Genomic DNA, 144179 nt, shown 5'->3' on the forward strand with positions numbered 1-144179 from the left:
AAGTTATATGGCTTAAAACAATAAAAATGTATTCCTTCACAGTTCTGGAGGCTAGATGTCTGAAACTGAGGTGTTGGAAAAGTATTATTCTCTCTGAAAGTTCTAGGGAGAGGATCCTCCCTTACTTCATAGTTGCAGCACCTAAATTGTTCATTGACTGATTTCTCATTAGTGCCTTGTTGGGGGGGGGCGGTATCCAGCTGAGCCAGTGACCTTTGAGCTCAAGCCAGCGACTATGGGGCGATGTTTACAATCCCATGCTGAAGCCATTGAGCCCACTCTTAAGCCAGAGACCTCAAGGTTTCAAACCTGGGTCCTCAGCATCCCAGGCTGTTACTCTATCCACTGCACTACCTCCTGGTCAAGCACCCTTGCTTTTTTCTATTTTCTGCTGTTTTTCAGCAACCCTTGGCATTCCTTGGCTTATTGATGCATTATTCCAATTTGTGTCTCCATCTTCACAGAGCTTATCCTCCTATGTGCCTGAGTCCATATCTCTCTCCTTATAAGGACACTAGACTTTGGATTAGGGCTCACTCTCATCCAGTTTGACCTCATTTTAACTTGGTTTCATCTCCAAATACTCTATTTCTGAATAAGGTCACAATTGCAGGTTCTAATAAACAAGAATTAGGGAGAGGAAAATTTAAAAACTAATCTGTCATGATGGGCTATATAAAACAAAAACATTTGAAGTAGTTAAAAAAGAAAAAAAATGAATATATTGCTAAACTGGGAATATCTATAATGACAAAGTTGCAGGTAGTTGCTTACAGCCTTGACGGCATCGTAAATTTGCATAAAACATTGCGCTGGATGTTAAAGAATTATAAAATCCAAAAATCCAAAAGTAACTTTAGTGTTTTAGAAGACTTTGCTTTGATATAGTATACTCATGAAATTATTAGAAACCTTGTCAAAAAAGTAAAAATAGAAAAGAGGCAAAATAATTTAAACATGATTTTTAAGATTAAAAGAAAAAATAGAGAGACTCAAGAAAGGGTATGGTGAAGGAAGTAATTTGAAAAATTAAAGGGCATGAAATTATAATCAAATATAAATGAGTTATTAATAAAAACAAAATTGTACAATAGCCAAAATAATGTATATATTATAACTTTGACTACAAGTAAATTCATTTTATTACTAATACCTGGTTGATTTTCTTTTTTTTTTTTTTTTTTTAATTTTATAATTTTATTTTTTTAATAGGGTGACATCAATACAAATTTAATGCAATCCCCATCAAAATCTCAATGGCATTATTTAAAGATATAGAATGAAAAATAAAGAGGTCTGTATGGAGCCATAAAAATCCCTGAATAGCCAAAGCAATGCTTAGAAAAAAGAATGAAGCCAGCAGTACCACACTAACTGACTTCAAACTATACTATAGAGCCACAATAATAAAAACAGCATGGTATTGGCAGAAAAACAGACATACAGACCAATGAAATAGGATTGAGATCCCAGAAATAAAACCACATATATATGGACAAATAATCTTTGACAAAGGAGCCAAAAACACAGTATGGAGAAAAGAAAGCCTTTTCAATAAGTGGTGCTTGGAAAATTGGAAAGCCTCATGCAAAAGAAAGAAATTTGACTACAGGTTGTCTCCCTGTAAAAAAATTAATTCAAAATGGATCAAAGACCTAAATATAAGACCCAAAATAATAAGTTACATAGAAGAAAAGATAGGTACTAAACTCATGGACCTTGGCCATAGAAAACAATTTATGCTTTTGACCCCAAAGGCAAGGGAAGTAAAGGCAAAAATAAATGAATGGGCCTATATCAAACTAAAAAGCTTCTGCACAGCAAAAGAAACTGACAATAAAACAAATAGGCAGCCAACTAAATGGGAGATAATACTTGTAAACAACAGCTTTGATAAGGGGTTAATATCCAAAATATATAAAATCTCAGCAATAAACAAGCAAACAATTCAATTAAAAAAATGGGGAGAGGACCTGCAGAGATACTTCTCCCAAGAACACATACTAATGGCCAACAGATGTATGAAAAGATGTTCATCTTCACTAGCTATTTGAGAAATGCAAATCAAAACTACAATGAGATACCACTTCAACCTGTTGGATTGGCTATTATCAACAAGACAGATAATAACAAGTGTTGGAGAGGCTGTGGAGAAAAAGGACCCCTCAATTCACTGCTGGTGGACTGCAAACTATTACAACCATTATGGAAGAAAGCATGGTGGTTCCTCAAAAAATTAAGACTAAAACTACCATATATGACCCAGCAATCCCTCTACTGGGTATCTCCCCTCAAATCTCAAAAACATTGGTACATAAGCACATATACACCCCCGTGTTCATCACACTATTCACAGTGGGCAAGAAATGAAAACAACAAAAGTGTCCCTCACTAGAGGATTAGATAAAGAAGATGTGGCACATATACACAATGGAATACTACTCAGCTATAAAAACGATGACATATTACCATTTATGACAACATGGATGGATCTTGAGAACATTATACTGTGTGAAATAAGTAAATCAGAAAAAAGCTAAGATCAATATGATTTCACACATAGGTGGGATATAAAACTGAGACTCATGGACATAGATTCAACTGAAGTGGTTACCAGATGGAGGGGCTGGGGGGTGGTGGAGAGGGAGGAAGGGAGTAAAGAGGGACAAATGTACAGTGACTAAAAGTCTTTGAGAGATGGGCATACAACATAATCAACAGTTCAAATGCTATAGAAATGTTTACCTGAAACCTATGTACTCTTATTGATCAATGTTATCCTATTAAATTTAATTTTCTAAATAAAACTTAAAAATAATAAAAATACTGATTTATTAAAAAAAAGAAAGAAATGTTCAGTTGTGTCATATATCCTAGGAGAATTTTATATACTTGTATATATACATATGTTTATGTATATATATAAATGGTAAATGTTGCTGCTCTTTAAAAACAGTGATCACATAGAAAATAATTCATCACTAGAGATTTAAAATGCTCATAATTTTATACTATGGAAAGAGGTATTCAAATATCACCCAGCTTTAAATTCTAGTTGTTAAAAAAATCAAGTAGAAAATAACTTTTATGGAAATGCCTATGAGAGCTTTTTAAAATTTTTTTTGAGTAGCTGTAGTTCAACAAAACAGTGCTGTTTTATCCTTAGACATTTATCTGTCACTTACAGATAATATATTTCCTTTAAAAAACACAAAACAAAGCTCAAACTGATATGGCTTAAGCCAGTGGTTTTCAACTGCCAGCCTACAGTTGTTATAATATCAGGGTGGTTAACTCTTTCAGCGACCTGCACAAAATTTCTGGCAGACTGTCAGTGGTCCGTGGACCAGTGGTTAGAAACCACTGGAAACCAAAGAAGTTGTTGGATATATTGTAAAATATAGGCAATAGAAGCTGTTAAAAATACTTATGAGAAAAGCCTGCTCATTTGTTTAAACATTTAACAATTGGTACACAAAAGTTTAAGCTTCAAGAAAAATCTTTACTATTTTTTATTTGGAAATTCTAAAATTAGTAACCGTACATTGTTTTCTTTCAATATGGTTCAACATTCTTCCAATAATTTAAACAAAATAAGATTCTTTGAAATAAATATAATTATCTCAAGGTCTCCATTTAATAAGTCATCATAAAAGCAAACTAACAAAAATAATAAACACATAGATTTAATATAATCCACTTGGATATTTTTCCAGTATTTATTATGAATGAATTGGCCTCCTGACAACATTCTACAGAATTCTGACTAAATAAATACCCTATTTCTGTAACTCCTGTCCATGTGAGGAGTAGTTTGATTTCAAATCAAAACCTACTGCTTAGAGCAATTGCCATTATTATTATTATTATGTAATTTATTTTTATTACATTTTATTTGCAAAACTTACTGATTCAGTTTCCTACACCAGATTAATAATGTATTTTTTTTATTTTTATTGAGTGTATTGGGATAACAATGGTTGATAAAATTTACAGGTTTCAAGTGTACAATTCAATAAAAGTGTACAATTCTATAATACATTATCTGTACATTATATTTTTGTTCACTATCAAAAGTCAAGTCTTTGTCCATCACCATTTACCCCTCCTATACCCTCTTCTACTTCCCCATATCCCTCTTTCTCTCTTGTAATCACCATATTGCTGTCTGTGTCTATTAGGTTTCTGTTGTTTAATTCCTTCACCTTTTTCATGAAGCCCCACAACCCCCTTTCCCTCTGACAGCAGTCAACCCCTTCTCTGTATATATAAATATGAGTCTATTTTTATTTTGTTTGTTAGTTTATTTTGTTCATTAAATTCCACATATAAGTGAAATCATGGTATTTGTGTTTTTCTGGCTGACTTATTTCATTCAGCACATTACTTTCTAGGTCCATCCATACTGTCACAAATGATAAAATTTCTTTCTTGTTTACTGCTGAGTGGCATTTCATTATATAAATGTACCACAGCTTTGCCTGACCTGGCGGTGTCATAGTGGATAGAGCGTAGGACTGGGATGCGGAGGACCCAGCTTCCAGACCCCGAGGTTGCCAGTTTGAGCGCGGGTTCATCTGGTTTGAGCAAAAAGCTCATAAGCTTGGACCCAAAGTTGCTGGCTCGAGCAAGAGGTTATTTGGTCTGCTGAAGGCCCGTGGTCAAGGCACATATGAGAAAGCAATCAATGAACAACTAAGGTGTCACAACAAAAAACTGATGATTGATGCTTCTCATCGTTCCGTTCCTGTCTGTCTGTCTCTATCTCTCTCTCTGACTCTCTCTCTGTCCCTGTAAAAAAAAAAATGTACCACAGCTTTGTTATCCACTAATTTACTGCTTCCAAATACCACTATTGTAAATAATGCTGGAATATAAATAATGCAGGGGTGCATACGTTCTTTTAAATTAGTATTTTGGGTTTCTTCAAATATGTTCCCTGAAGTGGAATTGCTGGGTCATAAGGCAGATCCATTTTTAATTTTCTGAGGAAACTCCATACTGTTCTCCACAGTGACTGCACCAGTCTATATCTCACCAGCAGTGCAGGAGGGTTCCCTTTTCTCCACATCCTCGCCAGGACTTGTTGTTTTTTGACTTGAGGATAGCTATTCTTTAAATCAAAATCAAATCAAAACCTGCTGCTTGAAGCACTTTCCCTTATTATTCTTGATGTGGCATTTATATAGAAGCCCACTTTCCCTCTGTCTACTTCATATTTATTGGTCAGTCCCACATCTCCTATTACTCTCTGGGCCTTTCTTGATTCCTTGGTTTCAGATATTCTAAAGACAACTTTCCACATAATGAAGGTGCCCCAAGTCACCAAATTCATCACATATGATATACATCTTATATTGTAATTATATCACTAAAAAATTAGATTTGAAATTTTGTAAAAATTCATTTAGATGTAACTGATATAACGTGGTGACAAACACACTATTATATACTTTTTAATTTTATAATGAAGCTAATTATATAAAATTTTGTATAATAAAGTCATTATTAAATGATTGCACTTTACAGAAAAGAGAAAATTAAAGAGCTTACAACATTTTTTTCACTCAGTCATTCATAATAACTATAAATTTTGAATTTCAAGAACTGCTTGATTTAAATATATCAATTTCTAGCATCTCCGATAAGCAAATGACACCTCATACCTCCAAACTCTTTTCTCTAAGATTTTATAAGATAGAATTATATGAACCCCACAGTTCCTGTCTGGAGAAGACATTCTGATGACTATTCCTTGATTTTCTACTACAGAGCATAAATTGAGTTAAGCTCTGGTGATGCAAAGTGAACCAAATAAAAGAATCCTGTTCTCATAAAGCTCACAGTTTAGTGGAGGAAAGATACTAAAACCAAGCAAAAAATAAATAAATAAATAAATGACGATTTATGGTCAGTAATATAAAGAACAAACTAGATGCCAGTTAGAGAAAATGTAGAGAAAAGGTGGGAATTTCTGTCAATAGGACAGTTGGAAGAAAAAATCACACAAGAGGTAATTTTCTGACTGAGACATTAAGGACAAAAATGGATGGTTAGTTCCACAAAAAGGGTGGCAAACAATATACTTGCTGCCGAATTTGAAATGCGAATGAACTAACAGAAAGAATCAAGGACAACTCAATAACCCAACTGAAGCAACTGGTTGACTATTTCTACAAAACACTGACAAGGAAAAGTAAAGAATAAGGGAAGGAGTTAGAGAAATAGGTAATAGAAGCTCAATTCAAAAGTTTGAAATGTTTCTAAGTCTCTAAGATATTACAGTTTGTTATATTCTTTTTACTACTTGACACAATTAATTCTGGGTTGACTAATGTTATAGAATTAAATAATAAAATATATATTGTTTCTTAATTTAATTCCCAGAGCTATCCACACACAAAAGCACTAAGAATCAAACATAAATCAACAGATCCAAAAGACAGACAATGGCATTCAATAGGCACCTGTAGGCTACCTCTCCTGATAGGACTTCCAGATTGAGAAATGAACAAGAGAAAGTCCTCCAATTGCAGTCACCTATTCAGTATTGTTTTATAAAAATGATCTTGAAAACATTTGTATATCTTTCAAGAATTCAATGTCAATGCCGCTTGTGAAATCCAAGAGAGAAATTGAATACCAGTATACTTTGTTTCATTGTGCTTCACTTAATTGCACTCCATGGGTGTTTTGTTTTTTACAAATGAAACGCAAGACCTTCCATCAGCAAAAAATAAAAATAATAAAAGTGATGTGTTTTTTTATTGTGGTGTTCTGGAACCTAAACCACAATATCTCCTAGGTCTGCTTGTATTAAGAAATAAAATTGTAGGCCCTGGCCGGTTAGCTCAGCGGTAGAGCGTCGGCCTGGCGTGTGGGGGACCCAGGTTTGATTCCCGGCCAGGGCACACAGGAGAAGCGCCCATCTGCTTCTCCACCCCCCCTCCTTCCTCTCTGTCTCTCTCTTCCCCTCCCGCAGCCAAGGCTCCACTGGAGCAAAGATGGCCCGGGCGCTGGGGATGGCTCCTTGGCCTCTGCCCCAGGCACTACTAGAGTGGCTCTGGTCGCGGCAGAGCGACGCCCCCCCCCCAGGGGCAGAGCATCGCCCCTGGTGGACGTGTTGGGTGGATCCCGGTCGGGCGCATGCGGGAGTCTGTCTGTCTCTCCCTGTTTCCAGCTTCTAAAAAAAAAAAAAGACTGGCGCTTTAAAAAAAAAAAAAAAAAAAAAAGAAAGAAAATTGTAGGGAAGGATAGAGCCTTGGAGGACCACAGACTGTTGTAATAAAAATACTTGTTTAACCCTCTCCCCCACCAAGAACAAATTATTATCCCTTTGGGAATGATATTGCTGTCACTGAGAATCCATATCTTACATTATCCCTGGTTCAAGATACAGTAACATTGCCCCATTACCAGCTAGATTCTGTAGACTCAATCTTATTATTTCCAGAAGATGGTGTCTCATAAATCTGGCTTCTAAAACTTCATCCTTTTACTATTAGGTAAAATACATAAGAAGTAAATGTACAAATATATAACTGAGTCATAAACTTAAATTTTACCTCAAATTAAGTCAAGAAACTCTAGTATATAATTGGAAAAAAATAATAAACCACAGGAACACTCTGTTTATATTCTATATTGAGTTTTACAGAAACAGAGGTGTTAATGGAAGATGGCCCAAAAACATAAATAGGTGTTTGGAAAAAAATATTTAATGACTGGTAAAGTTTTAAAATGTATCCTTGTATTCATTTCTATTTTGGGACATCTTGACCTCATTCTTCAACATATCAGAATTTTTTTATAGCAGTGCTGATCCCTGGATAGCCTGTATCAGAGTTTTCTGAAAGCCTGTGAATCAACTAAAAAAACTAGGTTAAATTTGAGACAATCCTAAAATCTTGCTAAGGAGTGAAGAGCTAAATAAAATGATTGTTTAGAGAAAGATCTTCTTCCATGAACACTGTTATATAACAACAACAAAAAAAGAAGATAGTTAATAACCATTACCTCTGCCTTTCCTACTCAATCTTGGAATTTAGTTATCCAACATGCATTTTTTTTTTTAATAATTTTATTTTTTTAATGGGGTGACATCAATAAATCAGGATACATATATTCAAAGATAACAAGTCCAGGTTATCTTGTCGTTCAATTATGTTGCATACCCACCACCCAAAGTCAGAATTGTCCTCTGTCACCCTCTATCTTGTTTCTTTGTGCCCTCCCACCCCCTAGTCCCTCTCCCCATTCCCCCTCCCCCCCCCGTAACCACCACACTCTTATCAATGTCTCTTAGTTCACTATTATGTCCCCACCTACGTATGGAATAATACAGTTCCTGTTTTTTCTGATTTACTTATTTCGCTTCGTATCATGTTATCAAGATCCCACCATTTTCTGTAAATGTTCCGATGTCATCATTTCTTCTATGCTGAGTAGTATTCCATAGTGTTATATGTGCCCACATCTTCTTATAGTCCAGTCATCTATTGATGGGCTTTTTGGTTGTTTCCATGTCCTGGCCACTGTGAACAATGCTGCAATAAACATGGGGCTGCATGTGTCTTTACGTATCAATGTTTCTGAGTTTTGGGGATATATACCCAGTAGAGGGATTGCTGGGTCTAAGGTAGTTCTATTTCAGTTTTTGAGGAACCACCATACTTTTCCTTCATAATGTTGTACTACTTTACATTCCACCAACGTGTATGAGGGTTTCCTTTTTCTCCACAGCCTCTCCAACATTTGCTATTACCTGAACTGCTAATAACAGCTAATCGAACAGGTGTGAGGTGGTATTCCATTGCCGTTTGATTTGCATTTCTCTAATAGCTAAATGAAGGATGAGCATCTTTTCATATATCTTGTGGCCATTTGTATTTCTTCTGGGAGAAGTGTCTATTCATATCCTCTTCCCATTTTTTTACTGGATTGTTTGTTTGTTTGTTGTTGAGTTTTATGAGTTCTTTGTATATTTTGGATATTAGGCCCTTATCTGAGCTGTTGTTTGAAAATATCATTTCCCATTTAGTTGGCTTTCTGTTTATTTTGTTATCAGTTTCCCTTGCTGAGCAAAAACTTCTTAGTCTGATGTAGTCCCCATTCATTAATTTTTGCCTTCACTTCTCTTGCCATTGGAGTCAAATTCATAAAATGCTCTTTAAAACCCAGGTCCATGAGTTGAGTACCTATGTCTTCTTCTATGTACTTAATTGTTTCAGGTCTTATGTTTAGATCTTTGATCCATTTTGAGTTAATTTTTGTACAGGGGGAGAGACTGTAGTCCAGTTTCATTCTTTTGCATGTGGCTTTCCAGTTTTCCCAGCACCATTTATTGAAGAGGCTTTCTTTTCTCCATTGTGTACAACATGCATTTTTAAATGAAACAAAAATACAGACAAATTGTTACTGAATTATTTTTTTAATTATGCAAGTATGAAAAGTTGTATAGTTTAAAATAGCAAGATTTTTTTTCAGGAAATAATATTTTTAAGTAATCTGCAAAAAATCCCAGTTGGAAGTGAAATAGTCAAATTATCAAATTTAGCAAAGTACAGAGCAAGGCACAAATGACAATTTGCTGATCCCATGGAGGGGAATGAATTTGGCAGAGCTGAAAGGAATAAACACAGCTCTGAGCTGTGAGGCTCCCCGGAGTCATGTCTCCACACTGAGCAACCATAATAGGCATAGTCTACCCACTAATCATCTCTCGTGAATTCTTTCTGGTCTTTGGAATAGCTAATGAATAGTTGTCTAGATCTGCCACTGATTGAAATAGTTTAGAATACAGTTACATAAGGAAAAAAAAAATACCATGCAGGTTTAGTTTAGCTAACATTCAGGTACACAAGCTTTCAAAATCCTCTTCCCCTCACTTTGAAGCATTTCAGAACATTTGTAGCCTAACATTTTGAAAACCTGTATTTTGTTAAAAACAGAGGATTTTTTTTTTTTTTGTATTTGAACACTTTGCCTCTCTCTTAAATTTCCAATTCTTACTTTCTGTCTAGGTTATTGTTCCATCTTCTCTTTTTAAATTCCTCAAATATAAGACCCATTAAGTTTTAACTTACTCTAAATAGCACCAAGTGTAACACCATTTGCAAATATGTGCTTCAAAGGTTCTGAATGATGATATTGACATAGGGTCCCAGCAAAGAACTGAAACTATTTTAAAAACAGTGCCAGAGAGTATAAGCTTGGTATAAACAAGATTTTTTATCTCTAAATGGTGATTGATTTGCCTAAAGACATGCACTTAGAAGAATTGAAAATATCTCAAAATGTTCATCATGGTACCACCTACCAATAACACTAAATGAAAAAATAAAGCCAGCTGGACTCAATTCTTAGAAAAGTTGAATGGTTATGTAGCTATTCCCCAGAAGTTATATTGGGTTGGGGATACAATTAATACAGCTATCAGAAAACAATCTTGACATTCATATTTTCATGTTGTTTTATTGTTTTTTTTCAAAAGTACACATTCTAATTGTGATATCTTTAAAAACTTAAACATTTTAATCAATTAATATTTGTAGTTGTTTCTGAGGTAACTGACAATTATCCTTTGTTCAAAAGTTTCCTAAATTAGAGATTCAGAAAGCTGGGTAATTATCACCACTTGGTAATTATGTATCCTGGAAAAGTCTTTTTTTTTTTTAATTTAAAAGTATCTCATTTATGTATTATAAAAATATTTTCTCTTAACAAATTTCAAATGAACTAATAAAAAAGTGTTGACATCATCAAAAACATAGCTCTATAAATATTTAGAGATTATCATTATCCTGCTTATGCTGGTGATGATGATATCAATGAGAATAAATTCAACTAGTTTTCATATATATTTTATAAAAGTAATCATTAGGGCTTTCATTGAAGAGATGTTTTCAAAGACACAATAGAAGGCAAAGGTGGTCCTGGCTGGGTAGCTCAACTGGTTAGGCTGCATTATCCTCATACACTAAGGTTGTGGATTTGATCCTCAGTCAGGGCGCATCTAAGAATGCACCAATGAATGCATAAATAAGTGCATCAACAAATTAGCATTTCTCCTTTCCCCTCTTTCTCTCTAAAATCAATAAATAAAACTTTTTAAAAGTCCTAAATTTATAGTGTCTCTCTAGATTGTTATAATTCTACTTTAATTGGATCATGTAATATGTATTGTTTTGAAATTATTTTTTTAATATTATCTTTGTTATATTCCATGTCAGAGCCTATTTAGGTTTATTCCTTAATCATTAATAAAACTGCATAAACTTTGCTGCTTTAATGCATCTCAGTGGGGTCATGTGACCAATTCTTGAAAAGGAAACATTGGCAAAAATAGTACATGTGCAAACCTCCAATGAAATCTTTCACTTGTTTTTTATTCTTTATTTACTAGCCAGATACAGAACGCTAGATAATTTTCTGTTGCCCCGTCATTTGTATTTTTTTCATGACTTATTCATATTACTTTTCTGTTGTTTTGTTCATCTTTTTCACTTTCATTTGTAAGATTTCTACATCTACTAGTGAAGATATCCTTGTGTTAGATATGAAGCAAACAGAATTTCTGTGCACCTAGTAAATTTTGTTTACAAAATTTTTGATCATTTGAAACATTTTTAAAGATTATATCATCAAATTAACCCCATTCTTCACTTTTTGCTTCTATTTATTACACAGTTTTAAAGAGTCCCTTTTTAACCCCCCCCAAAAAACCATTCATTCAAAATTGTTTTACTGTTTTATTCTAGGTCTTTTACAAATTTATTTTGAAAATAATTTTCATCTACTTGTAATATATTTTTTGATAACAGAAGAAAACTAGGAATTCAACAGTTTTAAGTATTTAACATTTAGCTAAACATTATTTTATTTTATAATTCATGTTTTACCTAACGATTTAAAGTGTGATTTATTATCTATTTAATTCTTTCATATATTTAATCTACCAACACATGATGTTTTTCTTCTATTGTGTATTATATGATTATCTGCCTGGTTGCTTTTAGAATTCTTTATTCTTAAAATTTAGCCCATTTTCTAAAATAGATTCATTATCTCAATCTTTTCCTAATTTTTTTATTGCTATATAAACACTTTCTATGTGCTAAGTTAATTTTTTTGTATAGACTTTCCCTAAATTGGCTTTATTGTGCAAGTTTCATCTGTTCTATAATCTTCTTCACAAATGTCAACTTTACATACATTTATTAGCCTTTTTCTCACTTTTATGTTTGTTCCTTTCCACCAATTTTTTTTTTTAATTTTCAAATACTGGCTATGCATTTGAAACTTTTTATACTTCTAATAAGACAAATTCTCATAATTATTTACTGCTTTCAAGTTCTTCAATTTTTTTCAGCCATTTTTTTCCATCTTCACTGTGCCTGGTATCTCTTCTTTAATTATTGCTATCTCTCAATTGATCTCTTACTTCTGCACATTCACAACTCTTCTATTTCCTAAATATTGTTTATAATATATTATTTAAAATGTTCTTTTATTTTTCTGGAGCAGTTAATTTCCAATTATCTGTTTCTGAGATCTATCCTTCACTTATATTTATCTCCTTCACTTTCTTAAATTTATTTATAGACATAGTTGATCTGGATTCTTTCTATTACTTATGTTTGTATGGTGATATTTCCCATGAAAAGTGGGGCTGGAAGGTCCTTGACTTTATGACTGGGAACTGTCTTAAGTGCATCTTTGGATTTTAAGTTATAGGATGGATATTATTTGTTTTTAATCACTTTTGAGTCTTTTAGTGGCTCAAGGGCAGGAGAATGTTTGCTGTGCTAAGTAAACTGAGCAGCTCCAATTTTGGTTTATTATTTTTTCATCCTTTGTCATAACGTTTTATTTGTTCCTTAGTCCTCAGAAGAATGTAGTCTCAAGAAGCTTTCACCCAGAAGTTAGCTCTTGTACCCTTTAGGCCAGTGTAAATCAAAGTGGCTTTGATTTTTTGGTTTTGTTTGTTTTTAATAATTGTCAAGAGTTTTCTGGTTAGGTAATTGTTTTCAGCAGCTACATGGCTATGTTTTACATTCTTATGTTTCTTACACTTCATGATATATCAAATCCAAGATATGTCCTTTTATTTGGTGGTCTGCCACCAGAGTCTTCTATTCTTTCTTTTTTTGCTTTTGAAAAAAAATTGTGAGTATGTGTATGATTACAAATAATATTTTTCGGGCCCCTCTTGTTTTCTTCAGAGAAATACTATACTATAGTGAGATATTAGAGCTGTTTGCCAAATCTCAGTGATTCAGTCTAAATTCCACTGTCTAATAGATATTTTTCAGAGTCTAGGCATAGTAAGGCTATTGCTTTTTATTTCTTGATTTTTTTTTTTTTACTTCAGATGATTTGGGACAGTAACATTAAGTAAAGTGCATGTACTACACCACCCTTACTAGAAATTCTGAATTCTGACTCTAAGTACTGATTTCCAAATGATTTTAAAATAAGTGATAAAAAAGGATAAGCCTGATTTTAATATTTTTAAAGATAAAGATTCTATTAATCTATCTAGCCATACTTGACTTCTAGGAAAGTTATGACTCTAACTTCTAAGGGCTATAATTCTTGAATACAAATAACTTATTTAATTTTTTTTCCATTAATTTGAGGGAAAGAGTAAGGAAGACAGAGATAGGAAGAGAGGGAGAGAGAGAAAGAGAAGCATCAATTTGCTGTTTCATTTAGTTGTTCCATTAAGTTGTGCACTCACTGATTGCTTCTGGTGTGTGCCCTGACCAGAGATTGAATCTGCAACTTCAGTGCACATGGTTGATGCTTTACCCACTCAACCACTCAGCCAGAACCACAAATAACTTCTTAATGACTAAAATCAAATATAATAGACCAGAGAAAAGGACAAGGAAGCAGATTACAGTGATCCCTCATCTATCATGGGGTTAAGTTCCAGAACCCCTGCAATAAGTGAAAATCCACGAAGTAATGACCTCATTTATTTTATTATTTATATATACTTTAAGGCTTTATAAACCCTCCCCACACTCTCATAAACCTTTCCCACACTGTTATTAACCTTTCCCACACTTATTTTGCTTATTTCACCACAAAGATAATTAAAATAATAAATATATAAAAATACCTATATACCACAAAATCCCTCAATAAGGCAAAAAATCCACAATACAAAATTAGATATATACAATTTAAAAATCTGCGATACATTGAGACCATAATAAGTGAACTGCGATATGGTGAGAGATGTCTGTAAATGTTATGCAAATGTTGGATCCACCGGAAAGAATTTAAAGAACAGACTTATGAATGTTAAGAATAAACTAGTTTATTGACATGTTTTTGAACCAGTCTTGTCACCTCACTCACATAAATTCAGGTTTGTTGTGAATATCAAGAGATTTGTTGTGAATATCAAGACATCTTTATCACTCAAGAAATTGCAATGATTTTAAGAACTCTGTGCCAAGAATGGGAGGAAAACCAAATATACATTTCTTATTCTAAACACAGTGTCATGCTTTCTTTAGATGATTTCCCTTAGGTGTAGAGAGCTAAGTGCCTAGAAGATTCAATTTTACCACTCACTTTCTCCCTCAGGCATCCAAAGCCAATGAAATGACCAAAGGGTGTAAAGATACAAATACCCAGTTCTTTTGCTCAGATGCAATTCATTCTCCGGTGGGGAGGAGCACTTTCTTAGTACCTTCCTTCTCCCATTACTTGCACTTGAGTCCTTAGCTCTGGGCTTATTTCTGGGAGAACCTGATCTAAGATTTAGAAAAAATAGTATTGTAGGCATAGTAAATGACAAGTAGAAAGCAACAAAGGAGTACTATTGTCAAGCTGCTTGAGGAAAACCAAGGAGGCTCATGTGGCTGAAGTAAGATAGCAATGAGGTAAGAGACACCATGGAAGAGATAACCCAGGCGTCTAATTCTCTGTGCCTCTCCCACACTCACTGGGGTTCTGAACTTTGGGACAGAGGCTACATCTAATTCATTTCTCTATCTCTGGTGTCTACATTTTTCAGATGTTCAAAAATACTTACAAATTCTATTTATTTGTTTGTTTGTTTTTAGGAGAAAACCAAGTGAATAATTATTTGAACCTATTATCTTATTTCCCATTTAGCTACTTGAATATTATTTTCCCTGACATATATATATATATATATATTTTGTATTTTTCTGAAGCTGGAAACGGGGAGAGACAGTCAGACAGACTCCCGCATGCGCCCGACCAGGATCCACCAGGCACGCCCACCAGGGGGCGATGCTCTGCCCACCAGGGGGCGATGCTCTGCCCCTCCTGGGGTCGCTCTGCCGCGACCAGAGCCACTCTAGCACCTGGGGCTGAGGCCAAGGAACCATCCCCAGCGCCCGGGCCATCTTTGCTCCAATGGAACTTGGCTGCGGGAGGGGAAGAGAGAGACAGAGAGGAAGGAGGGGGTGGGGGTGGAGAAGCAAATGGGCGCTTCTCCTATGTGCCCTGGCCGGGAATCGAACCCAGGTCCCCCGCACGCCAGGCCAACGCTCTACCGTTGAGCCAACCGGCCAGGGCCTCCCTGATATTTTCAGAATCTCTTCAATTCCCCCTTTTATAAATAAAAAAAAGAAAGACTGACAGAACTACAGCAATATACATAGAAACAAGTTTAGTTTTATAATGACTCGACTAACTCATTGAACAATTTGATGAGGTACAAAAGGAAAGTGTAAAAAATCACCGAGACGACTAGGGCATTTGTGTCATAAACTATCATAGTGTTGACAGAAAATCCTGCATTCCCAATTATAAGTTACTTCTTTATATGCCTTGTTTGTTTTTTTTAAAAAAAGATTATTGGATTTTATTATATGTCTTATTTTAAATTCATAATGCAATAAAGTGAAATATAAATATTTAATTAATTGTTTGTCTATTTTGAGGTTATTAGAATGGATACTGATATAAATATTTAAGATGAGCTATGTCTAGTGAAAGTCACACAGTTTCAAGGGTGTGGGTTAAAAATAAGTTTATCACCCATATACACAACTACTAAAATATTTCCAAGAGCAAAAAAATAAATATTCTGTAGGTGATCTTGATTGTACCTGGATAGGTTGCCTGCCAAGCATAAAATGAATTATTAAATATTAATATCTATACATTTTCTGTGTAGCTATCTTAAAAACATTTATCACATCTAATAAGCTCATTGCTATGCCAATGACTCATTCTTTGCTTCTGGTGTTGGACTAGATCCCTCAACTGAGTATGTGGTACGTTTTTACCTTTAGCAAAACCTTCTCCAGAGTTTAAGTTGGATGCTTTTAATAGTGTCCAGGCTTCCTTTGAGGTATTGACCTTTAAATGATACCTTTCATTCATCTGTTATGCCCATTCCACACCTATACAGCAGACATTTATCTTTTTCTCAATAAAATTTTAAATGTCATCATTATGCACTATTAGTAATAACATACTACACTACTTACAAAAATTAAGGGATCAGAGAACATGCAGATATCCAGTACTTTCAGTCTTTTGTATGGTGCATTTTCACTTATGAAATAAAGGTTGGTTTTGCTTCTTCTTTGCATAACTGAACAACTTTCTTTGACTTATCATTTGCTTTTCTGATGTTCTTGTTTAATAAAAATATCAAATGTGTCTTTTTTATCATTTGATATTCATTTTTGAAATATCCCTTGATTTTTCTGAGCAGCATAAATTAGTCTCTTGTGGCTGCTGTTATACATTATCACAGGTTTGGTGACTCAAGACAACAGAACATTCTCACGATTCTGAAGGCCAGAAGTCTGAAATAAGTTTCACTAAGTCAAAATCACAATGCCTGTTTCTTTTCTATTCTAGTTTCAAATGGCTGTTGTCATTCCTTGGCTTGTGGCCACTCTCTTCATAGTGTTGTTTTTGTCAAAATTTTCTGATTCTTATAAGGACACATGTGACTATTTAGGGCCCACCTGAATAATCCAGAATAAGCACCTCCCCTCAAGATCCTTAACTCAATCACAGCTTTTTCCAGGTAAGGTAATATTCTTAGGGGATGAGGTTATGAATACATATTTGAGACCACAATTTGGCTCACTATATGTATCCATCAAAAACTTATTTTTAAATGGAAAAAAGCTTCATACTGTGCTTTTTTAGGATCTTGCTATAGAAGGTTTTTTAAATGATGTTCTCAGCTTAATATTGTAAGTATACAAATTTTAAGAAAGAAAAGATATATAGGCATTTAATTTTAAAAACAAGATGTTTATTAAGGTAAAATTTAGTTAAAGAAAAAACTCAATTTTCATGTTATTCTCCCATCCTGCAGTGAAGATAGTCCTGAACTGCAAAAATCACACATTTTAAATGATTTTTTTTAATTTTAATTTTTTTACAGGGACAGAGAGAGTCAGAGAGAGAGGGATAGATAGGGACAGACAGACAGGAACAGAGAGAGATGAGAAGCATCAATCATCAGTTTTTCATTGCGACACCGCAGTTGTTCATTGATTGCTTTCTCATTTGTGCCATGACTGTGGGCCTTCAGCAGACTGAGCAACCCCCTGCTCGAGCCAGTGACCTTGGGTCCATGCTAGTGAGCTTTTTGCTCAAGCCAGATGAGCCTGTGCTCAAGCTGGCAACCCCAGGGTCTCGAACCTGGGTCCTTCCTCATCCCAGTCCGACGCTCTATCCACTGCGCCACCGCCTGGTCAGGCTTAAATGATTCTTTAATGACATACATGATTCTTTCCTCTTGGTTTTCTCTAGCTTTCAGAGAAAAAAATCTTAATCTCAGACAATCTCAGTCTCTGAGCCCTATATAGGCCCTGACTGATAACAGGAAGACTCCTATGACTGCAATTAGAAGTTAAATCAGCCAACCTTCATTCCTCCTCAAGCAGGATCTCAAGGATATATTTCCCACCATTTCTCAACTGATCACATCTTTGAAAACAGAATGCTGTTTTAATGTATTTTCAAGATACATCTGTGTTCTACCTTGAATCTCCCCCTTAGGCATTGCCCACTGTGGGATCACCTATATAATTTGCAGGGCATAGTAAAAAGAAAAATATGGAACCCTTTGTTCAAAAATTAATTTTAAGAGGATGACAGCAAAGCATTAAAGGAAGCACAGGAATCTTCTAAGGCTGGCTCCCTGTGTGATTGCACAGGCTGCATGCCCAGGAACCAGCCCTGCCTCATCTATAGAGGTATTGCATTCACCCTTCCCATGGGCTCCCAAGTCCAGCTTCCACCGTGTGGTATACAGCAGAGCTACCCTTATGTATTAGCACTGTTGTCTGTCCTTAAAAAATTAATTTACTAACCAATGAATAAACTAGTTCAGTTAAGTTGGGAAATAATTGAAAAGTTAAATGTTCTCTCATGTTTCATTGTGGATGTCAGTTTTAAGTAATAGAAAACCAACTCAGACTAACTTAAAAGAGAAAGGAAAATACTGACTCATGTGGTTGAAAAGTAATCCAGAGATAGGGCTGGAATCACACATGATTTAAAAAGTGTTCTGATTTCACCTCTGTGAAACCTCTTAGCTTTGCCCTCTTCTGTGTGCTACCTCTGTTCTCCAAATGGTAGCAAGGTGGATTTTGTAGATCTAGGCTTGATATCTACATGTAACACTGTCAGAAATAAAGAGAAACCAGTCTTTTCCAAATATTCCGAACAGTGAAGGATGTCGATGGCTGAAGCCTCTTGTAAATGATCCCTTAAAGCTCACTGAGAAGTAGAAGCATGTGCCCATTTTTAACTAACAGATTGAGGCCAGGAAAATTCCTTGTTCAGATAGTCATGAGCCCAGGTTCCTGAATTTTGGCAAAGAAATGGGGTTCCCTTGGATAGTGGAGACTTGGGCTTAGTTGAGAAAGGAAGATTGCCTGAAAGAAAATTTTCAATATAGGTAGAAAAGTGAGAATGAGTGGAGAGATAAAAGTTGGGTGATACGACAAAAAAATTTTAGTTAAAAAAAAAACTCACTGAATCACTAATATACGCATGTCTAAGCTTTTGTTTAGCATAAATATTGAGATAACTGCTAGTTAAAACTGGGATAGCTAAAAGAGAAATCTTAGTAACTTTATAGTTTTAAAATGTAAATTTTAAGTGATTCTTTATGCTATTAGTAAAGGAAGTGCTATACATTCATTACCAAAAAGATACCACAAAACTGAAGTCATAAATAATTGTGTTGAAGGATATTACATATATATGCCTGTACAACAACTTATGGGATCATGTGAGGACCTCAAAAAACTGGAAATACAGCTCAGTTGACCTTGTTTTTTCAATGATCATGCATGTAAATACAACTTTTAAGCAATTTCACTCTTATATAAAAGACTGAATTTTTAAATAATATCAATATAAAGGGAAAGACTATTAAACTAATAGTATTAAGAAAAATTTTATTTATTGTCATTGACAAACCATTTTCTAACATATTACTAGTGAGATAATATGTCTGATATCTTGATAAGCAGTAAGCAATACTTTAATGTTATGACCTTGGAGAAATAGAGATGGAAAAATATTCACTTATCTGTCATTTAATCTATAGTTACTTGAAGTTCATATTGTACTTGATGTATTTGTCAACTGAAACACCGTAAACTTCTGAAACATGTGCACAAATAAAAGGTATTATTTTATTGTTGACTATCCCTCTATGTGTATCTATCATGAAAATACAAGACAAATGTCAACTTGTCCTTAGTGACGATAATACATAATTGTGCCTCCATTAAAAACTTCAATTTTTTCCTAGAAAAGTTTTAGAGAAATCAAATTGTTGACAGAATGGACCATTATTCACTTCTAATGTGCTTTCTATGTTTTTGTATTATTTTCTTTTATTGCCCACTTTAAAAAGATTTTCTGTATAAAATGCCTGAAGAAAATATAAGCACATAAGCTATAGAATCAGACCAACAAAAACTTGGAAAAAAAAATACTCTCCTTAAAAGGATTTATGAGAAAAGGACATAATTAAGGAAATTGTATATTTACTACTTTAAATGAATTTATGAGGGGTAAGTAGATAATAAATAGTTTCTCATTATAAAACTAATTGGTATAATCTAAAGTATTGGACATTTAACCTAGTTCTTATATGAAAATTATGTATTAAAACTTATACCATGAAGCAACAAGAGATCATCTGCTTTCAAAGAAAACCATTTTTCTCAATATTTGAGGATATCTACGGTTACCTCAAAAAAATGTAGAAATACTGTATTTGTTCCAGGGGATATTTTAAAGCTCAAGAAAATGCTATTACAGTACTTTTGAGAAGGTTTCTTACAATAATGTTTTCTTTATATCTAATAAAAATGAGTTTCTTAACAAATCAATGTACATAGAAAAGTTAATAATTTGTGAAATAGGTCTTTTTACTATCCACTTTATGTGTTTGTTTTTTTCATGTACTCTTTTTTTTTCCTGTCACTAAGGCAGTTTGAAAACCAGTATAACTCCCGTTTGCAGTCTGAGAGTATATATCTACCCATGTGGATATTATTTGTTTTTCTTCTTCTATAAGTATAATGTATTCAGGTAATATAAACTTAAAGTGTATAACTATAAGCTTGCTGACCCTATAAGTAATATAACTAAAAAAAAAAACTAATTGAAAAGATTTTTCTTTAAATTTATTTCTCCTGTAATTTAAGAAAAGACAAATTTGACACAATAATCTGGCAAAGACGTGGCCATATCTATTTGGGAAAGGGAGGGGGCACTGCAAAGTAATGGGTTCTCTTCTTCTAGTGTCTATCCCAAGAGGTGATCCAGGGCTCTGTCTTTGAGATCTTGGTTTCCCTTGTTCCATGAGAAAAATAACTCATCTTATAGTTTCAAAAGCATTTATCTAAGAGGGTTAAGGCAGAAATCACTAAAATGAAAAGAGAATGAAACATGTTACTGAAGGATGTTTCCCTGAGGCTGAGAATGGAAGAGGAGTTCTGGCCTCTGGCCTAAGTTTCTGCTGAAACATTCTTGTGCAAGAGGCAGGACCTCTGATGGAAAACCCTATAAAGATACACAAGAGAACTGGTCACTAATGTGTCATGCATAAGCATTCAGTAAAATTTTCTGTGACTGATCTTTTGCTTTCTTGGGCTGTGAAGCTCAGATAGGAAGCCACACTGTAGTCTTCCCAGAGAATTGATGCCTAATCAACAGTAAAGTGCTATCATTTAAGAGCAGTAGCCAGTAGCTGAAGAACAATGAAAGGTGAGCATTATTCACTGAATTATTTAATGAAGACTTTCTATACGGCAGGTACTTTGTACTAAAAGCAAGTCTGTCTACACAGTTTTCCCAGAATTATATCCTGAAGTTCTTCTATAGTCTAATTATTGGAAATCACCAATAATGAGTGATAGAAATATTTCATTGCCAAGTGATAATCAGGACCTTTAGAAAAAGTAAAGTAATGTAAAAATTTTTTCTCTGTATGTCATGAATCACTTTGGACCCACTGTATTTCTAAACACATAGCTGACATGCAGTACCCCCAAGTCTCAATTCTGCTTCTTGTGTGACATTGACTATCACTTTTCCAAGTCTCTAGTTTTCACATCTATAAAATAGAAAAAATATCTTCATCTTCTTACAAAGATTACTAAGAATCAACTTATTAGGCAAAATCATGGGAGTTGAAAGTTATCTAGAAAATTTTGTTTAAGCTGCTTTCCTAAATTGCCTATTGTAAATAATGTTGCTATGAAACTAGGGCAGCCCAAGTGCCCATCAGTAGATGAGTAGATAAAAAAAAGCTGTGATACATTTACACAAAGAAATACTGTGTGGAGGAGGAGGAAGAAGAAGAATGGTGGGGTGGGGGATAGGGAGAAGGAGGAGGAAATCTTACTTTTTGTGACAGCGTGGATGGACTTGGAGATTATTATGCTAAGTGAAATAGACCACTCAGAGAAAGACAACTACCATATGATTTCACTTATATGTGAAATATAATGAACAAAATAAATTAACAAACAAAATAGAAACAGATGCATAGATACAATGAACAGACAGCTGTCAGAGGAAAAGGGGGTTGGGAGTGGTGTGTAAAAGATGAAGGGATTAAGAACAAAAAAAAGCTCATAGTCACAGACAACAGTGCAGTGATTACAGGAGGTAGATGAGGATAAAGAAGGAATAAATAGTGATGGAAGGAGACTTGACTTGAGGTGGTGAACCAGTGGTACAAGGTACTGATGGTGTATTATGGAATGGTACATCTAAAACCTATGTAATTTTCTTAACCAATGTCATCCTAATAAAGTCAATTTAAAAAAATTATTTAATTTTCAGTATTTCATTTATCTGACTTACAAAATTAAAGCAGAGTTTCTCAGGCTCAACATTGTCGACATATTAGGTAGATAATTCTTTCTTGTGAGGACTATGGGAGAACTAATACAATGTTTAGCTTCTACCCAGTAGATGTCAGTAACACCACCCCTCAGTTGTGACAACCAAAATGTCTTCAGATTTTGCCAAAAATCCTCTAGGATTCAAAGTCATCCCAGTTGGGAACCAATGGATTAAAGCTAACACTAATGTCCCTTAAACTTTAACATTGTATACTTCTAGTTTAGATAATGCGCAATAAGAGCATTTTGTAAATAGTAATGTAAGATAAAACTTACGTGTATATTCATTTACTGAAGAGACTTTATTAAACATCTATTAATAACAAGACAATATACTATAAGAACTGAAGGTGAATTAGACACAAATTACATTTCAAGGGGCTTAGGAAGGTCAGTTATGGATATGAATAATATTTTAAATATTATATAAAGCAATGCAGTTTCAGGATTGGAGAGTTAGACTAATACACTTTAAGTAAATTTGAGTAAGAAAAAAAGCTTATGGAATTGTTTCTAAGCAAAGTAGGCCATTTACAGAAAAATATTTTGCCACAGACTAGGCTAAGAAAAACTATTATTCTTACTAATGTGGTTTAAACTTACATTATTAAAATCATAAAATTTTAGATTTTGAAAGACCTTTGAGATCACCTAATACCATCACCATCGCTTTACAGATGAGGAAATTGAATATTTTCTTATCCCTTGTGTATTAGCAGTACATGTAACAGAACTAAGCATGAAAAAAATCTAAATCTATGCCAACAGCAGCAGGAGTTTGTTCATTTTATATATTAAATTTTAAAGGGAATAACAAATACCATGACCTTCTGCTAAATTAGAAAAGAACTGCCAATACTACATAACAGAATATTGCATACAAGATTAAAACTGTGATAATGGAAAAAAAAACCACATTGTGTTGCCTGGCAGGGTGTATGAGATTCCCAGATGGGAAGTTCAGTGTGTGGAGAAAATTTTCTTCATTCTGAGAATAGTAAGGAAAAGAATTCTCTGAACTAGATATACATGTGCCTAAAGGCAGTAACTTCCCAATCTCAACTTTTACCCTATGTTGTTTAAGTGCACCATTTATTTTAAATTAAAAATGAGCAATATTTTACAATTAAAATTACTGCAATATATTTGAAATGCCTGGTAACTTTCCAGAGCAAATATGCTAATGCAAATGTCTACAGGGACCAAGCAGGCAATGTGAATGCGGAAAGGATTCCAATAATTGCCATAATGCTTGCAGTTCATAAACCTGAAACATAGGTCTGAGAACTTTGTCATAGTATGCTTCTCAGAATGCTGAGGAAATAAATTAGAGAGTCCCTCAGAAATATATTTTCTGATTTTAAACATACCTAGTAGAGAGATTTAGACATTCAATTGTTAAGAATAAGAATTAGTAGAGGTTGAAAATTGTAATAAGAATTGTTATTCTTGCCCTGGCCAATTGGCTCCATGGTATTGTGTCAGCCTGGCGGGTGCAGGGCACACAGATGAGGTACCTATCTGCTTTTCCACTGCTCTCCCTCTCACTTCTCTCTTCCCCTCCTGCAGCCATGGCTCGATTGCAGCAAGTTGGCTCCAGGCACTGGGGATAGCTCCATGGCCTCCACCTCAGGTGCTAAGAAGAGCTCAGTTTCTGAGCCATGTAGCAATACCTCAGATGTATAGAGCATCAACCCCTAGTGGGCTTGCTAGGTAGATCCTGGTTGGATGCATGTGGGAGTCTGTCTCTGCCTCCCCTCCTCTCACTGAATTAAAAAAAAAAGTTATTCCTTCTTTGAATTTATTCTTATAAGAAAGATTTAAAATATTTTTACTTGACAGATAATATAGGGGAATGTCTTTGTAAGATTTAAATTGGCAAATATTTATCTTGGGATTATACCTTTACATTTATTAAGCAATAATTTTATTCTTGATATTTCAGTATACAGGGGTCCTCGAATTAAGACATAGTTCTGTTCCTACAACAGTGATGTAACCTAAATTTTGGTGCAAGCTGAAACATAACCTATCCTAACACAAATGGAACACTTACACTTTTAACAGTTCAAAATGACATAGATAAGTGTACGTGGGGACTACAACTCCCTCACTCATATGCCATGATACTGCATATTCTTTCGCTGCATACAACCAAACTAGTTACTCACATGGTCTGTAAGTATGATGCTAATGGCATAAGCTAAAACACTCATGTCTCAGTTTTTAAAAGTTTTTATGGGAGTCACTGTTGTAAACTTGAAACATCATCTGTCGAAACAGTCATAACCTGAGGACCGCTGTATTCTCTAGCTCTTCCTCTTTCAAGGTGCTGAAAATTCTTCCTAATTGCCTTATATAAAGGTTGACAAAAAACAAACAAACAAAGAAAAAAAGTTAAGTCTTGAGTTTAGAATTTTAAATTGCCTAGTGTAGTGAAGTGGTCTCCTTTAATTTGTATAAACACACCCAAATTTGGGTGGCTCCCAATAGAAATAGGTGAGAATTGGCAGCTCCCCAATAATAGAAGCAAATGTCAGCTCAAATTTTGTCACATATGCCACCATTTATTGACAACTAGGACACATACACACAAAAAGCCATACACTAAAATCATGAAGATGTTTCAGCTTCTCTTTTTATGCTCTAAAAATGCCTTGCATAGCCCTGGCCAGATAGCTTGGTTAGTGAGAGCATTGTCCCAAAGTAGAGAGTTTGCTGGCTCGATTTCTGATCTGGGCACATACAAGAATAGACTGATGTTCTTCTTCTTCTCTCTCTCTCTCATCAATAAAATAAACATTAAAAATAAAACTTTAAAAATGCCTTGTATAGACCTGAGACAAATGTGACAATATTCTAATATCAGCCCACAGTAAGTGGAGGATGAAGAAATCTTCCCATTAGAAGCAGGATTATAGGAACAATACAGGCTTCTGGACAATGACAGTTTTTATACTCTTCTATATAAGAGAAGTATACTCCCCGAAACACACACACACACACACAATATTTTAGCCAATCTACTAACTTCATCAATAAGATTTATTTCTAATATTCATTCTACTAATTAGCATGTCACTCCCTTCAGCAATGAAAACCTATTTCTAACATTCACTATAAACATGTACACATCTCTAATGGTGATGGGAGGTAGAGATAGTTGAAGCACTTGTTTAATAGCCTCTCATTCTGATTGAAGATTAGTTGATTACATCTAGAGTGATTATTCTGATGAGTTCAACTGAATGCCCCCAGAGTCTAACTTAAAGCACCTAACACATGACCCAGAACACAACATCCATTTTGAAATATTTTAATTAAAAAATTGTAGACATCATATTACTCAGAATTAAGGACCTGGAAATCAGTTGAACAAAGACAGTGGAGAAAAATGTCATCAGAGTTTTTTTCTTGGAGACTAGAAAAAGTTCCTTGGTCTGGTAGGTAAGGAAAAGGTCAGTGAATGCTTGGGGAAAAAACAACAACAAAACAAAACAGGTAGGTCAGAGACAAAAGACAAAAGACAAGAACTGAAGAATACAAATCAACATCTGACAACCACCTATTTAACAAAGAACTTTTTTTTTTGCCTCTCCCAGTGGTAGTAACATCATCAGAGCAACCCATTCTTTATCCATTAAAATAAGCACTACATATTATCTATGCAAAAATTATACAAGGCATTGAAGACACCAAAAATTTTTAAACAATCAGTCTGCTTGGGCACTGGACTGGTAGCTCAGTTAGTTATAGCATTGTCCTGATACACCATGGTTGCAGGTTTGATTCCCCAGTCAGTGCACATTCAAAAAACAAGCAATAAATGCATAAACAAGGGGAATAACAAATACATGTTTCTTTCTTTCTCTTACTCTAGCTCACTTGCTCACTCTCCCTTTCTCTCTCTCTTCAAAATAAAAAAAAAATAAATAAAAAATCAATCTCTTTGAAGATTTTATAGAGCAGTAAGTAGAATAAAAATTTATAAATGTTTTAAACATAGTACTATATATTACATCATAAAAATATGCCTACAGTGTTTTGGAGACAGAGAGAGGTATATTTAGCTGAGTTCTATGGTTCAGGGATAACTTTCTGGAGAAGACTATGCTTAATAAAAAGTTTATTTTGTATTGTTTGGTTTAGGAGACTATTGTTCCAGTGTTAGGAAGAGATGATGATAGACAGTAGTGGTAAGACTAGAGAGAGACATAATTAACAAATTTAAGAAAGAAAATTGATGTGAGTGAAAGGTTGTTAATGAGTAGGGTGGTGATCATGGTGAAATATAGCAAAGACTTTTAACCAGCTCTTCACAAACCTATTCCCTCTTTTTCCTGGGCATTTAGCTGGACCACATGACTTTGGTGCAACAATGTTACAAAATTCTAGTTGATGATATGAGCAGTGGTGATTTGTCCTATTTCTGTCCAACCATACCATGCCTGATCCTTTGAGCACCTTTTTATCCCCTTCTGGTAATAGATGATGACATTCTGAGATGGAAGGTGACTGGTTTCTAAACCATTTCTTGGAAGATATGGTTCTGCCTATTTGTAGTAGGTTCATGACTTTCTATTATGTTTGAGTAAATTATGGTCTTTGGATTTGTTGTTACAGTACTATATCCTTATGAAACAATAATAAAGAACAACAAACATATATTTGAATGTGGATTAATAGTGGTGACATTGAAAATAACAGATGGAAGAACAGGTTTATGGGAAAAGGTGACAGATCAGTTTGTCACATTCTGTATCAAGGTGTCTGTGGGATGAATCAAAATGGAATATTAAAGAAACACTTGAACATATGAATATAACAGAGAGTATCCTAAGAGATGTAAATTATTAAACAATACAGTGACATAGTTGCATGTACCTTTTAGAAAAGTCAATCTTACGTATAGTATGGAGCATAAAATTAGACACTATGATTGGGTCATGCTTAAGGAATGTAATCGTCATAGGGTAATGTATTATTTCCAACTGAGAGAAAAGACAGAAGCTTTTCCAGCTTCAGGTACCACCCTGACCAAAGGATGACCCAGGTAAACTGGAACCTACATTAAAAAGTAAGTAATATCTTCTCTTCTGGTTATTGTATTCCTCAAACATATGGGCTATTATTGTTGTAAAAAGATGTAAACCAATTTGGGCTATTCAACTCTTGTTATTCTCTGTTAAACACTGAGAAACCACAGGAGGTTAGAAAAGCTTGAATGGTGTAGAAACTCTATGTACACCATATAACTTACCATCCAAAGAAAGAGTTTTGAGAGAAAAAGAGGATGCTATTAATAATCATGATGGAACAAAAATATAAGCCAGAACTGTCCTAGACAATCATGTGACCACTCTAGCAATTCAACCCTTGCATATCCTGCCAGGCAGTATGTTTCAATGAATAAAAAACTCAAGACAAAATTCTGACAAACACATAGTCATATAACTTATTTTTGTAATACTAAAGAAGCCCTGCTTTTTTGTCCTCAGATACTACAACTAGGTCTTTCTATGAAAGGTTTGCTCTATATAGTTAAATAAGAAAAATGTTCTTAAACTCCTTTACTGAATAAAATATCTAGGAGAAAAAAGATGGTGATGGAGTCCAGGGGTCCCCAGACTTTTTACACAGGGGATCAGTTCACTCTCCCTCAGAATGTTGGAGGGCCACCACATAGAGTGCTCCTCTCACTGACCACCAATGAAAGAGGTGCCCCTTCTGGAAGTGTGGTGGGGGTGGATAAATGGCCTCAGGGGGCCGTAGGTGGCCCTCAAGCCGTAGATTGGGGATGCCTGGAGTACGCAATGCTCCAACTGCCCCCTCCCAGGACCAAATTGGATTACAACTTGATTTAAGAACAACCATCCTGAAACATCAGCTTTGGACTAAACCAGGCGTAGTCAACCTTTTTATACCTACCGCCCACTTTTGTATCTCTGTTAGTAGTAAAATTTTCTAACTACCCACCAGTTCCACAGCAATGGTGATTTATAAAGTAGAGAAGTAACTTTACTTTATAAAATTTATAAAGCAGAGTTATAGCAAGTTAAAGCATATAATAATTACTTACCAAGTACTTTAGGTCAGATTTTTCACTAAGTTTGGCAGAATAAATCTTTATAAAACAACTTACTATATTTAAATCTATCTTTTTATTTATACTTTGGTTGCTCCGCTACCACCAACCATGAAAGCTGGAATGCCCACTAATGGGCGGTAGGGACCAGGTTGACTACCACTGGACTAAAGTAAGAGGAGTTTCTAACCAAGGATCACTGAAGAGGCCACACCGAGACTGGTAGGAAGGGCAGAGATGTGGAAAGGGCTGCCCCACTCTCAGGAACAAGCAGCAGCCTGGAGGGACTCTCACAGCAGGGTGGTCTGCCCTGAGAGGTGTGGGTCCTCAGCCCCAGGCCTGGAGCCCCAGTCTAGAGCCCCAGAGCCTAGAAGAGGTGCCCAGACAGCATTAGCTGTGAAAAGAGCCAGGTTTCTGTTCATAAGAAAGAGAGACACCTCTCTGACAGAGACTCTGTTTTAAAGGGCCTGCAGAGAAAACCTCGTTCACAGCCATTTACCCAGGGCTCTGGCAGGAGAGAGCTGAGAGGACTAGAGTTGCAGGAGGACAGTGTAAAGTTGGAGGCCCAGGGAGAGACACTGTGGGGGACAGCCACCAGAACCCCTGTGCTGAGTCAGTCTCCAGTACTGGAGTCACCATCTTTCTTGGGCGGAACATCCCCTTTGTGTGGCATCAGCCTGGAGAAAAGCAGCTGCTCGATCCTCAGAACTCTCTCCTATCCCAGGGATGGCAACAGGTCATTCTGAGAGGCCAAGAAGCAGGGGCACGTCAATGACTCAGTTTTCTGATGTTGAGACCAGAACTCCCCCTGACACTCTCCTGAGTCTATGACTGGTGCTTCCACCTCAAAAAAACTCTCCTGAAACTCTCTGGAGAGGGGGCAGATCACACCTCTGGGTCTCAGAGGTCCTGGGGCCACACCCTACTGAGCTCTGTGAAAAAAGTCTAAGACAGACTGACACCTGGGGCCAAGGGACAAAGCCACACCCATCACCCTTCCTAATCCCTGAGTTGCCACAGGCTTTAGACTCTAGCAGAGGCTTTTTCAGCAGCTGAACCCAACAAGCAGACAATAGACAGGCTGCAAGAGGCTAGAATCAGGGATACTTGGCCATTTGAGTGGACTGTCACCAAGGACCAGAGTGGGTAAAAGCCAGCCTAGGAGTGCAGCTGGTATTTCTATGTACACCTGGGCACAGCAGAGGCAGCCACAAACTATGAATTGCTTGTAGCTCCAAGAAAGGTGCTGAGGGCCAGTCACGGGCAGTGTTGCCCACTGTTCTGCACTGGGTTACTACTTGGGAGGCCCAGGAAAGGCACATCCGGAAACCAGCTGTGAAAATCATGGATTCAGGACCTAACAACCCTTACTAGAGTGGTATCCTAAGGAAAAGCTCCTTACACGAGGTCCAGCTGAGGCAAGTTCTTCTCTCTCTGATCAGCAACAGCACAGCAGCTCATGTGCATTGGATAGGGTGGAGCTTCACAGTCAGCCAGCCTGGGCACTGGATACTATGTCCTGCTAGGCTAGACTCCACAGGGGGAAGAGAGAGAGGCTAGGAGCATGGACATATAAAATGTGTGTCCCTGTGAGTCTATTGTTAAATCTGGTCGAGGGGCTTAGCCACCTTTGGGAGGGGCACAGTCAGCCCCAGGAGAGGGCTCTCTCTATCTTTTTCCCTGAGACTGGGGTCTCAACAGCTGAAAGAACTTCTACAGAGGGGACTGTCGGCCACACTCAGTATGAATCTTCTGCTCATCTTGTTTGGGAGAAAACAAATTTAGTATCAAGCAGTGGCTGAAGGATCAAGCTCTGGAGTAGGGGCCACATTCCCTGTACTGAGCTCCTGAAGTAGGGGGTCCCACAAATATTGTATTCAAAACCTCAGCTTCCCTAACCCACCAAGCATGTAACATGTAGAAGGGTTGGTTGGGTGAAGCCAATCTGAGCCCACACTACAATTTTACTAGAGAGGACTCTATGGGAAGTCCAGGCAGCTGCAAGAGGAGGAGCAGCTGAAAAGTAAAAACAAATCTTACAGAGCATGGGGCTTGTAGGGAGCTCTTGTCATCTCTAAGGAGGAGGAAGCTGATTCTTATACAAAGGTTGGCCCCTTCCTCAGTACCCAGACACAGAAAATGCAGACACAAACAGTAAAAAGTGCAGTAACTGCAGACTGGTAGCCCACAGTGAGTTACAAACAACAGCTAACACCAACTCAAGAAGAACTAGAGTCTACACTACTGGTGCAGACAGCACCAAAACTGGACTCAACTATCGACACAAGCAGCACCCAAAAAGGTGAAGTCTAGCAGGTACCAGACACTGTGGGAAATAAATAGGCCCAACAGGATGGACATTGCATAGTGTGTAATACACATAATCAAAGTTGAGCCTTAGAGCCAGCCAGCCTGAAGGGATAAACATAGCCATGAAAAGATTAATTGCATCTGATACTCAAATACAACAAGAGAGAAAATAATACCCTCAAGAAACATTGCTAGAACAAGAAAAACAAGTGGCCTGGAGGACAGTACCACTGAGCCAATCTTCTTCATAAAGACCATACAAAAATTTCAAAGTCAGACAGCACTACCTAATACACAGACAAAATGAGCAGACAGAGAAATGAGACCAAAATGAATCAACAAGAGAAATCCCAAGAAAAAGAACTGAATGAGATGGAAGTAACCAAAATACCAAATGCAAAGTTTAAAACAATGATTTTTAGGATGTTCAAGGATCTTAGAGCAACAATGGATGGACCAAATGAGCAACTAAATAAAAACATAGCAAGCATCAAAAATGACATTGAAATCATAAAGAAGATTCAGTCAGAAATGACAAACCCAATATCAGAAATGAAGACTGCACTGGAATGAAATACTAGCAGGCTGGATGAAGCAGAGGATTGAATCAGTGATTTAGAGGACAAGATAAACAAAAGTATGGAAACAGAGCAGCAAAAAAAAAAAAAAGAAGCTCAAAAAGTCTGAGGCAACTCTAAGACAGCTTGATGACAACATGAAGAGAAGCAACATCCACATTACAGGGTTTCCTGAAGAAGAAGAGAGCAAACAAGGAATAGTGAATCTGTTTGAAGAAATCATAGCTGAAAATTTCCCTAAATTGATGAAGGAAATGTCACAACTTCAAGAATCACAGAGGTCCATTAAAGAGGAATCCAAGTAAGCCTAGAGCAAAACACATCATAATTAAAGTATCAATGTTAAGAGACAAAAAAAGAATACTAAAAGCTGCAAGAGAAAAGCAGTTAATTACCTACAAAAGAGTCCCCATAAGGATGACATTCAACTTCTCAACAGAAACAATTGAGGCCAAAAGGGATTGGCAAGAAATATTCAAAATAATGCAAAGAAAGAACCTACAACCAAGACTTCTTTATCCAGCAAGGCTATCATTTAAAATTGAAGGAGAAATAAAAAGCTTTCCAAACAACAACAACCAAAAAAAAAAAAAAACCACAAAAAAAACACTCAAGGAATTCATTACAACCAAACCAGTACCACAAGAAATGTTAAGGGGCCTGCTGTAAAAAGAACAAAGGAAAAAAACTCAAGAAAAAGAGATTGTAGATATAAAGAATAAAATGGCAATAGAGAACTACATATCAAAAATCACCTTAAATGTAAATGGATTAAATGCTCCAGTCAAAAGACACAGGGTAGCTGTGTGGATAAGAAAACAGGACCTATACATATGCTGTGTACAAGAGAAACATTTCAGAACAAAAGATACACATAGACAAAAAGTGAAGGGATAGAAAAAAGTATTTCACACGGAAATGAAAAAAAAGCAGGGGTAGCAATACTTATATCTGACAAAATAGACTTTAAAACAAGCCTATAGTAATGGACAAAAAAGTTCACTACATAATGACAAAGGGAGCAACCCAAGAGGAGGATATATCCATTGTAAATATTTATGCACCTAATATAGGAGCACCTAAATATATAAAGCAGATTTAGATGAACATAAAGGGCGAGATCAACAGCAATACTATAATAGTAGGGGATTTTAATACCCCACTAACATCAATGGATAGATCTTCCAGACAAAAAATTAACAAAGAAACAGCAGAATTAAGGGACTCACTAGATCAGGGGTCAGGAACCTTTTTGGCTGAGAGAGCCATGAATGCCACATATTTTAAAATGTAATTCCATGAGAGCCATACAACAACCTGTGTACGTTAAGCATTATCCAATAAAAATTTGGTGTTGTCCCGGAGGACAGCTGTGATTGGCTCCAGCCACCCGCAACCATGAACATGAGTGGTAGGAAATGGATGGATTGTAATACATGAGAATGTTTTATATTTTTAACATTATTATTTTTTTATTAAAGATTTTTCTGCGAGCCAGATGAAGCCATCAAAAGAGCCACATCTGGCTCGCGAGCCATAGGTTCCCGACCCCAGCACTAGATCAACTGGATTTAAGGATATCTTCAGAATCTTTTACTACAAAGCAGAAAAATACACATTCTTTTCAAGTGCTCATGGTACATTCTCTAGGATAGATCACTAGTTAGAACATAAAATGAGTCTCAATAAATTTAAGAAAATTGAAATCATACCAAGTGTCTTTTTGATCACAATGGCATGAAACTAGAAATCAACTACAATATAAAAACTAAAAAACATTCAGACAAATAAAGGCTAAATAGTATGTTATTAAATAGTGAATTGGTTAACAACAAGATCAAGGAAGAAATTAAGAATTTCATTGAAACAAATGAAAATTAACATACAACAACTCAAAATTTATGGGACACAGATTTAGCAGTTCTAAGAAGGAAGTTCATAGCATTACAGGCACACCTTAAGAAGCTAGAGAAAGCTCAAATAAATATTCACCTTGCATCTAAAAGAACAAGAAAAAGAACAACAAATAAAACCCAGAGGAAGTATGAAGAAGAAAATAACAAAGGTCTGAGAAGAAATAAATGACATAGAGGCTTAAAAAACAATATTGAAGATAAACAAAACCAAGAGCTTGTTTTTTGAAAAAGTAAACAGGATTGATAAACCTTTAACCAAACTCATCAAGAAAAAAAGAGAGAGGACCCAAATAAATAAAATTTGAAAGAAAAGTGGAGAAGTAACAACTGACACCACAGAAATACAAAGGATTGTAAGAAAATACTATGAAGATCTACCTGTATGCCAAAATATTGGACAACCTACACAAAATGGATAAATTCCTAGAAACATATAATCTTCCAAAACTCAATCTAGAAAAATCAGAAAACCTAAACAGACTGATTACAACAAATGAAATTAAAACAATTATCAAAAATTCCCAGCAAACAAAAGCACTGTACCAGATGGCTACACAGGTGAATTTTACCAAATATTCAAAGAAAAACTAACACCTATTATTTTCAAGCTATTTCAAAAAATTCGAAATGAGGGAAGACTTCTGAGCTCCTTTTATGATGCAAGCATAATCCTCATTCCAAAACCAGGTAAAGACACTACCAAGAAAGAAAACTATAGACCGATATCCCTGATGAACATAGATGCTAAAATTCTCAACAAAATATTAGCAAACCAGACCCAACAATACATGAAAAAAATTATACATCATGATCAAGTGGGATTTATTCTGGGGAGGCAAGGCTGGTATAATTTTTGCAAATTAATGTGATTTATCACATAAACAAAGGGAAGGAAAAAAATCACATGATAATATCAATAGATGCAGAAAAAGCATTTCATAAAATCCAGTACCCATTTATGCATAGTGGGGATACAGGGAACATATCTAAACATGATAAAGACCATCTATGACAAACCCACAGCAAACATCATACTCAATGGGCAAAAATTAAAAGCAATCCCCTTAAGATCAGGAACAAGGCAGGGGTGCCCATTTTTACCATCTTATTCAACATAGTTTTGGAAGTCCTAGCCATAGCAATCAGACAAGAAGAAGAAATATAAGGCATGTAAATTGGAAAAGAAAAAGAAAAACTATCATTATTTGTTGATGACATGATACTGTCATTGAAAACCCTAAGTCTCAGTCAAGAAACTATTAGACCTGATAAATGAATTCAACAAGGTGGCAGGATATAAAATTATTTTTAGAAATCAGTGGCATTTTATATACCAACATTGTTGGAAAGAGAAATTAAAGAAACAATCCCCTTTATTATTGCAACAAAAAAACTAAGTACCTAGGAGTAAATTTAACCAAGGAGTTAAAGTACTTGTACTCAGAAAATTATAAAACATTAATAAAAGAAATCAAGGAAGATACAAACAAGTGGAAGCATATACCGTGTTCATGGATAGGAAGAATAAACATCATTAAAATGTCTATATTACCCAAAGCAATCTATAAATTCAATTTCTAGATTCAAAATTCAAATTTGAATTAGAATTTCAAATTCAAAATGCAATTTCTATAAAATACCAATGGCATACTTCAAAGATACAGAATATTCCAAAAATTTATATGAAACCAAAAAGAACACAAATAACCACAGCAATTTTGAAAATGAAGAATAAAGTGGAAGGTATCACATTTCCTGATATCAACTTATGCTAGAAGGCTATTGTAATAAAAACAGGTTGGTACTGGCATAAGAACAGGCATACAGATCAATGGAACAGAAGAGAGAACACAGAATAAACCCATGCCTTTATGGACAATTGATATTTGACAAAGGATGTGAGAGCATACAATGAGTAAAAACAGTCTCTTTAATAAATGGTGTTAGGAAAATTGGATAGTACATGCAAAAAATGAAACAAGACCACTAACTTGCACCATTCACAAAAATAAATCAAAATGGATAAAAGACTTAAATATAAGTCGTGAAACCATAAACATCTTGAAAGAAAACATAGGCAATAAACTTTCCAATATCTCCATAGCAATATTTTTGCTGATTTTTCCCCATGGGCAAGTGAAATAAAGGACAGGATGAACAAATGGGACTATATCAAACTGGAAAGCTTTTGCAGAGCAAAAGACACCATTAACAAATTAAAAAGACAACCCACACAATGGGAGAACATATTTGCCAATACATCTGATAAGGGGTTAATAACCAAAATTTATAAAGAACTTCTAAATCTCAATACCAGGAAGGTAAATAATTCAATTAAAAATGGGCAAAAGAAATGAATAGATACTTCTCCAAGGAGGACATACAGATGGCCAATAGGCATATGAAAAAATGCTCAACATCACTAATCATGAGAGAAATGCAAATTAAAACCACTATGAGATATCACCTCACCACAGTCAGAATGGCGCTCATCAACAAAACAACACAGAGTAAGTGCTGGCAAGGATGTGGAGAAAAGGGAACCCTCCTGCACTGCTGGTGGGAATGCAGACTGGTACAGCCACTGTGGAAAACAGTATGGAGATCCCACAAGAAATTAAAAATCGAACTGCCTTTTGACCCAGCTATCCCACTTTTAGCAATATACCCCAAGAACACCATAGCACTGTTTCAAAAGGAGAAATGCACCCCCATGTTTATGGCAGCATTGTTCACAATAGTCAAGATCTGGAAACAGCCCAAGTGTCCGTCAGTGGATGAGTGGATTAAAAAGCTTTGGTACATATATACAATAGAATACTATGGGGCCATGAAAAAGAAGGAAATCTTTCTTTTTGTGACAACATGGATGAACATGGAAACTATTAGGTTAAGTGAAAAAGCCAGGTAGAAAAAGAAAAATATCATATGGCCTCACTCATTTGAGGAATCCAATGAACAATGTGAACTGAGGAACAGAATTTAGACAGAGGAGGGATCAAAGGGACCAGAGGAAAAGAGAACAGAGGGAAAGGGGATGACAGGATGGAATAAAGCTGAAGGGAAGGGGGGGCGCTATGGGGAGGTGGGCAAAGGAGATGTTGAAGGGAACATGGGGGAGGGGGGATGCTTTTGGAGCAACACTAGAATCTATGTAAACAAAATAAATTAAAATCAATTAAAAAAAATGGAAGTGCTGAGGGCTTCATATTTGGAATGAAATAGTCTACTTGGTATTTACTATTGCTCACAACGTAATGAAGCCCCTCAATAATAGAATCAGAGATTTATATAACTATAAACTCCCCTAAAAGTAATCACTGCACAGGCTCATATTAAAGATTCTTTTCACTAATGAGTATTTTTTTTTAAATCACATGGTAGTCTGGATGTGATGCATCTATGGAGAATTCTGAGAATCTGTGATGAGGCTCTTCCATTAATACTGCCTTCTTTCACATTCCTGTAGTGCTCAGGAAGAAAAGACACAGGCATGTCTTTCTGGCAATGTTGCTTGCCTTTTCCACCACAGAGAAAACAGACAACCAACACCATCAAGAAATAAAGGTCTCACGAAGATGTACAGTAAGAAGCTTTCCTTATTCTTCACTGACCCCTGCTTGACAGCTCAATTGAAACTATTTGTCCTTTGGAGATTATTAAAGATAAATAAATATTGTAAACACTGTTCCTTACGAGCAATCTAGCTTTAAAGAAACAACATTGATTTATTTGGTTTCCAGTCCAGTGGACTGTGTTTTAATCATTTTTCACAGCAGCTACTTCAAAGGAGAAGAAAGACACTACAAAGAAGAAAGCCTTTAAGACAATTGTGGATGTCTCAAAATCTCATTGTGACTATAAACTCCTGAGCTGTGTATGTATTAATTTGCATTTTCTTATTTATATAACATAATGAGTTGACAAGCTGGTAGGTCCTGAGGGCCACCAGAATCTAGGTCTGTTAATTGTCTAACATAAGTATGGCAAAAAACAGCTGCGGTTTTCCTCTGACCCATACCAACAGAAAGAGGCATTTACACAGTAGGTAGGAGCTATTAGTGTTATTTTAAAAATGTATAATTTTAGACAATTCCTATTTAAGTTAATTTAAAAATTAATATTCAAAAAGTTTAGGCTTTTTAAAAATTTTAAATGCTCAATTCCATGACTCAATAGTTACATGCTAATTATGCGCTCTGTACAGTTCTATTAAATTCAGACGATAAAATTCGAAAAAAAAAATGGGCAAAAGAACTGAACAGACACTTCTGCAAAGAGGACATACAAATGACCAATAGGCATATGAAAAAATGTTCAATGTCACTAATCATCAGAGAAATGCAAATTAAAACTACGAGATACCACCTCACACCTGTCAGAATGGTGCTCATTAACAAATCAACACACAATAAGTGATGGTGAGGGTGTGGAGAAAAGGGAACCCTCCTGCACTGCTGGTGGGAATGCAGACTTGTGCAGCCACTGTGGAGAACTGTATGGGTTTCCTCAAAAAATTAAAAGTGGAACTATCTTTTGACCCAGCTATCCCATTTTTAGGAATATATCCTAAGAATACCAAATCACTGATTCAAAAGAAGATATGCACCCCTATATTTATTGCAGCATGGTTTACAATAGCCAAGGTCTGGAAATAGCCCAAGTGTCCGTCAGTGGATATGTGGATTAAAAAACTGTGGTACATATATAAAATGGAATACTATGCAGCTGTGAAAAAGAAGAAAAGCTTACCTTTTGTGATAGCATGGTTGGACCTGGAGATTACCATGCTAAATGAAATAAGCCAGCTAAAGAAAAAAAACTATCATATGATCTCACATATATGTGGAATCTAATGAACAAAGTGAACTGAGGAATGGAATAGAGGCAGAGGCAGGGTCACAGGGACCAGAGGGATAGCAGTAAGAGGAAAGTGTGATGAGGGGATGGGATCAGAGAAGGTAAAGAGATTAGTGAAACTATATATATATATAACACAGGGATATAGATAATAGGACAGCAAATCCTAAAGGGAAGGGGGTAGGGAGTTTGGGGGAGGGGGGCAAAGCAGGTATAAAAAGGGACACAGGCCTGACCAGGCAGTGGTGCAGTGGATAGAGCATTGGACTGGGATGTGGAAAGACCCAGGTTCAAGACCCCGAGGTCACATGCTTGAGCGCGGGCTCATCTGGTTTGAGCAAAAGCTCACGAGCTTGGACCCAAGGTCACTGGCTCGAGCAAGGGGTTACTCGGTCTGCTGGAGGCCCGCGTTGAATGCACATATGAGAAAGCAATCAATGAACAACTAAGAAGTCTCAATGCGCAACGAAAAACTAATGATTGATGCTTCTCATCTCTCCGTTCCTGTCTGTCCCTGTCTATCCCTCTGATTCTCTCTCTCTGTCTCTGTAAAAAAAAACAAAAAACAAACAAACAAACAAAAAAACAAAACACATAAAAAGGGACACAGGTAGGGGGAGTGAAGAACTTATATTCAGTGGGACACTTGAGTCCATGTAAACACAATGAATTAAAAATTAATAAAACTTTTAAAATGAATCTAGGAGTGGAATTTATTATATCTTTACACAAACAAAATAAATTGTGAAATATTTCTTTTGGTTTTAAAAAAGAACCTCATAATTATCTGTACCTTCTAGAATACAAAGACATCAATTTAAATTTTCTTAAGAGAACAATTTATTAAACCACCAATCAGACTTTTTGAAGTTATCAATTATATGTCAAAGGTTAGAGCTACAACTCTAAAATCATTATAAATTTCTACAGAGATTTCCTTTAATGAATTAGATTTTCAAAGATGAGTTTATTAGCAACAATAACAACAAAAAAAGAAAAGGAGATTGATGATTCATCTTTGTGCAAGTCTCCACAATGAACTGGGTTTAAGATTAATACTGTTGTGATATTCTCATTTCACCATTTTATGAGAACTAATTTTGTGGTACCAAAACCTATCTACTGTTCTGCAACTAATGAGGAAAAAAGTATACTATCTACTTTAGATTGTGAGATATTTGTTTTCACCAGCAATTATGATGACAAAATATTAAGCAAAATAATTACAATTTTATTAGTTATCAGTGAGACAAAAATATAAAAAAGCAGGTCTCAGAAGCATAAAACTTTAACATAAAGTATGCTAGGAAATAATTTTAGCAAATAGGTTATTATATAAAACTGTAAATCGAATAGCTCCAGTTGGAAACAAAGATGTTTTTCTGTCAGGACCAGACAACACTCTAGTCAGAATAAATAACAGTTTCCCATGAATTGTGAAAAGGTGGAAACAAATAGAGTTCAGAACTTTAAGATGGTCCCAGTGGGCTATGGAGTTTGTGTGACACATCTTATACATGCAGCAGTACCAGCCAACCATGTACCCTAAGCCCTACTTATTTCACCAATAAAAATTATGTGCATCTCTTTGCATAGATGCTAGTTATATATTTGAAGTATTTATGTAACGTTACTTCTGCAGCGTGAATTCCTTATTACACTTCAAATGCTAAGTCACTACCTTCACCTTTCAAACATGACTCATGCAGACATGACAGTATTTATATCAAATTATTTTTAATTTATGGGGCTAATACAAAAGTCATGAACCATAAACAATATGATAGTGGAGGTTGTGTTCTAAGACCCCTTAAGTATTAAAGGAATAAAAGTTTCAAATCATTATCTTGTAATGTGCAGACACTTAATAAGACCACTTATTTCCTTTGGTGCTTTCTCCCAACATATAGAATGTCAATAAAAGCCAAAGATGGCTCTAAGATTACACAGAATGAAAAACGTTGCCTTGAGTTTCCAGAACAGCATACGGAGTCTTATTTTAGGTAAAGCTGAATTGTGGAGAGTGGAGCTTCTGGGAAGGTCCTGATGTTCAACTCCTGCCCTGTTTTTGACATCTAAATTTTTCTATTGCAGTTGCTTTATATATCACCTCAAAATGGGGAGACTTATATAAGGACCTCAAAGTGGGGATGCTTCCATTATAGCTATAAAATGAAGCGTTCACTATTCCATTTAATTAACATTTCTCTGTCATTTCAAACTGATTTATTTTAGACTTTATTAATGCCAAACTCACAGGTTTTTTATTTTTTATTTTATTTATTCATTTTATAGAGAGGAGACAGAGAGAGACAGACAGAGAGAGAAGGGGAGAGGAGCAGAAAGCATCAACTCCCATATGTGCCTTAACTAGGCAAGCCGGGGGTTTTGAACCAGCGACCTCAGCATTCCAGGTCATTGCTTTAGCCACTGTGCCACCACAGGCCAGACAAACTCACAGTTTTTTAATTAATTAATTTTTTTTGTTAATTCCCAATATTTATCCTTCTTTCTAAATTCTCAAAGCATATTATTGCTCCTGGAATTGTTTCACACACTCCAACCTTTCCCAAACTGCCTTCTAAGGCAGAATTTACCCTTTCTTTAATCTATCCATCTCCTACCCTTCTTGAGAAAACTTGAGAACTCACCCATTCCAGAGAGGAATCCTTGTGTTTCCTATGAGATTTAGCTGCTGCTCCTCTATGTGCCAATACTTATTCCATATTGGCAGTGTCTAAACCAGTCTTAGCACAAAATGAACTACAACTTTTTTCTATCCCCAACCCCAATACTGACATCATTGTATTACAGTGTAATGAAATAAATATTCTAAGTTTCCATTAAATGAAAGTTTGTTATTAAGGTGACGGTTTAGATGTTATTTAAGGACTGACTAATCTTTACACTTTCTGTTGGTTAAGTCTTTGGTATAATGGAAATAGCTGGTTAACAGACCACTGATTCAGCACTATCATTGAAGACATCTATAGATTTTTTTAAATGTCACTAGTGTATGACATATTTTCAAATATCTTAAATTAAAACTTTAAGCACTATATACCGTAGACTGTCTGATGTCTAGCCCTTCAGGTACATTGATCCTACAGCTTGAATGATATGCCATTTAAACTTAGTTTAGTTGAACTGGAACTATCAAGAAATTAAGTCATCTGGATATAATATTGAATCACACATTTTAGGAACACTAAGTTTCACTTTACAAAATAGCAAAAGGTTATTATGTTTAAGCATGGAAATATTTCATCATATTTTTCTGATGTGTATTTTATTAATAAATCTTCTTAAGTGAATAGTTATTATTAAATCTTCCTAGGCTTCTAGCACTTTTTTCAGCCTTTTAATATTAGTAGAAGATTGTGAATAAGCAGGAACATCTAAAAAGGATTAGGCTATTTAAACCTATCTCTATTTTGATGTGTTTAACATTTAAAGAACTTTATTAAATGAATGTCTGCATGCCTAACATGTATATTAGAAAAGGAAATTAACACAGCAAAGGATATAATTAGCCAAATAAAAAGGAATTCTATGAGATAAAAATATATGTATTTCCAAACTATATATCCCATAAGAAATTAATATCTTAAAGTCTAAGAAACTCATCCAACTCAATAGCAAAAACATAAATAACCTAATTTAAAAATGGAAAAAGGATCTGAAAACACATTTGTCCAAATAAGACATACAAAGGGTCAACACCTTCACAAAAACATGTTCAACATCAATAATCATCAGGGAAATGCAAATCAAAACCACAATGAGATATCACCTCCCATCCATTAGGATGACTATTATCAAACAGATAAGATAATGAACGTTGGCAAGGATGTAGAGTAAAGGGACTACTTGTACACTGTTAATGGGAATGTAAATTTGTAGTCACTATGGATAACTGTGAAAGTTCTTCAGAAAGTTAACAGGACTACCATATGATCTGGCAATCTGACTCCTGAGTAAATCACCAAAGGAAATAAAATCTTGAAGAAATATCTTCCCTCCCATGTTTACTGAAGCATTATTCACAACAGCTAAAATCTGAAAAGCACCTAAGCATCAGACAGTAGATGAATGGATAAAGACAATATGATATATGTACATGATGGAATATTATTTGGTCATAATAAAGAAAACCCTGATGTTTGTGACAAGATAGATGAATGTGGAAGATATTATGCTAAATTAAAAAAAACCTAGACATAGAAAGACAAATACTACATTATAGAATTATTTATAATGTGTTTTATTTCAAACTCATGGAAACAGAGAGTAAAAAAGTGGTTGCCAGGGCCTGTTGGAAAATAGAGATTATTAAGAGGGTACTTCAGTTATAAAATGAATAAGGTCTGAGCATCTAATGTATAATTAGGTGATTATAGTTGATAACACTGTATTAATTGTACAACAATTAAAATTTGCTAAGAGGGTAGAACTTACCTTATGACCCAGCAATCCCTCTACTGGGTATATACCCCCAAAACTCAGAAACATTGATACGTAAAGACACATGCAGCCCCATGTTCATTGCAGCATTGTTCACAGTGGCCAGGACATGGAAACAACCAAAAAGCCCGTCAATAGATGACTGGATAAAGAAGATGTGGCACATATACACTATGGAATACTACTCAGCCATAAGAAATGATGACATCGGATCATTTACAGCAAAATGGTGGGATCTTGATAACATTATACGAAGTGAAGTAAGTAAATCAGAAAAAACCAGGAACTGCATTATTCCATACGTAGGTGGGACATAAAAGTGAAACTAAGAGACATTGATAAGAGTGTGGTGGTTACGGGAGGAGGGGGGAGAGGGAGAGGGAAAGGGGGAGGGGGAGGGGCACAAAGAAAACTAGATAGAAGGTGACAGAGGACAATCTGACTTTGGGTGATGGGTATGCAACATAAGTGAACGACAAGATAACCTGGAGTTGTTATCTTTGAATATATGTATCCTGATTTATTGATGTCGCCCCATTAAAAATAAAATTATAAAAAATAAAAAAAAGAGAGTAGAACTTGCATGTCCTCACCAAAACAAACAAATAAAAAAGGTAAATATAAAGATGATGGATTTTTTAATTAACTTGATGGGGAAAATCTTTTTACAACAGATACCTATATCAAATCATTACCATGTATAATTTTATTCATCAGTTATATAATAAAAAAGCTGAAAATATAAAAATAATAATGTATTGTATACTTGATTTCTGCTAAGAAAATAGATCTGAAATGTTCTCAGAATACCCCAAAAAGGTAACCATGTAAGGTGATGTGTGAATTCACTTGATTGTGGTAATCATTTCATCACATATACATATATCAAAACATCATACTATACATGTTATACATGTAATTATTATGTTAATTATACTGGATGACCTCAACAAAAAAAGGGAGACAAGTTCAGTTGGAGAGGGAGGTGAGAAGTGATCAAAACCCTCACCTCCTGCTAGACAGTAGGTGAGGTAAGGTGAAACCAACCCTTCCACGGCCACCACCAGCCCACCTAAGAGGTCTTGGCAACTCTTTCTGGGACCTGATGGTGGCTGGTGGCAGGATAAGAAGAATGGCAACCCCTGAGAGCCAGGAGGGGTCTCCGGCTGAGAAGGCTGGTTGGTAAGGACAAAAGCTTGCCTGCCTCAGGGCAGGAGCTGCACAGATCTTGGGATGTGGGTGATGCTATATCCCATCTGGATGAGGTGACACCCCATCCTGATAATGATGGGCATTATGCTCAGCAGGTGTGCAGAGCCCTGGAAGATGATGGGTAAGTGGGAAAGCTGGTGGCTAAACTTTGGTATTGAGAGAAAGGGTAGAATAATGTGCCATGTTTGGCCAGCAGGAAGTGCACATCACCATTTAGGAAGATTTACTGCTCTTTGCAGAGGGGCAGTGTATATGTGTAAAAAGTGGCTCTCAGCCCTCCAACCTTTTAAAATTCAACCTCTTTGTCTACATTAGGCCTTATAGATGTAAAGAAGTCAACTATGTATAATAAAGCAGAGTAAACACTCTTTTGTAAAAAAAAAAAAAAAAAGAAGAAAAGAAAAAACAGAACCATAGAAAACAAGTTCCTGCTGGGAATGAGTTCTGGAAATGCAATTATTAGACCATCTCTAAAAATGACACTTCCACATTTGGTCAATGGGTTGGCTGAGAAGAAATGGAACAGAGGGCTATAAAGAGACTGATTTAAACATTAAGGGCATTTTTTATAATTGGAGAACTGAGGAGAAAGAAGAAAATAGTTAATGTACTCAATTCATATATAAGGATACTAAAAGCTAATGTAATAACTGGGTTATAAAAATGTATATAATTATAAACATAAGAGAAGAAAAATATGCATTCCAGCATCACACAAAAGCACAAATGAATAAAAGAGAATTCTCAGAAATGATTTTGTCACAAAGAGGAAAAATGGAATATGCCAGACTGCACATATGTAGAAGTCATAATTTATGCTATAACCACCCTCTGTCTCACATTTTATCCCTCACTACTATATGTGCAATTAACAGTGCTGAGCACTTGTTTGAAGTAGCTATTTTTCTAGATGTTCTGAAGTGCTTTATATTAAAAGAATATAGTAAAATAACAGATTGTAAATATTTTTTCATTAAATTTCTTTGAAATACTATTAAGTTGAATGGCCAAACCACTTCCTCAGCAGTGCCCACTGTGTTTGTGCACAGTTTCAGGGAGGAGAGCAGGAAATGAGGGACCAAGGGCTCTCTCCCAGAGTGTTTAGAGTGAAAGATTGCTGTCCCATATGTCTATGCTTTTTGTTCTACCTTGCTGTGCAGATAATGCATGTAATGGACAGATGAGTCCTAACTTTACAACATCTGGTTGCTCTAAGATAAACAGTTGGCCACAATGACAAAAGGAAAATTGGAAAACCAATACATTTTATGATAAAATTCATAGGAAAGTCTTCTAAGATTTTGAGCCTTCCAGTCTACTGGATTGGTAGAGAAGTGAAAGAAAGGAAGTGTCTTAAGGCAAAATATTCACATTTAAAAGACACTTTCATATTATAACTATTGTTACACATGTGTAGTTCACTGAAGGCTATAGTATACATAGGAAACAAAATGAGTTCTTATTTGAAATAGCTAGTCTATGTTAAAAGAAGATGTAGTTCAACATAACTGTAAATATATATATATAACAAAAATGGTAGGAAACACTGTCTCTTGGAAATGAAATTGTTAAACAACTTATATATGAGTAATATACTACTGCTGATATTGTTCAATGGTTTGGGAGAAGTGGTAAGAAAAACTTAGAAAAAGAATTTAGCCCTGGCCAGATAGCTCAGTTGGTTAGAGCGTTGTCCTGAGGAGTAAAGGTTGCGGGTTTAATCCCCAGTCAGGGCACATACAAGAATAGATTGTTGTTCCTGTCTTTCTGTCCCCTCTCTTCTACCTCCCTCTCTCTCTCAAAGCAATAAAATAAACATTAAAAAATTAATGTCTAATTATTTAAAAAATAATAATTTAGTAGTGTTTTCATAGACAGTTTCAGTTAACTATTTTTCCATATGGCATGTGAATTTTCTTTTGATGTGTATGTAGAGCATATAATGGACAAATGAGTTCTAATTTTGCAACATCTAGTACTAGATGAAAAATTTGTCAATGTATGACAAAGTAGATTTAGTAAAAATAAAATTAGCACATTTTGTATACTTTGTTTTAAAGTTCACAGGAAAGTTTGTCTCCTATAAATGATTTTAGGAAATCATTTTGTTCAATTACCTCTAAGCATTACAGATGTCTCAACTTGTCCAGTGTGCTGGCAATGGAGAGAGCAAGTGAGGGAATATTAAGAATAGTTAGAACCATAGTTATGTACTTTTATGTAACAATACTACCTATAGAGTACAGAAGTTCTAATTTGAAATATCTGACCTTTCCAGATGTTTAGAAGTGCAAGATGAATTTAAAAGTAGAGACAGGAAAGTACACTTTGTAAATAACTTTTCAACAATTAATGATTAATATTGTCTTTGAAATAGAATTGTTAACTTCTTTAAGCAGTATATTTTTAATGGGCTGAAGGAGGCAAGAGAGAAAAAGTTATGAAAGTTATTTATTTTTGAAAGTCATTTTTCTAATGTATTCTAAAAATTTTCTAATTACCCAACATCCTACATATTATATGATCTTTTTAACTTTACTATACTATATGCATTGTGTATATACTGTACAACTTAATCTTTATAGTATATAGTCTTTAGGTGTTAAAAAGATGAACAGTGTATGACCAAAGTAGAGTTAGTAAACTCACACATTTTGTAAAGTTTGTATTAATATTTATAGATAGGTTGTCTTCCAAAAACGCCTTCTAGAAAAAAAATTGTTTCCTGACCAGGTGGAGGCACAGTGGATAGTGCATCAGATTGGGATGTAGAGGACCCAGGTTTGAAACTCCAAGGTTGCCAGCTTGGGTGCAGGCTCATCTGGTTTGAGCAAGGCTCACCAGCTTGAGCCCAAGGTCGCTGGCTTGAGCAAGTGGTCACTTGGTCTGCTGTAGCCCCCTGGTCAAGACACAAATGAGAAAGCAATCAATGAACAATTAAAGTGCCACAATGAAGAATTGATGCTTCTCATCTCTCTCCCTTCCTGTCTGTCTGTTCTATGTATCCCTTTCTCTGACTCTGTCTCTGTCACACACATACACACACACAAAGAAATAAAATTGTAAAACATTATCTAAGTGACACATGTGCCTATTCTCAACCATTGGGTTGGCAGTATAATGAAGGAATGGGAGAAATAAAGAGTTCTAGACTATAATGTTTCTATTTAGAAGATACTTTCAGATATAACTATTATCACATGTAGGGGGTTCAGTCAACACTACTGGGCATTTAATAGACAAATGTAAGCAACTATTTGAAACAGTTTATCTGGATATTTAGAAATGCACAGATTATATTAAAAATAGATATAACACATTTTGTAAATATTCTTAAAATTCATGTGAAACACTATCTTCTGGAAATGGAATGGTCAAACCACTTCTTTGAGAGGAGCATTGTGCTTCTGTACCACCTTCGGGAAATGAGGGAGGAGAAGAAAATGCAAAAGCTCTTCACTAGTATTTCTATAGTGAGGCTAGATTAACCATAGACCTGAGTACTTTCATAGCAAATATAATGGGATAATGAGATATAAATTTACAATGTCTAGTCTTTCTAGATGTTAAAGAATTCACTACTATATGACAAAATTTAGAAGACAACTAATTTTGTGTTAAAATTTATCTGAAAATAACTTGTTTCCATGTGTGCAGTTTATTCAATGCTACTGCATATGTAGTTGGACATTTTTAAGTCCTATTAAATATCTAGTCTCTCTAGATGTTTGAAGTACACAACACATGTTAGAGGTAGAGGATATACAAGGACTTTTTTTTCCCCTTATGGATTCTAAAATTGACCTTTTGAAGAATACTGACTGTTACCTGGATGGCAGGAGTAAGGGAAGAGAAGAAAGTTCACAGGAAAGGCTTTTAAGTACAGAACTTGTTTGACAAGAACAGGTTGTCTAACCATTGTTCTTTATATGCACGTTAGTTATTATTACTATGTATTTATAGAACAAACAAGTCCTAAGTGACTAAAAGTAGAGATAGTAAAATAACCTCTCTCTAAATACAGTCCTGGTGATTGATAGAAAAGACAATCTTTTGGGTATATTCAATCAACCTCTTGAAACAAGACACATTTTTATACTTAGTCACTAGATAGTGTAGGATAAAGAAGAATAAAGGTGAAGAAAATAAAGCTTTGCTACCCTAATTCCATATCTACAAGACAGCATAAACCATAGTTCTATATGGGTACCTTGTAAAACATTTACATTTATTGTGGACAATGTCCATTATTTATTTCATAACATCTAATATTTTAGATGTCTTATAAGTAATAATAAAAGTAGAGAGTGAATTAACAAATTTATAAATATCTTTATGTTAAAATTAATAGAAAAGAAGTATCTTAGACAGGAGTCTGTTAAACCAGCTCTGAACATATTTCAAGTCTTGTTTATTGGGTTGGTAGCAGAGGGCTAGAAGGAAATGCAAGGAAAGGGATGTAGTTTAAGTACATTTATTGATGTATGAACATATCTCTTTCGGTTGTAATGTATAAATATATTTTAAAATAGTTTGAAAGAAACACTCTCTTGCTAACATCTTAATAGCTAGAATTCTCTCAGAAAGATTGTACTTATTGTACTCTATTACTTTATGTCTCATTTTATATTGAGTATTAAGAGAATGTACTATTTCAATGTAACTCTATCAACATCTTTACCCAGAGTCCTATTACCATTTTTGTGTTTTGTAAGGTCTTTGTCTCCACAAGAGGCAGGATTACGATTTTTTTTGTTGTTTGAATTGATTAAATGTCTTCTTGCTTATCAAAGTACTCATGGTTTTAGGACTTTGAATTAGTAAATATTCATAATGTGAAAAAAGCATGATACATACTCTACAATCTCAACCACATAAAAATGTATGCTTAGTTGTATGTATACATACACAAGGATTCACAAAGAAACATCAACTGTAAATTTTTTAGTTATAAATGATTTTGTGTTCTCTGCTCCTTATAACCTCAATTTTTCAATAATATATATTAACTTGTAAAAATGAGAAAAATATAATTTTTTTTTAAAAAAGCAGGAAAGTGCCTTTTCTATATTAGGAGATGATGTATAGCAAAAAAATATAAAATTATGCATATATTATTGTTTCCATATAGATCTTTTAATGAAGAATCTATAGTTTCAAAATATAAATTCCACATTTTTATAGCAGTCTCTAAAATTTTAAATGATACTCAAAGTCTTATAATATTTTTCAAAATTAATGATATTCTGTGGTTAAAGAAAACTTTATACTTAAGTAGGTCATTCCTGTCTCATGAAAAATTTGAAACCAGGAAAAGAAATAATAGAAACATAAAGCTATATATACTCATTAACATACCCTTTACAAAATATTTCATTGTAGTGAATTTATAAACTATATTTAATTATCAAAAATCAAAGAAGGTTATTGAAAACACTAAAACAGAACTCATGGATATTTTAACATTAAAATTTCATACATAATAGGATTCCTTCATTTATTCTTATCTATAATACATTGTATTCACTGCCACAGAAGAATCTAAGTAATTCCAAGCAGAGAACTTTATTTGTGTAAAGGAATACACTTTGGGGAATATAGAAAGTGATTTGAAGATAGAAGTAGAGACTCTGACCTGACATTTTTGATTAAAATTCTCAGAACATTCAATTTTCTCTAGAATATGTGGAGCATCTAATCAATCAATACAGCTTTCCAGTCTGGAAACCAAAGCAGCTATGATACAATTTCACTTTGTTAAAACTTCCCAAGGTCAGAACTCAGAACCCATCTTTCCAACAAAGCACTGATTCAGAAACTGTTACTGATATCTTCACTGTTCTATACTAATGATAACAAATATATGACAATTCTGTCAGCTATAAGTAATATCACCCTTCTTTTTTCCAACAGTAAAATGAACTTGTCAAATTTATGTTAGAGGTCTAGGGGTCGGCTTATAAAAATCAACTTGCCAACATTATTATGGGTGATAGAAACCACATATAATCAATTGCTTAAGATTATTGCATGAATGCAGTTCTAGGATGCTTATGGTTTCACAACTTACATTTAAGTCTTTTATCCATTTTGAGTTTATTTTTCTGAATGGTGTAAGTTGGGGGTCTAGATTCATTTTTATGGAGGTAGCTGTTCAATTTTCCCAACACCATTTGTTAAAGAAACTATCTTTACTCCATTATCTGCTATTACCACCTTTGTCAAATATCAATTGTTCATAAAGGTGCAGGTTTATTTCTGGGTTATCTGTTCTGTTCCATTGATCTCTATGCCTGTTCTTTTATGCCAGTACAAAGTGTTTTGAGTACAATGGCCTTATAGCATAATTTAATATTGGGAAGTGTGATACCACCCAATTTATTCTTCTTTTTCAAGATTGCTGAGGCTATTCATTTTCTTTTTTGGTTCCATATGAATTTTTGGAATATTTGTTCTATATCTTTGAAGTATGTCATTGGTATTTTAATAGAAATTGCATTGAATTTATAAATTGCTTTGGGTAATATGGGCATTTTAATAATGTTTATTCTTCCTAACCATGAACACAGTATATGCTTCCACTTGTTTGTATCCTCCTTGATTTATTTTATTAATGTTTTATATTTTCCAAGTATAAGTCTTTAACCTTCTTGGTTAAATTCACTCCTAGGTACTTTATTTATTTTTGTTGCTATAGTGAAGGGGATTATTTTCTTAATTTCTCTTTCAGACAGATCATTGTTGGTGTACAAAAATGCCTCTGATTTCAGAGTATTAATTTTACATCCCGCCACTTTGCTGAATTTATTTATCCAGTAATTTTTTTACTGTGACTTTATGGTTTTCTATGTACAGTATCATATCATCACCAAATAATGATAGTTTTACTTCTTTTCCAATTTGGATGCCTTTTATTTCTTTTTCTTGTCTGATTGCTGTGGCTAGGACTTTCAGAACTATGTTGGATAAAAGTGATGAAAGGGGGCACCCCTGCCTTGTTCCTGTTCTTATGGGGGTTGCTTTTAATTTTTGCCTATTGAGTATGATGTTGGCTGTGCATCTGTCATAGATGGCCTTTATCATGTTGAGTTATGTTCCCTGTATTCCCACTTTGCTGAGAGGTTTGATCATAAATGGGTGCTGGATTTTATCAAATATTTTTCTGCATTTATTGATATTATCATGTGGTTTTTGTCCTTCCTTTTTTATGTGATGAATCACATTGATTGATTTGCAAATGTTGTACCAGCCTTCCTCCCTAGAATAAATCTTACTTAATTATGATGTATAATTTTTGTCATATATTGCTGGATCCGGTTTGCTAATACTTTGTTGAGTATTTTAGCATCTAAGTTCATCAGGGATATTTACTTATAGTTTTCTTTCTTTGTAGTGCTTTACCTGGAATAAGAATTATGCTTGCGTCATAAAAGGAGCTTGGAAGTATTTCTTCCTCTGGAATTTTTTGAAATAGCTTGAAAAAGATAGGAGTTATTTCTTTGAATGATTGGTAGAATTCACCTGTGAACCCATCTGGCCCAGAACTTTTGTTTCTTGGGAGATTTTGATAACTTTTTCGATCTCATTTCCTATAATCTGTCTATTTAGGTTTTCTGATTCTTCTAGATTGATTTTTGGGAGATTATATTTTTAAAGGAATTTTTCCATTTCACCTAGACTGTCTAATTTTTTGGAATACAATTCATAGTATTTTCTTACAATCCTTTGTATATTTGCTGTTAGTTGTTACTTCTCCAATCTCATTTTTTTATTTTATTTATTTCAGTCTTCTCTCTTTTCTTCTTGGTGATTCTGGCTAAGAGTTCATGTATCTTGTTTACCTTTTCAACAACTAGCTCTTGGTTTCATTGATCCTCTTTGTTTTTTGTTTTTTTTTTAGCCTCTATATCATTTATTTCTGCTCTGATCATTATTATTTCCTTTCTTTTACTTCCTCTGGGCTTTATCTGCTGTTCTTTTCCTAGTTTTATTAGTTGCATGGTTAAGTTGTTTATTTGAGCTTTTTCTAGCTTCTTAATGTATGCCTGTAATGCTATCAACTTTCCTCTCAGGACTGCTTTTGCTGTGTCCCATAAATTTTGAGTTGTTGTATGCTCATTTTTATTTATTTCAAGGAAAAAAACCTACATAGACAAAGGATCCCCCGTAAGGATCACATCTGACTTCTCAACAGAAACACTTGAGACCAGAAGGGAATGGCAAGAAATATCAAAGTAATGCAGAACAAGAACCTAAAACCAAGACTACTTTATCCAGCAAGGCTATCATTTAAAATTAAGGAGAAATAAAAAGCTTTCCAGACAATAAAAAACTCAAGGAATTCACTACAACAAAACCAATGCTGCAGGAAATGTTAAGGGGCTTGTTGTAAACAGATCAAAGTGGGAAAAGAATATAGCAAAAAGAGGAATACAGTTTTAAATTTTATTTTATTTACTTAATTTATTTATTTTTTACAGAGACAGAGAGTGAATCAGAGAGAGGGATACACAGGGACAGACAGACAGGAATGGAGAGAGATGAGAAGCATCAAACATTAGTTTTTCATTGCAGGTTGCAACACCTTAGTTAGTCATTGATTGCTTTCTCATATGTGCCTTGATCACAGGCCTTCAGCAGACCGAGTAACCCCTTGCTGGAGCCAGTGACCTTGGGTTCAAGTTGGTGAGCTTTTGCTCAAACCAAATGAGCCCACGCTCAAGCTGGCGACCTCGGAGTCTTGAACCTGGATCTTCTGCATCCCAGTCCGATGCTCTATCCACTGCGCCACTGCCTGGTCAGGCAAGGAATACAATTTTAAAGAATAAAATGGCAATAAACAACTATATATCAATAATAACCTTAAATGTAAATGGTTTAAATAATCCAATCAAAGACATAGGTAGCTGCGTGAATAAGAAAACAGGACCCATACATATGCTGTCTACAAGAGACACACCTTAAAACAAAAAAAATGCACATAGACTGAAGGTAAAAGGATGGAAAAAAATATTTCATGGAAATGGAAATGAAAAAAAAAAAGCTGAGGTAGCAATACTTATATCAGAAAAATGGACTTTAAAACCAAGGCTGTAGTAAGAGATAAAGAAGGCCACTACATAAAGATAAAGTGAGCAATCCAACAGGAAGATATAAGCATCATAAATATCTACACATCTAATATAGGAGCACCTAAATATATAAGGTCTACCGGAAAGTTCTGTCCATTTCTATTACAACAAGTTTTAACACGTAAGCACATGTTTATTTGGCACATGTGTGCCTCTCTATTTTTATCACTTAATGTATACATACTGATGTAGCAAATTAACTAAAATAAAGTTGATTCACGTTACACTTACGTGTGAAGTGATAGTGTACCCATGGCTACTGATAAAGTTCATTTACGACACTGTAATTTTTACGAATTTCAACAAGGAAGAAATGCTACAGAAGCTTGTCTGTCGCATCCACCATATTCCCTGGACTTAGCACCCTCCGACTATCACTTGTTTTTGTCCTTACAAAATTTTTTGAAGGGCAAGAAATTCAAAAATGAAGAAGATATCAAGCACTGGTTCAATTTTTCACATCAAAAGATAAAACATTTTTCAAAAATGGGATATACAAATTGCCCTCTAGCTGGCAAGAAATCATTAATAATAATGGCAATTATATTCTTTAATAAAGTTTATTGACGGTAAGAAAAATTTGTATTTTGTTTTATTCCAAAAACGGACAGAACTTTCCGGTAGACCTTATATTATATAAAGCAGACTTTGATGGATATTAAGGGTGAGATCAACAGCAATACTATAATAGTAGGAGATTTCAATACTCCACTAACATCACTAAATAGATCCTCAAGAGAGAAAATTAACAAAGAAACAGCAGACTTAAAGGACACACTAGATCAGCTCAATTTAATACATATCTTTAGAACCTTTCACCATAAGGCAGCAGAATATACATTCCTTTCAAGTGCTCATGGTATATTCTATAGGATAGATCACATGTTAGGACACAAAAGCAGTCTCAACAAATTTAAGAAGATTGAAATAATATCAAGCATTTTCTCTGATCACAATGGCATGAAACTAGAAATCAACCACAATAGAAAAACTGAAAAATACTCAAACACATGGAAACTAAATAGCATGTTATTAAATAATTATTAGGTTAACAATGAAATCAAAGAAGAAATAAAAAATTCCTAGAAACCTTACACCAGGCACAAAAATAAACTCAAAATAAATAAAGGACTTAAATGTAAATCGTGAAACCATAAGCATCCGAGAAGAAAACATAGGCAGTAAGCTCACCGACATCTATCGCAGCAATATCTTCACTGATTTATCTCCACACAGGCAAATGAAATAAAAGACAGGATAAACAAATGACTATATCAAACTAAAAAGCTTTTGTACAGCTAAAGAGAATATGAACAGAATAAAAAGACAAACCACACAATGGGAGAACATATTCGACAATACATTTGAGAAGGCATTAATAACCAAAATTTATAAAGAACTCGTAAAATGCAACACCAGGAAGACAAACAATCTAATCAAAAAATGAGCACAAAAGAAATGAATAGACACTTCTCCAAAGAGGACATACAGATGTCCAATAGACAAAAATAATGTTCAACATCACTAATCATTAGAAAAATGCAAATTAAAACCACAATGAGATACCAACTCACACCAGTCAGAATGGCACTCATTAACAAAACAACACACGACAGGTGCTGGCGAGGATGTGGAGAAAGGGGAACCCTCCTGCACTGCTGGTAGGAATGCAGACTGGTGCAGCCACTATGGAAAACAGTATGGAGATTCCTCAAGAAATTAAAAATTGAACTGCCCTTTGACCCAGCCATCCATTTATAGGAATATATCCCAAGAATACCATATCTCCAACTCTAAAAAAGAAATGCACCCCCATGTTTATGGCAGCATTGTTCACAATAGTGAAGATCTGGAAACAGTCCAAGTGTCCATCAGTGGACGAGTGAATTAAAAAGCAGTAGTACATATATACAGTGGAATACTATGGGGCTATGAAAAAGAAGGAAATATTACTTTTTGCAACAATATGGAGGAACCTGGAAACTATTATGTTGAGTGAAATAAGCCAGGCAGAGAAAGAAAAATATCATATGACCTCATTCATTTGAAGAATCCAAGGAATAATGAGAACTAAGGAATGAAAGTGAGACAGAGGAGGGATCAAAGGGACCAGAGAAAAAGAGGACAGAGGGAAAGGGAATGATAGGATGGAATAAACCTGAAGGAAAGGGGGGAGGGTGCTGATGGGAGGGGGGCAAGGGGCATGTTGACGGGAATAGGGGGAAGGGGGGATGCATTCGGGGTGACCCTAGAATCTATGTAAACACAATTAATTGTGTAAAAAAATAGCAACAAGAAAAAAAACCCAAATGGTATTGGGAAAATTGGACAGCTATTAGCAAAAAATAAAATAAAACTAGACCACCAACTTACAACATTTACAAAAATAAACTCAAAATGGATAAAAGACCTAAATGTAAGTTCTAAAACCATAAGCACCCTAGGAGAAAACATATGCAGTAAGCTCTACAACATCTCTCTCAGCAATATATTTGCCGATTTATCTCCATGGGCAAGAGAAATAAAGGACAAGATAGACAAATGGGACTATATTAAACTAAAAAGCTTCTGCACAGCTTAAGACAATAAGAACAGAATAAAAAGACAAACTACACAATGGGAGAAAATATTTGACAATATGTCTGAGAAGGGGTTAATAACCAAAAGGTATGAAGAACTTGTAAAACTCAACACCAGGAAGATAAACTATCCTATCAAAAAATGGGGAAAAGAAATTAATAGACACTTCTCCAAAGAGGACATACAGATAGCCAATAAGCAGATAAAAAAATGCTCAACATCACTAATCATTAGAGAAATGCAAATTAAAACCACAATGAGATATCACCTCCCACAAGTCAGAATGACGCTCATTAACAAAACAACACAGAATAAGTGCTGGCAAAGATGTGGAGAAAAAGGAACCCTCCTGCATTGCTGGTAGGAATGCAGACTGGTGCAGCCTCTGTGGAAAACAGTATGGAGACTCCTCAAAAATTTAAAAATAGATCTGTCTTTTGACCCAGCCATCCCACTTTTAGGAATATATCCCAAGAACATCATATCAGTGATTCAAAAGGAGAAATGCACACCCATGTTTATGGCAGCATTTTTTACAATAGCCAAGATCTGGAAACAGCTTAAGTGTCCATCAGTGGATAAGTGGATTAAAAAGCAATGGTACATATACACAATGGAATACTATGGGGCCACAAAAAAGAAGGAAATCTTACCTTTTGCAACAACATGGATCAAACTGGAAACTATATATTATGTTAAGTGAAAAATGCCAGGTAGAGAAAGAAAAATATCATATGACCTCACTCATGTGAGAAATCTAAGAACAATGTGAACTGAGGAATGGAATAGAGACAGAGGCAGGATCAACGGGTCCAGAAGGAAAGTGGACAGAGGGAAAGGGGATGATAGGAAGGGATCAGAAATGGGAAAGAGAAAGAGATTTGTGAAATTATATACACATAACACAACTTTATAGAGAGCAGAAAAGTTAATCCTGGATGGAAAGGGGGGGAGGTTTAGGGAGGGGGAAAGTGGGATGTTGTGGAGTACACCAGGGAGGGCGGGATGCATTCAGGGGGACAGTAGATTCTATGTAAACACAATAAATTAAAATTTAAAAAAAAATAATAAAAAGAATGCTGATGACTATGGCATGGAAAATGATTCAGCACAGGATGTTGGTAGCTGTCCCTCTGTGTCTCTCCCGAGCCACAAACTGCAGGCTCTACTTACTTGACTCTGGGTAGTCCACTTCCTCCACCCTTGCCAAAGCCTAGGGTAAGTGGCTGTGAATGAAATTTTTGCATTGGTACTTTAAAAGAATTCCTGAGTCTCTGCAGTCTCCTGTCTCTTTTGGCAAAACAGAAATCTCACTGCTTTTTACAGCTAAATATTATGTGGAACCTTTCCCCAGCTCTGGTGCTCTGGGCTGGGAGCCCAGGTAGGGGCTTAGGTCCCTCCCTTCTCAGGGGGAATTCCCCCAGCAGCTGAGATGCCCCTCCAGAACCTTAGCTACAGCTTGGGGGAGCAGGACAAGCCTTTTTTTCATTTCTGCTCTTCCTACAAGTCTTGAAGTGGATCCCTCTGTGAATCCTTGATGATAAGACTCCTCTTCCTTTAGTCTTTAGTTGGTTTTTCAGGATGATTGTTCTTAAATTTAGTTGTAACTCCACTTCGGTCCTGGGAGGAGGTATGTGTATCATCCACCTATTCTGCTGCTATCTTGATCTCCCTCTCATTGTTTCTTTTTCTGCTTATTTGGATGTTAAAATTTTTTACAAAGTACCCACTGGCTCCTAAAACAGTTTCTTTTCTTTTCTTTTTTAAAACATTTTTTAAATTTAATTAATTATGTTTACATAGATTTTGGGGTCACCCCAAATGCCTCCCCCCTCCCCTCTATTCCTCTCAATATCTCCCTTGCCCCCCTCCCTAGAGCGCCTTCCTCCCTTTCCTTCAGGTTTATCCCATCCTATCATCCCCTTTCCCTCTGTCCTCTTTCCCTCTGGTCCCTTTGATCCCTCCTCTGTCTCAATTCTGTTCCTCAGTTCTCATTATTCCTTGGATTCCTCAAATGAGTGAGGTCATATGATATTTTTCTTTCTCTGCCTGGCTTGTTTCACTCAACATAATAGTTTCCAGGTCCCTCCATATTGTTGCAAAAGGTAATATTTCCTTCTTTTTCATAGCCCCATAGTATTCCATTGTATATATGTATCACTGCTTTTTAATCCACTCGTCCACTGACAGACACTTGGGCTGTTTCCAGATCTTCGCTATTGTGAACAATGCTGCCATAAACATGGGGGTGCATTTCTTTTTTACAGTCGGTGATATGGTGTCCTTGGAATATATTTTGTTTTAAAAATCTATCTTCCAAGACATTCAGTGCTTCATTGGTCAATTATATTAGTTGAAAAAAAAGTTAACCACATTAAAATTTACCTTTACCTAAAGTTAATTATCTTGAAATTTTAAGCCAGTAATCACATAGCACAAAGGTAAATATATGATATTTTGTAGCTTCTACATTTTTTATGAATTATATAATCTATTCTCTTAATACTCAATTTCTTTTATAAACACATGTCAATACTGATAAGAAACATCAGAGTGGATGCAAATCAAGAAAGAACTATTTTAGCAGCTAGGAAAAATAGTTGAATTCTAGGCCCCAAAATCTGCAAAGTTTTCTATGGCAAGCAAGTTCAGCCATCAAAATTCCCATCACACAATAATTTCCTGAGATCCCAAAAGAAACAGGAGTTGCTAGAGTCATTAAAATGCTTTTAGTTCTTAAACTTATTTTCCTTTACTCTCACAAAATTTATTCTTGAAATAAAACTCCATTTTTTATCTTATTTATTTATTTTTTATTTTTTTATTAATTGAGAGGTAGGAAGGCAGAGAGACTCCCACATATGCCCCCACCTGGCAAGCCCTTCTGGGGCCAATGCTCTGCCCATCTGAGGCTGCTGCTCTGTTGCTCAGCAACCAAACTATTTCGGAGCCTGGGGTGACACCATGGAGTCAACCTTGGTGCCTGGAGCCAACTTACTCAAACCATCCGAGGCATGGCTGCAGGAAGTAGGGAGAGAGGGGGGCAGGAAAGGTAGAAGGGGAGAGGAAGGGGTAAAGAAGCAGATAGCTGCTTCTCTTGTGTGCCTTGACCAGGAATCAAACCCAGTACTTCCACTTGCCAGGCCAATGCTCTACCACTGACCCAACTGGCCAGAGCCAAAAACTCCATTTTCTAAAGTGATGTTTCAGCCAGCAATGCATTTGATTCCACTTTTTTTTATTTTAAAAGTTATTAAAGCACTAAAAGCTATAGTTCTACCAGTTCTATAGTCTGGATAAAAAAGGTTTTCTATAAATAAGAGAAATGAGAAGTATAGATCAAATAAATAACTTGAAGTTTGATCACATGAGCAACATTGAAAAGAAATGTGAATGTAGGTCACAAACTTATTTAAAATTCTAGGGATTATACTATTTGTGTATTAGCAGCTACATGGTACTTCCAGTCAATATTTGCTACTTCAACTCAAACATCAACAATATTTCTCAGAATAATTAGCTATAAAGGAATGATTCCATACCAGTTAGAGAAATTTGGTTACTATCAGTCAAATTACTCCACAGAGGCTTTTTAAAATTTGAGGTATCAAATAAACATGTATTTTCTACAGATTTAATTTCCTTCTCTGCTGATGAGAAGCAAGGAAGCTAAAAGCCTTCAAATTGTATATTTGCTAATATTTCTATGAACAATACAAACCTGACTGGTTTTTGATAATCACTCATTTTATCTTGTCTATACCTTCCACCATGGTTCATTTTGGTAAGGTACAAAATGTTTTTTTAATTCCAAACACCGTTTTGATGATCATAAAATAATACCTATAAAACTTTTTAGAGGCTGAATGTCTTTTTTATTGAATTATTGGGGTGATATTGGTTAATAAAACAATACAGCTTTCAAGTGTATAACTCAATAAAACATCATCGGCACACTGCATTTGTGCTCATTCCTCAGAGTAAAGTCTCCTTTCATCCCCATTTATGCCTCCTTTGCCCACTCCTCACCTCCACCCCCTACCTACATTGGTTATCACCATACTCCTGTGTCTATGTGTTCATATATATATATATTCTTTTTGCTTAATTTCTTCCCCTTTTTTCACCTAACCACTCAACCCTGCTCTATATATCTATGTTTCTGTTTTTATTCTGTTTGTTAAATTATTTTGTTCATTTTATTCCACATTTAAGTGAGATCATATGGTACTTATTTTTCTCTGACTGGCTTATTTCACATAACATAATAATCTCCAGATCATGCAATACTTATATACAGCAGTGCATGCTGAATTTCAAGACTGAAAGCCTTTGTTGGTTTATATAGCTGAACTTTATCCTTGTCTTAGACATACCATAAAACTGCAGTAAATGGGTGTGAAAACTTGAATTCAGAGTACAGCAATAGAAAGAAGATAACATTCCAAGACAGAGTCATGTATCTTAAAATGAGCTGGCGTTTTAAAGATTTGTTCTCCTTATTCTACATGGAAAACAACCGTCATTAATTCTGACCCAATTTCCCTCTTATTTATATTAGTTATCTTTGACAAGCTTCAAGCTTTTTCTATCTTTATTGTCTGACAAAGACAACCCACTGTGACAAGTAATGGTGCTCATAAATGAGAGACAAAGAAGCAATAAGTTTCATTTACAGATCATTAAACAGAAATCCAGCTCACAGCAAAGATCTCTGTTTAAGGCTCTGGATCGGGCAGGCATATTTCAGATGCATAAATCCGTAGGACTACCTCGCCACTTTTACAAGGAAAGCTGAAGGAAAAGTTGTCATTACAATAATAATAACCTGTAATGTTCACCAGATATCTAGTTACGACACAGCAGAATTATGTTCTTGGAAGAATACTTAAATGTAAACATTTAAACAAAATATTTGTTAAATTTACTATATCATAAATGAAACACAATTTTTACTACAGTATCACACCAAAACACACACATCTCCTAAAGAATGACTATACAAGGAGAAAGTAAGAGTTTTCAAAATGAGTGCCTACTATTTTGGATCCCACAAAATTCAAAGGAAGGTGTTTCCCCAAAATAATTCAAAATATAGTAAAATCTGTTGATATTTTCCTCCATAATGTTTTCCATACTCTTCTTCTTTAAAAAATACTTTCTTACCCAGACATAACATTTTACCTATAGTGCTTGATTGTATCCCCAAATCCTGTTCTTTCATCTTTCCCATCTCAATAAATGCCTGATCTATTTTACCAATTGCTCACCATGGATAAGTTTTGCCTCTTCTATACTTTGTCATATAGCTTATATATTTTATTTCTGGCACTGGTTCAACATACTATTTTAAAGCTTTATTCATGTTGTTGAATTTCCAAATTAACCACCTTTATTTATTTATTTGTTTGTTTCTTTATTTATATTTAGCAAGAGGAGGGAAGGCAGAGAGACAGACTCCTGCATGTGCTTCAGCTGGGATCTACTCAGCAAGCCCACTAGGGGGTGATGCTCTGCTCATCTGGGGCTGCTCTATTGCTCAGAAACCTAGCTCTTCTTAGTGCGTGAGGCAGAGGCCATGAAGCCATCCCCAGAGCCCAGGGCCAACTCATTCCAATAGAAAGAAACCAGAGGGGGAGGGGTGGAGAAGCGCTTCTGTGTGCCTTGACTGGGAATCAAACCTGGGACATCCACATTCCAGACCAACATTTTACCACTGAGCCAACTGGCCAGGAAAACCCCTTTTATTTCTGAGTTGTCTATTAAATGTTACTGTATGGCATTTCCAATTTGGGAACATTAATAATAAAGTTAATATAAACATTCTTCTATAAATCTTTTTTGTAAAGACATTTCTTTATTCCTCTTAGATAACTATCTAGAGTAAAATGGCTGGTGTACCAGTTATCAATTTCCTGAGACTCAGATCAAAATCTGTCCTTCCTTTTCAGGTCTGCAATAATAGAGTGGGACCCTGTAAATATTTTGTCCTTTGCCACCTGGTGCCAAGTTAAATTTGTCATTAAAGAACACTAAAGAAGGAAAGTTTCTCTTTCTGGTCCCAGTGAGCATCCGTCCTCATGATCCAGCAGATAACCTGGCTTCTGCAGCACTCTGTGTCAGTGCAGCAATGATACACAGACCTTCCTGTGTGCCTTCAGCATGCTCTTGGGAGGCTTTGAAGCAAACTTCCAATGCAGAACCCCTCTAGCGAAAGCTTCCCTTGGCTCTCCAAAGGACAGACTTCCAGTGAGTTTCCCTGGTGCAGTAGCTCAACAAGCTTCTTTGCCATCCTGTGACCACAGCTGTGTTCTCCAATGAAGTTGGGATCTCAGCCCAGGAGGTAAGAGGGCACAGAGGTTCCACGCTGGAGGTTTCATCTCAGCCTTAGGGGGTAATGGCAGTTTCCTATAGCTACTATTTCTGTACACTTTAACATTTTCTATACCTCTCACTATCCAAACCCCGTTACTCTAAACCTGTTCATTCTTTCTATGTTTTATTTTTCTATTAAGCTTCATTTTTTAAATTACTGTGTAGTTTCTATCTTCTAATTGGACTCTGATACAGCTGGGTAACAGAGAAAATATATATTTAATTTTAAAAGTAACTGACGAACAGTTTCCTAGAAAGTTGTACAATTTACACCCTTATTAGCAATTTATAGGAGTTCTGGTCGCTCCACCTTCACACCAATACTTAGAGTGGCTGTGCTTTGAATTTTAATCATAACATTGCCTGTGTATTATAGTCTCACCTTGGTTTGAATTTTTATTTCCTGATGACTTGTATGCTTAGTGACTGTCTTTATTTGAGAATTACATCAAAGGTTTGTATCCATTTTTACTTAGGTGGTCTTTTGATCATTGAATTATAAACATTCCGGGTGCAAGTTTATGGCTTCCCTATTCAATTCTTCCAATTTGTAGTGGGGTTTACATATTTTCTTAAGTGTCTTTTGATGCGCAGAAGTTATTATCATGAAATCTAATTCATCAATTATTATTTGTTTTTAATATTTTGCATGTGTATCCCACGACACCTTGACCATCCTGAGGTCATAAAAATCTAATCCTAGAAAGTTTATAATTTTAGTTTTTATGTGTAAGGCTGTGACACATCTTTACTAAATAATGTTTATGGCTTGAGGTAGAGATCAAATCACTTTTTTTTTCCCCTCTTATCTGAATAATCGGTTTTTCCAGCATGACTTTTTGAAGACTTTTCCTTCCTCCACTGAATGGCTACAGTGCCTCCATCACAAATCATTTGACTATATCTCTACTATTTTTTATTCTCTGTTCTGTTTCCATGAACAAATTTGTCAATTTATTCTTATGAAAAAGCAACATTATTTATTATTGTAGCTTTACTGTAAGTTTACAAGCTTGTAGTATAAATCCTCCAACCTGAATGTTTTCAAAATTACTTAGCTAATTTAATCTTTTTACATTACCATTACCATATATATATATTTTAATATAAATTACCATATATATATTTTAAAATACTTTATTTTTTAAATTTATTTTTAAGACTTTATTCATTTTTAGAGAGGAGAGAGATAGAGAGAGGGAGGGAGGGAGAAGGAAGGAGGATCATGAAGCATCAACTCCCATATGTGCCTTGACTGGGCAAACCCAGGGTTTTGAACTGGTGATCTCCACGTTACAGCTGGATGCTTTATCCACTGCACCACCACAGGTCAGGCAACATTACCATATATTTTATTTACAGCTTGACAATTTTTGCAAAAAGCTTGTTGAGATCCTGAATAGATTGGTTTAAGTCTATACATTAATTTGGGGATTGTGACAGCAGAAAAATATTGAGTCTTCTACTCTATGACAAGAGTATCTCTATTTACTTAAAATTTAAACTTTAAAAAAAATTTCTCGGAGATGACGTCAGAGTAATGGCGGAGTAGGAAGCGATACCGATAAATCTCCCCCAAAACTCAACAAGATCTTCAACCAGAAACAGAAAAACCTATACTTGGAGCCTCCAGATGCTTCACAATACACCCGAAGGTATGGTCGAGTGAAAAATTGGCTAAATATATAACCAAATCCTGAAGGAAATAGGGAGTAATAAATGCTCCACCTTCCTCACTAACCTAAACAGGGCGGCTTTCTCTGGTAACTGTGAATATAGAAACTGAGGCGGGCAAAGGGGGTGAATACATCCAGGCAGCGCACAAAAGGCCGAACCAGGCTGTGGCACGGAGATCCTAGCGGAGGAAAAACTGTTCCTGTGGCAAGCCGGGCAATACAAGCTAACACTTGCGCCAAACCCAAACAAAGAAAGACAAGCGGGGCAGCCATTTTACCCGGTCTCCTGGTCGGTGCGCAGTTAGTGGGCGAGAGATCTCTTCCTAAGCCCCAGAAGTGGGTGTCCGTGTTGCCCCACAGAGAGGCAGGGTCAGAGGCCTTTCTGTGGGCCAAAAGCAGAATCTCTGGGCAGCCCCAGCGCCCTGGGAAAGCCGCGCACGGGAGGGAGCGAGAACTAATTCCAATGGTGGAAATTTTCCATGCTGGTGAGGGTTTCACTCAGGGAAACGCGGCCGGCCTCATATCCTGGTGTGCGCGCGCAGATAGGTAGTGAGCGATTCCTCCGAGTGCCTCGGCAGTGCGCGCCCGTGTTATCGCACAGAGGGGCAGAGTCAGGGGCCTTTGTGTGGGCAAAAGCGGAATCTCGGGCCGCCCCAGCACCTTGCAAAAGCCGCGCACGGGGACGGAGCGAGAGCGAATTCCAGCGCTGCAAATTTCCATGCGGTTGGGGGTTTCACTCAGAGCGTGAGACTGCTGGCTGGATATCCTGGTCTGCGTGCGCAGATAGTGAATGAGAGTTTCCTCCAAGCACCCCGGAAGTGGGTGCCCGCCTGTGTTACCGGACAGAGTGGCAGAGCCAGAGGTCTTTGAGTGGGCAGAAAGCCCGCCTGATTATGCTAGCAGCTCTGACTGACTGAGCCTTACCCAGAGCCCTGTGCTGAGTGGGAATAGAGTGGGGAGTTGCCAGCTCTTTGAACCTCTTACTATCCAGGCAGAGGCAGCAACAACCCCATAGCTGGATTATCAGGCTACTAATTGAGGAAGGAAAGACTAGGAGAAAGGCTCCAGGAACACGGACTCTCTCACTGTCGGAGCCTATGAATGCTAATGAGCCTTGACTCCCAACGAGACTAAAGCATAATACATGACATTGCCATAGAGACTTATCAACTGCAAACCTCTACCTGAGCGTGCCAAAGGGGCAGAACCTGGGGTACAGAGTCACCGACCAGGAAGAGGGAGAGAAAAGAAAAAACAAGAAGATAACCTCTCAAAATCAAGAATAATCTGCAGACTTTATAACCTATCCCATTTTATTATATTTGTTCGTTTGTTTCTCTTATCTTCATTCTTGATACTTTTTTTCCTCCTCCAATTTGGCCGATTAACTCTCTGCCGGTCTTACTCTCTCCTCTCCTTGAACTACACTACCCATAAGTGTTACATCTCCCATTATCATTTTTCTCCTCTTCCTTTCTCTCTATGAGGGTTGCACTCCAAAACCCTTAACTCTCTCTCTCTCCTTTCTTTTTTCTTCTTTTACTGGTTCCCTCTTTTTTTCTCTCTCTCTCTTTCTTTTCTCCCTCTATATTAGTTTCTTCCTTTCTCCTTTACATCTCCTCTCATTCAAACATCAATAACAAACAAATTATCTTATCTGGAACTCAAACTTATGTTTGTGGCATTTTGGGGGTTTTTACTTCACCTTTTTAACTCACTAGCAGTGCTCCCATCCCTGGCTCTCCATTTTATCTAGTTCTTGTTCCACTAAATACAATAGTATTTTTTTAATTTGTCCCCCCATTTTTCTGTTCTCCTCTTATTCCTCTCATCATAACTCTTAGACAACCAACACCTAAAAGCAAATCATTTTATTCTTGACCCAAATTTTTTCCTTATTTGCTTTTTGTGGGTCCATACTGCCCCCCTTTTTCTTTTTCTTTTTTTTTTTTTTTTTTTTGCCCCTTTATTACTTTTCCCCAATTCAGGACCTCCATCACAGGCATTATTTGTTATAATTCACAGTTCACCACAAGATTTTCTCAAGAAAAAGGGGAGAGGAGAGGAAAAAAGGGGGGGGGGAATAATTTCCTTTTTTTTAAAAATTATTTTATTTTTCTTTATTTCATTATTAATTTTTTTTAAAAAAACTCTTTGATTTTTTATTTTTTTTAACTTTTTATTCTTTATTAAATCTTATTAATACTATCAACAAAACCACCCTCAGATGCCATTAAGGAAGAGAAAATCGAATATCATGGATACAAAAGAAACAGAGGTAACACAGCTAGATGAGGAAAAATCTATGGAGAAAAAATTTAATATATTGGAAACCTTGGAGCTAAATGACAGAGAATTCAAGATAGAAATCCTAAAAATACTCCGAGATATACAAGAAAACACAGAAAGGCAATTTAGGGAGCTCAGAAAACAACGCAATGAACACAAAGAATATATGTCCAAAGAAATTGAAACTATAAAAACAAATCAAACAGAGATGAAAAACTCAATTCACGAGCTGAAAAACGAAGTAACAAGCTTAGCTAATAGAACAGGTCAGATAGAAGAGAGGATTAGTGAAATAGAAGACAAGCAACTTGAGGCACAACAGAGAGAAGAAGAAAGAGACTCAAAAATTTAAAAAAATGAGATAGCCCTACAAGAATTATCTGACTCCATCAAAAAGAATAACATAAGAATGATAGGTATATCAGAGGGAGAAGAGAGAAAATGGAATGGAGAACATACTCAAACAAATAATAGATGAGAACTTCCCAAGCCTGTGGAAAGAACTAAAGCCTCAAATTCAAGAAGTAAACAGAACACCGAGTTTTCTTAACCCCAACAAACCTACTCCAAGGCATATCATAATGAAATTGACACAAACCAACAGCAAAGAAAAAATTCTCAAGGCAGCCAGGGAAAAGAAGAATACAACATATAAAGGAAGGCCCATTAGATTATCATCAGATTTCTCAGCAGAAACTCTACAAGCTATAAGAGAGTGGACCCCAATATTTAAAGTCCTGAAAGAGAGAAACTTTCAGCCACGAATACTATACCCATCAAAGCTATCCTTCAAATATGAAGGAGAAATAAAAACATTCACAGATACAGAAAAGATGAGGGAATTTATCATCAGAAAACCCCCACTCCAGGAATTACTAAAGGGGGTTCTCCAATCAGATACAAAGAACAAAAAAAAAAACAGAGCCACAAGTAAAAGCTCCAAGAAGAACACAATAAAACCAAATTTAAACTGTGACAACAACAAAAAGAAAGAGGGGGAGAAGATGGAGATTAACAGTAGCAAAGGACGATGGAGTGCAAAAGTACTCACAAAATAGTTTGCTACAATGAACAGGGTAGGGACCCTTTTCATTACTCAAAGGTAACCACCATTGAAAAAACCACCACAGAAGCACATGAGATAAAAAAGATAGCAACAGAGGAAAGATGTATGGAATACAACCAAATAAAAACAAAAGATAGAAAAACGAAAGAGAAGGATCAAACAAGACACAAAACTAACAGAAAGCAAGATATAAAATGGCAATAGGGAACTCACAAGTATCAATAATTACACTAAATGGAAACGGATTAAACTCACCAATAAAAAGGCACAGAGTAGCAGAATGGATTAAAAAAGAAAATCCAACTATATGCTGCCTACAGGAAACTCATCTAAGTAACAAGGATAAAAACAAATTCAAAGTGAAAGGCTGGAAAACAATACTCCAAGCAAATAACATCCAAAAAAAAGCAGGTGTAGCAATACTCATATCGGATAATGCTGACTACAAGACAGGAAAAGTACTCAGAGATAAAAATGGCCATTTCATAATGTCTAAGGGGACACTGAATCAAGAAGACATAACAATTCTTAATATATATGCACCAAACCAAGGAGCACCAAAATATATAAGACAGCTACTTATTGACCTTAAAACAAAAACTGACAAAAATACAATCATACTTGGAGACCTCAATACACCGCTGACGGTTCTAGATCGGTCATCCAAACAGAGAATCAACAAAGACATAGTGGCCTTAAACAAAACACTAGAGCACCTGGATATGATAGACATCTACAGGACATTTCATCCCAAAGTGACTGAGTATACATTTTTCTCCAGTGTACATGGATCATTCTCAAGAATTGACCATATGTAGGGCCACAAAAACAACATCAGCAAATTCAGAAAAATTGAAGTTGTACCAAGCATATTTTCTGATCATAAAGCCTTGAAACTAGAATTCAACTGCAAAAAAGAGGAAAAAAATCCCACAAAAATGTGGAAACTAAGCAACATACTTTTAAAAAATGAATGGGTCAAAGAAGAAATAAGTGCAGAGATCAAAAGATTTATACAGACTAATGAAAATGACAATACGACATATCAGAATCTATGGGATGCAGCAAAAGCAGTGATAAGAGGGAAGTTCATATTACTTCAGGCATATATGAACAAACAAGAGAGAGCCCAAGTGAACCACTTAACTTCCCACCTTAAGGAACTAGAAAAAGAAGAACAAAGACAACCCAAAACCAGCCGAAGAAAGGAGATAATAAAAATCAGAGCAGAAATAAATGAATTAGAGAACAGAAAAACTATAGAAAAAATTAATAGAACAAGGAGCTGGTTCTTTGAAAAGATGAATAAAATTGACAAACCCTTGGCAAGACTTACCAAGGAAAAAAGAGAAAGAACTCATATAAACAAAATCCAAAATGAAAGAGGAGAAATCACCACGGACACCGTAGATATACAAAGAATTATTGTAGAATACTATGAAAAACTTTATGCCACTAAATTCAACAACCTAGAAGAAATGGATAAATTCCTAGAACAATACAACCTTCCTAGACTGAGTCAAGAAGAAGCAGAAAGCCTAAACAGACCTATCAGTAGAGAAGAAATAGAAAAAACCATTAAAAACCTCCCCAAAAATAAAAGTCCAGGCCCTGACGGCTATACCAGCAAATTTTATCAAACATTCAAAGAAGACTTGGTTCCTATTCTACTCAAAGTCTTCCAAAAAATTGAAGAAGAAGCAATACTTCCAAACACATTTTATGAGGCCAACATAACCCTCATACCAAAACCAGGCAAGGATGGCACAAAAAAAGAAAACTACACACCAATATCTCTAATGAATACAGATGCTAAAATACTAAACAAAATACTAGCATATCGAATACAACAACATATTAAAAAAATAATACATCATGATCAAGTGGGATTCATCCCAGAATCTCAAGGATGGTTCAACATACGTAAAACGGTTAACGTAATATACCATATCAACAAAACAAAGAACAAAAACCACATGATCTTATCAATAGATGCAGAAAAGGCTTTCGATAAAATACAACACAATTTTATGTTTAAGACTCTCAACAAAATGGGTATAGAAGGAAAATATCTCAACATGATAAAGGCCATATATGATAAACCATCAGCTAACATCATGTTAAATGGCACTAAACTGAAGGCTTTCCCCCTTAAATCAGGAACAAGACAGGGTTGTCCACTCTCTCCACTCTTATTTAATGTGGTACTAGAGGTTTTCGCCACAGCAATCAGACAAGACAAAGAAATAAAAGGCATCCATATCAGAAAAGAAGAAGTAAAGGTATCACTTTTTGCAGATGATATGATCCTATACATCGAAACCCCCAAAGAATCCACAAAAAGACTACTAGAAACAATAAGCCAATACAGTAAGGTCGCAGGATACAAAATTAACATTCAGAAGTCAATAGCCTTTCTATATGCCAACAATGAAACAACTGAGAAGGAACTCAAAAGAATAATCCCCTTCACGATTGCAACAAAAAAAATAAAATACTTAGGAATAAACATAACAAAGAATGTAAAGGACTTATATAATGAAAACTATAAACCATTGTTAAGGGAAATTGAAAAAGATATAATGAGATGGAAGAATATACCTTGTTCTTGGCTAGGAAGAATAAATATAATCAAGATGGCTATATTACCCAAAGCAATATACAAATTCAATGCAATTCCCATCAAAGTTCCAATGACGTTTTTTAAAGAAATAGAGCAAAAAATCATCAGATTTATATGGAACTATAAAAAACCCCAAATAGCCAAAGCAATCCTAAAGAAAAAGAATGAAGCTGGGGGCATTACAATACCTGACTTCAAACTCTATTATAGGGCCACGACAATCAAAACAACATGGTATTGGCAGAAAAATAGACACTCAGACCAATGGAACAGAATAGAAAGTCCAGAAATAAAACCACATATATATAGTCAAATAATTTTTGATAAAGGGGCCAAGAACACACAATGGAGAAAAGAAAGCCTCTTCAATAAATGGTGCTGGGAAAACTGGAAAGCCACATGCAAAAGAATGAAACTGGACTACAGTCTCTCCCCCTGTACAAAAATTAACTCAAAATGGATCAAAGATCTAAACATAAGACCTGAAACAATTAAGTACATAGAAGAAGACATAGGTACTAAAATCATGGACCTGGGTTTTAAAGAGCATTTTATGAATTTGACTCCAATGGCAAGAGAAGTGAAGGCAAAAATTAATGAATGGGACTACATCAGACTAACAAGTTTTTGCTCAGCAAGAGAAACTGATAACAAAATAAACAGAAAGCCAACTAAATGGGAAATGATATTTTCAAACAACAGCTCAGATAAGGGCCTAATATCCAAAATATACAAAGAACTCATAAAACTCAACAACAAACAAACAAACAATCCCATAAAAAAATGGGAAGAGGTTATGAACAGACACTTCTCCCACAAAGAAATACAAATGGCCAACAGATATATGAAAAGATGCTCATCTTCTTTAGCTATTAGAGAAATGCAAATCAAAACAGCAATGAGATACCACCTCACACCTGTTCGATTAGCTATTATTAGCAAGACAGGTAATAGCAAATGTTGGAGAGGCTGTGGAGAAAAAGGAACCCTCATACACTGTTGGTGGGAATGTAAAGTAGTACAACCATTATGGAAGAAAGTATGGTGGTTCCTCAAAAAACTGAAAATAGAACTACCTTATGACCCAGCAATCCCTCTACTGGGTATATACCCCAAAAACTCAGAAACATTGATACGTAAAGACACATGCAGCCCCATGTTTATTGCAGCATTGTTCACAGTGGCCAGGACATGGAAACAACCAAAAAGCCCGTCAATAGATGACTGGATAAAGAAGATGTGGCACATATACACTATGGAATACTACTCAGCCATAAGAAATGATGACATCGGAACATTTACAGCAAAATGCTGGGATCTTGATAACATGATACGAAGTGAAATAAGTAAATCAGAAAAAACCAGGAACTGCATTATTCCATACGTAGGTGGGACATAAAAGTGAAACTAAGAGACATTGATAAGAGTGTGGTGGTTACGGGGGGGGGAGGGGGGAATGGGGGAGGGAAAGGGGAGGGGGAGGGGCACAAAGAAAACAAGATAGAAGGTGACAGAGGACAATCTGACTTTGGGTGACGGGTATGCATCATAATTGAACGACAAAGAACCCTGGACTTGTTATCTTTGAATATATGTATCCTGATTTATTGATGTCACCCCATTAAAAAAATAAAATTATTTAAAAAAAAAAAATTTCTCCATCAGTGTTTTTTTTAAATTTTTAGTGTACAGTTCACACCAATATTTTATGATGTTCAAGTATAAATATTTTTGATGCTTATGTAAATAGTATTTTTTCCTGATTTTCAGTTATTATTGCTAAGTACAGAGAAATTGACTTGATGTTTACAGTGATCTTATAACCTGTAACATTGCTAAATTAATTTGTTCTAATAATTTTAATATATCTCTTAGAATTTTTATATGTTTTTATATGTTATATATGGCATATATATAATTATGCCATCTGTAAATAAATGCAGTTTTTATTCCTTTTTAATTTGTATGTTTCATATTATACTTTTTACCTTTTTTGCACTAATAGGACTTTAATACAACATTAGATAAAAGTAGTGAATTATATAGTATAAATCATCATACAGAATAAAGAAAATAGTTTTTTATAAATGTTGATAATCAGGTTGAGGAAGTTACTATTTCTATTTTGCTGAGATGTTTTTAACATGAATGGGTGTAGAACTCTAACAATATTTTTCTGCATTTGTTGAAATGATCATATAAAGGTTCTCCTTTTTTTTGTTAAAATGGTGAATTACATTGCTTGATTTGTAAATTAAACCAGTCTTGCCCCCTTGGGGGGAAACAAAACCTTATTTAGTAATGATTTATTATTCTTTTTCTGTGGTGCTGGTTTCAATTTGCTACTACGTTAAGAATTTTTGTGCCTATGTTCATGACAGGCATTAGATTATAAGGTATTTTCACCCTGTAATTAATGTCTATGTCTGGTTTGGTATCAGGATAATGACTCACAAAATGAATTGAAAAGTACCTATGTTTTCTCTATCTTCTGAAAGACTTTATAACTGCTCTTATTTCATTTTAAAATATCTGATATCAATCACCAGTAAAGCCATCTGGACCAGCAGTTTTCTTTGCAGGAAGGAAAATTTGTTTTGTTATAAAGGGTTGGGGGAAAAGTAGGTTTAGAGCCCTGGCCAGAAGGTTCAGTTGCTGAGAACACTGTCCTGAAGCACAGAGGTTGCCGGTTCAGTCTCTGGTCAGGGCACATACAAGAGCAGACGTTTCCATCTCTCTCCTGCTCTCTCCCTTTCTCTCTCTAAAAGCAATAAAATAAACATATTTTTTAAAAGTAGGTTTACAGTTGTAAGTATGTGAAACAATTCCCTCTTGTATTGTTATTTAATAATTATGATGTTATTTTCCATACAAATAACTTTGTAAACCTGTATTTTTCAATGTTTTTGCTGATTATGCTAGATTGTTCTCAACATGGCACTACTGCTTCAAAATAAAGCTAGAAAATATATTTATTACATTATTCTAAAGAAAATTTTCTTTATATTATACTAAGTAAAATGTTCTAATGACAAGGTTCTGCATGAGATTTGAAAGCAGAAATGCAGCATTATCCATTATTCACAAGTAGATCTTGGCTGACAGATGCAGGGATGACTGCTCCCTGAAGGGCATTTGTCTTTGCTCTCGTTTTTATCCTTACTCATCTATTCAACTACTGGTCTGGCCGGCCACTTATTGCCCCATGTTTACTATCAGGCACAAGCCCACAAAGTGGCCAGATCCTACAGAGAAGCAGCAGTTCATCCAGAGACTTATGTTTTCAACAAGGCAACAACTTCTATGCAGACAGCAGTTTCCAGACCTCTCCAGAAGCTCCCCATTGACAAACCCACACTGGTAGCCAGTCACACACAATTTCTCAGATTTTCCCTAAATTCTTATTCATCCTTGCTAGGCTAGTGCTAAAGGGGCAGTGATTAGTTGCTGTGTCTCTGATTAGTATTCTTTTCTATTACTTTACTTCAACTTCTCCCAGATTACGTAAACTAAATTAAATATTGTATTTCAACCACTGTAGTGGTTCTGTTTCTCTGACAGAATTTTCACTGGCACACTGCTATGTGGAAAATATATTTTTAATTTTCTGCTTGACCTTCTTTAACAGTATTAAAATAATGTTTATGCCTTTAGTGATTATGGTAGAAATGTCTCTAGTGTTTTACTACAAAGTAGCATTATCTTCCCTGAGGTATATTCTTTATCATATTGAAGTCATATGCTTCTCTTCCTAGTATCTATTAATGTTAAAATATATTTTGATTTTTGGAAACATTTGATCTTATCTCATTTGAGTCCTGCAATACTAAATCAAGTTGTAATTATTTATTAATAATATGCTGAATCATATCTGCCTTAGAATTTTTCTTCTATATTCATAAGCAGACTTTATCAATTAGTGCCCTAAGTTGCAAATAACAAAGTGCCTTCACAGTCAAGTCTCACAATAGCCTAAGTGTATTTGTAGAACTGACTCAATAACTGAAAGTATAACTTTATATTTTTACCCTTGTGAGAAACAACCACAAAAATAAAAGGATATGCAAAGATGTTGACCAGCCAAGAATGATGTGTCCACTATGGCCAAACCTTTTTAATGTTTTTTGACTAGCTTTTCTTATCACAAATACAACTTCTTAATACAAAAATTTCCTTAGCCCTCCATGTTCTTTTTATTAAAGGTCCAGACAGTAAATATTCTGGTATAACAGGTCATATGTTTTCTTTCAAACTACTCAAATGTGCACCAGAGAGCTAAAGCAGCCATAGACAGTACATAAATGAATAGATGGGACTGTGTTCAAACAAAATTTTATTTACAAAAACAAGTAGCCAACCCACAGGCCACAGTTTGCCAAATCCTCTTCTAGAACTACCATATACTGCATGAAAATATCCATTTCTGAAAAGTATACAAGAGGTATCTTAACACTTATTATAAAATGATACTCTCCACTCTTTTTAACTTTTGAACTTTTTGTGCTTGAATTTTCTGTCTACATTCTTTGGTTTCTTTATGTTTGTTTGACAGATCATTATTCCTTGTATTATTAAACTACTTTGGTTTTTATTCTGCTGCTATAATCTCTTAGAGACAACATATATTTGGATTTGATTTTTAATTAATTTTAAACTTTTGAGGTTTTATTTATGCCAAGGCATTGGAAGTTTAATTGTATAATAAGAATATATATTATAAATGTGGACTGTGAATAAGTTATGGGTAGACATCTAGAATGAATCTCTTTAGACCTATGTATTTATGAGCATTATGACAGTTATCATCACCATTGTTTTGAGAATTAATCTAAAAATAGATTTAAAAGAAGCAACATAAACAGCATGTAAACACAGACTAATTAGTTTTCTCCATAAAAAGAAAAACAATAATTTTATTTCTCTTAGTAGAAATGTTTAATGTAAAGCTACCTACAATTATGTTGTAATTAGCAAACTTATAATAGTAACCATCAGTTTGTATTTTTAACAACAAAAGGAAAATATTTCTCCTACCATTTTTTATATTTAATATTTTATATTTACTTTCTTCATATTTGAAGCCTTACAAATATATTGCTATTATTGGCTTTACAGGTAGTAGCATGCTTTAGGGAACAGAGTTAAATATATGGAAGCCAAGTCTTTTGATTCATCTTCAGTTTAAAAAAAAAGCAGTATTCTAAAACTAAGAATTAAATTATAGTTCCAAATTTACAATGTACTGTACTAGCCATGTCATTTTTAACAAAATTTTGATTTTCTGGGCCTAAGTTACCATTTCTCATAAAATGGAAGAAAAAGGTTTTGCTTTCCCATATCACAGGGTTCTATGAAAATCATAAGACATTTTATAAATTACGTTCACAACTATAAACTGTAATACAAATGTAAGGTTTTGTTTCACTGTATTTTTATTTCTTTAATTTTTTTGAATGAGACAGACAGACAGACAGACAGGGATAGGCAGGAAGGGAGAGAGAGGGGAAGCATCAACTCATAATTGCAGTACCTTAGTTGTTCATTGATTGCTTTTCATACGTGCCTTGGCAGGGGGGGGGGAGGCTGCAGCTGAGCCAGTGACCCCTTGCTCAAGCCAGCAACCTTGAACTCAAGCCAGTGACCATGGGGATATGTCTATGATCCCATGCTCAAGCCAGAGAAGCCTTGCTCAAGCTGGTGAGCCTATCCTCAAGCTGGCAACCTGGGGGTTTCAAACTTGGGTCCTCAGGTCCCACGCTGACACTCTGTCCACTGCACCACTGCCTGGTCAGGCTAACTGCATTTTTAATAACTTGTTGTTTTCATTATTATACATTAGGACACTAACCATTGTTTTAATTATTTTCCTTAATAGCTTTGAAGTTCAACAAGATATTAAGATATCTGCCTCTAACTAGTAATATAGATGCATTTTAAGAAAACTAAAAGTCACTGTCCGGTTGGCTCAGTGGTAGAGTGTCAGCCTGGCGTGTGGAAATCCTGGATTCATTCCCAGCCAGAGCACACAGGAGAAGCGCTGATCTGCTTCTCCACCCCTCCCCCTCTCCTTTCTCTCTATCCCTTTCTTCCCCTCTCACAGTCAAGGCTCCATTGAAGCAAAAGTTGGCCTGGGCACTGAGGATGGCTCATAGCCTCTGCCTTAGGTGCTAGAATGGCTCCGGTTGCAACAAAACAATGCCAGTGATGGCAGAGCATCACACCCTAGTGGGCTTGCCAGGTGGATCCTGGTCAGGCACTTGTGGGAGTCTGTCTCTCTGCCTCCAAGCTTCTCACTTCAGAAAAATACAAAAAACAATAACAACAAAAAGAAACAAAATAACTAAAAAATAATCAGAAAAGCTTCTGACAATATTTATTTGAAAGTTAGACCACCTTGACTACTTTTATAAAGTATATATAATATTTGTAAAATAGGGACTATATAAAATACCATACATTAAAAATATCTTATATTGATATTCAAAAAAACCCTCTATAACTAGAAAATTAAATTATTGATTTCTAAAAAATTTAACTTTGTAGTTTCTTTAAATAAATAACTCTTTTAATGCATTTAATGTGATCTATTTTATTCAATTGCTGTGGACAAGTCCTGCCAGGGGTAAGGATGACAGAGATGCAAAGACCCGACTCCAGGGACCAGGTTCAGTGATGCAGATCCGCTTTATTCAGGAACTAAACTAGCTTATATACATGGGTTCAGCCAATAGGATGTTATACTAGGACAAATGGCCAAAAAAGGTCAGGAGGCTGCCTGGCTAGTGCTGAGTCATTTCCATATAGAGGGCGAGCTCCCTTCGGGGTGTGCTGGGGAGGGTTTCAGGTGCTGGAGTGTTCTTACAGCATAGCATCAGCCACAGCTATTAGAAATGCTCTCTGCGCTCCACCCAGATTTCCCCCTTCTCTTTTAATTAGGGCCAATTGGACTTGATGAATGACAGCTTGCTGTTGTTGCCTCTATGGGCAGGATAATGCCAGGGTGGGGAAAAGCAGCCCAGAGTGGGGATCCACCTGCGTCTGGGAGTCAGCGGTTACTATAGCACTCATAAGAAAGAACAGAGCACCAGGGCCTGGGGGCCTGTCAGGGGCAATTCTCTGGCCCTGCCCCGCCAAAGCCTCCACATCCCCCCAGGGATGGGGTGCACGTGCCGGCTGCAAGGTCTTCTTCTGGAGTGCTGAAAACTCTTCCCCTTAGGTGTAGTTGGTGTGGAGGAAACCAGGGCTGTGGCTTTGGACAGGTGAAGACTGAACCATTTAGTGGGTGCCCAATAAACCCTGTCAAGCAGGTTGGTGATCTTGCCCAGTGTATATATGGTTAAATTTGGCATTCAAACCCAATTATCTTATTATTCATGGTAATGGTCATTTATGCCTCCCCCAATAAATTTGGAAAATTAGCAGAACTTCATGCAGCAGGTAAAATTTAGGGAGGGGTTTTTACTTCAAAGAACAAAGGCAGAAATGCCAGCATCATGTTCAGTTCTAGCTCCCTATCACAGATATCTCCCTGTAGTTCAATAAAACATATCTCCTTTCTTTTCCAAGTGAAAGGAGGAGAGATAAAGAGACAGACTCCTGCATGCGTCCTGACTGGGATCCACCCAGCAACCTACTTCTGGGGCTGATGCTCTGCCCATCTGGGGCCATGCTCGCAACCGAGCTATTAGCACCTGAGGTGGAAGCTCTAAAACATATTTTCTATTTAGTATACATTGTACTGAGGAGTGACTATGGTCTGGAACATTTAGGTAATCTTTCCACTTTTCATTGCTAATATACAGATTTACAACTAATTTTGTGTATTGACCTTGTATCCTGCAACCTCCTTATCTTATTTATTTATTCTAACAGTAGTATATATAGCACATAATAATCTTTTTTGCTATAAATAAGAGGAAACTCTCCCTTACACACTCTTCATTATCTTCTGAGAAAAGTAAACAGAGAGGAAAACAGTGGTATAATTTAAAATATTCTATTTTAGTTCTAAATATTTCTACTCATACACACACAAAAATCCTTAGTCTTTTATACTTTGTTTATTTTACCATTGACAATTCTCATCCTAAAAAATTACTTTATTTCCCATTTTAAGGTATAATTACAAATAAATACTCTACAACTGTTCTTTATATTTGTGGTTTCACTGATCTAAGATAATTTTATGGCACAATGCTACTGTTTCTGTTCATATTCATTAAACCATGGTAAAGTTTAATGGTGGAGCTAAAAATTTGAAGTTTGTATGAGGAAGAATTAAATATAAACATATATAATAGAACTTTCTGAACTTTCCCACCTTGGGTACAGGATTCATAAGCCCATTATTTACAATAACTAGAAACCAATATATAATTTTTAAAAAGGAAATGAGCCTATTTTGGGTTGGTCACTGCAAATAGAAATAATTCTCCTGACATTACAATAGCAGCTACTTCAAAAGATACATGCACAGTGTATTAAAAATCTAATGATAAGGAAGAAAAAAATAAAACATAATTTTACTATTAAATGTGAATTATGTTTATGTCATCTTATCAAGTTCACTATGGGTTACAATCCAAAATTACTGAATTGTAAGGAAGAATGATGACTATTTAAGTTACCATTTTAACAATGATTGCCATGTTCTGATGTCAGATATATTTCATCTTTTCAGAAGTGAAAGACTTTGTAGCTGCTGGTCCCAAAGCAGCCACTGCAGTGCACAGCAGTGTAAGAGAGAATGGCAACGAAAATGAAACCTCTTTAATCTCTCCTGCAGAATCCTACGAGAGTCTTCCCTTCATGGCCAATGAATTCTGAATGAAGACTGAAAATATCTTCTGTCTTAGTATTAGGTTTACTAGAGGTTACTTTTCTCATTGTCTAACAATTAGGAAAACAAAAGTATATAAATTTTCAGGTTGAACACCACAAGAGCATTTTCTGCCCACTTCTGTCATCCATATATTCTGTCTTGGTATTGGGTTTACTTGAGGTTACTTTTCTCATTGTCTAACAATTAGGAAAACAAAAGTATATAAATTTTCAGGTTAAACACCACAAGAGCATTTTCTGCCCTTCTGTCATCCTTCAGACAATTGAGAAAAAATGAACATATCTACCCAGAGGGATACTCACAATCTTACAATCTTGTCCCTCTAAGAGTTCATATAAACTAAAAAAAAAAAAAAAAAAAAAAAGCAGTAGGTGCTCAACTCAACATAATAAAATTCTATTAGAATTGGGTCTTCCACTTTACTTCAGGTGAGAAACTGTTCTTTCAGCAGATCTTAAATATGCACCAAACCAATGGATCCAGAAGACATACTTCCACTGCATCAAGATGGCCCAGAGAGGAAGCATCAACATTTATAAAGTCATTAGTGTAATTCTGATTCTTAGCAGTCACTGCCAAATGTACTCAGTTGTTTAGTCAGCTGATCTATGCTCCATGACCTCCCAAAGAAATATACTTACTCAGAGTTAAAACTAAACAAATACCATAGAAATAAACTTGTTGCTCATTTAAACTTTTAGACTTTTATTAACTAGTATTGTAATTTGGTAACAAACTAAGGTAATTTTTCTTAATTCTGAGGGCCTATAAAATAACTTAGGATAATCTTTTAAAAATACTCTATCCCTGGTATGCTCAGACATCACTGAGGTGAGACTTAGTCATTCACTGCTTCGAACAGCACTCCAGGCAAATAAATGCTCATCTATAACTGAGAAATTCTAACCTAAAATGGACCTCCATACAGTATTTATTGGGCCAGAGAAAGTTCAGTGTAAGGGGTATATTCCTAGGGCTTCTCTAGGTATGAAAGAATAGACTTTAAATAGACTTTTGTCAAAAAATTTGCATTTTCATAGGAGAGAATAGACTCTGAGATAGACACTTGCTTCATATTCCTACTCTGCCACTTAGCTGTGTGAACTTGAATAACTGCACAACTTCTCTGAATCTCAGATTTTTCATATGAAAAAATTAAAACAGAATGATTTAGAAATGATAAATAAATGCCTTAGTAAGTTACAAAAATTCAATGTTAACTCTTTTTTCCAACATTATATTAGTCATTTGAAAAAGTTGTGTAAAAAAAATAGTTGCTCATTAAACAAATAGTCATTTAGCACCTATAATATGTGCCTACCCCCTATACCTGAATAGGAACATCCTTGACTTTCTAAAATATTCCTATTTACTTTTCTATTTTTTATTTTCTATTTACTCTTCCAATTTATTCAATATCTTCCCTGCCACTACATTATCAAAATAAATCTCTGAATGTGGGTTGCTAAATTCAATGAAAAAAAATTTTCTCTTTTTTATCCACTCTTCTTAAACTTATCCACTGAAAGTTTAAATTTTTCAAAGCTTAATCTTGGTCTTCTCTTCCTATTTTAGTGTTTTGTTTTGTTTTATTGTTTTGTTTTGGTTTTTGGTTGTTCTAATACACATATTTTATCCCTAGCCTGGAACTACATCATGAGTACCAAACTCATCTATCAAACTTTCACCAACATTTGAATGTCTCAAATAAATCTCATATTACACATATTCAAAACTATAAGTATGCATGTTTCTTCTAAATTAGCTCACTATTTCTTCAGGCCCAAAACTAAGAAGTCTTCCTTTGACATACCCTCCAATTTATCTTCCATTCCAATAAACCACTAAATAATATTAATTTTATTTCCTAAATATCCTTCCAATCCATCAACTTTTCTTTATCTTCAGTATCACTACCTTAGTCCAATTCATAATCATCTCTGGCATAAACTAGGGCATCAGCCTCTTATCACTCTCACTCCTCTTTAGTCCATTCTTCAAAGATTAAGTTATTTCAAATGCAAAATGGATTTTGTTATTTCCAAGACTCAAGTGCTTTAGAAGTCTTACATAGCTTTTAGGATAAAGGAAAAAACTAAACAACATATAAGTACATTATGGATGAATTATTACCTGCTTCTTTAGCCTCATCTTCAATCTATTCTTCACTCACTTCACTCCAGCCCAAGGGCCCTTCTTTCACATCCTCTCATTAGCTCTGCTTCCCTGTACCTCGGACTCTTAAATAATAGATTTATGCTTCTTGACATACTCTTTACCAGCTCACTTCTTTTGCCTACTTAAGTTGTAATTATTTTTCAATTACAATATTACTTTTCAAGTAAGCCCAAGTTAGTGCCACCTGCTGTGTGCTCTAAAGTCCCCTATGTGTTTTCCTCATTTAATTTTACTATAGTTTGTCAATAAATATGTCTTTGTCTGGTCGCTTTATTAATGTCTTTCTCTGTATGAGCTTCATAAAGAAGAGTCTATTAAACTTATCATTCTAAACCCAAAGAATAGCAAAAGGTTACTTATAACAAGTTATGAGTACATATCTTTCGGTGATAAATAAATGTACATATAAGTGAATGTTTTTCATGAATATATACATTTAAAATAAATAACAATTCAACATTCATCATACTATAAACTATTAAAGTGAACTAGATAAAAAGAGGCCAATAGAAGATTATGTAACAAATACTAGAGGTTTTCTTTTTAAAATTTTTTTCAAGTGACTCACAATTAAAAACATCTTACATCCTAATCATATATGCATAACACACCTATCTTATGCACATAGACACATACCCACCCACATATACAAAAGCTCACAAATACAACCTGAAATTAGATTTCATGAAGCAATTCTAATCTTCACTATATAACATTTTCTTCCCTATTCTATCATTTTCTATTCTATTTATTTCTATTTTTTAAATAAAAGAAATACATGCAAAATAAATTTTATAGCCCACTTAGAGATCTCAAATTATAGTTAAATATCATTGCACTAGATAAATTTTAAAAAGCATTATGAAAAAATAATTTTGCCTAAATATTGAAAATTTTGAATAGGGGAAAAGAAGAAATCAGCACTAGAGACAAAAAAGAACAAAACAAAGAAAAACTCAGGCAGGCCCTGGCCGGTGGTTCAGTGGTAGAGTGTCGGCCTGGCATGCAGGAGTCCTGGGTTCGATTCCTGGCCAGGGCACAGAGAAGAAGCGCCCATCTGCTTCTCCACCCCTCCCCCTCTCCTTCCTCTCTGTCTCTTTCTTCCCCTCCCACAGCCAAGGCTCCATAGGAGCAAAGTTGGCCCAGGCACTGAGGATGGCTCCATGGCCTCTGCCTCAGGTGCTAGAATGGCTCTGGTTGCAACAAAGCAACGCCCCAGATGGGCAGAGCATCGCCCCCTGGTGGGCATGCCAGCAACAGAGCAACACCCCAGATGGGCAGAGCATCGCCCCCTAGTGGGCATGCCTGGTGGATCCCGGTCGGGCACATGCCCGGGAATCTGTCAGAAAAAGAAAAAAAAAAAAGAAAAAAAAAAAAGAAAAGAAAATCCCAGGCTGGATTTGGTTAGGAAAAAAATATAGGAGAATACAAGCATAGCTCACAGAAATCATGGGTTTGGTTTCAGACCACCTCAATAAAGAGGAAAGTAGTAATCTCTGTGCTGCTATTGGGTCTTGCCTTCAATTTGTAGAAAATACATCTGTGAAGTGCAATAAAATGAGGTGTGTCAATACATCCATGACTAAAGATGTGTTCTCTTGGGATAGTGGATAAAGTGGGTTGATAAAATAAACATATATTTTGGTGTTATTTAATAAGAAACTTTATCTTACATAAAAATGAGAGATTTATAGCACCGGTGTGAAATGATGAAAGAGATTTAGGGAAAAAACAGCCTTAAAATAGTGAGAGTGAGTAAAGAATGGAAGATGGTTAAAGCTGCTCTTCATATGAGATACTGACATTCTCTCAGTGGTATAGAGATTGTAGGGATGGGGTAAAGAAACCTATGTGAAAGGACACGACTTGGGGTCAATACAATGCAACACAATACAATATACAGATGATATATTACAGAATTGTATACCTAAAACCTGTATAATTTTGTTAAAGTATCACCCCAATAAACTCAATAAAAATACTTTTTTTCTTTTTTTAATGAATTTTTGGGGTGACATTAGTTAATAAAATTTATAGGTTTCAGGCACATAGCCACGTAACACATCATCTGTATATTGCACTATGTGCTCACCACCCCAAGTTGTTTCCTTCTATCGTCATTTTATCCCCACAAACCCTCCTACACTTCTCCCAACCCCCTCTCCCCAACTCCCACAACCACTACACTGTTTTCCATGTTCATGAATTTTACCTTTCTTTATTGTTTCCTTTCTTTTCTTTTCTTCTCATTTCTCTCTTCTTTTCTTTTCTCTTCTTTTCTTTTCTTATTGCTCATTCTCTCTACCAGCCCCCACTCAGGCTCACAAACACCACAATACCCAAGTTTAATTCCCTGGATGATCAATCCAATGAGCACTGTTACTGTCTCCTTTAACCTTTCAGAAATTTCTAACATAGTTTATCATTTCTTCTTTCTTAAAACACTTTCTTCTTTTGGTTTTGTGAATGGTGCATTCTCTTGATTGCCTTCCAATCTCATTAGATGAGACTCCTTAGTTTTTTTAATGTTTCTGGTTCTCTGGCTCTAAATGCTGTTCAGTTCTCTTTCCTGAGCCACTTTACTCTCTCTAAACCAGGGTCCCTAAACTTTTTACACAGGAGGCCAGTTCACTGTCCCTCAGACCGTTGGAGGGCCAGACTATAAAAAAAAAAACAACTATGAACAAACCCCTATGCACACTGCACATATCTTATTTTAAAGTAAAAAAACAAAACGGGAAAAAATACAATATTTAAAATAAAGAACAAGTAAATTTAAATCAACAAACTGACCAGTACTTCAATGGGAATTATGGGCCTGCTTTTGGCTAATGAGATGGTCAATGTGCTCCTCTCACTGACCACCAATGAAAGAGGTGCCCCTTCTGAAAGTGCGGTGGGGGCCAGATAAATGGCCTCAGGGGGCTGCATGCGTCCCGTGAGCCATAGTTTGGGGACCCCTGCTCTAAACACTATCCCTTTAGGATATCATCTGCCCTCATGGCTTTAAATATCATCTAAATGTCAAAGCTTCCAAAGTTAGATCTTCAGCTCTAACTACTCACAGTATAATAATCCACATACTTGACATCTCCACAGAGGTATGTAACAGTGATTTCAGCCTCAAAGTGATCAAAATATAACCATTATTTCCTGCCTTCAAACCTGGTCTCACAGTTTTTCCCTCTCATTTGCCATCAGCAGTGTTCACCCAGTTACTTTAGTGAAAACATAGATACTTTCTTGAATTTTACTTTCCTTTACTACTACACTCTCATTTTGATTACCTATTAATGTGTGGCAAATAAAAACAACCCGATAACAGTTTATTAGTTCTCAGTGTTCCATAAGTTACTAGGCAAAGCTGGGCAAAGTATAGTTGGAAACTTTTACATGATTATAGCCAGATAGCAACTAGAACTAGTCAGTTGAAGACTTGACAGCACTGAGGATCCAAAATGGTTTCTTTCCATGCATGCTTGACACTTTGGTGCTGTTTGGTCTCTCCCTCTCTCTGCATCATCACTACCCATCACACACCTCATTCTGTGATTTTTCATCCCCCGGGACTACTTCATACAGCAGCTTGGTCTTTTCACAAAATTGTGATCTTATATTGTAGCTGGCTTCCAAGAAGCAGGAAGCCAAAGTTGTCAGGCCTGTTAAAGGCTATTCCTAGACATGTCATAGCACAGTTTAAGCCATATTCTCTAAATAGTAGCAATTACAGAGAAAATCTAGATGCAAAGCAGTGGAGAATAGACTCCAATACTTGCTGGAGAAGAGGCAAGATCACATTGCAAAAGAGCAGATGCAGTAAGTGATGATGTGGCCAATTTTGAGAAGTATAACATGGCACTTCCTACACTATACTCAGTCCTTTAAAAAAGTGTTTTCTCATTCTTGAATACACATCCTTAATTAACCAAGAGTCTATTTCCAGTACTAATATCCAAACTCATACTCATCTATCACAGTCAGACTCAGTGTAAGAGCCTTATCCCTGCATTAACTTTTGTCCTCTATAATTTATTCTCTACAAATAGAGTAGTTAACATGATACAAAGGTGTCTATACTCATTTCAGTTGACTCTATTGTGTCCCCCACAAAGTTCATATAATGAATCCTGAAACCCCAAGATGATAGTATTTGGAAATAAGGCCTTTAGAAAGCAATGAAGGTTAAGTAAGTTTACAAGTACGGGGTGCTGATCCAATACAACTGGTGTTCTTATATGAAGAGACACCAAGGAACTCACTCTCTTTCTCTCTCCTACCCTGTCTCCATGCATGTACACCAAGGAGAGGCTATGTGAGGACAGATACAGCAAGAGTGAGCATCCACAAGCCAAGAAAAGAGTCCTCACCTGAAACCAAATTTGTCAGAAGTTCAATCTTGGACTTCTAACCTTTAAAACTGAGAGAAAACAAATTTCTATTGATGAAGACACTCAGTATATCACATTTTATTATGGCAGCTTGAGTAAACTAAAACACTCGTTTCTAATTTTTCACTTTTCACTCTCTTTTGAACCTACTTCAATTTGTCTTTCAACTTTATTACTCCATCAAAATGGCTTTCTTTAATATTACTAGTTCTCATCAATTTACGAATGTCTATATTCAGTTCTAAGTACTTGACAGAATATACATTATTGAAAAACACTTCTTTCATTTGGCTTCTGGACTGCACACTCTCTGTAATATTTTTTCCTACTTCACTGGCTTACCTTCCTCAATTTCTTTTGCTTGTTCATTTGTATCTCCCTGACCTCTATGACCAGAGCTCAGTCCTCGGTTACCTCCTTAATGTTCATGCCTGGGCTCATCATTGTAAAATGAGAATTATAATACCTATCTCATAAGCCTCTTGTCAGTGTTAAGTGAAATAATATATATAAAGCACTCAGAAAAGTATCTAACTATTAAAATCCCTCTATATGTGTTAACTATCATTATATCATTATTATATTTTTTATTTCCAATACTATCTAAATGCTAACACCTCTTAAATGTCTATTTCTCCACAAGTCCTCTTCTTTAAACTCCCAACTTTAAAGAGTAGTTTAATTGGAGAGATTACTTTAGATAGGATCATAGATGGTACAGCCACAAAAGCACCGAGGCAGGCAGAATATATGGTCATGGAATCAGATAGCATAGTCACTGCACTTGCTGAAGTAGAGTTTTTTTTTTTAATTGCTCTGTGTTCACAGATAAATAAGAAGCAATGCCATCAGAAGATGGGAGAAAGGAGGACGTGGTAGAATTATGAGGAAGTGAGGAAAAGATATACAATAGTCCTTTGTGAGAATAGGACAGAGAATAGGCTAGAGCAATTTAGGTCACTCACTGCCAGCACTAAGGGCTTCCATGAAGTCTGTGGTCATTAATTTAGCATGAGATTAGACAGTATTATCATGTAACTTTTCTCTAGCCATATTCAGCAACAAGTTTTCAGGCCTGGAATGGACAGATAATTGGCTTTGACCAAGGTTTAAAGTTAAATCAAGTAACAAAAAAAGAAAAAGGGGACAAAAGAATTAAGCCTTTGAGTAACTGAGTGGTCATCATTACAATCTTTTGCTCATTTAATGCTTTTACCCTTGAAGCCCACTTTATCTGAAAGTCATATTGCCACTGATATTTCCCATTCATTCCACGAACTGGCAGTTTTTGCTCATCTTTTTTACCTTTAACAATTCTAAGCTACTTGTTTTTATTGAGTGTCTCACATACAAATTACCGAATTCAGAACAGTGGTGAGAGCGGTGTGGTTTCAGTTCCAAAAACTGGTTTCTCCATCTAAAAGCAGCATTTCCTGGTATCAGACTGGTTTCATTTCATACATTGAATAAATATCCTCTCAAATCACATTTATAATATATATTAGAGATGATTAAACTTCTCTTCATTGCTTATATAACTGTGCTATGACAACTTACAACCCTAAATTTGGTTTCAGCTTTCTAATCTGTTTTGTATGGAAATTTGCCTCAGTTTGCTACAAGTAGAGGGTGATCTATGTACGCCCAATTTGGGACATCAGAATGGTTTTATCACATAATGTTTAAGGTCAATCAGACTCAGATTTAAAAATAAATTGTTTTTGTTTTGTTTTGTAGAACTTTAGTCTGCAAGGTAACAGGTCTAGTTGTCATGGCAAGGAGCAAGAATAATAGCTTAGCTGCTTTGCAACATAATTTTTCTGAAAGCTGTCTGGGATAGACTTTCTGCACCAACTACCTCAGAAGCCTGTTGAACAGTGTCTTTACTTTATTCAGCACGACCCCCATGGCTAATTAAACTGGGAGTGCTGCCCTCACAGAACTCTCACTCCTTGTGCACTGTGGCAGCAGTGTACTTTTCAGAAGTATATATTTGCAAAACTCTTGCTCAAGTCAATTGTCTGTGGCCTTTCTTTGTCTTCAGTTATTTTGAGTTTTCTTCCTCATTTCTAATGCCAGTGGCCAGTTCTGGAACTGCTTTTTTTATTTTGTCATGATTTTTCCTATTAAAATAAAGGTTGCCTATTTCAGTGACAGTGAGAGAGGCTAAAGTTAAATGCATGAGCTCAACATTCATTGTGAAATAAAAGTAGAAGATTAAAGACAAAAAATGGTCAGTGAACTCTGCAATGATTGGCCCAGGTGATTTGGAAGGCAGACAGACCAGCATCAGATTGTTGACAGGTAGGGATGTTCGATGGAGTATATTTTGCAAGTCCTTTCTGAAATCAATACTATGTAGTCTATATGGAGGGGATGCTCATGCAGCTGTACTAATACAATGGTTGTGCCTAAGAAAACAAACAATGAAATAACATTATGAAAGCTAAACTTAAATAGCCAGTAATACATTTGCAAAGAAATGCCCTAGGAGTCTAAAGAGACAAAAGATGCCAACCTGAATCTATAAGAAGTAACATTTTATTCATGTACTTTAGAGATTTAAGTATGTAATGTATGCTTTTTAGCTATTAAAATGTGCATTAGTACCATGGCATTAATAAACAAATTATGCACTTTAATGTTCACATGTTTTTTAAAGTTTTTACACGTCAAAGAAAATGCCACTCTTTCATAAAGGAGACTGTCACAAAATTCATACATTCCACTTTTGAAGTCTTCACTGATTTATTTTGTTCTTAATTTCAAACTTTTGAGAGATTTTCAAGGTCTATTTAGAATTACACAATTTTCAAGGATTGAGAAATTCAACTCTAATTTCTGGAGATTTGGACAGGTATTCAAAACATAGGTGTTAACACAAATATTGACTTTATATTTTGTTGAACATCTAGATTTATTGTCCCTCTACGCAAATATTGACCTTATCTTCCAAGTCAATAAATCTCTATGTTCACTGCAACAAAAGTCAATATCTGCATCACATCCATTTTCTCAGAAAATAACTACTTCTCTTCATGCTGCAATGATCAGTGTTCAAAATATAATTCTTATTAAAAGAAAAGGGCACATGAATAAAAAAATGTTAATTGGCAAATAAAGGCTTAGAATTTGTTGACTAAACAAATGTGTAATATCCTAAAATGAATCTAGGATGCCTCAGCTTTTATATCAAAAATTTGGATTTACAAATATCTTTGCCAAGAGAAACATAAACTGTTATGATCAGTAAATACAATGAGAGAGGGAAGAGCCAAGCATATGTTGAGAATTCTGCTAAGCTACTCCAAGGTATTGCTGCCTCGGCATCCATTTTGTTTGCCCACTAGGCCCACAGGGGCCTTAAATTAACATTAGCTTGTCATGCAAGACCATGCCCTAGAAAACAGCCTGCAGAGTCACAAGTAAATGTATATTCTTGATATGGCTTCCCCACTAATCCTTAATGATAAACAGTGTCTCTGCCTCCCCAAGGCTTTTTTCTTGTGCTCCCCTTAGATAAGACCCCCACAGAGCTTACCAAACCCCTGGGTTTTTAGGTTTACATAGAACAATCCAGCCTTGGCTAACAAACCCCAAAACTCTCTATCCACAGATCCTAATACAGACATTGCCCAAGGCCCTGCATGCCCCCCACCACCACCACACACATACCTCTGTCTGCCTGTCCCTTTGCCATGATCTCCTCATGGGGCTTCTTGAAGCATGCAGTGTATTCCCTCCAGGACTTATGAGTAATGATGTGGTCTTTTGTTGAACCATCTGACATTCTGTAGCTCCATTTTTATTATTTTCGAGAGAATGAATGAAGAATATTGGGTTGTTTTCTTTTCCAAATAAGGTAAGTTAAATGTCCAGTGTGGAAAATAGTCATTATCTCTATAAGGAGATTGCTAATACTATCCAGTAAATGCTATTGTGAGAACAAAACTGTTCCCTAATACTCAATCCCCATTTCTACCTACAGGTAACAGAAATGTTGTCCTTCTCTCCTCTCTGACATTAGGTATGAACTCATCAGGAAATAGAGTATATGTGACACAGGTCATTTTTAAATGCAAATGGCTACTTGGCCTTGTATGGAAAAGTGAAACCTGAGGAACAGAGTGAAGAAACAGAATGGAGTCATTGTAGTCAAGCAGCTAAATTATTACAATAAAGTAGGTTGACGCATAAGGAAACAATTTAGCCTGAAAACAAACTTTAAAATTTTTCAGTCTTGTGTCAATGCCTGTTACATCAGACCTCCAGATAAACCTTGCACTACTCAATGAAGGACTCACTACCCAGACCACCAGATGAAACCAGCCCTCCTTACACCCATCCTCCAGATCCCCTGGCATCCAACATCTCTAGACCACATGACATCTGATTGATTAATATCTCTGACCAATCAGAAGCTAAGGAAGGCATATTGATTCTTCTCAAGTATGGACTTTTTACTGAAAGAACTCTTAGCTTTCTTTTTCTTTTTTGGAATACTCTGAGTATTGCCTAGTTGTGTTTCTGGTTTACAGACCCTAAAGACCTTTAAATAAATATTTATCATTAACTTTTAGCCAAAGCCTCCAGACCTTTTTTGAGTACATTTGACAAAACAAATATGTAAACTAGCTTGGATCACTGAGTATGGAGGGAAGTTTCTTGGAGGGTCACACAGACCCGTGGTAGACTTGCCCTATCAAGAAAAAAAAATTATATTAGGCTAATGATACAGGGAGGGAGAATACTTGTTTACTACTTTAGCATAACCTAAGCTATTTACAACTCTTTACTATCTAGTGAAAAATCAAATAATTATGTCACTCCAGACATAATTCTTAGCTTATTTTGCACTTACATGGTCCTTGCAATTGTTGTGGTGCCTTTGATGTCACTGACCCATAATAAAAAAAAAAGGAAAAATAATGAAAAAATGAATGAATACTATAGACGTTCTCATTTAGAAATGAGTATCATTTTTTTCTGCTTTCAATTTCTTCTTTCTAATTACTAAATTCTTCTACATTCACTTCTAAAACCACTCCCCTAAGGTTTTGCTTTTAACTGGGTTAGCCAAATTCCAAAATGTTTAATCATGGTTCTCATTAAAATTCCAAACATGATTTCTTTTACTGTCACCTAATTAAACAAGTTCTCTTTTTTTGTGTGTATTCAGCAATAATGCTGTCACTTTTCTATATACTCTGACTAGAACTAATTATTACTTTATCTAGAATTTAGTGGACTATAATTCTTCAAGTCCATTTTATAAAAATGATGATCTTGACAGAAACCTAATCTTGGAAAGATTACCCTGCGTCATCATCGAGAGCTTCTCTATGGCAGCATATAATCCTATCACTGAAAGACAATGCCCATGGATCTTGCTACTCAGCTATGTGAGTTAGTGGCAACAATATTGAAAATGGCAGCCCAGTCACTTTTGAAGGTGACAACACTAACAGAGCTGCTTCTCTTCATTTGTGCTCTAGAGGCTGACTCAGGAGATGGTATGACAGAAAATCTTGAAAAAGGAGTTTATCAAAGATTAAGGAAAGAGCCTGACCTGTGGTGGCGCAGTGGATAAAGCATCAACCTGGAAATGCTGAGGTCGCCGGTTTGAAACCCTGGGCTTGCCTGGTCAAGGCACATATGGGAGTTGATGCTTCCAGCTCCTCCCCACCTTCTCTCTCTGTCTCTCTCTCTCTCCATTTCTCTCTCCTCTCTAAAATGAATAAATAAAAATAAAATTAAAAAAAAGATTAAGGAAAGGCTACCAAAATGATATATTTACTCTCTTTGCCAAAAACTGTCTTTATTTTGTCTCCTTAGAATAAAGCTTCCAAAGTAAATTTAAGGCGCTAAATGTGGAAAGGTATGGGGTTTATAATCTTTACTGTCTGCTCATCCTTATCAAATTTCTATTGAAAGTCATACTCTTAAAGTTTTTTTGACCTTTAAAATCCTTCTGTTACATTTTTACATTTGATATCATTTTTTATGCTTGTTTCCTAGACTAATTTTATAGTATTTATTTCCCACAAAAAATTAATTACATAGTACCAAATTAATAAAATTACTTCTTAGAACACTTAATCTCCCCCCTCAAGCAGAATGAATTATGCTGCAACTCTTAAGAAACTATTGTTTAATTTCACAAGCAGCTATTGACTCCACATACATGTATGGGAATATGACTGTGTATACTGGCTACCTTATCAATTTGATTATTTAAATGCCAAAACCAAATAACAAACTAATGCCTCATAAACAGGTAGGTGATGAAAAAATTACTATATCATGTTATTTTATTCTATCATGTTAGTATTCACAGCTATACTGCAAGCAGAAATTCTATCTAATGTACTAAAAAGTATCTAGCAGAGAGCTGATCATTTTTTTTTTTTTGCAAGAAAAAGAGAAAGAGACTGACAGACAAGAAGGGAGAGAGATGAAAAGAACCAATTCTTTGTTGTACCACCTTAGTTGTTCATTGACTGCTTTCTCATATGTGCCTTGACCAGGGGCCTACAGCAGAGTGAGTGACCCCTTGCTCAAGCCAGAGACCTTAGGCTCAAGCCAGTGACCTTGGGCTTCAAGTCATGACCTTTGGGCTCAAGCCAGTGACCATGAGGTCATATCTATAATCCCATGGGAAGCTGATTATTTTTAAAGTAAATGCATTTTTCCTATTAAGTAAATTGTTTAACTTAATCAGGGGTGAATGGAAATTAGTAATTCTCATAGATCTCTTTCCACGTATGCAGACAGGGAGGTGAGGTTCATTCTGTTATGTTGATTTGGTTTGGTTTTCTCTTCCAGTGTTTTCATGAGAGGTTTAAACACAGAAGGTGCGTATAAACGATGTGGGAGAACCCTTTCAGATAACCTGACTCTCCAGCTTTTTGTCAGCGGAGATACTTGTTCCCACCCAGTTATGTCCAAAAATTTAGATTTAAGATGTCTTTAAAAGAGAAAATTAAGTTTAGTAGATGATCCACCATTAAATCAACTGATATTTCTAGTTCTATTTTGACCTGATATTATAGGAATATATCTGAGCTCCCAATAATTCAGTTCCTATATTATTTCCCAGAAGACTCTTTCTTAAAGACCTGCCCAGTATGCTACTTTTTCCATTCCAGGACCTTGCCTTGCTATTGCAAAAACTTTTAAAACTAAGTACAACTGCTAAATTCATGCTTAGCAGCAGAAAGAACAGTCTATAGATAAGCAACAACCCATCTGTTTATATCACTTAATGCTGAACACTCCTTTAATGTGTTTTTCTCTCTTGCCTACCTGCCCAAGCTATCTGTTAGTATTTCTGTATCATCCTAGATACTGAACCTGGATAATACCTGATGGGGTCACATACTCCAGGAACCATTCTTTATTGTTGTTGTGTTTAGAGAGAGAAGAAGGGAGAGAGAAAGAGAGAGAGAAACATTTTGATCTCTTGTTCAATTCTGTCACTGGTTGTTTCTGATATGTGCCCTGACCCAAGATAATATCCGCAACTCTGACATGTTGGGAAGGTGCTCTCACCAACAAAAATATCTAGCAAGGGCCTCTAGGACCCATTTTTTAGTCAGAATATTAGACTTCTTCCCTGTACCTACACCTGACATTACCTACCTCTTTCTACTCCCAAGTCCAGCCAGACACTAATGAGAGTATGTCTCTCTATTTTTATATTTAACCTCAACTCTTGTCTATAAAATGCATCTTTTCTACTGGTTATTATCACTAATTTAATTTTCTTCTTTTTTAGAAAGTTTTATTTCTTCTCTAAAGATTAGAGGTATATTTGATCTATTTATAGCATTAAAAAATATGGTAATATAAGTATAATATGAGACCACTTATTCAAATATCATGTTAACATAAAAAATATTTCATAACCTAGATTTCACTGTCATTTTATATAAATGTTTTTTTCCAGAAGTAAATTGTTCATTTATATTTTTGGCCTCAAAAGATTTAAACTTTTATCTTATCATAATTGTGTGTAGCATTTTGTACAAAAGCCTAAGTAATAATAATCACCATAGTATAATGATCAAACAGAAAATAAACTTTATCCTGACTGATAGTGGCACAGTGGATGAGCATTAAACTTGGATGCTGAGGTCCCAGGTTTGAAATCCCAAGGTTGTGGCCTGAGAGCTGGCTCACCAGACTGAGCGTGGGATCATAGACATAAAACCCATGGGCACCGGCCTGAGCCCAAAGATTGCTGGCTTTAAGCCCAAGGGGGTTGCTGGCTTGAGCAAAGGCTCACTGCCTTGGCTAGAGACCCCTCATCAAGGTACATATGAGAAGCAATCAATGAATAACTAATGTGCTGTAACCTACAAATTGATGCTCTTCAGTTTTCTTCCTTCTTTTCTTTCTCCCTTTCTGTCTCTGTCTCTCTATCTCTGACTCTCTCACAAAAAAAAGAAACTTTAATATTTTTTCTTATGATTTAAGAAGAAATAATTGTTTTCTCTATTCATATCATTTTGATAAGCAATGATAGAGATTTTAAAAATAAAAAATATTGTTCTCTATATTGTCCACTAAAAACAAGAATAAAGGTGTTCTCTTGTCTCTGTGTTTCCTTCATAAAATAACTTTTCAGTTTGTTTCTAATGCATATGGAACTGTAATAAGCAAGTATCATGTAATGCTATAGACCCACATTTTTCATAAAATCATTACCCGTCCTCTCAGATTTTCAACAAATGCTGACTTCTCACCTTGAAATGTATGGTGAATATGAAAGACAATTGTAATAGCCATATATCAGCTTATGATTTTCTGAAAAGTCAAGACAGTACTCAGAGAATAGAAAAACATAAAATCTGTAAACTGATTTATTAAAAGTTATAAATAAAGAAATACTATACTTAAATACCTATAGAACTCAAAATGTAAAACAAATATGATGTGCTGTCATCAAAAACAAAGAAACCAAATCCAAAGCGTCCAACCTTTTCATTGTCTTCAACTATAGCAGTTTGATTCTGATATATACTTATCATCACTTACCATCACTAACATATAGTCCTCTGACATTGATTTTTTTTAAAATGCAACAAGTTTTCTGATGGCAAGACTTCCATTAAAAAACTAACATTTTCTGAGTGTTCACTAAAAAATAACAACCTTTGCAAAATAAAGACATAAGCCTCATGTGATACCAGCAGCTGATAGATTGATAGGGTTTTTATTCAAAGGTACAAGGAGAAAGAACAAGAGAATAAGATGTATTTTTATTACAGATAGATATTGTTAGCTGGCAGTTTTGAATTTTGATCTGAGAAATGATGACGAGAACAAAACAAGAAAGATGATAGTAGGAGTCATCCAGGCAACAATGACAGCTAAAAATGCAAGAAAAGATAAGATTTTTCATGAGTTAGCTACTGAAAACAGAATATACATTGGGTTACATATATACCCAGAAGAGAAAGTCCAGGATGCAAAGAAATACAGCATTTGAAGATGGTGGTAGTCAGAAAGCTTATGGAAAATACGTATTCAAAATAAACTACTGCATTAGATTGAGAGATTACTCGAGATATTTAAGATGGCAGTTTCAATAGAGTAACCTGAGAGCCTTAAACATCTTTAGTGTAACATAGATGATGTTTATATGAATATTAATACATCCCTTATATGCCTCTATATAGAGTATATACTATGTACTCTAACTTCCACATATCCATGTTTCTGTATGCACATCATAATACAAAAAAAAAATGCACAGAACATGGGCTTACCACTCAAAGAATTTTCATAAAGTGAACACCATAATGTGACTAGCACTCAGGTAAAGAAAAGAAACAATACTGGCCACTAAAACACCCCAACTTCCTCCTCTTCTCCCAGTAACTATCTCCCATACAAAGGCAATCAATCGTGTTTCATTTTAATGTTCCTTGGAACTAAATAAGTACTTTTTGACTGCATGAATTTTGATTATGAAAATTAGAAATGGAAATAAAAGAGGGGGTATAAAGAAAATAATTGTACACTACATAATCATTACCTAATTGCTCAAGATTTATAGTTTCTATGTCATGTTGAATATAAAATAAGCTCCAAGAGGAAAGCCCAGAGAAAAAGAAGATGCAATCTCTTTCTCAGTGACAGTTTTGTAAACTTGAACCACTTAATCCCCTTTAAAAATATGATTAAAGTTATATAACAAGTAGCTAGAAAAAGACCAAAATATTAGAATTATTTGAAATATTTCTTCCAAATAGACAAGTTCAAATAAAGACTAATATAGTATGTCCTAATAAACACATACAAAATTTGAAAATTAAATTTGAAGCTCATGCTTGTCAACATGCACTTTGCCAATGACATTGTGATTTTAAATGCCAAATGCCTTCAAACCTCCAGCCCACTATACCAACACTGTCATCCTGAGCAGACAAACTAGTCTCTTACAGAATGTAGTAGAAGCCATGAGCTGAGAACTCCCTGTGAATGCATCCCCTATATCTGCTCTCCTCTCTGCAGAGAACCCCACAAAGGGCTCTAGCGAAGGGCCATTCCTCCACTCTAGCTCAGAATCTGACACAACCCTCTCAAATCAGGAACTTTACATTATTAAATAACCTTTCTTTGAATGTATAGTCAACTCCTGTCTCCCTTTTGTATTACTCCAAATGATATATACACGTTTAAATTTCTTTTATCTTAAAATTCAAAAGGATTCCCTTTAACTTCCACACCTTTCTCCAGTTATTTTATCTTCTCCACATTTTCTTAAGCTTAAGAAGGCTAGCCTGAGAACAAACACACACACACATATAGACAAACACAAACACACACATAACAATGTAGTAATGCTAAAAATAAAAGCCTACAAACAATATTGTAGAGAAGGCACTCTTAAACAAGAAAAGGTACAAATATTCATGTGCTTTTTGTTCATCATGACATACTTAATTTGCCTCTGTTACATGACTCAACACCCTATACAAGAGAATAAATTTAGTCTACTTATTAAATCACCCTAGTAAATTAATATACTTCTAGATTAACAGCATCTGCTCTTCTTTTATGTTGTCCATAGCAACTATATTCTTCTTGGAGCAACAATGATGCAAAAGATGTGTTCTTAAAACCACAATGCATTAATGATTTACACAAATGATCACTTGAAAATCATCTCCACTCAGAATCAAAGGATGTATAAACTAAAAAACACTAATTCTTTGAGACGCTTCATCAAAAGGGGGGTCTGAGGTCAGATAAGTATAGGAAACCTACATGTAAAGTTTTGAAGGCTCTAAGAGAAACAGTGAGAAGAAACTTATTTACAAAATGTATTATTAGATAACAGAATATGTATTCAAAGCATATTTGTGATTAATTCTCCAGTTACACAGTGGTGAATAAAACAGATATACATGGTTCCTGCTCTTAAGACAGTGAAAGTAAAGGAGACAGTCATGAAACATATATAAACTAATCTTAATTATAACTTTTGATAGACATTATAATGGAAAATTCTAGGGCACCATGATGGACTACCTAGAGCAACCTTTATTGATTGAGTGGTCAAGCACTCAACCACACCCAAGGCACCTCTGAGAATAATGCAAACATGGACTTGGGGATGAGAAGTACCCCAGAATTTGAACAGTAAGGAAAATCACTGGGAGAGCACACTTGTGTACAGATCCCATTATAGGACGGAGCCAGCAGGTTAGAGGCCCTGAAAGAAGGCTGGTGTGGCTGGAGCCTCATGAAAGAGTAAGTGAATTTCATGAGCCTCACACCAGTCAGAATGGTGTTCATCAACAAAACAACACAGAATAAGTGCTGGCGAGGATGTGGAGAAAAGGGAACCCTCCTGCACTGCTGGTGGGAATGCAGACTGGTGCAGCCACTGTGGAAAACAGTATGGAGATTCCTCAAAAAATTAAAAATCAAACTGCTTTTTGACCCAGCTATCTCACTTTTAGGAATATACCCTAAGAACACCATAGAACTGTTCCAAAAGGAGAAATGCACCCCCATGTTCATGGCAGCATTGTCCACAATAGTGAAGATCTAGAAACAGCCCAAGTGTCCGTCAGGAGATGAGTAGATTAAAAAGCTTTGGTACATATATACTTTGGAATACTACTCAGCCATAAGAAATGATGACATCAGATCATTTACAATAACATGGATGGAATTTGATAACATTATACTAAGTGAAATAACTAAATCAAAAAAACTAAGCACTATATTAATCCATACATAGATGGGACATAAAAATGAGACTCAGGGACATAGACAAGAATGTGATGGTAATGGGGGCGGAGGAAGGAGAGAGATGGGGTGGGGGTAGGGGAGGGGCACAAAGAAAACCAGATAGAAGGTGACTGAACACAATTTGACTTTGGGAGAGGGGTATGCAATATAATCAAGTGTAAAAATAACTTGGAGATGTTTTCTTTGAACCTATGTACCCTGATTGATCAATGTCACCCCATTAAAATTAATAATAAAAAATGAACTAAAAAATAAAAAAAAGAGTTAACTTGCTGTTGACTACACCATGCAAAATCAAGGTAAGTGGTTTGAATTTTATTCCAGATGTAATGGGAAGCCCTTGAAGGACTTTGAAGTTGTCACATGATGTACCATGTTTTCTGTTTTTTGAAAGAGGACTGTTATTTCCTTTGTGAATGAATTAGACAGAAACAGGTGTGGAAGATGAGAGACAGGCCAGGTGAGAGACAATAGCAATAGAATAGACAGCACAAGATCTAATAATGGTTTTAACTAGTATTTGGGAAATAGATATTTGAAAATGCTGTGTCAGCACTTTGCCAGCTCTAAAGTGTACCTATACATTCAAGTTAATGACTTCTATTAAAACTAATGCCTTATAAAGCAAGTGTCTTTATTAAACCACCCCGGTAAAGGATCTGTGAGTTTGAAGTGATAAATCGACTGGCCAACTGGCTGAGTATCAAAGATAGCAAATATGAGAGTATTCAAAAGTGATACATGGAGGTTAATTGAACAAGTCTAATTAGCAAAACATCAGCCTCTAGGGGACCCCTTCATCCTGCCTCTGGATTCACAAAGGAAGCTAATAAGCTTTTCCCAAACTCCTTTGCCGACGCAGCAACACCAAGATTCCTTTAATCCTCTGTTTTATGGAGGTGTAAATAGCTAACTATTCTCTTCTACCAAAGAATTATATGCAGTGTTCTTTTTGATTGACAATATATCTCCAGGCCAGCTCAAAGGAGATATCAATTCTTCCTAGGTGACATCATTGTGACCCAAGTCAATACCCATAGTGTTCTTTTTTTGTTAGATACTTACCAAATAAAATCCTAAATTTTTTATTATATTCTAAATACTGATAACATCTTACTCTTAAATTCCAAGTAAAAGGGACTTGAGACTTCTTTGTATAATGTTGTAACTGACACCTGAACATAACTATTTTTCTTACTGGGAATTGGTTTTTAGGCCAAGATGCTTTTAATTTTTCTTTTATCTTTCCTTCTTATTTGAGATGAAAGTCAGCCAGACATTGCTAAGCTTGCAGAATAGTAATTATGTTCTAATGAACCAGAAAAACTTAATAACAAGTAGGTCTAAGTGGAGTTATAAAAATCTACAATGTTCAACATTTGGTATCCAAATGTTAAAACCAAAAGAATTAATTGCCATTGAATTCTACTTTAAAAACATTTTGTAAAACATATCTGATTATTTTTTTATGGACTATGTTAGTGGGAAGAAAGAAATCTAACTACCTAACATTATTTATAGAGAACACCCATAAGGTTTAACAACAAAAAACAAAATTTGATTGTGATTTCATAGAAGGGCCAACACTGGTAGTATGTGCATTAACAAAAAAAAAAAAAAAGAAAAGAAAAGAAAAATAGGAAGACAACCTTCCCTAAATATAATCTTCTATACATATTGGAAGGAATAAGATTAGTTTGAGAGCTTACATTTTCATTAAATTAATTGACACAATTATTCCCACATTAATGAAAAATTTTAACAAGAAACACCATAAACTAAAAGAGAAAAATTTACTAAGTATGTAAACAAACATAACAATGCAATTAATAATTCATTGGCTATAAAATTACATGTAGAAATCAGATCTTAATTTCCTCTTGACAAAGATTTTCTGATTAGGATTAATGAGTTATGGAAAAGCTGTAAAAACTAGCACTATTAAAATGTAAAATACTAAAACACAAATAAATTGGATGCAGTTTATGTATCCGACTCAGAAAGTACTGATGGCCTAATACTTCAACTGAGAAAGTAATTTGTACAAATTGTACATTCTAGTTAGTAGCATAAAAAATGAAGGAAGAGTTAGAAACTGGTAAATTATGATATGATAGAGCTAAAAAGTTATCAATTACCATTCAAAGTGTAGAAATTTTATTAGTAAGGTTAATGATTTACTGAAATCATTAAACCTTTAAATTTTTTGAGTAGAAGCTACCACCTCCCACAAAGCCACTTTTCTAAGAATAATATTTTAAATCACTGCCTGAAATAAAATTTTTAAGAAGCACAAAATATGCAGGAAATTCATATTATTTCTACCTCTTATTCACTTGGTTTAATTTATTTTTCTTTACTGAATATTAATTTAGTGCTTATAATCTAAATAATAATAGCAGACAGCTATAGACAGGTTAAGTAAAATTCTGAAGTAAAGGTCTCTAAAATTCAGATACAATTTTTAAAGCGCTAGGTTATTAGTCAAACTTTCTTAATAGAATTATGAAGGCTAGCTTAATGCCTTCCAGATTAAGGAAACAAATTTATTTTGGTTCATACAATTAGTGTCTTTTAAAAAGAAATCTTTTTTTTCAATTTATTGAAAAATTTTTTTTAATTCAGTGAGAGGAGGGGAGGCAAAGACAGACTCCCACATGCACCCTGACCAAGATCCACCCAGCAAGCCTACTAGGGGGCAGGGCTCTGACCATCTGGGGTGTTGCTCCATTGCTCAGCAACCTAGCTCTTCTTAGCTCCTGAGGCAGAGGCCATGGAGCCATCCTCAGCAGTCAGGGCCAATGTGCTCCAATAGAGCCATGGCTGCAGGACGGGAAGAGAAAGAGAGAGAGAAATGAGAAGGGAAGGGATGTTGAAGCAGATGGGCACTTCTGTGTGCCCTGGTCAGCAATCAAACCTAAGAGATCCACATGCTTGGCCAATGCTCTACCAATGGGCTAACTGGCCAGGGATTAAAAAACTTTTCTTAATAGGACTGACAGGTATTACCCCATCTTTCCATTGGAAAAACTACATTATGAAAAGACAAATATTTTCACGTTTCATTATATAGTTTTTGCTCTTAGAACCAAGTTAAATTCATTCAGAATAGTTTAAAATAAAATCTATCAAAAATGAAGCAATAATACAGCATTATCAAATGCAGACAACATTAACAAATATTATGCCGTTTTATGATCATAACTTGTACCCCTGTAGCTCACAACCATCTCAAACACACACACACACACACACACACACACTCAGTATTCAAATTTTCTTTTTCTAGGGTAACTATTTTCAACCTTTTTTTATCACATGGCACATATAAAAATAATTACTGAAATTCTGTACCCACCAAAAAGTTTATTTTTTGCCAATTTGACAGAATAATAGGTATCAATTTGATTCATTCACACAGGGCAGTTATTGTTGTGCTAGCTGTTATCATTTTTTATTTGACAATATAAGGGTAAAGAGGTCAGTGCCCCTGACTAAATACTAAGTCTTGCATGTTTCAAAACTTCTTGTGGCACACCAGCTGAAAACCGCTGCTCTAGGGAAACAATGCCATGTGATGAGTTTTACACGGGCTTAGCTTGCACTTCTCACCAGACTACAAGAGTGAGAAAGAGCAAGGTTTGTTCATCACATTGACTTTAGTCAACATAGCCAGAGATCTCTCAGATTTTTCTCCCACAACCACATGGAAAGGCACATTCCTTCTCTGGCAATTTTTAGCTCGTTGGATGTACATATGAATTGTTGATGGTCATCATATCACCAAGTAAAATGAACATGCTTGATTTCTTGGTGACACGATAAGAAACTACACTAAAAGCGCATTTCTTATAGCTAGTATGGTTTATGAAAGTCAGTTTTACCAGCATAGGATACCTATCTTGAAATTTTAGGATGTTCTTTGAGAGGGAAAGAGGTCTGCTCAGCCACCACTTGGAGTTGATCACCACCTAGCAAATCCTCAGCCTGTCCTGTCTGGGAAGAATACCACTGCAATTATCTTGAGCGTACTTCCTATGAAAAAACACAGACCCTGGTCAATTGGCGCAGCAGTAGAGCATCAGCCCAGAGTGGATGTCACAGGTTTGATTCCCAGTCAGGGCACACCAGAAAAGCACCCATGAGCCTCTCCACCTCTGCCCTTCTTGCTTCTCTCTCTCTTCCCCTCCTGCAGCCATGGCTTGATTGGAGCAAGTTGGCCTTGGGTGCTGAGGATGGCTGAACAACAGAGCAACATCCCAGATGAGCAGAGCATTACCCCCTAGTATGCTTGCTGGGTGGGTCTTGGTCAGGGTTTATGCAGGAGTCTGTCTTTGCCTCCTTTCCTCTCACTGAATTAAAAAAATAAAAATAAATAAGAAAAAAAACACATAGAGAGATTTGAAAAGTTACTCCCACTTACCATAGCCCATCCAGATGTATCCTGAAAGCATTTTTGATAAAAATATCCTGTGAGCTTATCACAGCAAAGTGTAATTTCTCTAAGATTTATACTATATTTGAAAGCTTTGTCAAGCCTCAAACACAACCTTATGACTATAAAGAAAGAAAAATTTGTTTTCAGGAAAAAGGAATTGCATTTAAAGAGACTAGAAAGAGATTAACGCTAACTAGTAACTCTTATTAGTAGTAGAGACTAATAATGGTAGTAGTTTTTGTAGATTTTTTTTGGGGGGGGGGCTGTTTTAGTTTGTTTTTGCAGACAAGAAAGTAAGGATTTATTAGTTGAGAAAATGGCATCAAGCCCGGAGTCACAGCTAAGCTAATGCCCAAAGACCTGGCTCCTTAATTGCTTCCAGGGGGCTCATTTTATAAAGGAATAATCATTAATCATGGTGGCTAAAGGAATTTGGGTTGTGGACTCTAATTATTGACTGAGAGGGAGTAGTTGATCATTGATTGTGTCAGGTCTTGATATCAGCAGTGGCATTGTTCTGTCTGGTTTCATAAGGATATGGTCCATAGGGGGCTTGTGGCTGAAATACAACTGAAATCAAGATGTTATCTTCAGCTTGACAAAAATTCTGTTTTTGTAGTCAACAGAACGTAGACTTTGTTCTTAAATCGGTGTGATGCTGACCAGCATCTGGTTTCTTAAGGGCCTAATGATTAAAGTAGGTAAAGAAGGATGTAGACTGACAGAAAGGAGAAAGAGTAATGTGAAGGAGATTGTTTTGCAGCCTCTGGAAATGGAATCAACTCTGTACAGGGGTTTCTTGGGTTATGACACAGTTCTGTTCCTACAACAGTGATGTAACCCAAATTTTGGTGTAAGTTGAAACACACCCTAGCTAAAGTCACTTACCTATCCTAACACAGTTGTAAAATCATAATATAGAACATAAAAACACAACTAAGCCACAGAAAAAGGAAAAGGACATAGATATACCATACTGTATGGTATATGTTGGTTGCACTCAACCAGACTAGCTCACCCACGTAGTCCATAAGTACAATGCTAACAGTGTAAGTCAAAATGCTCACATCTCAATTTTTTTAAGTTTTATGGGAGTGTCATAAACTCGAAATGTTCCATGTTGAGACTGTGTAGCCTGATGACCCCCTGTACCTGCCATTGCCAGAAGCTGATGCTATCTTCTGACATCAGGGTAAAACACTCTTTCCTGACCAGTCAGAGATGTTCATCCAACTATATTTTGCCCATGCTATTCTCTTTCTAGAATTTTCTTTACTTTTATGCTGCCTTTTTTTTTTTTTTTCTTAAGAGAGAGACAGGGAGAGAGAGATAAGATTATTGAGCTATTCCTGTATATGCACTGACCGGGGAATCAAATCAGCAACCTCCACACTCCGGGATGGCACTCCAACCAACCAAACTATCAGGCCAGAAGTTGTTGTTTTTTTCTGGACACAGAGAAAGGTCGAAAGAGAAAGGGTAGGGTGGGGGGAAGAGAAGCATTCATTTGTTGTTCCACTCAGTCATACATTCATTGGTTGCTTCCCATGTGTGCCTTTATGAGACATCAAACCCAAAACCTTGTAGTTTCGAGACAACGTTTATAACCAACCGAGCTGGCTGGCCAAGGCCTATGCTGCCTTTTTTTTTTTTTTTTTTTTTTTTTTTTTGGTATCTGAAAGCTTTTTATTTGCACAATCACCTATTGCCATATTCCCAGTCTTTCCATTTAGAGTTCATTAATTTATTCTGTGTTTCTGTAGTATTTTCACCATATTTTTTACCTATTACTTAACTGTATGCATTGTAATTTATCTAATTTCATGACTCTCTCCCTTGTTGGACTGTGAGTACTATTTGAAAGTACTGGGCTTTCTTTATTTGTGTTTTCCTAAATTCTTACATAATATTGTTATATAAGCTGTGCTCAATTTATATTAGATGAATGAATGAGTTTTCCTTTGCAAGTATGTACAAAGTATAAGAATGTGAAGTTCTAAATAGAATATAAAAATTATTAGGCCATGATATGAATAAAGGAATGTATATTTGTCACAGAGAATCTGAAAAAAAATATTCTTAAATCTCCTAATTATACAATTAGACTTGATATAATTTTTAGTCTCATAGTATGTTAGTAGAGCATTTTCTCTTCACAATATTTAATATGTCCAGGAGGAGACTCTTTAAATGATAACTGCTAAATATTATACCACTAATTATTAAGCATGAATAATAGAAATATCAGAAACAGCAATTAAAATAACAGAAGACTGTAATAATTATAATATACAGTGAATAAACCAGTAAGAAATAAATTTTAAAAAGAACAGTAAGTAAAAGCAAACTCTCTGACTTTAATTTAAATTAACAGTTTCATTATATGGCCTTTCCGAACTTCTACCACCTGATTTTTTTTTTAATAAATTTTTATTAATGGTAATGGGATGACATTAATAAATCAGGGTACATATATTCAAAGAAAACATGTCTAGGTTATTTTGTCATCAAATTATGTTGCAAACCCCTCGCCCAAAGTCAGATTGTCCTCCGTCACCCTCTATCTAGTTCTCTGTGCCCCTTCCACTCCCCCTAACTCTCTCCCTCCCTCCCATGTCCTCCCTCCCCCCCCCACGCTTGGTAACCACCACACTCTTGTCCATGTCTCTTAGTCTCATTTTTATGTTCCACCAATGTATGGAATCATGTAGTTCTTGTTTTTTTCTGATTTGCTTATTTCACTCCTTATAATGTTATCAAGATCTCACCATTTTGCTGTAAATGATCTGATGTCATCATTTCTTATGGCTGAGTAGTATTCCATAGTGTATATGTGCCACATCTTCTTTATCCAGTCTTCTATTGAAGGGCTTTTTGGTTGTTTCCATGTCTTGGCCACTGTGAACAGTGCTGCAATGAACATGGGGCTGCATGTGTCTTCACGTATCAATGTTTCTGAGGTTTTGGGGTATATACCCAGTAGAGGGATTGCTGGGTCATAAGGTAGTTCTATTTGCAGTTTTTTGAGGAACCACCATACTTTCCTCCATAATGGTTGTACTACTTTACAGTCCCACCAACAGTGAATGAGGGTTCCTTTTTCTCCACAGCCTCTCCAACATTTGCTATTACCCGTCTTGTTGATAATAGCTAATCTAACAGGAGTGAGGTGGTATCTCATTGTAGTTTTGATTTGCATTTCTCTAATAACTAATGAAGCTGAGCATCTTTTCATATATCTGTTGGCCATTTGTATCTCTTCCTGGGAGAAGTGTCTGTTCATGTCCTCTTCCCATTTTTTTATTGGATTGTTTGTTTGTTTGTTGTTGAGTTTTATGAGTTCTTTGTAAATTTTGGATATTAGGCCCTTATCTGAGCTGTCGTTTGAAAATATCAGTTCCCATATAGTTGGCTGTCTGTTTATTTTGATATCAGTTTCTCTTGCTGAGCAAAAACTTTTAATTCTGATGTAGTCCCATTCATTTATCTTTGCCTTCACTTCTCTTGCCATTGGAGTCAAGTTCATAAAATGTTCTTTAAAACCCAGGTCCATGATTTTAGTACCTATGTCTTCTTCTATGTACTTTATTGTTTCAGGTCTTATATTTAGGTCTTTGATCCATTTTGAATTAATTTTAGTACACGGGGACAGGCTGTAGTCGAGTTTCATTCTTTTGCATGTGGCTTTCCAGTTTTCCCAACACCATTTGTTGAAGAGGCTTTCTTTTCTCCATTGTGTGTTGTTGGCCCCTTTATCAAAGATTATTTGGCCATATATATGTGGTTTTATTTCTGGGCTTTCTATTCTGTTCCATTGGTCTGAGTGTCTATTTTTTTGCCAATACCATGCTGTTTTGATTATCGTGGCCCTATAATATAGTTTAAAGTCAGGTATTGTAATGCCCCCAGCTTCATTCTTTTTCCTTAGGATTGTTTTGGCTATTCGGGGTTTTTTATAGTTCCATATAAATCTGATGATTTTTTGTTCCATTTCTTTAAAAAATCTCATAGGGATTTTGATGGGAATTGCATTAAATTTGTATATTGCTTTGGGTAATATGGCCATTTTGATTATATTTATTCTTCCTATCCAAGAACAAGGAATATTTTTCCATCTCATTGTATCTTTTTCGATTTCCCTTAACAATGCTTTGTAATTTTCATTATATAGGTCCTTTACGTTCTTTGTTATGTTTATTCCTAGGTATTTTATTTTTTTGTTGCAATCGTGAAGGGGATTATTTTTTTGAGTTCGTTTTCTAATATTTCATTGTTGGCATATAGAAAGGCTATGGACTTTTGTATGTTAATTTTGTATCCTGCGACCTTACTGTATTGGTTTATTGTTTCTAATAATCTTTTTGTGGAGTCCTTCAAGTTTTCGATGTATAGGATCATATCATCAGCAAAAAGTGATAGCTTTACTTCTTCTTTTCCGATATGGATGCCTTTTATTTCTTTGTCTTGTCTGATTGCTCTGGCCAGAACTTCTAGCACCACGTTGAATAAGAGTGGAGAGAGTGGACAACCCTGTCTTGTTCCTGATTTAAGGTAGAAAGTCCTCAGTTTTATGCCGTTTAATAGGATGTTGGCTGATGGTTTATCATATATGGCCTTTATCATGTTGAGATATTTTCCTTCTATACCCATTTTGTTGAGAGTCTTAAACATAAAATTGTGTTGTATTTTATCGAAAGCCTTTTCTGCATCTATTGATAAGATCATGTGGTTTTTGTTCTTTGTTTTGTTGATATGGTGTATTACGTTAACCGTTTTGCATATGTTGAACCATCCTTGAGATTCTGGGATGAATCCCACTTGATCATGATGTATTATTTTTTTAATATGTTGTTGTATTCGGTTTGCCAGTATTTTGTTTAGTATTTTAGCATCTGTATTCATTAGAGATATTGGTCTGTAGTTTTCTTTCTTTGTGCCATCCTTGCCAGGTTTTGGTATGAGGGTTATGTTGGCCTCATAAAATGTGTTTGGAAGTATTGCTTCTTCTTCAATTTTTTGGAAGACTTTGAGTAGAATAGGAACCAAGTCTTCTTTGAATGTTTGATAGAATTCACTAGTATAACCGTCTGGGCCTGGACTTTTATTTTTGGGGAGATTTTTAATAGTTTTTTCTATTTCCTCCCTGCTGATTGGTCTGTTTAGGCTTTCTGCTTCTTCATGACTCAATCTAGGAAGGTTGTATTGTTCTAGGAATTTATCCATTTCTTCTAGATTGTTGTATTTGGTGGCATATAATTTTTCATAGTATTCTACAATAATTCTTTGTATTTCTATGATGTCTGTGGTGATCTCTCCTCTTTCATTTTGGATTTTATTTATTTGAGTCCTGTGTCTTTTTTCCTTGGTGAGTCTTGCCAAGGGTTTGTCAATTTTGTTGATCTTTTCAAAGAACCAGCTCCTTGTTTTATTGATTTTTTCTATAGTTTTTCTGTTCTCTATTTCATTTATTTCTGCTCTGATTTTTATTATCTCCTTTCTTCGGCTGGTTTTGGGTTGTCTTTGTTCTTCTTTTTCTAGTTCCTTAAGGTGTGAAGTTAAGTGGTTTACTTCGGCTCTCTCTTGTTTGTTCATATAGGCCTGAAGTGATATGAACTTTCCTCTTATTACTGCTTTTGCTGCATCCCAGAGATTCTGCTATGTCGTATTTTCATTTTCATTTGTCTGTATATATCTTTTGATTTCTGCGCTTATTTCTTCTTTGACCCATTCATTTTTTAGAAGTATGTTGTTTAGTTTCCACATTTTTGTGGGTTTTTCCCCCTCTTTTTTACAGTTGAATTCTAGTTTCAAGGCTTTATGATCAGAAAATATGCTTGGTACAATTTCAATTTTTCTAAATTTGCTGATATTGTCTTTGTGGCCCAACATATGGTCAATTCTTGAGAATGTTCCATGTACACTAGAGAAAAATGTATACTCTGTCGCTTTGGGATGAAGTGTCCTGTAGATGTCTATCATATCCAGGTGTTCTAGTATTTCGTTTAAGGCCACTATATCTTTATTGATTCTCTGTTTGGATGACCGATCTAGAGCCGTCAGCGGTGTATTGAGGTCTCCAAGTATGATTGTATTTTTGTTAGTTTTTGTTTTAAGGTCAATAAGTAGCTGTCTTATATATTTTGGTGCTCCTTGGTTTGGTGCATATATATTGAGGATTGTTATGTCTTCTTGATTCAACTTCCCCTTGATCATTATGAAATGACCATTTATGTCTCTGAGTACTTTTTCTGTCTTGTAGTCAGCATTATTAGATATGAGTATTGCTACACCTGCTTTTTTTTGGGTGTTGTTTGCTTGGAGTATTGTTTTCCAGCCTTTCACTTTGAATTTGTTTTTATCCTTGTTGCTTAGATGTGTTTCTTGTAGGCAGCATACAGTTGGATTTTCTTTTTTAATCCATTCTGCTACTCTGTGTCTTTTTATTGGTAAGTTTAATCCATTTACATTTAGTGTAATTATTGACACTTGTGGGTTCCCTACTGCCATTTTATAAATTGCTTTCTGTTAGTTTTGTATCTAGTTTGATTCTTCTCTTTTGTTTTTCTATCATTTGTTTTTGTTTGTTTGTGTTCCATACTTCTTTCCTCTGTTGCTACCTTTTTTAAGTCAAGTGTTTTTGTGGTGGTTTTTTTAAGGGTGGTTACCATTAAGTAATGAAAAGGGTACCTACCATATTCATTGTAGTACCCTATCTTATAAGTATTTCTGCACTTCATCATCCTTTGCTACTGTTAATCTCCATCCTCTCCCCCCTTTTTTTCCTTTGTTGTCACAGTTTAAGTTTGGTTTTATTGTGTTCTTGGTGAGCTGTTACTTGTGGTGTTGTTTTCTTTTGTTCTTTGAATCTGGTTGGAAAACCCCCCTTAGTATTTCCTGGAGTGGGGGCTTTCTGTTGATAAATTCTCTCATCTTTTCTGTATTTGTGAATGTTTTTATATCTCCTTCATACTTGAAGGATAGCTTTGATGGGTATAGTATTCTTGGCTGAAAGTTCCTCTCTTTCAGGGCTTTAAATATTGGGGTCACTCTCTTCTAGCTTGTAGAGTTTCTGCTGAGAAATCTGATGATAATCTAATAGGGCTTCCTTTATATGTTGTACTCTTCTTTTCCCTGGCTGCCTTGAGAATTTTTTCTTTGTCATTGGTTTGTGTCATCTTTATTATGATGTGCCTTGGAGTGGGTTTGTTGGGGTTAAGAAAACTTGGTGTTCTGTTTGCTTCTTGAAGTTGAGGCTTTAGTTCCTTCCACAGGCTTGGGAAGTTCTCGTCTATTATTTGTTTGAGTATATTCTCCATTCCATTTTCTTTCTCTTCTCCCTCTGATATACCTATTATTCTTATGTTATTCTTTCTGATGGAGTCAGACAATTCCTGTAGGGCTTTCTCATTTTTTATTATTTTTGAGTCTCTTTCTTCTTCTCTCTGTTGTGCCTCAAGTTGTTTGTCTTCTATTTCACTAATCCTATCTTCAATCTGGGCTGTTCTGTTAGCTAAGCTTGTTACCTCGTTTTTCAGCTCGTGAATTGAGTTTTTCATCTCTGTTTGATTTGTTTTTATAGTTTCAATTTCCTTGGTAATATATTCTTTGTGTTCATTGAGTTGTTTTCTGATCTCCCTATATTGCATTCTGTGTTTTCTTGTATATCTCTGAGTATTTTTAAGATTTCTATTTTAAATTCTCTGTCATTTAGCTCCAAGGCTTCCAATATGTTAAGTCTTTTCTCCATAGATTTTTCCACATCTATTTGTGTTACCTCTCTTTCTTTTGTATCCATAATATTCGATTTCCTCTTTCTTATCGGCATCTGAGGGTGGTCTTATTGATAGCACTAATTAGAATTAATAAAGAGTAAAAAGAAAAAAAAAAGGGTAAAACACCCCACAAAAAAAAACAGTAATAATTTATTATTTCCCCCTTTTTTTCTCTCTTCTCTTTCCCTCCTCTCCCCTCCTCAGGGAAATATCGTGCCTATAATGGAGGGCCTGATTTGGGGTGAAGAGTTCAAGGGGAAAAAAAAAGGGAGTAGGGACCTACTAAATGCAAAAAAAAAAAAAAAAAAAGGAAGAAAATCTTAGACAAGCATAAGATGATTTGCTTGTAAGTGATGGTCAACTAAGAGATATAATGAGAGGGATAAGAGGGAATCAGAAAAAAGAACCAAAAAAGAATAATAAAGAAGAAAAAATAAAAATAATAAGTAAAAATCTGTTGTATTAAGTGGAGCGAAGACTAAATACAATGGAGACCTTGGGTTGGGAGGACCCAAAATGCCACAAAAATAAACAAACAAGAGAAAAAAAAATAAAAACAAAATCAAAAAAGAGAAATAAAGCCAAAAAAAAGCCTTGAGTCCCAAATTAACTAATTTGTTCGTGATTGAGGATTATATGGGAGGAAAGTAAAATGAGAAAAGAAAAAACGAATAGAAAGGAAAAAATAAGAAAAAGAGAAAAACGAAGGAAGAAATAAAATAGGAGGAGAAAAAAAACAAAATAAAGCAAGAAAAAAAAAACCAAAAAAAAAACAAAAGAGGAGAGAGTGAGAGTTAAGTGTTTTGGAGTATAACCTTAAAGGAGGGTGAGGATGAAGAAGAAAAATAAAATGCAACACTCATGGGTAGTGTAGTTCAAGAAAGGGGAAGCATAAGATGGGCAGATAATAGAAGGACCGAGGTGGAGGAAATAAAGGCAAAAAGATAGAAGAAACAAACAACAACAACAACAACAAAAAAAAATAGTGGATCAAGTTGTAAAGTCTGTGGGTTTTTCTTGATTTTGAGAGGTTAACTTCTTCCTTTTTCTTTTCTCTCCCTCTTCCTAGTCGGTGACTCTGTACCCCAGGTTCTGCCCCTGTGTCACTCTTAGGTAGGGATTTGCAGTTGATGGGATTCTATGGCAATGTCATATAATTGGCTTTAGTCTTGCTGGAAGTAAAGGCTTGTTGGCGTTTGCAGGGTCCAACGATGAGAGAGTTTGCTTTCCTGGATTCTCTCTCCTAGTCCCCCCTTTCTGAATTAGCAGCCTGGTGATCCAGCTATAAGGCTGCAACTGCTTCTGCCTGGGGAGTAAGAGGCTCAAAGAGCTGGGAAATCCCCACTCTATCCCCACTCAGTGCAAGGCTTTGGGAAAGGCTCTGAGAGTCAGGGCCTCCAGTGTAATCAGGCGGGGGTGGGAGTCAATTGTTGTCAAGGTGACTGTTCAGCGCCTATCATTTAGTTGGACCTCTCAACCCAGGCTTTCCACACTTTGTAGCCTGTTTTTGCAGGGAAGAAGAGGCACTAGTCTTTGCTTACGACTAGTGTAGTATAGACCTTATTATCTGCCAAGTCCCTCTTGTTAGCGTTTATCCCTGAATATGGAGGCTCTATCAATCAGAAGTTGCCCCCGCCCCTTTAGCGAGAGGCACTAAAAAATATCACGCCTCTTGTCTTGGATCGCTGAACTGAGAGAGATCTTATCAATTAGAACCAAGGGTGCGCAGATTTTATGGGTTAAGCTAATTTCAGTGATTGGGTCACAGCTGTGCTTCCGAAGGTATTTTAGGCTGCCTGCACACGCCCCTCCCCCAACGCTTGATTGTTAGCTTGAATGGCTGGGTGAGGTGTCCCGCCCACGGAGAGAATCTCCCAAGCCTCTCCCGCTCGCCCCGCCGCTGGCGGCTGGACCGCACCAGGTGCAGGATAATGGAGCCCCCTGGGTGTGCAGGCCAGCAGGGCGCCCTGGGCACGTGGAATGCCCAAGGCACGCGCGTGAATGGGGCGCTCTGGGCACCGGTGGCCGGCAACCCCCACTCGCAGCTACCACCTGATTTAAATGAGCTTTTTAACTGCTGAGTTTGATTACCCTCGTCACGTTTCCATGTCATAACCTGCCACATGCCAAAGAATAAATAGTGCCAATCTCTTGATCAGGCTAGTGAATAACTCATTCTTTTCTTAAATAAGGACCATCATTTGGCTTTGTATCAGTCAAATTAATGTATAGTTGGTGAATAAATGATGGAAATTTGAATTGTCTAAATTCAATTATAGCTAAAAAGTTAAAGTAGAGAAAAAACTGAGGTTAAATATGAATAGAAATAGTATTTTTAAAAATACCTGTTAAGTTGAAAATATTCAGAATGAACCAATAAAATCCACTTGCTAAATACACTATAGAACCTGATAATTTGAGGATTGATTTATAATAATTTGTGGAAATCTTCACAATTTATTATATGTATTATATGTATAAGGTAAACATCATCAGAGATGATGCATAAAAATCTTATGCACCAAAACATTCAGTGTTCCGGAGTTCTATAATGATTGCACTGTTGTCTGTAATGAAGATCTATAACCTTTTGTTGTAATTCCACAGTGTGAAGAATGTTTGTGTCTGGTATCCTTAGTGACAGTATGACAATGAAATAAACATTAAGAATTGTACTTTAGTCTCTGAAAGCAGGAAACTACTGTTAAAGTGATTAGGGCATTTGAATGCATTGGCTAACCTAACTTGCTATTCATTTGAAAGGTGATAGATTGCAGTTCTAAGAAATTTATTGCTATGTTAATCTCTCTCTAGGAAAGTGTTACTATGTGTGTAACATTTTTACAGCTTTGAATTTCTTATTAAAAACAAAAAGTTACAGAAAGAAATGCTTTGATGTCACAAGTGGCCATTGTTTGAATTAATTTGAACAACTAAGCAAAAATTCCCTAAATTACCAAAATAAGAGAGACGAGACCTCTATCATAAGGAATACAATTCTCTGAATTGGCACCTTAGTGGTCCTGATACAACAAAATAAAAATCAAAAAATTGCTCATAAGAGTCACTGAAATATCAATGTTAATCAATCTACTACAGAGAAAAGCAAAATACTGTAGTTAGAAAATAGTAAGAACAGCCTGACCAGGTGGTCGTACAGTGGATAGAGCATCAAACTGGGATGTGGAGGACCCAGGTTTGAGACCCTGAGTTTGCCAGCTTGAGCGTGGGCTCATCTGGTTTGAGCAAGGCTCACCAGCTTGAACCTAAGGTCACTGGCTCGAGCAAGGGGTCACTTGATCTGCTGTAGCCCCCCCTGGGTCAAGGCACATAGGAGAAAGTAATCAATGAACAATGACGGAACTGCAACGAAGAATTGATGTTTCTCATCTCTCTCCTTTCCTGTCTGTCTGTCCTTATCTGTCCCCCTCTCTCTCTGACTCTCTCTGTCTCTGCCACACACAAAAAAAAGAAAATAGTAAGAACAGCTGTTTTCATGAACAACATTTCAACCAGAATTTATTGATCATACATGAAGAACTAAACTGGGAGTTATAAGAAATAATGAGAACAGAGAAATAATCCTGGCCATTTTATGATTTCTTCTTGAAATTTATTTTCAGAGGAAAACTGATCACACATTTGATAATGTAAAAGCTATAAATATCTTGGACTTATTGTGCAAATGTCATAGATGTAAAAAAAAATGATTGATCTGATTAAAATCTGCACATTTTAGAGAACAGAAAGTAGATTCTCCAAAGCAAAGAGCATTAGACAGAACTTCATGGAGTACAAGTGACCTGAATCCTTACCCTCTTTGCTCCACACATTATATTCATTAGACTGCGCTTTGGAAATCCTACTAAGTGACAAAGAAATATTATGTATTCGGCACTTAAACATTTTAGCTTTGTTTCTACTCTGTATTTTATATGTGATATACTCCTTCAAAAACAAAAAGACTTTTTAAAAATGTATAATCTAAATTGAGATTTGAACTTATTCTCTCACTCTCTTTTAAGCTGGCTCCATAGGACCTTCCTGAATCTCAGTGGCCTAGACTTTTCATTCACAAAAAATTAAAAAATTTTTTTCAACTGTCAGCTTCCAAATATGTACATACCTATCTGCATGTTCACTTAGATTCTTCTTCTTTCTTGATGTTTTAAAAAACAATCTTCCCAGGCTTCCCTCCCTATGGCAAATCCTTCTCACTAGTCTGGATCCCACCTTCTCACATCTTTTTAGGTAATATTCACTAAGAAGTATTTACTGCTCTGTTAGCCTCTCTTTCTTTACTAGAACCTTCCCATAAACATTTAAATATGTTAAAATATTTACTATCTTAAAATTTTCCTCATCCCCACTTTTTATACTAGATACCATCCTAACACTTTTTATCCCTTCATGACCATTTTTCTCAAAATAATGTTCTATAATAGCAATCTTAGCCCACTCCAGAGGATATAAGTAATTCTACCTAGGAATGGAGGTTAAAAAAGTCTTGATGAATGACATCTTAAAGAATGAGTGAAAAGGTTCTGGGTGGCCATGGTGAGGATGGGGATTAAAATATGAATGGAACCCTACATGCCAAAGTATGGAAGAAATATAATAAAACATAGCTATCCAAGACAGTGGTTCCACATAACTCTCTAATATAAGATGAAGGCATGTGTGTTTGTCTCAGAAGCAGATTGAGTGATTATTTAAAATGTAGATTAAAGGCAAGTTGTAAATAGCTTTTTAAGTTAGATTTCAGCTGGCATCACTGACCTATAAAAATATCAGTGGTGAATAATATGGTTAGATTTGCATATTAGAATAACTGCTCACAGTAGATTGTCTCAAGGGAACTGAACTAAGACAATCTAGAAACAAATTCCAGCTCAATCACTTTCTGTATGACTATGGTAATTTAGTTAGTGTCCCTGAATCTCAGTTATCTTATGTTTAACAGAAACATTACCTCAATTTATTAAGATTAAAACAGATAATATGTTTCAAGACCTTAGCATACAGCTTTGCAGTAGTAAGAATCAATAAATGTTAGCCATTTTAAGCTATTGTTCTATCTCAATATTCATTACAAATGAATATTATAAAAAAAATCATATGCAATTAATTTTCTTGTATGTGAAATAAGCTTGTGGCAGGACCACTCTTAATTTTAAGATGGGAGAAAAACAACAGAAAATTATTATTTTTCTAATTTTTATTTTGGTCCATTTGTAATCCAAACAAAAATGCCTGCCAAATTTAAAAAGCATGTTTAAAATGGTCTGCTAATATACAGTCTATGTAAAGTACATAAAATTCCCTTTAGGAGGAGAGCCAGGATGGCAGAACTGCTGACAGAAAGGAACATGCTCTCACAAGGGCAACCAAGGTGACCATCTGAGCACCAGAGAGAGAGGCATTCATCCTCCAGAATGGCTGAAACTGAGGTGTAATTAGACACCCCCAATAACTGCTTATGTAGACAGCATGCTCTTTCAAGGGCAACTGAAAACCATAGTGTTCCTCAAGGGATATCTGTCTTATAATTGCACAAGAGGCCAAACTTAGAAAAAGATGTTTCTGTGAGTAGAAAATAGTGCCTTCCAATTGTGTTCAAGTAAGGTTATACTAAAAAATTAAACATAGGCTCAATGAAAATGGAAATTGGAAGTATATTCTGTATCATGTAAGATGATATTAGAATGAATTGCTATATAATATCCTAAACAGTGGAAGAACAACTATTTGTAACAAAACCAAAAATGATTATAGCTTCTATTAGTTTTCAGAATAATATTGAATCAGTATAGCTTGAACATTGTCTTTATTGTATAAAACAACATTTAACAATTGTTAAAGATTCCTCTCAGGTTCCTTTTTGTTTTCTAGAGTGATGTCAGAGAAATGGCAATGTAAGAGATACTCCAGATGTCTCTCCTTGAAATTTCAACAAATTTGACAACTATATGCAGAGAAAAAAACCCAGATGAACCTGAAATATACACACACCAGAGAGACAAAATTATTTCTTGTTAGGGTTATTAACAATACCACTCACAAATGCCATCAAGGAAAAAGAAATCAAATGTGGATATATAAGACAAAGACATAGCTCATGATGATGATGAAAAATCATGATAGATAATGAAAAATCTCCAGAAAAAAATCTCAATTACATGGAAGCATTGGAGTTTAATGACAGAGAATTCAAAATTGAAGTTCTAAAAATACTCAATAAGATACAAGAAAACACTGAGAGGCAATTTAGTGAGCTCAATAAACAACAATGAACAAAGAGAGTACTTCACCAAGGAAATTGAAACTATAAAAAAGAATGAAATAGAGATGAAAAACTCAATACACAAACTGAAAAATGAGGTAACAAGCTTAGCTAATAGAACAGGCCAGATAGAGGAGAGAATTAGTGACATAGAAGACAGGCAACTAGAGATACTACAGAGAGAAAAGAGAGACTCAAAATTAAAAGAAAAATGAGAAAGCCTTACAAGAATTGTCTGACTCCATCAAAAAGAGCAATATAAGAATAATGGGTATATTAGAAGAAGAGAGAAAACAGGGGATGAAGAACATATTGAAACAAATAATTGATGAGACCTTCCCAAGCTTGTGGAAAGAGTTAGAGCCTTAAGTCCAAGAAGCAAACAGAACACCAAGTTACCTCAACCCAAACAGACCCACTCCAAGGCACATCATAATGAAATAATCACAAATCAATGACAAACAAAGAATTATCAAGGCAGCTAGGGAGAAGAAGAATATAACATAAAGAAAGGCCCATTAGGCTATCATCAGATTTCTCAGCAAAAACTGTACAAGCCAGAAGAGAATAGATCCCAACATTTAAAGTACTAAAAGAGAGGAACTACCATCCAAGAATACTATATCCATCAAAGCTATCTTTCAACTAAGAAGGGGAAATGAAAACATTTACAGACATACAGAAACTGAGGGATTTATCACCAGAAAACCCACACTACAGAAAATACTAAAGGGGGTTATCTGACCAGATACAAAAAACAAAACTTCAAGTAAAATTTTAACAAAACCACAATAGAAACAAGGATAATTTGTGACAACACTAACATAAAGGGGGAAATGATAAAGATCAGCAGTAGCAAAGGAGAATGGAGTGCAGAAGCACTCATGAGATAATAGATTCTAATAAATATAATAATTTTTCTTTTAATAACCTACCTCCCCTGAAAATGCCACTACTGAAACACACGGTTTAAAAAAAGGAAGAAACAGAAGATAGAAGTATGAAATACCACCAAATAAAAACAAATGACAGAAAAACAAAAAAAGAAGAACCAAATAAGACACAAAGCTATCAGAAAGCAGTATATAAAATGGCAATAGAAAATCCTCAAGTGTCAATAAATATACTAAATGTAAATGGATTGAACTCACCAATAAAGAGGCACAGAGTAGCAGATTGAATCAAGAAGCAAAACCCAACAGTATGCTGCCATCAAGAGACACATCTAAGCTTCAAGGATAAAAATGGATTCAAAGTAAAAGGTTGGAAAATGATTCTCCAATCAAATAATATCCAGAGAAAAGCAGGTGTAGCCACACTTATATTTGACAATGCTGAATGCAAGACAACAAAGGTAACCAGAGACAAAAATTGACACTTCATAATGATAAAGGGGACATTGCATCAAGAAGACATAACACTGCTTAATATATAGGCACCAAACCAGGGAGCACCAAAATACATAAGACATCTACTAAGTTACCTAAAAGTACAAACCAAAAAATATACAATCATACCTGAGACCTCAATACACCATTGATGGCTTTAGATCATTCATCCAAACAAAAAATCAATAAATAAATACCAGCATTAAATGAAACACTACAACAAATGAACATAATAGACTCTACAAGACATTTTATTCCAAAACATCAGAGTATACATTTTTCTCCAGTGTACATGGCATATTCTCAAGAATACACCATATGTTGGGACACAAAACAAACATCAACAAATTCAGAAATATTGAATTATACCAAGCATATTCTCTGACCATAAAGCTTTGAAACTAGAATTCAACTGCAAAAAAAAAAAGTAAACATACCCACAAAAATGTGGAAATTAAACAGCATACTTCTAAAAATGACTGGGTCAAAGAAGAAATAAAACAAGAGATCAAAAGATATATACATACAAATGAAAATGACAACACCACATATCAGAATCTCTGAGATGCAGCAAAAGCAGTAATAAGAAGGAAGTGTATACCATTACAGGCTTATATGAAAAAACAAGAGAGAATCCAAGTAAACAACCTAACATCACATCTTAAGCAACTAGAAAAAGAAGAATAAAGGCAAACCAAAATCAGCAGAAGAAAGAAAATAATAAAAATTAGAGCAGATAATAAATAAAATAGAAAAAAGAAAAACTATATGAAAAATTAATACAACAAAGAGCTGGTTTTTCAAAAAGATCAATAAAATTAACAATCCCCTGGCAAGATTCACTAAGGAAAAAAGAGAAAGGACCCATATAACAAAATCCAAAATGAAAGAGGAGAAATTATCACAGATATCATAGATATATAAAAGATTATTGCAAAATAATATGAAACATTATATGCCACCAAATTCAACAATTTAGAAGAAATAGATAAACTCCTAGAACAAAACAATCTTCCTAGACTGAAAAAAAAAAAGGTAGAAAGATTAGATTGAATAATAAGCAGTGAGGAAATAGAAACAGCTATCAAAAACCTCCCCAAAAATAAAAGTCCAGAAATAGATGGATATACTAGAGAATTCTACCAAACATTCTAAGAAGATTTAATTCCTATCCTTTTCAAAATCTTCCAAGAAATTGAAAAAGAAGCAATATTTCCAAACACATTTTATGAGGCCAATATAATCCTCATACCAAAACCTGTCGAGAACAACACAAAAAAAGAAAACTACAGACCAATATCTCTAATGAATACAGATGTAAAACTCCTAAATAAATAGCAAATCAAGTAAAACAACACATTAAAAAAGTAATCTATCATAATCAAGTGGGATTCATCCCAGAAACACAAGGATAGTTCAACCTATGTAAAACAATTAACGTAATACACCATATCAACAAAACAAAGGAGCAAAACCATATGATCCTATAAATAGATGCAGAAAAGGTAAGTGACAAAATACAACATCCTTTCATGTTCAAAACACTCAACAAAATGGGAAAAGAAGGATAATACCTCAACATAATGAAGGACATTTTTTATGACAAACCATCAGCTAACATCATACTAAATGGTAAAAAACTGAAAACTTTTCCTCTAAAATCAGGAACAAGACAAGGCTGTCCACTCTCTTCCCTCCTATTCAACATAATGCTGAAAGTTCTAGCCAGAGCAATCAGACAAAAAGAAATAAAAGGCATTCATATTGGGAAAGAGGAAGTAAAGGTTTCACTTTTTGCAAAGGATATGATCATGTATATAGAAAATCCCAAAGACTCCACAGAAAGGCTATTAGAAACAATAAACCAATAAATACAGTATGGTTGCAGGATACAAAATTAATATACAGAAGTCTATTGCTTTCTTATATGCCAACAATAAAACATCAGAAAAAGAACTAAAAAAAAAGAACTAAAAAAAAATCTCTTTTACAGTTGCAATAAAAAAACAAAATACCTAAGAATAAACATAACAAAGAATGTAAAGGACCTATATATTGAAAACTACAAAGCATTGTTAAAGAAAATTGAGGAACATAGGCAAGATGGCAATGGAGTATGTGGATATTCCAACTTCCATCTCTCAGAACCAAAGTGGATTACAACTTAATTTTAAGAACAATCATCTGGAAAAACAACTTTGGGCTAAACCAAGAGGAATCTATAATCAAAGATCAGAGAAGAAGCCACACTGAGACTGGCAGGAAAAGTAGATATGTGGAGAGGGCTGCCCAGCTCCCGGGAGCAAGCAGCGATCCAAACAAACTCGCAGGGTTCTGGGGTTTTACTAGAGAGGGGGGTCCTGGGCCCCAGGACCAAAGCCCCAGCCTGCAGCCCTGGAGCCTAGAAGGCATATGGACAGTATTTAGCTGCAAAAAAGCCAGGATACTGTTTTGAGAAAGAGACAGATTTCTCAGACTCACTATTTGTCTTAAAGGGATGGAGCAGAAAATCTCTTTCACTACCACTCAACCAGGGCTCTGGGGGACAAGGAGAGCTGAGAGGACTGGAGTAGCAGGAAGAGAGTGCAATCTAGGAGGCATAGGAGGAAACAATTTGAGGGACAGCCACCCTAACCCCTGGGCTGAGTCACTCCCCAAATCTAAAGTGATTATTTCTCCTGGAACCAGCAATACCAGCAAAGGGAAGCAGATCACCAGCCAAATGGAAGCTCTAGTGCTACAGTCAGAGCAGAGTCACTTAGAAGCAGGAGCCTGTCAGGGATACAGTATTGAGTGCTGAGGTCTGAGCTACAACACCACCCTCACACTGCTGAGTGCTTGCCAGAAGGCTGATGGCGACAGGATGCAGGAGTGCTGTCCCATCCATGGGGACAGAAGCCAGAAGCTGGCCGTGACAATGGCCCAAGCACATGAACACAGTTCTGTCTGTAGGGGCAGGGTGAAAGCCAGAGAACCTGCCTGGGCTTGCAGCCCAGGCCACGTCAAAGCAGTCCCACTACAGGGGAGAGGTGGAGGCAAGGGGTCATCCAAGGCTTGTATCCTGGAAGCGTGAACACAGTCCCGCCCATGGGGTGGGGCAGAGGCTGGGGGTGGGCCAAGGCTTGCAGCCTGAACCGTAAACGCAGTCCCATCTGCAGGGCTGGGGCAGAAACCAGGGAATAACCAGGGCTTGCAGAGTGGGCACACACACACAGTCCCACCAGCAGAGGTGCGGCAAAAGCCGCAGCAACCGCAGTGGCAAGCTGGCGCCAGCAATGATTGTGTCTGAACACCCAAGGTGGCAACAGCAGTGATAGCGGGCCTATGGACAGATCACACCTCGGAAAAACAAAGGCCACACTCATTGGACTCCTGTGGCCACACCCTTCTGAGGGCTGAAAGAAAAATATAAAATAAAATAAAACAAAATAAAAAAAGATTAAATAGAATGACACCTGTGGCTAAAGGGCAAGCCACATCCAATACCTTACCTAACTCCTGATTTATAGTACTGACCCCAATAAGTAGCCACCAATTAAAAGCAGCAGAAAGCAGATCTCAGAGGAACCTGAACATTTAAACAATCATCCTCCAGGCCAAAAGTAGGTAAAAACCAGCCTAAGTAGATATTAATAATGGCACCTGGACTCAGCAGAGGCAGCCACAGGATCTTGATTGCTCCAAAAAGGTAGATAAGGGCCAGTCATAAGCAGTGACCACCACTGGTCTACACCAGACTCTAGCCAAGAAGATCCAGGGAGGGAACATCCAGAGGCCAGATATAGAGAGCATCAGTTCAGGACCTAATGACCCTTGTTAGAGTGACATCTTAAGGAAGGGCTCCTCATACCTGACCCTGTTAAAATATAGAAAACAAAAAAAGGAGCTCCACTAGTTAAGGAGATCACAACTCAAACAACCCTGCAAACCACAAACAGAAACAATGGGAAGACAGAGTAACGTAAGCCATATGAATCAACAAGAAAAATCTCCAGAAAAAGATCTGGATAAAATGGAAGAAACCAAATAGCCAGATTCAGAGTTTAAAATAATTATTGGTAGGATGCTTAAGGATCTCAAAGCTACAATGGATGAACTTATAAGCACCTAAATAAAGAAATTGTCAGCATCAAAAAGGACACTAAAATCATAAAAAAAAACCCAGAGAGAAATGAAAAACACAATATCAGAAATGAAGAATACAGTCTGACCAAGCAACACAGTGGATAGAGCGTTGAACTGGGCTGAAGAGGACCGAAGTTTGAGACTCCAAAGTCTCCAGTGTGAGCTCAGGCTCATCTGGTTTGAGCAAGGCTCACCAGCTTGAACCCAAAGTCACTGGCTCAAGCAAGGGGTTACTCGGTCTACTGTAGCCCCATGGTCAAGGTACATATGAGAGAGCAATCAATGAACAACTAAAGAGCCACAACAAAAAATTGATATTTCATATCTCTCTTTATTCCTGTCTGTCTGTCCCTATCTATCCCTCTCTCTGACTCTCTCTCTGTCTCTGTCAAAAAAATTAAAAAAGAAATGAAGACTACATGAGAAGAAATGAAAAGCAGGCTGGATAAAGCAAAGGATCAAATCAGCAACTTAGAGAACAAGATAAGTGAAAGCAAAAACAGCAAAAAAAAAAGAGGATCAAAAAGTCTGAGGAAACTCTAAGAGAGCTCTGTGACAACATGAAGAAAAACAATATCCACATAATAGGGGTTCCTGAAGGAGAAGAGAAAGAACAAGGAATAAAGAATCTGATTGAAGAAACTATAGCTGAAAATTGCCCTAAATTGATACAGGAAAGAGACATACAGGTTCAAGAAGCAGAGAGGACCTCATTAAAACAGAACCCCAAAAGACCCACACTAAGACACATCATAATCAAAATACCAAAGCTAAGAGATAAAGAAAAAACACTAAAAGCTGCAAAAGAAAAACAGTCCATCACCTACAAAGGAGTCCCAATAAGGATAACATTCAACTTTTCCACAGAAACACTTGAGGTCAGAAGGGAATGGCAAAAAATATTCAAAGTAATGCAGAACAAGACCCTATAACCAAGACTTTATCCAGCAAGACTATTGTTTAAAATTGAAGGGAAAATAAAAAATTTCCCAGACAAAAAAAACAAAACTCAAGCAATCCATCAGAACCAAACCAATACTGCAAGAACTGTTAAGGGGCCTGCTGTAGACAAAACAAAACAGGGGGGAAAATCTAGTAAAAATGGAATGTAGATTTAAAGTAAAAAATTGATAATAAGCAACTAAATATTAATAATAATTTTAAATGTAAATGGATTGAATGCTCCAATTGAAAGACATAGTGTAGATAAATGAATAAGAAAACAGGACCCGTACATATATACTGTCTACAAGAGACCCACCTCAAAACAAAAGATACACATAGACTAAAAGTAAAAGGGTGAAAAAAATATTTTCATGCAAATGATAATGAAAAAAAAGCTGGGGTAGCAATACTTGTATCTGACAAAATAAACTTTAAAACAAAGGATATAGTAAGGGATAAAGAAGGTCTCTATATAATAAAGGGAGCAATCCAACAGGTAGATATAATCATTATAAATATAAATGCACCTAATATAGAAGCACCTAAATATATAAAGCAGACCTTAATCTACATAAAGGGCGAGATCAAAAACAATACTGTAATAGTCAGAGATTTCAATTCCCCACTAACATCACTAGATAGATCTTTAAGAAGGAAAATTAATAAAGAAACAGCAGAATTAGGGGACACACTAGATTAACTGGATTTAATAGATATCTTCAGAACCTTTCACCCTAAAGCAGCAGAATATATATTCTTTTCAAGTGCTTGTGGTAGAACTTTAGGATAGACCTCATGTTAGGGCATAAAATGAGCCTCAACAAATTTAAGAAGATTGAAATCATATCAAGCATCTTATCTGACCATGATGCCATGAAACTAAAAATCAATTACAATAAAAAAACTGAAAAACACTCAAACACTTGGAAACTAAACAGTATGTTATTAAATAACGACTGGGTCAACAATGTGATCAAGGTAGAAATCAAAAATTTCCTTGAAACAAATGAAAATGAGCATACAACAACTCAAAATTTATGGGACACAGCAAAAGCAGTCCTGAGAGGGAAGTTCATAGCACTAAAGGCATACCATAAGAAGCTGGATAAAGCTGAAGGAAACAACTTAACCCTGAACAAAAAGAACTAGAAAAAGAGCAGCAGGTAAAGCCTCGAGGAAGTAGAAGGAAGGAAATAGTAAATATCAGAGCAGAAATAAATTACTTCAGGCTAAAAAAACAATAAAGAGAATCAATGAAATGAAGAGCTGGTTCTTTGAAAAGGTAAACAAGACTGATGAACCTTAAACCAGACTCATCAAGAAAAAAAGAGAGGAATCAAATAAATAAAATTAGAAATAAGAGTGGAGAAGTAAAAACTGACACAGCAGAAATACAAAGGGTTGTAAGAAAATACTATGAAGAACAATATGCCAAAAAATTAGACAACCTAGGTAAAATGGACAAATTTTTTGAAAACATTAATCTCTCAAAAATCAATCTGGAAGAATATAAAACCATAAATAGACTGATTACAACAAATGAGATAAAAAGATTTATCAAAAAACTCTCCAAAAACAAAAGCCTGGACCAAATGGCTTCACAGGAGAATTCCACCAAACATTCAAAGAAGAAGTAACTCATATCCTTCTCATGCTATTTTTAAAAAAATCAAGAGAAAAGAAGACTTCCAAGCTCCTTTTATGAGGCAAGCATAATTCTGATTCCAAAAACAAGCAAAGCAAACAAAAGAAAGTAAACTAGAGGCAAATATCCTTTATGAATTTAGATGCTAAAATTCTCAATCAAAATTAGCAAACTGGATCCAGCAGTACATGAAAAAAAATCATACATCATGATCAAGTGGGATTTATTCTGGTGAGGCAAAGCTGGTACAATATTCACAAACTAATCAATGTGATTCATAACAAAAACAAAAGGAAGGAGAAAAACCTCATGATAATATCAGTAAATGCAGAAAAGCATTTGATAAAATCCAGCACCCACTTATGATCAAAATTCTCAGTACAGTGGGAATACAGAGAACATACTTTAACAGGATAAAGGCCATCTATGACAGACCCACAGCCACCATCCTATTCAATGGACAAAAGTTAAAAGCAACCCCCTTAAGATGAGGAACAAGGCAAGGGTGTCCCCTTTCACCACTCTTATTCAACCTAGATCTAGAAGTCCTAGCCACAGAAATCAGACAAGAAGAAAAAACAAAAGGCATACAAATTGGAAAAGAAGTAAAACTACCATTATTTGCTGATGATATGATACCGTACATAGAAAACCCTAAAATGTCAGCCAAAAAACTACTGAACTTGATAAATAGATTCAGCAAGGTGGCAGGATATAAAATTAATATAGCAGAAATCAGAGGCAATTTTATACACCAACAATGATCTGTCTGAAAAAGAAATTAATAAAACAATCCCCTTCACTACAGGAACAAAAAAATAAAGTACTTATGAGTAAATTTAACCAAGGAGGTTAAAGAGTTGTACTCAGAAAATTATAAAACATTGATAAAAGAAATCAAGGAAGATACAAACAAGTGGAAGCAGATACCGTGTTTATGGTTAGGAAGAAAAACATCATTAAAATATCTATATTACCCAAAACAATTTATAAATTCAATGCAATTCCTATTAAAATTCCAATGACATACTTCAAAGATTTAAAACAAATATTCCAAAAATTCATATGGAACCAAAACAGAACACGAATAGCCTCAGCAATCTTGAAAATCTTGAAAAAGAATAATAAAGTGGGGTGATGTCACAGAAGGCGCCGTGAGCAGCGCGTCCGACAGATCTCCCCAAAATCTCAACAAATTTATCAACTAGAAACAAAAAAATATATCCTCGGAGCATCCCGGAGTTCCACACACACACAGAAAGTGAAAGGACTGTTGCCAAGGAGGGAATATGCCTGTGATGAGTCAACCCACACGTGCAGCTGCCCGTGCCGCGGTCCGGGAGTCCCGGCTACCGGCGTGCGCTAAGAAGCCGCGCGCGCCCCTGTGCCGCAGTCCGGGAGGGGCACCAAACCTGTCTTTCCTAGTCAGGAGATTCTCTCCGTGGGCGGGGCACCTCACCCAGCCATTTAAGCTAACAATCAAGCGTTGGGGGAGGGGCGCGCAGGCAGCCTGAAATACTCTCTGGAGCACAACTGCGGAGCCAATCACTGAAATTAGCTTAACCCACGAAATCTGCACACCCACGGGGCTCTAATTGATAAGATCTCTCCCAGTTCAGCCATCCAAGACAAGAAGCATAATATTTTTCAGTGCCGTTCGCTAAAGGGGCGGGGGCAACTTCTGATTGACAGAGCCTCCATATTCAGGGATATACCTAACAAGAGGGACTTGGCAGATATTAAGATCTATACAGCAAGCAGCGAATAGTGCATCTTCTTCCCAGCCAAAACAGGCTACAAAGTGTGGAAAGCCTGGGTTGAGTGGTCCAACTGAATGGTAGGCGCTGAACAGTCACCTTGACAACAATTGACTCCCAGCCCCACCTGATTACGCTGGAGGCTCTGACTGCCAGAACCTTACCCAGAGCCTTGCGCTGAGTGAGGATAGAGTGGGGATTTCCCAGTTCTTTGAGCCTATTACTCCCCAGACAGAAGCAGTGGCAGCCTCATAGCTGCATCACCAGGCTGCTAATTCAGGAAGGGGAGACTAGGGGAGAGATTCCAGGAAAGCAAACTCTCTCATTGTTGGACTCTGCAAACGCCAACAAGCCTTGACTACCAGCGAGAATAAAGCCAATTATATGACATTGCCATAGAATCCTATCAACTGCAAATCCCTACCTAAGCGTGACACAGGGGCAGAACCTGGGGTACAGAGTCACCGACCAGGAAGAGGGAGAGAAAAGAAAAAGGAAGAAGTTAACCTCTCAAAATCAAGAAAAATCCACAGACTTTATAACTTGTTCCACTAATTCTTTGTTGTTGTTGTTGTTTTCTTCTTTCTTATTGCCTTTAATATATTTGTATATCCTCCACCTCGGTCCTTTCATTCTCTGCCCATCTTATGCTACCCTTTTCTTGAACTACACTACCCATGAGTGTTACATTTTATTTCTTTTCTTCATCCTTACTATCCTTTAGGGTTACACTCCAAAACCCTTAACTCTCACTCTCTCCCCTTTTGTTTTCTTTTTGTTTTTTTTCCCTTTCCTTTTTTCTTCCTTCATTTCTCTCTTTTTCTTATTTTTTCCTTTCTATTCGTTTCTTCTTTTCTCCTTTTACTTTTCCTCCCAGTTAATCCTCAATCATGAACAAATTATTTAATTTGGGACTCAAGATTTTTTGTTTTTTTTTGTTGTTTGTTCTTTTTTTTTTTTCTTTTCTGCTTTTGTTTTTGGTTTTCCTTTATTTGTTTGTTTTTGTGGCATTTTGGGTACTTTTTACATTGCTTTTTAACTCACTAGCATTCCTCCCAACCCAAAGTCTCCATTGTATTTTGTCTTAATACAACAGATTTTTACTTATTATTTTTATTTTTTTCTTCTTTAAATATTATTATTTTTTCTCTTTTTTTCTGTTTCCCTCTTATCCCTCTCATTATATCTCTTAGTCGACCATCACTTACAAGCAAATCATTTTATGCTTGTCTAAGATATTCTCCCTTTTTTTGTTGTTTTTTTTGTTTGTTTGTTTTTTTGCATTTAGTAGGTCCCTACTCCCTTTTTTGCCCTTGAACTCTTCACCCCAAATCAGGCCCTCCATTGTAGGCAGTTTTTGTTCCATTTAGCATAATATAATTCACAGGTCATCACGATATTTCCCTAAAGAGGTGAGAGGAGGGGAGGAGAAGAAAGAAAAAAGGGGGAAATAATAAATTATTACTTTTTTTGTGTGTGGAGTGTTTTCCCTTTTTTTCCCCCTTTTTATTCTTTTTTAATTCTAATTAACACTATCAACAAGACCACCTTCAGATGCCAATAAGAAAAAGGAAATCAAATATTATGGATACAAAAGATAGAGAGGTAACACAAATAGATGTGGAAAAATCTATGGAGAAAAGATTTAACATATTGGAAGCCTTGGAGCCAAATGACAGAGAATTTAAAATAGAAATCTTAAAAATACTCAGAGATATACAAGAAAACACAGAAAGGCAATTTAGGGAGATCAGAAAACAACTCAGTGATCACAAAAAATATATTACCAAGGAAATTGAAACTATAAAAACAAATCAAACAGAGATGAAAAACTCAATTCATGAACTGAAAAACGAAATAACAAGCTTAGCTAATAGAACAGCCCAGATAGAAGATAGGATTAGTGAAATAGAAGACAAGCAACTTGAGGCACAACAGAGAGAAGAAGAAAGAGACTCAAAAATAATAAAGAACAAGAAAGCCCTACAGGAATTGTCTGACTCCATCAGAAAGAATAACATAAGAATAATAGGTATATCAGAGGGAGAAGAGAGAGAAAATGGAATGGAGAACATACTCAAACAAATAATAGATGAGAACTTCCCAAGCCTGTGGAAAGAACTAAAGCCTCAAATTCAAGAAGCAAACAGAACACCAAGTTTTCTTAACCCCAACAAACCCACTCCAAGGCACATCATAATGAAGATGACACAAACCAATGACAAAGAAAAAATTCTCAAGGCAGCCAGGGAAAAGAAGAATACAACATATAAAGGAAGACCTATTAGATTATCATCAGATTTCTCAGCAGAAACTCTACAAGCTAGAAGAGAGTGGACCCCAATATTCAAAGCCCCGAAAGAGAGAAACTTTCAGCCAAGAATACTATACTCATCAAAGCTATCCTTCAAGTACGAAGGAGATATAAAAACATTCACAAATACAGAAAAGATGAGAGAATTTATCATCAGAAAGCCCCCACTCCAGGAAATACTAAAGGGGGTTTTCCAACCAGATTCAAAGAACAAAACAAAACAAAACCACAAGTAACAGCTCCACCAAGAACACAATAAAACCAAACTTAAACTGTGACAACAAAAGAAAAAAAAAGGGGAGAAAAGATGAAGATTAACAGTAGCAAAGGACGATGAAGCGTAGAAATACTCATAAGAAAGGGTACTACAATGAATATGGTAGATACCCTTTTCATTACTTAATGGTAACCACCCTTGAAAAAACCACCACAAAAACACTTGACTTAAAAAAGGTAGCAACAGAAGAAAGAAGTATGGAATACAAACAAAAACAAACAATAGAAAAACAAAAGAGAAGAATCAAACAAGATACAAAACTAACAGAAAGCAATTTATAAAATGGCAATAGGGAACCCACAAGTGTCAATAATTACACTAAATGTAAATGGATTAAATTTACCAATAAAAAGACACAGAGTGGCAGAATGGATTAAAAAAGAAAATCCAGCTGTATGCTGCCTACAAGAAACTCATCTAAGCATCAAGGATAAAAACAAATTCAAAGTGAAAAGGCTGGAAAACAATACTCCAAGCAAACAACACCAAAAAAAAAAAGCAGGTGTAGCAATACTCATATCTGATAATGCTGACTACAAGACAGAAAAATACTCAGAGACAAAAATGATCATTTCATAATGATTAAGGGGAAGCTGAATCAAGAAGACATAACAATCCTTAATATATATGCACCAAACCAAGGAGCACCAAAATATATAAGACAGCCACTTATTGACCTTAAAACAAAAACTGACAAAAATACAATCATACTTGGAGACCTCAATACACCGCTGACGGCTCTAGATCAGTCATCCAAACAGAGAATCAATAAAGATATAGTAGCCTTAAATGAAATACTGGAACACCTGGATATGATAGACATCTACAGGACACTTCATCCCAAAGCGACAGAGTATACATTTTTCTCTAGTATACATGGAACATTCTCAAGAATTGACCATATGTTGGGCCACAAAGACAATATCAGCAAATTTAGAAAAATTGAAATTGTACCAAGTATATTCTCTGATCATAAAGCCTTGAAACTAGAATTCAACTGCAAAAAAGAGGGGGAAAACCCCACAAAATTGTGGAAACTAAACAACATACTTCTAAAAAATGAATGGGTCAAAGAAGAAATAACACAGAGATCAAAAGATATATACAGACTAATGAAAATGAAAATATGACATATCAGAATCTCTGGGATGCAGCAAAAGAAGTAATAAGAGGGAAGTTCATATCACTTCAGGCCTATATGAACAAACAAGAGAGAGTCGAAGTAAACCACTTTACTTCACACCTTAAGAAACTAGAAAAAGAAGAACAAAGACAACCCAAAACCAGCCGAAGAAAGGAGATAATAAAAATCAGAGCAGAAATAAATGAAATAGAGAAAAGAAAAACTACAGAAAATATCAATAAAAAAAGGAGCTGGTTCTTTGAAAAGACCAACAAAATCGACAAACCCTTGGCAAGACTCACCAAGGCAAAAAGACACAGGACTCAAATAAATAAAATCCAAAATGAAAGAGGAGAGATCACCACAGACATCATAGATATACAAAGAATTATTGTTGAATACTATGAAAAACTATATGACACCAAATACAACAATCTAGAAGAAATGGATAAATTCCTAGAACAATACAACCTTCCTAAACTGAGTCATGAAGAAGCAGAAAGACTAAACAGACCAGTCAGTAGGGAAGAAATAGAACAAACTATTAAAAACCTCCCCAAAAATAAAAGTCCACGCCCAGATGGTTATACTAGTGAATTCTATCAAACATTCAAAGAAGACTTGGTTCCTATTCTACTCAAAGTCTTCCAAAAAATTGAAGAAGAAGCAATACTTCCAAACACATTTTATGAGGCCAACATAACCCTCATACCAAAACCAGGCAAGGATGGCACAAAGAAAGAAAAGTACAGACTAATATCTCTAATGAATACAGATGCTAAAATACTAAACAAAATACTGGCAAATCGAATACAACAACATATTAAAAAAATAATACATCATGATCAAGTGGGATTCATCCCAGAATCTCAAGAATGGTTCAACATACGTAAAACAGTTAATGTAATACACCATATCAACAAAACAAAGAACAAAAACCACATGATCTTATCAATAGACGCAGAAAAGGCTTTCGATAAAATACAACACAATTTTATGTTTAAGACTCTCAACAAAATGGGTATAGAAGGAAAATATCTCAACATGATAAAGGCCATATATGATAAACCATCAGCCAACATCATATTAAATGGCGTAAAACTGAGGACTTTCCACCTTAAATCAGGAACACGACAGGGTTGTCCACTCTCTCCACTCTTATTTAATGTGGTGCTAGAAATTCTGGCCAGAGCAATCAGACAAGACAAAGAAATAAAAGGCATCCATATTGGAAAAGAAGAAGTAAAGGTATCACTTTTTGCTGATGATATGATCCTATACATCGAAAACCCAAAGGACTCCACAAAAAGATTATTAGAAACAATAAACCAATACAGTAAGGTCGCAGGATACAAAATTAACATACAAAAATCCATAGACTTTCTATATGCCAACAATGAAATATTAGAAGACGAACTCAAAAAAAAATCCCCTTCACGATTGCAACAAAAAAAATAAAATACCTAGGAATAAACATAACAAAGAATGTAAAGGACCTATATAACAAAAACTACAAGGCATTGCTAAGAGAAATAGAAAAAGACACAATGAGATGGAAAAATATTCCTTGTTCTTGGATAGGAAGAATAAATATAATTAAAATGGCCATATTACCCAAAGTAATATATAAATTTAATGCAATTCCCATCAAAATTCCTATGACATTTTTTAAAGAAATGGGGCAAAAAATCATCAGATTTGTATGGAACTATAAAAAACCCCGAATAGCCAAAGCAATCCTAAGGAAAAAGAATGAAGCTGGGGGCATTACAATACCTGACTTTAAACTATATTATAGGGCCACAATAATCAAAACTGTATGGTATTGGCAGAAAAATAGACACTCAGACCAATGGAACAGAATAGAAAGCCCAGAAATAAAACCACATATATATGGTCAAATAATCTTCGATAAAGGGGCCAACAACACACAATGGAGAAAAGAAAGCCTCTTCAACAAATGGTGTTGGGAAAACTGGAAAGCCACATGCAAAAGAATGAAACTCGACTACAGCCTGTCCCCGTGTACTAAAATTAATTCAAAATGGATCAAAGACCTAAATATAAGATCTGAAACAATAAAGTACATAGAAGAAGACATAGGCACTAAACTCATGGACCTGGGTTTTAAAGAACATTTTATGAACTTGACTCCAATGGCAAGAGAAGTGGAGGCAAAGATAAATGAATGGGACTACATCAGAATAAAAAGTTTTTGCTCAGCAAGAGAAACTGATATCAAAATAAACAGACAGCCAACTAAATGGGAAATGATATTTTCAAACGACAGCTCAGATAAGGGCCTAATATCCAAAATTTACAAAGAACTCATAAAACTCAACAACAAACAAACAAACAATCCAATAAAAAAATGGGAAGAGGACATGAACAGACACTTCTCCCAGGAAGAGATACAAATGGCCAACAGATATATGAAAAGATGCTCAGCTTCATTAGTTATTAGAGAAATACAAATCAAAACTACAATGAGATACCACCTCACCCCTGTTAAATTAGCTATTATCAACAAGACGGGTAATAGCAAATGTTGGAGAGGCTGTGGAGAAAAAGGAACCCTCATCCACTGTTGGTGGGAATGTAAAGTAGTACAACCATTATGGAGGAAAGTATGGTGGTTCCTCAAAAAACTGAAAATAGAACTACCTTATGACCCAGCAATCCCTCTACTGGGTATATACCCCAAAACCTCAGAATCATTGATACATAAAGACACATGTAGCCCCATGTTCATTGTAGCACTGTTCACAGTGGCCAAGACATGGAAACAACCAAAAAACCCTTCAATAGAAGACTGGATAAAGAAGATGTGGCACATATACACTATGGAATACTACTCAGCCATAAGAAATGATGACATCAGATCATTTACAGCAAAATGGTGGGATCTTGATAACATTATAAGGAGTGAAATAAGTAAATCAGAAAAAAACAAGAACTACATGATTCCATACATTGGTGGAACATAAAAACGAGACTAAGAGACATGGACAAGAGAGTGGTGGTTACCAGGGGTGGGGGGAGGGAGGATGCAGGAGGGAGGGAGGGAGAGAGTTAGGGAGAGGGAGAGGGGCACAGAGAAAACTAGGCAGAGGCTGACGGAGGACAATCTGACTCTGGGTGAGGGGTATGCAACATAATTTAATGACAAGATAACCTAGACATGTTTTCTTTGAATATATGTAGCCTGAATTATCAATGTCATCCCATCAACATTAATAAAAATTTATTAAAAAAAAAAAGAAGAATAAAGTGGGTGTATCACACTTCCTGATATCAACTTATACCACAAGGCCATTGTACTCAAAACAGCTCAGTACTGGGATAAGAACAGGCATATAGATCAATGGAACAGAACAGGAAACCCAGAAATAAACCCACACATTTATGGACAATTGATATTTGACAAAGGAGGTAAGAGCATAAAATGGAGTAAAGACAGTCTCTTTAACAAATGGTGTTGGGAAAATTGGACAGCTACTGGCAAAAAAGAAAAAGAAAAAAAGAAACTAGACCACCAACTTACATTATTCACAAAAATTAACTCAAAATGGATAAAAGACTTAAATGTAAGTCATGAAACTATAAGCATTCTAGAAGAAAACATAGGCAATAAGCTCTCCAACATCACTTGCAGCAATATATTTGCTGATTTATCTCCATGTGCAAGGGAAATAAAGGACAGGATAAACAAATGGGACTATATCAAACTAAAAAGCTTTTGCACTGCTAAAGACAATATGAATAGAATAAGAAGACAAACCACACAATGGGAAAACATATTCAGCAATACATGTAATAAGGGGTTAATAACGAAAATGTATAAAGAACTTGTAAAACTCAACACCAGGAAGATAAACAATACAATCAAAAAATGGAAAAAGAAATGCATACACACTTCTCCAAATAGGACATACAGATGGCCAATAGGCAGATGAAAAAATGTTCAACATCACTAATTATTAGAGAAATGCAAATTAAAAACACAATGAGATATCACCTCACACCAGTCAGAGTGGCACTCATCAACAAATCAACACACAATAAGAGCTGGTGAGGATGTGGAGAAAAGGGAACCCTCCTCCTGCACTGCTGGTGGGAATGCAGACTGGTGCAGTATTGTGGAAAACAGTATGGAGATTCCTCAGAAATTTAAAAATGGAATTGCCTTTTGACCCAGCCACTTCACTTTTAGGAATATATCCCCAGAACACCACATCAATGATTCAAAAGAAGAAAGGCATCCCCATGTATATGGCAGCATTGTTTACAACAGCTTTGATATGGAAACAGTCCAAGTGCCCATCAGTGGACAAGTGGATTAAAAAGTGATGGTACATATACACAATGGAATACTATGGGGCCTTGAAAAAGAAGGAAATCTTATCTTTTGTGACAACGTGGATGGAACTGGAAACTATTATGTTAAGTGAAATAAGCCGGGCAGAGAAACAAAAATATCATATGACCTCACTCATTTGAGGAGTCCAATAAACAATATGAACTGAGGAATGGAATAGAGACTGAGGTGGGATTAATGGGTCCAGAGGGAAAGCGGACAGAGGGAATGGGTATGATAGGAAGGGATCAGAAAAGGGAAAGAGCCTGACCAGGTGGTGGCTCAGTGGATAGAGCATCAGACTGGGATGCAGAGGACCCAGGTTTGAGACCCCGAGGTCGCCAGCTTGAGCGCGGTCTCATCTGGCTTGAGCAAAAAAAATAAAATAAAATAAAAAAATAAAAGAGCTCACCAGCCTGACCTGTGGTGGCGCAGTGGACAAAGCATCGACCTGGAAATGCTGAGGTCGCTGGTTCGAAACCCTGGGCTTGCCTGGTCAAGGCACATATGCGAGTTGATGCTTTCAGCTCCTCCCCACCTTCTCTCTCTGTCTCTCTCTCTCCTCTCTCTCTCTCTCCCTTTCTCTCTCCTCTCTAACATGAATAAAAAAAAAAAAAAAGAAAGGCCAGGTCTTCAGGAGGTAGGTAGCCAGGAACAAGAAAAAAAAAAAAGAGCTCACCAGCTTGGACCCCAGAGCTCACCAGGGGTTACTCGGTCTGCTGAGGGTCGGTGGTCAAGGCAAATATGAGAAAGCAATCAATGAACAACTAAGGTGTCACAACGAAAAACTGATGATTGATGCTTCTCATATCTCACTGTTCCTGTCTGTCTGTCCCTATCTATCCCTCTCTCTGTCCCTGTAAAAAAAAAAAAAAAAAAAAAAAGGAAAGAGATTGGTGAAATTATACACACATAACACGTTATAGTGAGCAGAAAAACTAATCCTGGAGGGAAAGGGGGAGAGTGTTGCAGGCAGGGGGTAAAGGGAGATGTTGTGGGGAACACAGGGGGGGATGCATTTTGGGAAAAACTAGAATCTATGTAAACACTATAAATTAAAATAAAATTGTTAAGGGAAAAAAGAGAGGATATACAGATGGCCATTAGGCATATGAAAAGATGCTCACTACTAATCAGAAAGGTGCAAATTAAAACTACAATGAGACATCACCTCACACCTGTCAGAATGGCTACCATCAATAGATCCACAAACAAGTGTTGGTGAGGAAGAGGAGGAAAGAGAATCCTCGTGCCTGGTTGGTTAGAAGGCAGGTTAGTGTAACCACTATGAAAGCAGTATGTAAATGCCTCAAAATTTTTAAAATGAAACTGCCTTATGACCCAGTGATTTTTTTATCTGGAAAAACCCAGAACATTAATTTGAAGGAATATATGCATGCCTATGTTCACTACAGCATTATTTACAATAGCCAAGATATGGAAGCAATTCAACTGCCCATCAAAAGACAAGTGGATAAAAAAGCTGCCATCCATATATACAATGGAATATTACTCAGCCATGAAAAAAATAGGATCTTCTGGAAGGAAGCATTGGGTGGAGGGGGCAAAGGGGTGGGATAAGGGGAACACGGGTAGGAGAGATACATTCTTGAATGTGGGACACTTGAATCTATGTAAACACAATAAATTAAAATCATAAATAAGTTTTAAAAAATAAAGGAAATTGAAAAAGACCTAATAAAATGGAAAAATACTTCTTGTTCATGGATAGGAAGGATAAATATAGTTAAAATGGCCATATTCCCCAAAGCAATATACAAATTTATTGTAATTTTCATAAAAATTCCAATGTCACTTTTTAAATAAATGGAACAAAAATTCATCAGGTTTATATGAAACCATAAAAAGTCTTGAGCAACAAAAGTAATTCTAAGGAAAAAAACAACAACATGAAGCTGGAGGCATTACAATACCTGACTCCAAATTATAATACAGAGCCACAATAATCAAAACAGCATGGTACTGGCAGAAAAATAGACACAGAGACCATTGGAAAAGAATAGAGAGCTAGCTCTGGCCAGTTGGCTCAGTGGTAGAGCATTGGCCTGGCGTGCAGGGGTCCCGGGTTCGATTCCCGGCCAGGGCACACAGGAGAAGTGCCCATTTGCTTCTCCACCCCTCCCCCTCTCCTTCCTCTCTGTCTCTCTCTTCCCCTCCCACAGCCAAGGCTCTATTGGAACAGAGTTTGCCGGGGCGCTGAGGATGGCTCTGTGGCCTCCGCCTCAGGCACTAGAATGGCTCTGATTGCGGCAGAGCGATGCCTCAGATGGGCAGAGCATTGCCCCCTGGTGGGCATGCCGGGTGGATCCTGGTCGGGCACATGCGGGAGTCTGTCTGACTGCCTCCCCATTTCCAACTTCAGAAAAACACACACACACACACACACACACACACACAAAATATATATATATATAGAAAGCCCCAAAATAAAACCACATATATACAGTCAAATCATCTTTGATAAAGGAGCCAAAGCACACAATTGAGAAAAGAAAGCCTCTTCAATATATGGTGCTAGAAAAATTGGAAAGCCACATGCAAAAGAATGAAACTTGACTACAGTTTGTCTCCTTGCACAAAAATTAATTCAAAATGGATCAAAGACCAAAATAGAAAATCTGAAACAATAAATTACATAGAAGAAAATATAGGTACTAAACTCATAGACCTTGGCCATAAAAAACATTTTATGAATTTAACTCTAAATGCAAGGGAAGTAAAAGGAAAGATAAATGAATGGGACTATATCAAACTAAGAAGTTTCTGTACAGCCAAAGAAACTGACAACAAAACAAACAGACAGCCAACTAAATGGGAGATGATATTTTCAAACAACAGCTCAGATTAGGGGCTAATATTCAAAAATATATAAAGAACTCACAAAACTCAGCAACAAACAAACAATCCAATAAAAAAAATTGGAAGAGAACATGAATAGACATTCCTCCCAAGAAGAAATACAGATGCTCAATAAATATATGAAAAAATGCTCATCTTCATTAGCTATTAGAGAAATGCAAATCAAAACTACGAGATATCATCTCACACCTGTTAGATTAGCTATTATCAATAAGACAGGTAATAACAAATGTTGGAGGGGCTGTGAAGAAAAAGGAATCCTCATTCACTGTTAGTGGGAATGAAAATTAGTACAAGCATTATGGAAGAAAGTATGGTGGTTCCTCAAAACATTAAGAATAGAACTACCATATGACCCAGCAATTCCTCTACTGGGTATATACTCCCCAAACTTGAAAACTTGAAAACATAAAGACACATGCACCCCCATGTTCATCGCAGCATTGTTCACAGTGGCCAAGACATGGAAACAGCCTAAATGCCCTTCAATAGAGAACTGGATAAAGAAGATGTGGTACATATATTTTATGGAATACTACTCAGCCATAAGAAATGATGACATAGTAACATTCACGCAACATGGGTGGACCTTGATAACATTATACTGAGTGAAATAAGTAAATCAGAAAAAGCTAAGAACTGAATGATCCCAAACATAGGTGGACACAAAGTTGAGACTCGTGGACATAGATAATAGTGCAGTGGTTACCAGGGGGAGGGGAAGGAAGAACAGGGAAGAAGGGAAGGGGCTTAAAGAGAAAATACAGGGTGACGGAGGATGATTTGACTTTGGGTGATGGGGTGGAGATTTTTTTTTTTAATCTATGTGCTCTGGTTGACCAATGTCACCCTGTTAAATTTAATTGTCTAAATAAAAAAATAAAATAAAAATAATAATAAATGATTCCTCTTGGCAATTTAAGATAGGATATCTCATCAATATATAAATTTAATTTATACATATAATAAAGTGCTTCTTAGTCAATTAGAACAAATATGTAGTTAGTGCTAGTCTAGTCAGTAGGGAGCAAGTAAATATAAATTTCTTATTTCACTTACTGTTTTTCTTATGCTTTAATGAACATTTGATCTGTACCCCTGACAGATAGATTATGAAGCAATTTTATCACTGGCATTTATTAGCAAGCAATCACATTTTGGGTACCAAAAAGCCCATTTAGGCCTAATATAAAGCTTTGCTATATTGTCCAGTTCAGAGCCTCTCCCCTTCCCGAGATCAGTCCTGCTTCAGGCTGAGAGACCTGCACTGGAGAAGGTAAGTATATCAAACACCATTAGGTTCAAATGTGCTTGAGCAAATCCCTAGTGCCTTAAAGGAGAACAAGTTGTGTCTTTTCCATGTAAGAAAGTCAAGGTGGACAGTCCAGGACTGGTAGGGCTATACCATGTAGTCCACAGGGACTCAGGCTCTATCTTTTAGCTTAGTTGTCATTCCCAGCATGTGACTTTCCTCTCAATTTTATGATGCCTGAATGAACTCAAATTAAGTTCATATTCTCCCTAGCATGAGGACAGAGATGGAGAAAGTTCTGCTCCTTCTCAGGAGTCACAGGTGACTACTGCTTGCATCCTATTGGCCAAAGCTTGATCATATGGCCTCTCTTAGTTGCAGGGAAACAAAGAAATATTGGGAGTGGGGGGGGGGGCTTGTGCATAGTTGGAAAAAATAAGTAATTTATCACTCAGCAAGAAGAGAATAAATTAGGGGGGAACAGCTAGCATCATTGGACACAGGACACAAAGTTGGCTTCTTCATCAGTTTCCACCATACTCTTCTACTTTTTCCTCACTCACAACATTGCCACTATTTTTTCTATGTTATGTGGGTAAAGAAAAGAAGCAAGGGGTATAAAATGCACAATCAACTGATTCAGTGGTAATCTCCTGCTGGTTCCCTAATGAGGCACATGCCTTCTACTGACATTTTCTCTTCAGAATGCTTTTGTGGATTCCACAGAGATCTCCACAATAGGATTCTCTGATCCAATTTGTTAGAGTATGAGTTGCCTCCTCCAGCTGGCTGTGAACAATTCTGCTTTATTTCTGAATTTATGGCCCTCCACCCTATAGCAGACTCTATGGGAATCATATTATCCTACAGATGACCTGTGGATTCCTTTAGCACACCTCACTGCTGGCTCCTTTCTGTGTGGTCTCTATCTGCCCCAGCTTCCACAGCTCATAGGCCAGGTCTTCAATGCACTTTTTTCTAATGGCCACTTACTTGCTCACTAGCATAAGGTGACCGTGTAAAGTATTCCCTTGCCAAATGGAAAGGGGATGGGTGGGAAAAAGCAACAGAATTATCTAATAGCCCTCTATCTCTAAAAAATTTTCACTCAACAACTTCTCCTGATCAGTCTTCAAGCCTCCCCTCCTATAATCTCATAGAAAATGGCCAGTTAGATTTGGGTAACTACTAAAGTAACTTAGTATAAATGAGTTAATATCTCTCTTTGACATGTGGGGTAAGTTAACTTCTTTAGTTTTAATCCCTAGAAACTCAACTAATAGGAAACTAGTAGGACAACTCCTAGTTTTAAAATTAATATCTTTTTGAGGCATAACAAACTACACATAAAAAAAAGTATATGTGGCCCTGGCTGGTTGGCTCAGTGGTAGAGCATCAGCCTGGCGTGCGGAAGTCCCGGGTTCGATTCCCGACCAGAGCACACAGGAGAAGCGCCCATCTATTTCTCCACCCCTCCCCCTCTCCTTCCTCTCTGTCTCTCTCTTCCCCTCCCGCAGCTGAGGCTCCATTGGAGCAAAGATGGCCCAGGCACCGGGGATGGTTCCATGGCCTCTGCCTCAGGTGCTAGAGTGGCTCTTGTCGCAACAGAGTGACGCCCTGGATGGGCAGAGCATCGCCACCTGGTGGGCGTGCCAGGTGGATCCCGGTCGGGCACATGCAGGAGTCTGTCTAACTGCCTCCCCATTTCCAGCTTCAGAAAAATACAAAAAAAAAAGTATATGACCTGACTTGTGGTGGCTCAGTGGATCAAGCATTGACCTGGAATGCTGAGGTTGCTGGTTCAAAACCCTGGGCTTGCCTGGTCAAGACACATATGGAAGTTGATGCTTCCTGCTCCTCCCCCCCCCTTCTCTCTCTTTCTCCTCTCTAAAATAAATCAGTGAAATCTTAAAAAAAAAAAAAAAGTATATGACTACCATATTTCCCCATGTAAAGACACACCCCTTTTCAAAAGATTTGGGGTCTAAAAACTGGGTGTGTCTTATACGGTGGTTGTAGATTTTTTTTTTTACTTGCATTTCTCACTTTTTCATACTTGTTTTTGTGCTCATTGTTGAAGACAGTGATTTGTCATCAGACACAGAAGAGGACAAGCTAATGGATGGGAGTTTTGACAGTGATGGGAGTTGTATGAATTTTATGATGAATAAAAAAACGAGTTCAATAACTTTATGTAATACATATCTTTTTTCAAATTTCGGGCCCTAAAATTAAGTTGTGTCTTATACATGGGATCGTCTTATACATGGGGAAATATGGTACGTGTTGACATATTATACATCATGGAAACTATCAACACCCTCAAGGTCACATCCATATGCACATAATCCCAGTTTTTCAGGCTGATTTGTAGTCTTTCTTCCCTTGTGTTGCCAAGCCCAGGCAACTAGTGATCTACTTTATCACTCAGCCATTCACCTAGAATTTAACATAAATGAAGTAATATAGTATCTACTAATTTCAGTCTGGCTCTTTTCACTTACTATAATGTTTTATGGTTTATTAATGTGAACCTGTATAATAGTTTAATTTCTTTTTATTGCTAAATAATAAACAATGTATTTTGCCTAAAAGCTTTGTTTGAACATTCACCAGTGGATGGACAAACAGATTGTTTCTAGTTTTGAATATTTTAAAAAGGCTAGTATGAGTATTTATGCTCAAGTCTTTGTATAGACGTGCTGTCATTTCACTTAGGTGAAATTCCTGGGAGTTAAATGGATAGGTTATATGGTATACAGAGTGAAGCGTAAGTAGGTTACAGTTATGAGTACATAAAATACAGTTTATTCTTGCATTATTACTAAGTATTATATTATTTTTCCCATGAACAACTATAGACCTCCTTTTGCCCCACCTTGCATTCTTAAAATATTAAGAAACTCCCAAAGTATTTTCCAAGTGGTATGCAATTGTGCACTTCCTCCAGAAGTACCTGAGAGTAGTAGTTCTTCCACATCCTCACTAAAACTTATTATGGTCAATATTTTTAATTTCAGCCATTTTAAAATTTAGTATAATGATATGTCATTGTGGTTTGGGTTCACATTTGCCTAGTGACTAACAATGGTGAGCAATGATCCATGCACTTATTTACCATTTGCATCAATTTCCTATTGCTTCTGTAACAAATATAACAAACGAGTGGCTTAAAACAACACCAATTTATTAGAGTTCTGGAAGTCTGAAGCCTGAAGTTGGTCTGACTGAGTTAAACTCAAGGCATTGACAGGGTTTCAATCTTTTGGGTGGCCCTGAAGAGTGGGTTGGTTTTCTTCCCTTTTGCAACCTTTAGAGACTACACACATTTCTTGGCTCATGGCCCTTTCTCCTTTCTTCAAAGCTAAATGGCACATAAATCTTTTATACTGCATCTCTCTGTTCCTGACTCTTCCACTTCCATTACGATTTAAAGACCCTGTGATTATACTGGCCACATGTGTATAATCCAGGCCAATCTTCTTATTTCAACTTCAGGTAACTGGCAACCTTAATTACATTTGCTACCGTAATTTCCATTTGCCATATAAGATAACATAGTCATAGGTTTTGGGGAGTAAGACATATATGTCTTTGTAAAGTCATTATTCTGCCTATCACACATTTCATATATTATCTCTGATAAAATATTTTTTAGAATAATTGGTCCATTTTATCAGATCATTTGTTTTATTATTGAGGTTTTTGTAGATTTTGAATACAAGTTCTCTATTAAATATGGGAGAAGATGTTGGTGGCTTGTCTTTTTAATCTTTTGTAAATGTCTTTTAAAGAGCAGCAATTTTGAGTTTTGAGGAAGCTTAATTTATCCATTTGCTCTTTAATGAATAATGATTTTTATGTATTTTTGTGTTATCTATAAGAAATATTTGCCTAACTCAAGACCATATTTTTTCTAAAATGTTCTTCTTAAACACCTGTAGTTTTGTAATTTGCATTTAGTTTTATAAAGCATTTAAGTTATTTTGTATATGGTAATTAAAGTACATGTTTTTGCATATAGATATTCAATTGTTTAGACACAAGTTATTGAAAGGACTATCCTTCTTTACCTCTTAAATTGTCTGTGCTTCTCTGTCAAAATCCAATGTATGGTTCCATATTCTGTTCAGTTGATCTATTTGTCTATCCTTAGGTAAATATCATACTGTCGTGATTAGTGTAGTTTTAAATAACTCTTGAAATTAGTTGTGTTAACTCTTAAAATTTCTTTCTCTTTGTCAAAGTTTGGCTACCCTGGACTTCTGAATTTCCACAGGACTTTAGAAGCAGCTTGTCCATTTCTGTAGCAAAGCTTTTGATAGAATTTAATTGGAATAACACTGAATATACACATACAACTTCATGGGGAGAATATGAGAAAATTCACATCTTAACAATATTGGATGCTTGCCTGACCTGTGGTGGTGCAGTGGATAAAGCGTCGACCTGGAAATGCTGAGGTCGCCGGTTTGAAACCCTGGGCTTGCCTGGTCAAGGCACATATGGGAGTTGATGCTTCCAGCTCCTCCCCACCTTCTCTCTCTGTCTCTCTCTCCTCTGTCTCTCTCTCTCTCCCTTTCTCTCTCCTCTCTAAAATGAATTTAAAAAATTAAAAAAAAAACAATATTGGATGCTTGAATTCAGGTCTATTTCTCTGTTACTTAGATCTTTAATTCTCAGTGATGTTTTGAACTTTCCAAGCTACAGGTTTTATGCATCTTTGGGAGATATTTTCCCCCTAAACACCCTGTGTTCTTTATGCTATTTTAAAATGGCATTAATCCAAATTTTATTTTCTCTTTGTTTATTGTTAATAGATAGATATAAAATAAAATTTGCCCCATACTCATTGATATCTTATCTAACTTTTGCAGTCCTTTTTCTCTCTGTCTTTTAGTTTTGGATAGTTTATATTGCTAGGTCTACAAGTTCAGTAATATTTTCCTTTGCAGTATAAACTGTTATTAATCCTACTTAGTATATTTTTTCATTATAAACCATGTCATTTTTATCTCTGGAAACTTAATTTTGGGCTTTTTTTGTGTGTCTTCCATGTCCCTCCATAACTTTTTATCTCAGTCCTGACTATATACCATCCAGCTACAATAACTGTTTTCTGGCCCTTGTCTATTAATTCTATCACATACACCATTTCTAAGTGTATTGTATTTATATTCATTGATTTTTCTCCACATTATGGGTCATATTTTTCTGATTTCTTGCATGCTTGCAAAATTTTTATTGGCTACTAGACATAAATGTTTACCTTGTTGAGTGTTAGATATGTTTATACTTAAATAACCTTGAGGTTTTTTCTGGGCTGCAGTAAATTGTCTTGGAGCAGTTTGATCTTTTCACACTTTTAAGCTTTATTATATAGGGACTAGAATGGAATTTGGTGTACTGCTAATATTAACCCACTACTAAGGGAACACACTCAGAGTAATCTATCCAACAGTACATCAATTATGACATTTCCCACTGTATCCCATAGAAATTATTTTCAGCTTTGTGCAAATCCTTGGTGTTATTCCTTCAATTCATTTAAGACTTTTGAGTGACTCTTTCTCTCCAACCATAACTAAATTCCACACATACACATGCCAATCAGTGCTTACTGAAGACATGAAGGGAATCCTTTGAGATTTCAAGATTTCTCTCTCTGTATCACTCTTTTCAGAACTCTGCCCTTGGCCTCACAGACTCTCAGTTCTTTCTCCTCAACTTAAAGAAACCACTTTAATTTTACTAGCTTCTTCTTGTGATATAACCTGGAAAGCCTTTCCATGTAATAAGCATTTACTTTATTATTTTCTCATCTCTTAGCAACCACTGGCCATCCTTGCCTGCTGTTCAATGACATGAAAACCATTGTTTCATATATTTTAACTCATTTTTTGTTGGTTTCAAGCAGGAGCACTATGGGTAGACATAAGATTTTCAGGCTCAAGGCAATCAAACACTAATCTAAGTACTGCTGTAAAGTGATTTTGCAGATGTAAATAAAATCCTATATCAGTTAATCAGATGTTAAGATAGATTGTCTGGGTGATAATCACATAAGTCTTCTAAAATAAAAGCTTTGTTACCAGCTAGTTTCAGAAGAGGAATTCAGAGATAATTCAAAGTGTGAGAAGGATTCCTGCCATGGCTAACTTTACAGATGGAGGGTGCCATATTGTAAGAAATGTGGGTGGCCTTTAGGAGCCAAGAGCTGTTCCCAACTTATAGTTAGCAAGAAAAACAGGTATCTCAGTCCTACAGTGGCAAAGAAATTAATTCTGCCTATACTAAGTGAACTTGTAAGAGGGCCCTGACACCTACTCCCAACCCCCAAGAGACTGGCAGCTTCAGCCAACACTTTGACTTTTACTGGT

The sequence above is a fragment of the Saccopteryx bilineata genome, chromosome 5 (genome assembly GCF_036850765.1).
Source record: "Saccopteryx bilineata isolate mSacBil1 chromosome 5, mSacBil1_pri_phased_curated, whole genome shotgun sequence".
Taxonomy (NCBI): domain Eukaryota; kingdom Metazoa; phylum Chordata; class Mammalia; order Chiroptera; family Emballonuridae; genus Saccopteryx; species Saccopteryx bilineata.